The sequence below is a fragment of the Eleutherodactylus coqui genome, chromosome 5 (genome assembly GCF_035609145.1).
Source record: "Eleutherodactylus coqui strain aEleCoq1 chromosome 5, aEleCoq1.hap1, whole genome shotgun sequence".
NCBI lineage: Eukaryota > Metazoa > Chordata > Amphibia > Anura > Eleutherodactylidae > Eleutherodactylus > Eleutherodactylus coqui.
In genome coordinates this window covers 178,484,266-178,628,444 of record NC_089841.1, presented here as the reverse complement: position 1 = coordinate 178,628,444, position 144,179 = coordinate 178,484,266, and the positions used below count along the sequence as shown (strand labels likewise).

The window sequence follows — 144,179 nt, the reverse complement described above, 5'->3', positions numbered from 1 at the left end:
AGTAGAACTCGCATTGGACAGCACAGAGACCAATGTACTGGCTTGTTTTAATTTTCTGATCCAAGCTGGTGATGCATTTTAATTTAGTTTTTTTTTCCTTTAGACAAAGGGGGAAAAAGTTTCCTAACTTGTGTTATTGCTAGTATAATAAGACACCGTCCTCTGCACTTCTTTCTTTATCTGTCCCCACTCAAAACTGCCACACTGTGCCTGAGCAACAAGGTTTCTTGGTTCCGTTTCTTTAATGAGATGGTTGCTTGCTAGTCATTTTCAGATTTGACGCTCTTTGGATCAACAACTGAACTGATCCCAGGTAATCACTTCTGCAGTGGAAGTGGTTACCTACCTGAAGAACAGATGGTGAACATCATATGCTCTCCACGGAGAAATGGGTTGTGTAGCAGCTCAGTTTTCTCTATGCATACAGGGAATAATGTGTTCAAAGCAAACGAACTACAGTATAACCTAGATTACCAACACCCTTTAATATGTACTCCCTCTTGTCTAATACATCTAAATCTAGCTTCTGGAAAGCTGTATCTAATGTCGTGATTAAAGACAATTGTGTACAGCAGTTAGGATAATACAATTTAGCAATTCACTGCATGCAGCAGGTGGATGAGAACGGCCAGTGAGCTCACAATACCTGCTGTCCAATAAATCATGCAGAGAGGTGTTTTCCTACCAGAGGCATCGATGGCATATAGATAGGATGTGTCATCAGTGTTTGATCTTTGGGGTCTGACTACTATGACCTCCACAAATCTCTGGAATGAACAGACCTGCATTGCTAAGTAAAGCATACAGCATTTTTCTGCAGAAATGCTTAAAAACTCTTAAAGGAGCTGCATCATCAATAAGACTATGGGGCTCTCTCCTTGAGGACGTGGTGATGACAAATTCAATAAAAGAGTACAAGAGGGCATGGGTGATACAATATTATATGCTATAATCATTAATAACTTTAGATGGGTCGGGGATTTGGGAATTATTCATGTTACGAAATTGGAGTCAAGAGATAATTTTTTCCATTAAATGGGGAAAATTGGCTTCCACCTCATTGGGATTTTTTTTTTGCCTTCCTCTGGATCAACATTGGGGGATAATAGGCTGATCTGGATGGACATACATCTTTTTTCAGCCTGACATACTAAGTTACTATCATTAGTGTTGACTGTGTAACACATCCAGTCCGTTGCAATGCTATGAAATCGGCATTGTAGTTCTTAACTGTTGCATGGAACAGAATATATTCGAAGCAACATTACAGGAAATATCTGTACAGGGTGAATGCTATTACGAATGTACTCAACTTTATAGACGCATAACTGCTAGAATGGGATGATACCTATATAATAAATAATATTGGCATTTTTTCATCGTACTCCTGTGGTTATCAGGAATAAAACTTGTGTATGGCAGAAAAATGGGACAATGAGTTTATTAATCCTGCAAACATTGATACATGAGCTTCTTTGTCTTTCCAGTCATACAAGGCCATCTAATAGGCTGTCTTCAGCCACAGCTCTTACCTACATGTCTTGTTTTGCAACCTTTAGGTTTCTTTAGGAATGTCAGGTGGACTGATGATGAAAGGCTTTAAATCTCTGCATCCATCAACACACATTGAAGAAATGTGCTGTTCCATACATATCATGAGAAGCACGCTGTTAAATGACAAAGACTAGCAAGATGCCAGCACCATATATTTCATTAAAAGCTAAAATGAAGAACTGGTCAAGCAGATTAACCCTGGAAGTGACTAATTGTATATACAAATACTGATGCAATACAGAGAATATGCTGATATGGGTATAGCTATAGGGGATGCAGAGGTAGCAGTTGCTCCCTTGCCCTAATGCTTGAGTATGCAAGAGGGAACCAGTATTACAGGGCTTTGTGAAAGTATTCACCCCCTTGGTTGTCTTTCTGTTCTCCTGTATTGCAGCCTGAAAGTAAAATGGATTTAAATTTCATGTAACGGATCTGACAAAATAGTTACTTTGGAATTCAAAAAATACCTAAAAACTGAAAAGTTGTAAGTGCATATATGCCCTCACTTTGCTATGAAAACCCTAAATAAGGTCTGATCCAACCAAAGGATTTCAGAAGTCATATAAGTAGTTGAATAAGGTTCCCTATGTGCAATCAGTGTCACATGATCTATCACATGATGTCAGTATAAAGATGTCTGTTCTGAAAGGCCCATAAGTCTGCAACACCACTAATCAGGTAATATGAAAACCAAGGAACTTTCCAAACAGGTCAAAGACAAAATAGTGGAGCAGTATAGATTAGGATTGAGTTATATAAAATATTCCAAACTGTGAACATCCCACGGATCCCCATTACATCCATTATAACACAATGGAAAGAATATGGCACAACTACAAACCTGACAAGAGAAGGCCATCCACCAAAACTTACAGACCGGGAAAGGAAGGAATTAAAGGGTTTTTCCAAGTTATTTGTGGCGGTGGGGGGGTAGGGGGGGGCTGCAAAATACAGGGAAAAAAAACTCCCTCGAGCCACGATGCACCCCCGACACACTCTTCTGTTTACAAGCGCTGTAGTGACCACATGGGGTTTTTACACACATTATGGCTACAGCCAACAGAAGGGCCAGACAGGATCGTCATTGATGACTTCCTGTAACTTCTACATTAGAAGTCCACATGGCAGGTTTATGGGAAGTCACCTGTCAGATGCTGCGGCACTGGACCACCAAAATGGCAGTCTGGCAATGCATTGAGCATATTTATTTTATAGAGTTTTGGACATGGGGGAATCAGTGCTATATAAAATAAATGATTGTGAAAAGCTCTTTATCCCCTTCGGGACAAACATACGACTATATACATCCTAACTGCACATACCCTATGCAGTTAACGCATACATAAATGGTCTACAGCCTATGTTGTGTATGGAGTGGGCTCGAGAACAGAACCTGCTCCATACACATTTGTCTCTGATGGACAGCACAGAATGAGAATGGACAGTAAGCTTACAATACCAGTAGCATGTCTTTAGTAGGAAGCCTATTAAAATGAAGTATAATGCAATACCATAGTATTGCATTATACTATATAAGTTATCAAATGATCAGTTTCAAGTCCCTCGTGGGGACTAATAAAAAAAAAAAAGATAAAATAAAGATTTTTTTCAATTATTTTTGTTTATTATAAAAATATTAAAAGTAAAAAAAAAAACTTTGCCTAGTTGTCGCATCTAAAGAATAAAGAAAAAAGTAAAACTTTAAAATTGGTATCGCTGCATTTGTAAAGGTCAATTTAAAGAAAAAAAAATTACATTATTAATCCCACATGATTAACTATATTAGAAAAAAATATACAATGGCAGAATTGAGGTTTCCAAAAGCAAAACGTTGAATAAAAAGTTATATGTTTCCAGAAATAGTACCAATACCAACTAAAAAGATCCCTCACACAGCCGTATCAACAGAAAAATAAAAAAGTTATGGGGATTAAAAGGTGGAAACGTAAAAAAATAAATTTAAAAAAAAAGAATTGCTTTAGGTATTTTATTTTATTTTTAAAGTATTACTATATTAAAAAAATTATATAAATAAATTTGGTATCACTGTACTCATACTGACCCACAGGATAAAAAGAAGTGTCATTTTTACTGCACTATGAAAACTGTAAAAATAAAAAAGCTAAATGATTTAGTTGTGGTTTTTTTCCACTTTGTCCCGCTTAGAAATGTTTTAAATGACCTGAACGCAGGTGCATCAATGACCCTTGGTCATGAAAGGGTTAATCAGAGATTCCAAGGAGTGGGACTTTATGGAAGAGTAGTCAGAAAAAAACCCTTAAAGAAAAACATAAGAAAACCCTTTTGGAGTTTATCAAACAGCATGTGGCAGAATTCCCAAACACGTGGAAGAAGGTTCTTTGGTAACATTAGATTAAAATTGACCTTTTTGGCCATCATGGGAAACACTATGTGTGGTGCCAACCCACCACTTCCCATCAGCCTGAGAACATCATTCCCACAGTGAAGCATGGTGGTGGCAGCATCGTGCAGTGGGGATGCTTATCATTGGCAGGGACTGAAAAGACTAGTCAGGATTGAAGGCACTGTATAAAATGCTACATGGTAGGAGGGAATCCCTGTTAAAGATTTTGCATTGGGGGCCAGGATCTTCAAATTGCACCTTTGCACACTGCAAGCACCAGTAAGTACACTGTAAAACAATGATCTATTGCACAGAGAAATGATAAAAGGGCACACAATTTAAAGAGGATCCTATAGGAGATAAAGTCAGCCGAGCCAGCTGTATACTATGGCTCTGCAGCCGCAGTCCCGCTAACTTTATCCCTGTTTTTTTTTCCATATTCACCATTGATCACTTGGATGGGCTCTTCTTAGGTCCAGCTTCTGACATGGTCATTATGTCAAGTGGGAAGTCTCCGCTGCTTACTGTCAATGGGTTATGTTGGAAAAGTTAAATCCGTGACTTATACACTTCAGACCGGATGGGTATGAATGTGCACTTTTCTTTGTCTTTATTTTTCTAACTTTATTTCCCCCACTGTTTGACATCGGTATTAGATGTTATTAATAGTGAAGAGCGATTAGTGGAATGATCGGTTCGTGACAGACTTCACAAAAATCTTCTTGTGGAAACACGAGAGCTATAGCTCCATATTTGCATATGGACATATTTTTCACTTGAGGGGAAGTAGGAGAAGTAAACATGGTGAAGGCAGGAGAAGGAGAGCAGGAGCACTAACACCAGCAGTAACAGCACCTTGAGGGAACAGTGTAGTCTTTGATATAAATCTATGCTCAGTCATATGTGGGTAAAAAATCCAGCATGCTAACTAATCAATGGTATCTGCCTTTGGGGTACAGAAGTCAGGTGAAAGCCACCCCCAATTCATTTTTTATTAAAAAAAAAGTCAGGTGATTTACATTATATGTGGACAGGCGGATGCATGTGTGAGTTATCACACTCCCAGCTGTGTGGAACACCCTTTATGATAGCACACTGGCAGCAGGGCAGGCAAGCACATCTAAAGCATGTTGTGCAAGTTCTAGCTACTCGTCCAGCTTAGACACACGGAAGTCAAAGGGACCAATGCCATGTCTGAGTACATCCATGCGGGAGTTTACATACTTTTGGACAATCATGGATAAGTGCTACCTGTGACTGTGAGTCCTACCATATGGTGTTGATGCAGGCTGAAAAAAAACTATGCCACAATGTCTGTCCTGATACTGCCTTATTTTGAGGTAACTCTCCACTGCCGTAATGAGATTTCCGATTTTGATCTTGTAGTGGGGATCAAGACGGGTGGCCACTCAGTAATGTTCTGATGTTTGAAAGTGAACTATGTGACAGTCCTTGTGCAAGAACTGCAGCATAAAAGCACTCATATGGCTAAGGGTGATGGCCAACATTCCTCGGGGTGAGGCCTGAGAGTGTATTCCAGCTGGTCCCGCCATCCACGTAGAATAGCTGGGGTTAGTGATGAATGGAAGAAACATTGCATAGCCCCCTCACCTGTCTCTGGATATATATTATCCCCTTCCTCTGTCTGCTCTTCTTCCTCCATTCTACTTCAACCATGGGTGAAGAAACATGTTGGAGAAGACATCCCCCTTTGTCAACCAAAACCACCTTCCCTGCGGTGTTAAGTAATGGCGGACTGGCCAGATAGTTGGGAAATTGGTATCTCTTCCTCCTGTGACAACAACACGTCCTTGTACCCGAGTCCCTGTAGTGTCTCTTCCAGCAGACAGACAACAGAGATGGTCATACTGATCAATGTAGGCTCTCCAAGGCAGCGGTTGGTGGGAGTTCATGTGGCTGCTCATACATGTTGTGTTGAGGTTGTTTACATTTTTTCTACATTTTAAATGCTTACCACAGATTTTACAGATAACCAATCTTCTATCATCACGTTCAGTTTCAAAGAATGTCCAGGCTGCACAAGTCCTGTGAGCAGACCTAGCTGTGAGCCCGATGTTGCTGTTGCAGCAACTTATAGTAGCCGAGGGTGGTAGCACTGCCCTTTTGTTTTTCTGCAACACCATACTTGTTGCCTTGGCAGGGTAAAATATCAGGCCTTAACAGACATGTTATATAGACATATAAACATGCTGCAGCTTCTCTGTCCTGTAATCAACTGTAAAATGGCTGTTAGTTACACTGCGCCTATGTTATATATGGCTAGGTCATGTGATGCAGGCATCCAATGAAACTGCTGCCCATATGCAAGATGGAGATACATTTAGTGGCATCAGCAAGGTGCCTGTCTGCTGATTGGCTGCATGTTGACCTCTGTAGCAAGCATTATGGGAAATTCTATTTTCTCAAGTTCTTCGACAAAAATCGGTTTGGACTTTCTCAACTTGCTTTGGGTAAAATCTCGGTGATTTTATGACCCAGCCGATCAAGATGAGCAACACTAGTTATTAAGCATAGTTTTACTCTATTTTATTTGTTTTTTTTTTCCCTCTCTCCAGGTTTTTGCCTTGAGTAAGCTGGGTGTAATACTGTATTGCATACCTTAGGTTTGTATTTGTGTGCATATATTGGTGAAGAGCTCATATAATATTGATAAAAATTGGTGCTGAGAAAGTTATCTTTGGGTAATTACTAGAGATGAGCGAGCATACTCGTCCGAGCTTGATGCTCGTTCGAGTATTAGGGTGCTCGAGATGCTCGTTACTCGAGACGAGCACCACGCGGTACTCGTCTCGATTAAACGAGCACTGACCATTGAATTCAATGGAGCCGGCAATACAGCCGGCTCCATTGAAAGCAATGGGCTGCTGGCGAGTGCGGGATGAATTTTCGGGAAGGGCTTAAAAATATAAGCCCTTACCTGAAAATCATCCTTAACCCCTTGAGTGGCAGGTTTCCTACCACCCTGTCGTGCCCACCAGGGCAGGTTTTTTAAAATGGTCTAATCATTGAATTTCAACTAGTTTTGCAGTTGCATCTCAAGAGCCATAACTTTTTCATTTTTCCATTGACACAGCCATATAAGGGCTTGTTTTTTGCGGGACAAGTTGTGATTTTTTAAACAGGGGGGAGGAAAAAAAGAAATGGGGAAAAAAGAAAAAAGGGGCCATGTCATTAAGGGGTTAAATAATGTATTAACTTCCTTCTCTGGGTCATTACGACGCACATGGATACTACATGTGTGATTGTATTTTTGATTTTTTACAAAGTAAAGGGAGACAAGTGTTTTTTTATTTTTTTAATAATTTTTTAACTTTTTTTTTTTTAATTTTTTTAAAATTTTTTATTTTTTTTTGTCCCTTTAGGGGACTTCCACAGGGACCCATCAGGACCCCTGATCACATTCCAGGGGTCCGATGGTGACAGCCCTTTACATGCTGCAGTGACAGCCCTTTACATGCTGCAGTCACATAGACTGCAGCATGTAAAGGGTTAACACAGCAGAGATCGGAGGTTTTCTCTGATCTCTGCTGTAAGAGCTAGTACCTAGCTGTCCTCTGACAGCCAAGCACCAAGCTCTCCCTGCCACAGAGACCATCGGCTTGCTTCTGACAAGCCGATGGTCTCTATGGCAACCTGTAAACAAAGCAGGACATTGCTGATATGCCGGCAATATCTTCTGCTGTTTTTTCAAAGCCCTTGCTTTGTTCTCTGTGGGACTGTGCAGGCAGAGCACACTGTCACAGCTTGTGGCATTGTGCTCTGCAGCTCCCATAGTGATACATAGCCCGGAAATCTTCCGGGCTATGTTGCTATGAGCAGTGGAGCTCGTCACGGAACTTTTCCGGGCGTGCCACTCAAGGGGTTAAGGGTGCGTTCAGACGAGCGTGTTTTGGTGCGTGCATACGCACGCACAAAAACATGCTTGTATTTACAACACTGCATTCCCTATGGTGTGTGCACATGTCCATACTTTGCAGGTGCGTGCCTGCAAAGATAGGACATGCGTGCACCATAGGGAATGCACGCATTGTTTTCAATGGAGCCACAGCTGCTGCCGGCGGCTCCATTGAAAACAATGGCCTGCTCGCTCCCTGCATTCCTTTTCAGGGAAGGACTTTACATATAAGCCCTTTCCTGAAAAAGAAAGATTTTAGTGTAAAAAAGAATAAAAATGCAGGCATTCTCTTTAATGGAGCCGCTGCTGCTGCCGGCGACTCCATTGAAAACAATGGTCTGCTGGCACACCTGAATTCTTTTTCAGGGAAGGGCTTTACATATAAGCCATTCCCTGGAAATGAATTAAAAGTGATTTAAAAAACAAAAAAAATAGATACTCACCTCCCTTTAGCTGCCAGGGCACAGCTGCGTCTTCTCCTGCTGTCCCCTGCACTGTGGTGCTGAACTGCTGATCTATCACCAGCCGGGGATTTAAAATCCCCGCCTCCTGAAAGAGCTGAATGTGATTGGCTGAGGTGCTCAGCCAATCACAGGCAGCTCTCCCCGAATGAATGACAGGTGGCTTAATAGTGAGACCTCGGAGCCCGAAATGCAGCCCTGCATGTTGCTCCTCGCCTGCTCTATCCATTTCTGTGTTTTTTACATGACTTTGGTGATTTGCTAAGATTTTCACAAATGAAAACCTTAGCGGAGCACCAGTCATATGCAAAAATGCTTGAGTCGCCCATTGACTTCAATGGGGTTCGTTACTCGAAACAAACTCTTGAGCATCACTGAAAGTTCGACTCGAGTAACGAGCACCCGAGCATTTTGGTGCTCGCTAATCTGTAGTAATTACCCAAATATGCACATAATGACTGACATGACACATTACCATCATAGCACATTTTACAGAGGACAGATTTTATAGAGTGTTTTACCTTGTACTCATTGATGGCAATGGGAGGGGGCGAGCTGTTCGTACTTACGTTCACCACGTTTGCGTGAACATTACCGCAGGACTGGAAACGTGTGGTCGCCGAGAGGGAGAGTGCATACCATTGACTGGAACTTTATTGCTACCCTACGTATGTGATCACTATATTGCACGCACATTAGCGCAGGGAAAGAAGTGGTCACCAGGTAAGGGCGTGCACATCAAAGACTGGAAATAAATCATTCCTCTATGTTGTTAATTTGGAAAATTTCCCATATGGAATTTTCACGATCCGGAACAGATTAATGGCTTTTCCATTCATTTCAATGGGGAAACTGCTTTTGAGATAAAAGTGTTTTGGGTTAAGAGCTCCATCACGGAACAAATTAACCCAAGGTACAGCCACCAACCGTACCTACCACTGACACTCCAATTCTGGGCCACTACATGAGTAACGTATACAATGCATTACATTACATAGTGGGTTTATCTCTTGGGATGATACTTTACCCCCTTAATGATCATCTGCCATAAATGTATGGTAGGCAGTTATGGGCAGTTATGGGAGCCAAGCCTGTTCCATACCCAAGTGTTTATGATACCTGCTTGCAATGGTCGCGATCAAAGCTAGCTCCAATCACAGGCATTTAAGTCCTTGGATGCCATGGTTAATGCTAACCATGTAACCAAGCAGCTAGCCAGAGGATATCCCCCTCTGGTGCCCCATCAGCCACACCGCCATGACTGCGAGGTGCCGATGCCGGAACCTAGTGAAGGCTCTCAGGGCTGCCATGTATTGAAGTCTATTTAGTCTTGCATATAGCATTGCTTTTGAGCCATGGCATTTATTTTTGATTGTAGACTGACATATGATAGACATTTTTCATCTATGCAATAGCTCAGTATATGGACCTATCTAAACAAGGTCACTATGACATACTAGACTGTCACGCACAATTGAGGTGAGCTAAGAATCTCAGCTATTTTACATTTTTAATACAAGACTACCCCATATTATTATTTTACCAGGAGATTGGATGTTCCCATGTGCAATAGTATATTTATAATTGGGTATCTTTATCCAAATCATTTTGTTCTTTATCCAATTTCTCAATTGCTCTGCGTTCAAGGTCTATTGAGTTTAGCCTGTTAAAACAGCACCTCATTTTACTGAGGATTTCCTCATTATATCTCATTATAAGGTGGTAGCAGTTATTCTGGATCTTTTCCCCAATGGCTTTCACAGTTTATTCATCTTGGTATACAAACTGTATAAGTATTCCAATATCTATTCGAATGCATTTCAAGTTCTACATTTATGTCACCACGCCCAAGGAATATCCAAGTGGCAGCATTTGTCTGTTACTTTAATAAGTTCGTAAAGAATCTTGTACAACCCAAAGAACTGTAGTTTGGGAAGAGCGAGATCAATACATGTTCAACTTGTTCAATTTCTTAATAAATTTCTTAAGCAGTCAGAGCTCCATTTTTTTTTTACAGAATTCCAAATTCCCTGCACAGGCATATAGTTAAATGAGAAAATGCTTTCTACCTGCAGTCTCCACTAGGGGGGGCCTTAGGAGATAACTGCATATGGTTTTATTATATAAAGCCATTAGACATTAAAGGAGTTTTCCAGAAAAATACAACCGATGACCTGTACTTAGTATAAGTCATCAATAAGTGATTGCCTAGGGTCTGCTACTCATGATCCTGACCAATCAGCTGATCATGCACCCACTATCAAGGCTACTACATACTTCATTAAAATCAACGAGAACTGCAGTTACAAGTGCCAACCACTACAAAAGGGTCATAGTAGCAGGTTTCACTCTGTAAACACATGTAGCGGTGCTGACAACTGGCGCTTGATCAGCTAATTGGCCAGGGCCCCCGAGTGGCAGATCTATCCAATGGATAGGTCATCAACAGTATTTCCCTGGAAAAACCCTTTAAATATATAAACAGCTCCTAAGTTCCCAATAGTTGACTAAAGGGGATTTGAAGCTCTGTAGCAGAAAAATAAAGATCCAACCATTACAAAGATATATTATGAAATGTATCAGTACAAAATACTGGATCTATAAGGACATCTTGTTAAATGAGAGATATTTATTTTAAACCCTTCCCAACAAGCTCCGTATATGTTTGGTGTAGTATGCGGGTAGTTCCCATAAAGAGCTGGTGGGTTGAAAGAGGATTGAAAGCATCCTGGAAGATGTCACAGGAAAAATGTCATACCTACGCCTCTCAAGATGCCATTCCACTCAGAAACTATGTCCAGAGAAGCTGCGTGCTGTTCAGTGTTGTGGACTCTACTGGGATCAGTGGTTCTCCAAAGTCACTGAATGGAACTACGACTGTCATCTGCAGCAGTATGTGATCCTCTGTGTTATCACCTGAAGCATCTCTAGTTTCCCTGTCTCTCCTAAATGTCTCTCTCCTGTGGGTACCAAGCCCTGATCAGTTGCACTTTTTAAAAAATTTTTATTGGTCTGTTGCCCCACCTCCATGCGTGCATGCTGCGGCTGCTGAGAACTGATCAGTGACTCACATCACTGACCAGTATCCGTGCTTATTATTTTCCATGTCTCCCTATATGCATCCCACAACCACTCCACACTGATTGATCAGTGAAGAAAATACTTCATCAACATCTGTGGTCATTTGTTTTGGTGCAGGTTTCTTCTTTTGGTCTTTTTCTTTACAACCTTTTCCACTGCAAGTTTCACTGTGTGCATTCTGCGACCACTGAACGCCGATTAGTGAAGCATATCACCGAGCAGCAACTTTGGTCATTTTTTTGGTACAGGAGTTTTTAACTGGCACTGTACATGGGCATAGTAAAAAAGCCAGAGATGAGGCAATATTGGAGTACAGATGCTTTGTACAACACTCCAATATACAATATGGCCATGACACGGACACGTTTTGAAACATCATAATGATACTTCATGGTGTGGGTCCCGAAATGATCCCACATTTGACTGACTAGTCAAAGTCAGGCCAGTTCTTGATCACTTTTCCACTAGGTTTACTAATGTATACATCTTTTTTGGTTCAATAAGTTTTTATTAGGACATATAGTATTTTAGTGTGAACAGGGCATATGCAATCATTACACATCAATTTCAGTGCATTTTGAAATAGGAACTTTTGCTTAAATCGCCCCTCTCTCACCTGTTTGGCGAGGTAAGTCGATTTGTCCTTAGTTTTAAAATAACAATAATTTTCTAAATTCAAGCTTATGTTCTGGTACAACAACAACATGGACTTCAAGGAAGGGGGGACAACGGTCAGAGAGAAAGAGAGAGAGGAGAAGGATAGGGGGGGGTTGGAGGGGGGGGTAGGGCGGGTCACCATACCTTTCTTGTTTGGCTATCTTGTTGTTTGGGTTTGTTGGCGTTGGGGGGTCTCGGTGTGCTGGCCTCCCTGTTTCTTCGCTTGGTGCAACAGACCCTCTTTCTCTAGTGTCGGCCAGGTGGCTCCCCGTTCTAGGAATCAAGTGAGAGAAGAGGCGAGCCCTCTGGGGGTTTGGGGAGGTAGCGAGCCTCGGGTTACCCACTCTGTGGCCTCAGTGGTGGGTCTAAACTCCAGCCAGGGGCGCCAGAGCGCGAAATAAGCTTCTATTTTCATTATCTCGCTTGCTCTCATCTCCTCATATCTGGCTAGTTCGTCGATGGCTTCAACCCAATGTGTCCTGGAGGGAGCGGCATCGGACCGCCAGAACCTCGGTATAATCTGTCTGACCGCTTGTACAAAAAAGCGCAAGAGGCTTTTCTTTGCTCTGGATATGGAGCCCGGGAGTATAGACAGTACCCCCATCTCGAGATTGGGTTGCACGTCTTCGCCACTCAATTTGTTGTAAAGACTAACCACGTCTTTCCACAAGGAAGCTATCGGCGGGCAGTTCCACCAAATGTGGGACATGTTTCCGATAGAGTTTGGGCATCTCCAGCACGCTGGGCTGAGTTGTGGGAGCATTTTGTGCAGCCTGGCTGGGGTTCTGTACCAGCGAGAGATTATTTTAAAATTTAGTTCTTGGAGTCTGGAGTATACCGACCCCTTGTGTGTCAGAGCAAAAGCTTTGACCCATTCAGTCGGCTGCAATTGCCTTTGCAATTCCTCTTCCCACGCGCGGGCGAAGTCTGGGGGACCGTCCCCCATCTCCCTGTCCAGCATCATCTTGTAAAGCACTGAAATTGGGTGGCTGATGGGGGCTGTGGACATGCACAGTTTCTCAAAGTCAGTGGGGTCTTCTGCTCCCCGGGGCTCGGGACTCAGGGTATCTATTGCGCTCCTTAGCTGGAAGTATTCCAGCCACGTTCCTGGGGGAGCGATGCGTCCCTCAAATAGTTCCGTCAGTGGTTTCAATTTGTCTCCTGTCATCACGTCTCTCAGTCGTGGCGCGGGGTTTATTGACGTGGTCGCTAGGGTTTTTCGGTGTAGGAAGGCCTCAAATTGGGGGTTAGCTAGTAGAGGTGTGAGGGGGCCTGGAACTGAGATCAGTTCTGTATCCCTTGCAAAGCCCGACCAGGCTCTTGTTAGTTGGTTCAGCAGTGGGGACACTGCTGGAAGGCGCCTGGTCAAGGTCTGCGGGACCCAGAATATTCCCTGAGTCTGCCTGGCATCTAGGTCGTATTCCAGTTCGACCCAGAGCTTGGAGCTCCGGTTCCTGAGCAGGTTTAGCACGCAATTCGCTATGTTAGCTTTATAATACAGTGAAAAGTCTGGGAGGCCCAGGCCTCCCTTGGGTTTGTCTCTTGTTAGGGTTCTGTATTTAAGTCTGGGACTACGGCCTCGCCAGATGAATTTTGTTATCAGGGAGCGGATATGCTTAAAATAGGGTCTGTGCAGTTTTATGGGGAATGCTTGGCATATGTAAAGGAACCTTGGTAGGACATCCATTTTGACTGCGTTCACCCTTCCCGCCCAGGATAGGAAGAGGGGACTCCATTTCCCCAGGTCTCTCTCTAAATTTGTTAAGAAGGGTTTAAAGTTTAGGTCGTACACGTTTGCGGGGTCTTCTGGCAGTTGTATTCCCAAGTATTTGAGGGATTTCGATTGCCATTTGAGTGGGAAAAGTTCCTGTAGGGAGTGTGCTTCCTCTCTTGGGAGGGAGATATTTAGCATTTCGGTTTTTTGCAGGTTAATTTTGAAGTTACTAATCGCACTAAATTTGTCAAATTCTTGCAGTAGGACCGGAATCCCTATTCTCGGGTACGATAGATATAGCAGGAGATCGTCCGCGAATAAAGAGAGTTTAAGCTCCCTCTGTCCTAGTTTTACCCCTCTTATGGCATCGTTTTTTCTTATGGAGTTAGCCAGGGACTCCATCGTCAATATGTATAAAAAAGGGGACAGCGGGCAGCCCTGTCGCGTTCCATTTCGTATGAGGATACTATCTGAGAGGGCGCCGTTGATTCTGATCCTCGCCGAGGGGTTCCCGTATAAAGCCATTATCCACTCCCTCATGCGGGGCCCCAGTCCCACTTTCCTCAATGTGCCCTCTAAGAACCTCCATCCGACCCTGTCGAAGGCCTTTTCGGCATCGACCGCCATGAGTCCCAATGGGGACCTCTCTTGTCGGGCCCGTGAGATCAGTGACATGGTTTTTATTATATTGTCCCTCCCCTCTCTTCCCGGGACAAACCCCACCTGGTCTCTATGTATTAGTTTCGGGATGTATGGCTGAAGTCGGGTGGCGATTGACTTAGCGAAGAGTTTAACGTCTACGTTTAGGAGTGAGATAGGTCTGTAATTACCACACTCCGTAGCGTCTTTCCCTGGTTTGGGTATTACGACCAGGTGTGCCTGCAGGGCCTGAGTCGGGAAGGGGCAGCCTCTGCTTATTGCGTTGAAGGAGTTGGTCAGCAACGGGGCTAATTCGTTTTTGAATAGTTTATAGAATTTTGGGGTCAGTCCGTCCGGGCCCGGGCTCTTGCCTACTTTTAGTTCTTTAATGAGGGCTGAGACCTCTGTGGGAGAGAAGTCCTCCTCCATTTCCGCGGACGCTTCTGGATCTACAGGTCCAGGAGCGTGGCTATCTAGGTATTCCTCGACTTCACTGTCCCTCGGGGTCTGAGCGGAGTCTCTCTCTATGTTATATAGGCTGCTGTAATATTCGCGAAAGGTCTCAAGAATTTCGGTGGTTGAGTGGGCTATTCCTCCCTGTCGCTTTTGTATTTTTGGGATATAGGTTAGGGGGGCCTTAGGGTGTAGAGTCTTTGAAAGCCATTTCCCACATTTGTCTCCATACTCGAACGCACATCTGCGCATCCTGTCTCTAAATCCTAGTGTCTTTTGATCAAGTATCGAGAGGATTTGTTGACGTATTGTGGAAATTTCCACTTTCGTGTTCTCTGTGGGTCTACCTTTGTTTAGTCTCTCTTTTGTCTGTAATTCTTCTAAGAGTCTTTTCAATTTTGCTGACCTGTCTTTTTTTAAGCGGGATCCATGGGAGATAAAGACGCCTCGTAGGACGCACTTCAGGGCCTCCCATTTAATGGGGGGGCCTGTGTGGTCTTCCCTGTGTGTCTCCGCGAACGTCTCTATTGTTTTTTTGATGTCTCCGGCACAGACAGCGTCGTTAAGCAAGTTGTCATTGAGTTTCCACTGAAATGTTTTGGGAGGTCCTCCCATTCTAGAGAGACCCCCATAGATAGGGGCGTGGTCTGACCATAGGAAGGGGCCTATGGAGCACGAGGGGCTATGGTCCAGCAGTCTGTGGGATATAAAAAGATGGTCTATTCGGCTGTAGCTGTTATGCACCGCCGAGTGGAAGCTATAGTCCCTGACCCCGGGGTGCAAAATCCTCCACAGGTCCACCAGCCTCAGCCTATCTAGTTCTTTTTTGAATGTACGACGTGCTGTGTGGGAGATGGGGGACTTACCGACCGACGAGTCTACTCCCGGGTGCATTACCAGATTGAGGTCGCCACCCAGGATCACGTCAGAGCCATCGGCGAAGTCAGCCAGTTTTCTCAGAGTTGACCGCCCGAAGGAGACCTGGTCCTGATTGGGAAAATAGATGTTAGCAAATGAGATTATTGAATTCATGACCTCTAGTTTTAAGAAGATATAGCGGCCCTGTGGGTCGACCAGTTGATCGATCATTACATGTTGGAAGGACTTATGTAGTGCCACCGAGACCCCCCTTGCCTTTTTTGTTGGGTGCGGGCTGTGGACCCACGTGGTGTAGAATTTAGAGGAAAAGCGTGGAATGTTGTCAGCTTTAAAGTGGGTCTCCTGCAGCATGGCTACCATTATTCTTTTCTTGTGTAGGTGATACAGGACTTGACTTCTTTTCCCTGGGGTGTTCAGGCCTTTAACGTTGTAGGTGCAGACTGTTATGTTGGCCATTTCTTTGGTAATTGAGTGAGCGTGTTTTGGGGTGCTAGGTGACCAATCTTGGGGTGTGGGGGGGGGGAGGCGCAAGTGGGAAGGGTGGGAAGAGGGGGTGAAAGGACAGCACAGAAACAGACAGGAGAAAGATAACATATATGGGGTGAGTCCCCATCAAACTTTCCTCAGTGCAGTTTAAGGAAAACACCTTACGTGGCAGCGCCCGGGCTGCACCCTCTGCTGGGGAACGAACGAAACCTGGCACCGGAGCTGCGCCCCGTTACGGCCGCGGCTAGAACAAATAAAACAGTTAAACAGCATAACATTTTAAGGCTATAGCTTAGTAGCACCACTCTCGGGTGCGTTAGTGATGTCTCAGCGGATCTCTGGAGCGGGTGGGCAAGCGGGAACATCTGCTTGCGTTTGCGTTAGTCTCATGACATTTGGTCGGCATATCAGGAGAGAGGGTCTGGATCGTCAGCGTTTGGTTTTGTCGCCGGCTCTTTGCCATGGGGAGCCCACAGCGGGTGCCAGCGTCCCCACGCTTCTGGACCAGTCCGGTAAGTCAATCATCGGGAGTTCGAATGTATGCAGGAAGTTGGGCAGATCCCCCAGGGACCTGAAGGTTGCTCTTTTGTTTCCTTTGCGTGCCTGCAGTTGGAAGGGGTAGCCCCACTGATATAGAATATCTTTGTCTTTCAGCGCCGTCAGTAGTGGTTTTAGTGCTCTTCTTTGTTGAAGTGTACGGCGGGAAAGATCCTGTAAGATGAGAATGGGGGACCCTTTGTAGCATAGGTTTCCGGCTTCTCTAGCGCATCTCATTATCTGCTCTTTTGTTACCATACAGCGCGGCACGGGATCCCGCAGTCGGCGCGCGTCGCTCCGGCGTCGGCTCCAGCAGCCTGGAGCCCTGTGTCGAGGTTATCCCAGCAGCTTGGGACGGCCGGTGGGCGGCGGCATGGGCGTGTCCACCCGTAGGGTGCCGCCCGCACTCCTCCGTTCGTCTTATACAGCAGTGGGTGGAGTTGCCTCCTCCCACTCTCCGCCCGGGGGCGGAACCTTGTGGTTAAGAGACTGGCAGTGATGTGAGCTCACTGCCAGTTATTGGTTCTGCTTTCAGCTAGTCAGTCTGTCTGCAGTTTACCTCAGCCAGTCACTAGTTGTCTGTCAGCCCTGCTATCCTTTCTCAGCCTGTTTCTGTTGGTCCTGTTAGCCCCTAGTCTGGTCTGTCCCAGTCAGCACTAGTTGCTATTCGGGTCCTGTCTATCTGCCTGTGAGCTCCATCTCCAGCCCTGCTTGTACTTGTAAGTTTTGTTGGTTTGTTACACCTGCCTCTTCTGTCGGCACTCTGTCCCCTGTTAGTAGTTCCAGCTAGGCAGTCGCCAGGTCCCTAGCCAGTGCAGGGACTGCCGCCCAGTTGTCCGCCTGGGGTTAGCCAGGGCCGAGGCAAGTAGGCAGGGACAGTGGGGTGCAGGAGATCAGGGCACCCCAACTGGCGCTCGGGGGGCAGAGTGCCGTAACATAATAACTGGCCCTTAAAATACCTTTTTTTTCATGGCGGCGATCAGCGCCCTTGCAAACCAGCTGCAAGACCTGGTGCCGGTGATCCGGGATTTGTCAGCTCGCATGGTGGCCCAGGAGCAGTGGGCGTTGTCGCAGGGGCAGAACGCCTTTACCAGTCCCGAACCCAAGTGCCCTCTCCCCGAGGTGTTCTCTGGGGAGAGGAACAAGTTTTTCGTTTTTCAACAGGCGTGTCGCCTGTTTTTTCGGATGCGTCCCCGTTCTTCGGGCTCAGAGGCCCAGAGGGTCGGGCTTATAATGTCCCTGCTGCGGGGCTCTGCCCAGACTTGGGCCTTTTCTATTCCCGAGGGTTCCCCCTCCCTGCAGTCGGTGGACTCCTTTTTTCAGGAACTCGGGGGCATCTTTGATGAGCCGGACCGAGTGGGGTTGGCGGTTTCACGGTTGCTGGCGCTGCATCAGGGGTCGCTTTGTGTGGAGGATTATTGCTCCAGTTTCAGACGCTATGCGGGCGACACTGCATGGAACGAGAGTGCCCTGAAGGACGTTTTTCTGCAGGGTCTCTCGGACGCGGTCAAAGAGCTGTTGATCTCCCATCCCATTCCCAGGTCCTTAAAGGAGGCCATGGAGCTAGCGGTGAAGGCAGATAGGAGGCTCAGGGCTGGGAAGCAGGACAGGCAGACCAGTAGAGTCAGGGAGGTCGTTTGTCCGGTTCCTTCCTCTTCCGTACCAGTCTCTGTTCCCGAACCTATGGAACTGGACCCGCTGGACCCCAAGGAGCGACGCCGAGTTCGGTTATTGCATCATCTCTGCCTCTACTGCGGGAAAGCTGGACATCGGGTGATAACCTGCCCCCTGAGGCCTCAGCGCCCACAGTCCGAATCGGCAGAAAGACTCCCAGTCCTAGGCGATTGCAGGGAGGGTCGCCTAGGACCACAGGTACGTCCTAGACTTCTAATACCCTGCCAGGTTAGATTCCGGAACTTCTCCCGCCTAGGGCAGGCATTTATTGATTCCGGAGCAGCCGCTAACCTGGTAAGCATGCGTCTTGTTGAGCCCCTGAGGGCGGAATTTTTGGCGCTGAAGACGCCAATTCGTTTTGCTAGCATTGATGCTACTCCTCTGGCTTCGGGCTTGGTACGATGGAGGACCCCAGTGTTACAACTCACTGTGGGGGGTCGCCATTCGGAAGGTCTATCATTCCTGGTAATGGAGAAAATGTCGGTAGACATGGTACTAGGGATGCCGTGGCTGGCGTTGCATAACCCCCAATTCGATTGGGCCACTGGGGAGCTAACCCAGTGGGGCCCGTTCTGCCATAGCCATCGCGCTTCCCATCCTCCCTGCTCAGTCGAGACCGCACTCAGTCCCCGAGGTCCCACTTACCTTCACACCCCGTCCGCCTGCCCTGCTGCTGATGTCGCCACCGATGCCCTGCAGGGGGGACGGAAGAAAGGGGTGGGGTCTCGTATGCAGTTGCGTTGTGAGGAGAGTCTGTCGGTGGTTGAGCCGTACAGGGCGGGACAGAAGGGGTACCGGTCCTCTGGAAATCGCAAAAGGAGGGGTCGCAGGGGGTTCCATAAGTCTGTGTCGAAACCTGTTGTCCCTTCGGTGATGCCCACCTCCGGTCCCCCGCCGCCCACCCCGGTCCGTGATGAAGTTGAATACGAGGCCCAGGAGATCCTGGATTCTCGCCGGGCTACAGGAACCTTACAATATTTGGGGGCCCGGAAGAGTTTTTTGGAGTATGATAGCTCAGATGACAGTGATTTTAAAGTTGGAGATGCCTCAGATTTTGAAGGCAGCGTCATTGGTAGCGAGGATGGGTCAAAAGACAGTGGTGAATGGTTGGACATTGACTCGGAAGACGACCTGAAACATGACGATATGTCAACGGTTGGCCCTGAAGGAAATGGGGCAGCCACAGACTACCGAAGTCATGGACCTGAGGATCAGCCCATGGTGACCGCCCAGGTGGGTCACATTCTCGGGTTGGTACAGCGTTTTCGCAGCCGCCTCCTGGATAAGCCTGGTCGAGTTTCCGGGGGCCCGGAGGTCCCCCGTCAGAGGGGGGGTAATGTTACCATACAGCGCGGCACGGGATCCCGCAGTCGGCGCGCGTCGCTCCGGCGTCGGCTCCAGCAGCCTGGAGCCCTGTGTCGAGGTTATCCCAGCAGCTTGGGACGGCCGGTGGGCGGCGGCATGGGCGTGTCCACCCGTAGGGTGCCGCCCGCACTCCTCCGTTCGTCTTATACAGCAGTGGGTGGAGTTGCCTCCTCCCACTCTCCGCCCGGGGGCGGAACCTTGTGGTTAAGAGACTGGCAGTGATGTGAGCTCACTGCCAGTTATTGGTTCTGCTTTCAGCTAGTCAGTCTGTCTGCAGTTTACCTCAGCCAGTCACTAGTTGTCTGTCAGCCCTGCTATCCTTTCTCAGCCTGTTTCTGTTGGTCCTGTTAGCCCCTAGTCTGGTCTGTCCCAGTCAGCACTAGTTGCTATTCGGGTCCTGTCTATCTGCCTGTGAGCTCCATCTCCAGCCCTGCTTGTACTTGTAAGTTTTGTTGGTTTGTTACACCTGCCTCTTCTGTCGGCACTCTGTCCCCTGTTAGTAGTTCCAGCTAGGCAGTCGCCAGGTCCCTAGCCAGTGCAGGGACTGCCGCCCAGTTGTCCGCCTGGGGTTAGCCAGGGCCGAGGCAAGTAGGCAGGGACAGTGGGGTGCAGGAGATCAGGGCACCCCAACTGGCGCTCGGGGGGCAGAGTGCCGTAACATCTTTCTCCTGAAAGAAGTGCACTCTGCACACTACATCTCGCGGCCTTGCGGGGTCTGCGGAGCGCGGGCCCAGGGTGCGGTGAATTCTGTCTATCTCTATAAGGTCTTCTGGTGGGCGTTTCAGCAAGTCGTTGAAGAATTTTTGTACCCAGGTGGCGAGTTGGTTTTGTTCGACCCTTTCGTCTAGGCCTCTTATGCGCAAATTGTTCCGCCTATGGCGGTTTTCAAGGTCGTCTACGTGAAGAAACAACTCTGCAATTTGGGCCGACTGTGCTTGGATGACCTTTCTGTGCGAGTCGACAGTGTCTATTAGCTTTTCCTGTATTTCTTCCACTTCCCCTAGGCGTTGGCCTACATGTAGGATATCTTTTTGCAGACCTGTAATGTCTCTTTTGTGGGATTGTTCTAGCTTATATAGAGATTCGTCCAGATCTCTTTTGGTGGGGAGTGCACGCAGGTGTGCGCGCCAATCCCATTGCTCCTCTTCGCGGTGTGGGTCTGTTGGAGGGTACTGGCGTGGGCCCCTTATGTTTGCCCCTGGGGGTGGTGAATAGGGGGAGCCTGGGGGGCTGCAGGGGTCTTGAGATGCTGCTGGTTCTTCTGTGTCTTTTATGGGCCGCCCCTCCCCCGCTGCTGTTTGTGTGCCTGGTGGGGAGTGCTGTGACCCGGCCTGTGGTGTTGCTGTGTCAGGGTGATTTTTGTCTGACCTGCTTTGCGATCCTCCTGGAGACTGTGAGCAGTTTGTGGGTCTGAGGTCCCTGGACTGGCCGCTTGTGCTGTCCTCCGGGTCGTCCGTCTCTGCGGCTCTCTCCCTCTGCCCGCTGCTGCTGCTGGGACGCGCCGGACCCCCCGCCGGCGCCATCTTGATTTTTCCTCGTGCGCCGGCCGCCTCTGCTTGCGGTCTCAGGAACGGCTCCAAACTGCCTGAGTTGAGTTCCGGGGCTCGCCCCGAGGTGCTCTGGGCTCTCCTGCGCCCCATGGTGTCTTTCTGTGCCGCTGGATCTGCCTGTGAAGCCTTGAGGAAGCCGCGGTCGCCGGAGCGCGTCTCAGAGGCGACTTACTCCCGCATCAGGTAGCTCCGCCCCCCCCTAATGTATACATCTTTTTAAAATACCATTGACAAGTCCCTCATGTACTTTAAGGGGAGCTCCATCAATACCTGTTCAACAGGAAGTCAAAGCATGGCATTAAAATATATAAGCTGTGCAAAATTACATCAGGCAATATCTACAAGTTTTGGGTTTATATAGGGAAGGACTCCGGGATAGGACCCCAGAATGCCCCCCATAACTCCTGCTGTATTAGAGAGAGAAACGGCGAGAAATTGAAAATCTGCAAAAAAAACCCAAAATAAATAAATGAAATGTTTCAAGGCCTCCCTCACACAGAAGTTTTTTCAGCTTACAGCGCAGCGCTAAACGCTGACAGAGGCTCCCATTGTTTTCAGTGGAGCCGCTCCCACAGGCTCGGACAGCCACTCGATCGCAGAGCTTTTCAGTGCCGTGAATTTTGAGTGAAGTCTGTTCCATTTTTAGGCATTTAGCGCTCCTCAAAAGTAAAAGGCGGCAAAGACCTTTCAGCAACACCTGTGTGGGGGGCCTTATCTTCCACTTTACTTTAACTCTAGTGAAACACCTGAATAATTAACAGACTTATTAAATGCTGTTTTGAGTGGCGCAGTTTTTAAAATTATGTAATTTTAAAGAGGTGTTTTTTAATATATAGCCCCTCAAAGTCACTTCAAAGCTGAATTGGTCCCTAAAAGATAGTTTTTTTTAAAAAAAAGATCTTTAAATATTTGAAAAAAAATTGCCAATTTACCTACAAGCCTTGTAACATCCAGAAAGTATAAAAAGATATTTTTAAAAAATGATGTTAACTTAAAGTGCACATATGGTAAATGTTATTTTCTAACTATTTTGTGTGATATGACTGTTTTAGGGGGAAATTTTAAAGTTTGAGAAATGCAAATTTTTCCAAATTTTGGGGGTTTTTTTCTCTCTAAAATAACTTCAAAACATAAAATTAACCAAAATTTACTAACAACATAAAGTGCCAAAAAAGTGAAAATCAGAATCATTCTGAAGTGATTACCACATAAAGTGGCACACATGAGATTTGAGAAATGGCACTTGGTCAGGAAGGCCGAAATCGGTTGGGGTTAAGACCCTACCTTCCATCTATGAATCGGCTGGTCTATAAAACACGTTGAGTACTCCAAATTTGAAATCGATTAATTAGAATTAAACTAATAAACAGAACTAAACCATGAACTAAGACCAGTGGCTGAAAAAGAAACGTGTTTACGGCGTGGCATGTTGGCACTATATATACAGAACAATAAAACAGTCTAATGCATAAATTTGATGACATCTGCATTTTCTTTCTCTAATGATACATCCATGTGTGAGAGACTCATTTACTACAGCGTCACACTTAAACTGTGCATATTGCTATCCATTCACAGCTATAAGATCTCTAGCACAGTGCAGGGAGGTTAATTGTTCTGTGTCAGCCTCTGTCCCTTTCTATGTCCCACGCTCTGTGTTGTGGCAACATAATGTGCCCTGTTCTGAAAGAGACGGGATCGGGGAGGGGTGGATCTGGCATTGGCTGGCTGCATCTAAGACCCTCTTACACTGAAAGCAATTGGTTTGCAATAGGCATCAAAAATGTGTGCCTTTGATGTTGATATAAAAAGAAGTGAGAGACTAGAGGGGATATGTCCCGGGTGCTGAGGATTTAACCCTCTCACACACAACTGTGAACTCCACTCATTCCACAAGTATATACTGACTCATTCGTTCAAATGCAAGTTTGGGCACCTGTTTCTTTAGAAGACCCCAAATGTTGTGTAGAGGGTTCTCCTGTCTAGCAAAAAAACAAAGCCCATGTTTTACACCTCCTATACGATTTCTACTTTAATACATACTCTGTAGTTTACAACTCTTTTCAACTTGCCAGTTTAAGTGCTTGGAACAGACAACAATCGACCATTTAAAGATTATAAAGAAGGATTGGGTAGCATTACAGATTTAACAGGGAAAGTCCTATTCACAGGCTCTTGTACACACTCTGTGTCTTTTTGTGTTCTTTCCATTCTTTCTTGTAATTTTTGTTCAACATGTAAAAAAAAGCTGTTAAATCCCCTTTATAGGACCCCCATGTTTAAATCCTTTCAGCCCCCTATACCTCCCCACTGCATCAACCTTATGCACAAAGGGGCAGACCAACAGGTCACAACAACTTCATGAATGGGGAGCGATGAAGGAGGCTGAGCGAGGGGGATTATGTAGAAAGACAGAATATTAACCCTTCGTGAAATAAAGTGTATTTTCTTTAGATTTTTTTGCACAAGTATATTTTCATATACATTTGAAAATTAAACTGTTCCCTTAATAGTAATGCCCATATATTCAGTATAATTCATTCGTTCCAAAACAGATTTTTTTCCTATTAATCTCAAGCTACACCAAGATGCCTAAATTGATACAGCACAGTACTTGTTGACAAGCCGTCTATTGAATGCACACTATCTATAAATTTCACCTCCATTGCGTTTTTGGTTTTTGACAGAAAAAAAATAATGTTCGGTGGAGCTCAACAGACCCCATTATAAGGCTGTTGGTCACTACTGGGGTCTTTCATGCAACAAATCCATTCTAAATGCAAGGCACAATGCAGATGCCATCATAGCTAATATGTATATTGGAGATTATCCAGCTTTCCTCATAGTCCCAGAGTTTTAATAAACTTTTAGACTCATGCCTACTACATGGTCGTTGCTCATCACTGCATGAACCTTCATCTATTGCTGATCCCTGCAGCACTAAGGTCTTTAATTGCTGAAGATGCTAAAATGGGTTGTCCATCAGAACTTGTCAGGTGACTCCCATTCTAATGTCAGGCACTACATTTCCCATGAACACCCAGTATAGTGATGTGGGTGTCTATCTGCCCCACACGAACTCTAATTGTTGGAAGGTATTTGCACATCTCCATATTACATCCACTCAGCTGTTTTAGCTAGTTGAAGAGACTTCTGTGCATGCCCAGGGAAGTGGTGCAGGAGTCTAATGAACATTCAGTTTTCCATGCAGAATTTCGTATTTTTTTGCTGCGCTGCTGATTGGCTGACTTTTGACCAACCGTTTTCAGTAAGTTGATTGCATTCTGCCAGTACTGTACTGGCCGGGACTTTCTCTCCCATATTTCCTATGCCTGCCTTGCATAGCCTGGCTTCAATCAGCAGCAAGGCAGCATTTGAATGTCCGCCCCTCAGTTGCATTTAGTTGTAGTGGCCCAATACAACGGGGCCCCTCCATAACTGTAGGCATGCATTTGTCTATGTAATGTCAGTGTCCTCTGTGTTGCATGAATGATGTGTATTGCATAGCTGCAGCACTGAAAGTGTTAAGTGTCTGGTATGTGAGCTGACTGTCTGGAAAATGTATCTGTTTGTTTGTCACGTGAGCTTGTGTTATATATGTGGAAGTGGTGTGTGCAAGTGGTTGTTCTGTTCTGGGCTTGCAAGAGAGAGGAGAAGAGTTCTGCAAGAGGACCACACCAGCACCTTCAGCTTGTGCGGCCTAGAATAGAAGAGGCAGAAAAGAGTCTACCGCCTGCTCTGGGACTGCTGTACTTTAGGAAATATGGATGGACCCTTCACGTGCTAGGAGTATGAGAGGGAGTGAGGAACCGTCATGCAGCGCACCCGGTTTTATCAAATGTGAGTGTCGACCGATAGAGTGCTGGAGAGAAAAGAGTGTGTTGCTGGGATCAGGACCTACGGATAATGAGACTAAGGTTTCTCCTGTACACTTGTGTGTCCTCCCTGTCTCACCACTTTGATGTTTTGCACTGTTTTCCCGCTAGCGTGCTTTTCAAAGTTGTACTCAAGTTACTTCAAGTAAAGCGATCAGTCGCCCATCCGTTTCTAGAGTCTGTATTTGGGTGGATTTACTCCAACAACTAGGAATTTCCCCATGGAGGCTGCGCAAGGGTGAGTTTACACCACCATCCAGGAATTCCTCTGCGGCAGAAGAAATGGTGGCGTCACGCGTGACATGAGAGATTAAGGTAATCCATTATTGGGTTTCCCATTTATTAACCTGCCCTCGGCCCGTGGACGTCTCACCGGTTACCCTCCGGGTGGGAGACAGTAGAGCCACCGTGACAAGGCCCAAACTCTACCCCGCTGTCTCCTAGGCCGTGGCCTGCTCCTCGGATGCTGCAGTATTCCCATGTTCCTGTTACTAGAGAACCCAAATTCCTAACGGCAGGGAGTGGATTGCATTAATGCTAGAAGAGAGACCCCAGTGGCAGGCTCAGTGGTTAGACAAAATTATATTACAACATTGATGATACATACATAGGCATAAGATGAACATAAGTTGTGTGAAAAGATAGCATCCATTTAATCGATAATGGGTTCCACAAAAAATATATGCATGCTGTACCTTATGCAAATAATACCAGTTACGACATAATACTACCATACGCAATCCATCATAGAGTAAGCAAATATACTGTAAGTGCAATATAGAGCATCAATATAATTCTGCCAGTGTCCAAATTATATGGGAATCCAGCAACACAGAGCCTGCAGTGAATTAGTGCTGATATTACTGATGGTTTGGGTGGCATCATATCCCCGTTGGCTTACGGAATTATGGTAACATCCCTGGTGGTCTAGGGTAGTTAAGGGGTTTAAAAATATCACCCTTATTGGTATAGGGTAATACAGGGATTAATGACAATATCTCTGATAGTCTATACTGTTTAATAATAATTAGAGATAAGCAAACCTACTCGTTTCGAGTAATTACTCGATCGAGCACTGCGATTTTCAAGTAATTCCGTACTCGGGTGAAAAGATTTGGGGGGCACCGGGGGAGGCGTGGCGGAGCGGGGGATAGCAGCGGGGAACAGGGGGGAGCCCTCTCTCTCTCCCTCTCCCCCCCCCCACTCCCCGCTGCAACCCCCCACTCACCCACGGCGCCCCCCGAATCTTTTCGCCCGAGCACGGAAGTACTCAAAAATTGCGTCGCTCGGGCGAAAAAGGGGCGTGGCCGAGTAGGCTCGCTCATCTCTAATAATAATCTATTATACAGAATATCTAGTGTCAAACTGTTTACTCACCTCACTATACTCCAGATCTGTTTGGGGACCAGTTGAGTGTAGTATGCTTTCAATGCCCCTCTAGGCTCAGTACTGAGAGACCTGTCCTTGATGGCTCGCTAGTGATTAGAGGCCCAGGGTAATTGCTAGGATTGCTATCCACCCTAATCTCTGCTGTTTACTGAAGTTGTATTCAATGCACTGCATTAAAGGGGATACACAGATTCCATCTGAAAGATATGAATTGCATTAAATTTCCTTTGTTCCCTGTTTGTAGCAGAGATGTGGCCATACATATGTGACTGTACTACAGATTGTAAGACATACATAAACAGTCAATGGAAAGGCTTGCAGCTGAAGGCAGATAGAAGCGGCTAAAGTGGTATTCACTCCCTGGCAAGGCATATCAGCTGGAATATAGAAAAAGTGGCAGTAGGGTATGGCAGACAGCAGGATGGCACTCGAGTGTCTCTCGTCAATTCCCGAGGCTTAACAGTTGGAGCACAGAGACAGATGGAGCAAAGTTCAAACAAGCTCAAGGTTAATGTCAAGTCTGGTCGGTAACAATGAATCCGCCCATCCTTCCCAAACACCATGGGGTTGTAGAAACGAGCAAGTAATGCTGATAAATCTCTGGGTTCCTGCTTAAGTCATGCGTGAGGTCCCATGTCTTCTGGACAGACTTTGCATCTGACCTGCTGCTAAGGCACTGCTAAAGATAAGTGTTGTGCCACATTGATCTTCAACAGCGAGAAAACCCCTTTTATAGATATGGTGCCCATACAAATAAAAAAAAGGTACAGGGTATTTGATCACTAGAAAGGTTATCTTTATTTGAGACATGGGGGTATGAAGACAATATATTTTATTACACAGGCAAAACACAGCTCTGTGTTACTTTGCAGGATGCAAGGCAGCAGAGTAAGAGGCAGGGAAGCTCAGTGCACAGATCTAGGTGCTGTACATAGGGAGCCAGAGGCAACAGGCCATTTTCCCACAAGGCCATTAATACTATGAAGTCTCATTTGCTAACATGATTTCCCAATAGTCACGGTGACGTTATGTCGTCAAGATGTTTAGAAAACCCCTTTTCCCCGGTTAGGGCTTAACATCAGAGTTTGGTCCAAGTTGGAAATGGACAGAACTCCGATACATTGAAGTCAATGTGTGTATTAAGATCTACAAATATTTTTATGGACCAATCATCCATGTAAATAAAAAAAAAGAAACACAGTATATCCGATTCTGCTGCGATTCTGGTGCAAGATGTGTCAGCCGTCCCTGTGGAGGATAGGCTGTTCACGCCAGCTGAGTAGTCGCCCATTAGGAGCCTTTATTGTCACCTTTTGACCTTTGGAGCGCTGACTTGGTTTCAATTCTTACTTGAATCACAGTGTGGCACCTCAAGATGCCACATACCCAGTGGGTCCATATTATATATTTATATTACACACACACTTGTGCTTTATTCATGGTTTATGTGGATTGGCACCATTGAGTCTCCCCTGTCTTTTTTCTACTTTCCCCCGGTGGCAGTGTGAGTAATTGGCAGTTTAATCCTACGCTGACACCCGTAATAGACATCATAGACGAAGTGAATGGGTGGGCAGGCACAACTATTTTGTCACTCCCCAGCTACTCCCTACTGACACCATTATTAAGCAGCAAACTGGTTGGGGAGCTATGGGGAAACAAAAACGTAGTTTTTCTTAAGCCCTAGAATCAGACCATAATGATTGTCCAAGTCAGAGCTGGAGAGTTGTGTTAAGTTATTTTGCAAGATCCAGAGATGTCGAGAGTCTCTGGTTTGGCTAAGACAAGTTAACATTCATACTTTTTTCCGATGAAGCATTGCCTGAAAATAGGCCTCCATACATTCGTTGATTTCTTCATCAAGAACCAGTATCCCCTTCCCCTAAAAGATAGTATTGCATAAATTAAAGCAATATTTGAATATATAATTTCCTCACGTGATAGAACTTTTGCTTACATTTCAGTCACACACATGCTGCAGAAAGAACCCTTTTACAAATTGATTTTTCAGAAATTTCTGCAAGCTTACTGATGCCCCAGAAACGTCGGCCCCCTATCACTCCAATCCCCTCCGATCTCGGCTTGCTTTTGGGTAGTACGGTCATGCGCCATCTAAATGAGCAACTACAGCAGCCAATCATTAACCATAACAGTATCAAAATTAGGGCCAGCGATTGGCTGCAGCTCCACACACTTCAGATGGCACATGACCATGCTACCCAGAAGCAGACGGAAGACAGAGGGGACATACCGTGGCACCAATATGGTGAGTATAAGTGACTTTCTTTTAGGATATATTCCCTCACCACTCCCCCCTACCCCCCAGTAAGGTGAACCTTTTTAAACAGATTTCAAAAAGGTGTATATTGCCTTTTACTAGCATATTATGTAGGCGCTCCCATATGGTTAGACCAGTGTGTTTCCAAAAGGATGGCTTGTTGATGGAATGAAAGAGCATTGTAAGGTGCGATACCAGCAAACAAGAAGTCTGTAGTATGAGTAAGTACTGCAACACACATCATATGCATAGATTTTTTCCCCCAAATGTACAAGATATCCACCTGCAGTCTAGCATCAGAAATTCATTTACTGGATTTAATGAATGGATAAATAATTGATAAGCGGAAAGGAGGAGACATAACAAGAGGTCCATTTTTCCTAGCTGAAAATGAGAACAGGGAAAGCAGTTATTGATAGAGAAATAGATGAAACGGAAAGCGAGCGGGAAGAAGTATGAAAGCCAAAAGAGAAATGTTAAAGTCGTCTAAGGAAAAGAGGGAGGAGATTGAGTTAGACAAGAGCTAGGAGCCAGAAGAAAGAACATTGACAGAGACATACTTTATTTCTCTCTTCCTTTTGTGCCTGAATTTTGCTGAAAATTGTCAGAAAATCACAGAGCCACAAAAGAAATGACCTCTAAAAAGGCAAAAAAAAAAAACCTCTGCATTTTTAGTCTTTTACAAAATGAGGCAGCAAAGGGGTTAAATAAAGAAACACATTATCCACGCAGAAGGTGCTTGTGAACAGGCTCTGAAGGGACCCCCCCATACATTGCCACCCTTATAAAGAAGAACAGCTTTCTCTCCTCACACAGAACACAAAAGGATCTATAACAAAGGCAGAGAAGCAGCTATTGTTTCATTCAACCATCCCTCATCATCCTACCTCTCCTGAACAAGTTAACCCTTCTCACCCCAATCCTTTGTACATGCCGCTCTTTACAAAGCGCAAAAAGATCTACCTTGGAACAGGCGAGATCAGAAGAGAGGCCAGGGCACAAGGGAAAAGGGTTCCATATTATCTATGTGTTGGGTTATGATGGGGGCTGAGCTTCCTTTTTTTAATGCGTTATCCTATGACAGGAGCAGCTCTTGTAGGATAGCTAGGACAGGATGTTCTCTTGTGAGCAGATCAGATAAAAGGTACAAACAGGTTTTCTCAATGTTTGGTGGAACTTACTGTATCCCGGTGGAACAGCCATGTTTCTAAAAAGTATGGCACCAATGTAAATTTCCCCAATCCATCCCAAATGTCTACAATTAAAACTAGATGTCTGCACTTACTTTCCTTGACTTCATGAGCAGAGAAACATTATTAACTACTCCCGGAAAATCCTCGGGGATATTAATGACAAATTCACATTGCATAGCCAAGATTTTAGTGTAGACTAACATACCTCGCTGTAAACTAAAACTAGTTATCATGAGGACTGGTGTCTTCTCAGACAACTGTGGGATTTAAATGGTGTTTTTATGTTCTAAACTATAATTCTTCGGAAGCCAAGAATTAGTTCTAAATTAATCTATGTAATGGCAAGCAATGCCGTGAAGCACTGTAAATATTATATGACTTTTACCACCAGCAGTAGAGCTGGCACAGTTTGTATAGGATGTGCTCTCAACAAAAAAGTAGTAATAAATGGGATGATATCAACATGAACTACACCAATAGGCCGCACCAACGCCAAAACTGATGCTTACATAAAATCAACCTGTCAGCTCTACTATTTATGGGAAGGATTTGGCTGTCTTTTCACAGCATCACCTTTCCATATGGCCTCTGGCACACCAATGTTTTTGGGGCCATGTGCTATCCGTGTTAATTCACAGATAGCATACGCCCTCATTAAGCCTATGGGGCAAAGCAAATTAATGGTCCATGTGAAAAACTCAGTGCATGTCTTCTAGTCCATATGGGAAAATGGAACAATACCTCTACAGTGCTACCTATTGGAAGCCAGCATTCCTGCAAGTCAATGTCAGACTTTTTAACAAGGCTTGTAACAATGACTGGGAATTGTGAACCAAAGCTAAAATCTTCTCCAGAAGAAGTTAGCCATGCACAGACAGATGTTTTGCCCCTCATTAGTGTGCAGCAGGTTTCTGGCTTGGCTAGGGAGAGGCCTATAGACATGGGTCAGGAAGGGTATCAATTCTTCTTAGGGAGAACATGTAAAAGGTGTGAGGAGACTTATAAGCCCTTATAAACCTCCTCACACCTTCTAGGTGTTCTCCCTAAGAAGAAACAATTCCCTTCCTGACCTACATCTGTAGGCCTGTCACAAGCCAGAAACCTGCTGCACACTGACGAGGGACAATCACCCCAAAACAGCTGTCTGTACATGGTTATCTTTTCCTTTTGGAGTAGATTCTGGTTGGGGCTCATATTCTCAGTCATTGTTACAAGGCTTGTTAAAATGACTGACACTGATTGGCAGGAATGGCCTTATAAGTATCCTCGCTCACCCTCTAGGTGCTCTCCCTAAATCTCCTAATCATATTCTTTTCCATATCGCGGAAGAGAAATGGGAAATGCTAATGCATGGCTCTGCACTTTGTGAGTTACGCCGAAGCACTCGGGCACAACTTGCATACTCCACGAGTATGCACTTGGCCTATTTTGTATATGCCTTTCTGTGAACCACGTTAGAGTAGTATAGATAGGGCATCCTCTATGTAGAGTCAGTTGCCTAGGGCCTCCATTTCCAAGAAGGGTACAGAAGGATGGCAAAAAACATTCTATTCCATTGTTAGTAGCAGCCATTTTGCAGAGCATTCATTTAGGCTATGCTACCCAACCCCACAGACAGCCAAAATGAGTCAGGTTAAATGCCCAGATTCATGCTACACCAGAACATTGTTGCAACCTAGAAAAGTGAGTAACCAACTGAACATGAATTATTTAACCATAGACAACCAGGGACTTTACCATTAACCCATCATCATCTTAGTCTACTCAAGATGTCCTCATAAGCCCCACAACCACCGTAGGGTACAAAATTTTACAACCACAGATATCTTTATGAACTAGTCAGCACTCCATATCACTTGAGATGTGTACATAAATACTATCATTACCATAGACTAGCATAAAAGTGTTCAATGCAGTAAACTACCAATAATGTTACCAATAATCCCTTTACCAAACAAAAAAATTGTATCCAGAATTATTTAATAGTATATTATTTAAAATAAAGATATTGGCCGTCTTACATTGGCACTACATGGCATTTTCTGATCTGGGTGCATCATTGGGTTACGGTATGCTGGTTAAAGAGAGCCTACCGGGTTTAAGATGGTGCCTGATCTGCAGGCAGGATGTTATAGAGCAGGAGAAGCTGAGCAGATTATGAGATAAGATTCAGTATAACTTTTATTTTATTAATTTATATGCTTACAAGTCCAGTGGGCAGTCCTATTTAGTGACTATATGACTGTTTATAGAAATACCTGTCAATTACTAAGGGAAAAAAAGGAGAGGCACTTCATGTACAGACTCCTCATTGGCTAGAATAAATTAGGTGAAATAGAAGATGCTTACCTTGTCAGGTTGTGTGAGTATATAACACTGTTAGTGCTTTAGGGTTAATGCTAAGGGCTGCTACTGATTCCACAGATGCCACACACCTGTTCTGCAGGTCAGAGGATTGGGACTATTACTGCATGAATTAGAGCTGTACAAGCATGGATCACAGAAGAATCAGGCAGGATTTGATTGGATATATGGTAAAACAGATACAATGCATTTCCAGTCTCGACCAAACTCTTCATCAGGTATGTATACTTACTTTATGAAGAATATATTCCAGACTGGGAACACATTGTATATGTTTTACCAAATAAACATCTAAGCATATTCAGGCTGATTGTTGTATGGTCCGCATCTGGTGCAGTTCCGATATGTGCAGTGTTGTTGTTAGCTGTTTAGTTGTTCATGACCCTCGGTGACCCTAAAGGCGAGGTCCCTCCATGTTTTTCGGTTTTGCACTGCTTCTTTCAGTTGTATGATATCCATGCCGGTATCAGCCATTGTTTTTTTGGTGGTCGGGTCTTCTTTTGCCACTGATCTGTCCAAGATTTTTCTGGCGACTCTACTCGCATTACATGGCCAAAATCCGTGAGTCTGAGCCGGGTCATCTTCCCCTCCAGTGATATATTGGATCTTATATGATTCAGGACTTCTCTATTACTCTTGTTGTCCAGGGCATACGCAGCAGCTTTTGCCAGCACCACAGCTTGAATGCATCAATCTTGCTTCTATCAGCTTTTTTTGCAGTCCAGCTTTCACATCCATACATGGCTATTAGAAAAATCATGGTTTACACTATCCTGAGTTTAGTTGCGATGCAGATATCCCTACATTTCAAGATTTAGTCCATGTTTAGCATTGCGCTTTGCCTCAATGCTATCCTACATTTTATCTCTGGCATAGATTCTCCATCCTGATCAATTTTCGAACCAAGAAAGATGAAGTCTCGCACACGTTCTACGGTCTTGTTGTCTATTTTGATTTAAATTTAGCCATTTCAGCAGTTGTCATAATTTTAGTCTTCTTTAAATTCAGGTAGAGGCCCATTTTTTCACTTACAGTTTTAATCTTGCATATCAGCTGCTTTCAGACCTGCTTCTGTTTCTGCAAGCAGAGTTGTGTCTTCCGCATAACGAAGATTGTTGATGTTTCTGCCACCTATTCTCACCCTGCTTTCCAATATTTGCAATACAGCTCATTAAGTGGGACCGCCCACTGGACTCCTTAGTACATAAAAGGCAGGGATTTCAAGGAATTAAAATACAACTTATACTGAATCTTGTCAATCTTATACTGAAAACTATATATCAATTTGCTCAGCTTCTCCTGCTCTATAACATGCTGAGAACTGCATGTACACAATGACAAGTTTCCTTTAAGCCCCAATGTATGGTAGTAGTATGTTGTAGTATTGTTTGGATACTGCATAGAGGGATTATATCGGCTGTAATATTGTCCACAGATCTTTCTAAATGTGTATGGCCAGATTTATTAAACTTGCTTGAACTATAAGTACCAACTATATACTGTTCAGCGCTTGTGACCTTGAATGAGTCAATGTGTTTCTTTACGTCCTCAGTATGAAAAAAGATTGCAAGCTCATCTTGAGAAGAATGCTGCCAAATAAATTGAATAATGATTGGATGAAAACACTAAACTACTTTAAATAATACGTGACTCATTTTGCTGAAATAATATGAAAGGGAAAGCATGCATGGTTTAAAAAAGAAAAGGCTGAGAAAAATAAGGCATGAGAGAATGAAACACAAAAAAGGGAAAATGAAGAAGCAGAAAATGATGGAGGGGAAGAGATAAGGGAAATGACAACTACAAAGAATGATGGAGCAGACAGAGAAAGGAGAGAGGCGAGTGGTGTGCAACCTAACTGAAGGAGGGAGAGTTGAGGTATGCAGCAGCAAGAAAAGATGACAAGAGGATGGGAAAAGCATGTAAATGAGGCAGCGAGGGAGGCAGGAGAGGCCTTATGGAGAGTTATAGTCTAAAGTGGAGGGATAAGAGTGCAGCAGGTTTGAAGTTGCATAAGATGAGGGTGGAGGGGGTAATAGAGAGTGCATATGGCTAGTAGAAAGGGAGAATATAGAAATAGTAGATGGTTAAATAGTAAAAAGTGCAATGTCCGTATGTGAATGAAAAATCTTATAACAGGTTATCAGACTTTATTTATTTATTTGGGGGGTGGTGGGGCTCTAGCAAGCTTTCCTTCCTCTATCTTTTTTATAGCAACAAAGCAAAAGCTTCAGCAGAAATATAGAACATTGTCACAGGACGGTAGACCATTAGGCCGCCTGCATACGAACGGGTCAGATTCCGCATGCGGAAGCCCACAGCAGAATCCAACCCTGTGCAGACATCCGCACATACCTGTCTTTTCTCTTCTTCATCTGCATCGCGGATGGCTGCAGCGAGCAGCTATCAGCCATGCGCAGTAGACTTTTTTTTTCTTTTTTTTTTCTCCCCACACCTCCGCCAGGCAATGACATGGAATCCGTGGCCTTTCCACAATGTCAATTGCGGAAGGCCTGCGAGTCAGACAGCTTCCCGGTGGAAATGCCGACTGAGGATCCCGGCAGCCGGCTCTAATGAGCTAGGTAGCAGCAGTATACAGTAGTGCAGTTGGAGTCTTAAACCTTTCCAATCCACTGTCTGACGTCTGAAGACATTATGATTTAAGGCTGTACAGCTCCGATGTTGGAAGACGTCCCTCGGGGTTCTCTTACTGTATATTGCCAGCCTCTCTGCTGTCGGAGCCTATCCAACGTGTCACCTCATGCAGTACTGGCTTTAGCCAGCATATAGCGCTGTTGTATAATGGCAGAAAAAGAGTAAGCCCCCTAGAAAAACCAGAATACAAATTGGATTGGAAAGGGTAAAACAATAAGAGGGGAATGCGCAGACATGACTTGTAGCTTTTGGGTCCCAATATAAAATCCGTAACAAAGCCCTCCCATCTATCATTTAAAATACTGAGGTCTTCTTATGTCATTGGTGGGCTTTTTTTGCCACAAAATAAGTTTTTACTGACTGCCATGGAACATATTGATTTTCAAAAGCTGTTACTTGAAGCTCTTGGGCCCCAATGCAAAATTTGTAACAGGGCCCCTTTTACCATGTGCTAATTATAATACTGGTGTCTTCTCATGTGCAGAGAGGCCTTTGGGCCCCCTATCACACCAGGGCTCAGATACTATTGCCACCTCTATCCAATCCAAAAGAGAATATGGCTTCTGCCACGGTCAGTCATCTTAGTAGCAAAGATCAGTCAATGAACATAAAAGTACATACAACCAGCGTTTTCAAGCATGAAGCTCGTGCATGTACACCTATATGCTATGATTAAGGACCCTTTCACGCGGAGAGCTATGTGCGCAAAAATCATGCACTTAAAAAACACGCAGCTATTAAAACCAATGGTTTCCTATGGGAACGTTCAGATTCCTTCATCTGAAAGTCCCATAGGAAACCATTGGTTCTAATAGGCGCATCTTTTTTACGCGCATGATTTTTGTGCGCCTAGCTCCCCGTGTGAAAGAGGCCTAAGGCCGCATTCACATGACCATATCCGTAAAATGCTACGGTCCTCCTGCGGTGTTTTGTCGATCTGCGTGAGCCGGCAGAGACTGCGTATGGCAGCAAGTGCATTGCACATGACCCCATATCTCACACACACACTCATGCACATCGTGAATTTGTCTGTTTTTTATTCCTCACTCTGTTTCATAGCGAAGATGTGTATGTATAGTCACCCATCCGCAATGTATTGCCTATGGACAGCGTTGAAAATGCTGCCCATAGAAAAAAAATAGGGCTCACGCTGCGTGATACACGTTGAAATAGAGCATGCTGCAATCTTTTTCTCGCGCGTATCTACACGCTAATGTGAATGGAGCAATGAAAGTCAATGTACTTTTATTGACTCCATTCACAGTGTATCATGCACATGTAATACGCTCTCAAAATCACGGTTACATAAATGAGCCCTAAGGGCCTCCATGGCCTGAAACGCGTAAGTTTGGTTTTTGTATGGATTTTAATGAGGATCTTAATAAAACCCAACATAAAGTTTATAGTGATGCATGTTTTTTTTCCTCTTTCCAATATGGTGTTAACTGTTCTCTACACTTTTATGCATTCAATGGTGATTTGGCGCGCTGGATAATTATATCACTAAATATAAGCCTATACACCTGTATAAGTCCAGCACTGACTTCCATTCAAAAAAATGGATTTATACCAGACGCAGAGGTGTAACTATAGGCGATGCGGTTGCATCCGGGCCCAGGAGCTTTAGGGGACCCATAAGGCCTCTCTTCTCCATATAGGAGCCCAGTACTATGAATAAAGCATTATAGTTGGGGGCCCTGTTACAGGTTTTAGATTGGGGCCCCCGAATCTTCAAGTTACGCCTCTGACCACATAGTATACTGTACATTTGTATACAGTCATATTGCAAATCTTAGAGTTGAGTTAAAATGATACTATTGCATTCTGTTGCCGAAAGAATTCACTATTGGCACTCATCATCATCTATGGGCCATTATATATGTCGTACGTAGACCATAGACATGGTATGACTATAGTCTAAAAAACATGTATTCCTGGAATGATAGGAGTGTTATCACCTTAATACATTTAATCTTCTTTTCCACTTTTTTACTCTACCTGTGTTGTTATTCCGAATTGACATGCTGTACAATTGGTGGAGGCTAAGCTGCAGGACAATAGAAGGGGGATGTTCTACTGTTAGACACTATAGTCAGTGGAGAAAAGTGTGAATGTGTGTAGCTGCAGGGGAACGGGCAAGAACAGATTTCTAACTGTAGGAGATGGCATCCGAAGAGATGATATGTTGGTACAGGTAAAGAAGGAAGCTGTGCCGATGCAAGAATTGGGGCGATACGACAGACAGAAAATAGATTAGATATGGGATATAGGAAGATACGCATGCAAAAAAAAAAAAAAAAAATCGAAAAAGGAAGTATGCATCTGCAGGAGGGGGAAATCAAGGTGTAAGCATACACAAGGGAAAAAGCAGCTGTAGGCAGAACATAATAAACCACAGTGCCGAATTCAAAGCGCAGGAACGAGCAGTGAGAATGACCAGCTGGTAGTGTGGGAACGGAGCAGGTGCGGTGCCGAACATGGGTGTTACAACAACATGTCTCTCCAATTGTCCTCTGGTGATTTTGTCATGATCATGATATAAACCCCTTCTTTACCAATAGATTACGTAGAACAATGTGGTTCAAGAGCTGGCAGCAACCCAGTCTGCAAAGGGGTTAACCCTTTCCCTGGAGAGGCCTGGCTGTGGCAAGATAACGCCATACAAGTAATACACGTCCGCACAACATTGCTATCTCTGCTCCCTGTCCTGCCTTTTATCTGCTTATAGCGTGAGAATTATCTCTGGGTACACTGCCGAAGCTTATTTTATTCGCACAGTCCTATTAGAATCAAACAGTCCTACTTTTTCCCTTTAGCCTGTGGCTGCAGAGCATCCCACTTTCACACAAACAACCCTATAACCTTGAATGCAACTTGCCAGCGAGCATCCTTGCAGAGCATATGGTAAATAGATATGCAGAACACAGCCTGCCTCTGTTTTGCAAACTCTCTACAAAGTGTGTTTTAACCAGTAGACCACAGCAGCCATAACGTGTATGCGTGCAGATTCAAGACAGGCTAATAACAGACACAGCGGGGTGAGTGTGTGTTTAGAAATGCGTTCGTTATGGGGAATTGAGTCTCCCGGAGTGGGCAGTTAGCTTTAATTGCAAATGGTTTTCCCATCGTCTCTTGCGGCCCCCCTGCAGCTCACACTGCACGTTGGGGCTTCTGAAAATCCTCAGCTTCACTGACACCATTCAAAAATATATTTTGCTTATCATCTGAATCCGGTCGTCTGTGGGGAAGCAGGTTTGGGGTCAGTTCCCGTTACAGATTTCATTTTTTTTTTTGGAAAAAAAAATAAAAAAATGGCCGCATGGCTGTGCCGTGTTTGTTTGTAGGTCTATTTTAAGATGTTATAAAGCTATGCTAATTTTTAATGAATTGTTAAGACCGGCTTTCATCTTCTGGCTGCCTCTATTACCATTTTTCATTTTTTATTCATTCAGTACAGATTTGCCTCTTTTTGGATTTTGCTCTGCTATTGCTTTTTTCATTCATCTTTCCTGCCTTCCTTTTTATCACTAACCTCTTTCTACTGCCTCTCTTTTATCCCTTCTTCAGCCTTGCTGCTCCCTCCCCTCTTCAAGCCCTAACCCCCTCCAACGACTCCCCCCTCCCATTCTCTTGTGGTACCCATTTTTATCTCTTCTTTTTTCCTGCAGGCCCAAGAGATAAAAGACAAATCTTAGCTTTGCTTCTCCCCTGGATAAAACTCCTTTCCTGGTCCTGAAGATAAGAGATGGTGACCAGTCACACACCTCTCTCCCCCTCCTTCATGTCTCAGGACCCAAATCCAAACCAGGCTCCTATGTTCTTCTAGGGACAAGCGAAAAACAATTAACCACTAGCATGTTCGGGAAAACTGCTTTAGAATTGGGAAACAGCAAACATGTTTCTAGGTACGACCGTCTGTATTTTAACAGCTAGCGCTATTTCATAAGTAGCTCATAGTCTGCTTAAATTGTGCCTTTGATCTGGACACCAAATCCCACAAAAAAGAAATAATTCAAGATAAAGATGGATTCTTAATCAGCCTAGGAAAATTAAACAGATGCTGAAATATTAGCTCCTGCAAACAATAATTATATACGGTATGCGGGGAAGTAGAAGTGTGACCTGCAAAAAGGATGTAAATCTGCAGTTTGTCCAGAAGTTAGGGCTCACTCACACGGCATATGGGGGCTACAGATTTTTTCACGCACATGATACGCATGTAACGTGTATTTATTGCGTATTTTAGACCCTTCAGCCTGTAATGGGTACACTATGCACCAAAATAGGACATGCAGCGTTTTTATTTTCACGTGTGTGAAAAAACCGCATGTCTGAATGTCCTAATGTAAACTATTGAGTTTTTAGGACTGCGTAATATGCAGCCCCCATTTGCCCATGTGATTAAGCTCTTAGGCCTCATGTCCACGGCAAAAATGGAATTCAAAATCTGTGCGGGTCTCGCGCATGCGATCTGCGCCCATAGGGAATCATTGGGCACCTGATGTCATTTTTCTCCGGCGTGCAGATTGCAAGCGCGGGACAACAACCGCAGCATGCTCCATTTTTGTGCGATTTCCCTGCATGAACGGCTCCCATTGAAGCCAATGGAAGCCGTCCAGATTCGCAGTACAAATGCAGCTGTCACTGCGTCCATGGCGCGGGAAAGCAGAAGTTTAAAAAAAAAAAAAAGACGGCACGGCGATGCGCCGGCGACGTGGCAAGCATGTCCGTTGTGCAGAAGAAAGAAGATCCGGCCACCATGGAGGAGAGCCCCGCAGCATCCAGGCAGGTGAGTATATTGTATTTTCTGGCTTCCTGTCTGCGGGCCGGGTGGAATCCGTTGCGGGATTCTGCACGGGGAAACCGTGCGGGCCCGTGGACATGAGGCCTTAGTGTAACATAGGCCTTTACATAAGGAATGGATATAGGTTTAATAAAGTATTACTATTTATTGCTATATCTGCATAACAGTGCAAGTGAACGTCGGCATAAGTAAGAAAGTCAGTTCTTATGTGTGGCCCTTGACGCATTTGCAGCGGCCCAGAACTGCGTACAAACTGGTTGATCATAAGAGTCTATACAAGGTGCAGAGCTTGGCAGTTACAGAGATGGTACAAGGCTTATTAAAGGAAACACTTAGCTTGGCAGTTGCAAATTCCAAGGAAGTCTCTCAGTAAGCATACACAGTTTTATGGTTGCAGTCTCTTTGCAAGGCACTTGGCTTAATGGTTACAGTTACTAAACTGCACACTCACTTGAACAGAACAGAAGACAGGGGAACAGGTTATGCCTAATAATTCTGGCCCCCTAAGCAGCTCTCCCAGGGCTCGACTAGCCGACAGTGCAGAGTTCTAGATAGTGGTCTAGAACCGCCCCCACTTAAGCTTGTTACGGGCCTTGGTTCTATACAAGCCATACAGGTCAAGAACGCAGGGCAGCGGATCCCGACTCACAGGATCCCAAGTCTACAACTCCACTTTGGATTTGCTGAACCCCACTTTACTTTCCACAAAACATTGTGTATTGCCATTGTACTCCAGTCAGTCTTTGGCACAATGACACGGCTTCACTCTCTATGCTACAACAACAACAGACCACGATGTACAAGAAGCCAATTATAGTCTCAGACTCTACGCTTGATGGAGCCTCTGCATTGCCACGCTCTGTGCCCGCACCCCCTGGATCAGTCACATACGTTACAACATGAACAGGCAGTTAACTGTTTATACCCCACAGTACCTGCAAATTAACATGGTTTGCACATAACATCTAATCAGTTCATCAAGAATATGGTGGTACCAAACTTGACAGCAATAGTTGTGGTCACTAAGACCTTGGCAGTCTACACCATAATAATTAGTAGCAGTTAATTTCACACTCACCTCTTTAAAACAAAACTCTTTAAAACCTCTTTAAACTAGAAGATGGTGCACAGGAAGTATATGAGGTGTCTAATACGGATGAAGCAAGGTCATCACGGCATTAAGAGCAGGGTAGTCCCTAAGTTGGTTCCAAGTCAACATAAGGACATTAGAAGCTATTCAATCTTTCATGAGTTGAGCACTTCTACACACCTCAAGTGAGACAGGGGAGTGTAAGATTTCCCAAGTCTCATAAAAATTTGCATGCATCCTTAAAAATGGGTTGTCTCACAAAGGACATTTGTCAACCAGCCACAGAATAAGAGATAAATGTCTAATTGCTGGGTACCGAGCAGTTTGAATTGGGCAGTGGTCCCGCATGTGCCCTGCCACTCCATTCATTGTCTATGAGGATGACAGAAACAGTTGAGTACAGGTCATGAAAAGTGTTGCATACAGTGAGAACAGGCTTTCCCCCTCTTTAGGCTGGACTCTCACAACCATATTTTCATTGCGTATTACAAGTGAAATGGCGTCAACAAAAATACATTGCCTTTCATTGTTCCACTCACACTTGTGTATATTTAACCCTTTCCAATCCACTGTCTGACGTCTAAAGACATTCTGATTGAAGGCTGTACAGCTCCCATGTCGGAAGACGTCTGGCAGGGTATTGTTACTGTAGATTACTGGCCGCTCTGTTGTTGGGTGCCTCTCTGGCATGTCACATACTGCAGTACTGGTTCTAGCCAGCAGATGGTGCCATTGTATAATGGCAGAAAAAGAAAGCCCCCTAGGAAACCCTGAATCCAAAATTGGATTGCAAAGGGTTAAGGCGTATGTTACATGTGTAAAAAAGAACACGGTCTATTTTTTTTCTGTATATTAGTCAAATAAGAGCCCTATTGTTCTCATGCGTGCGTTTCGAACGCAATGCATACGTAATTACTTTGCATATTTGCGACATTTTTTATGTTGCTAGGAGACATGCAAAAGAAGTTTGAAAAGAAAGCAGGAAGTTGTAGGCAGACAGTGCAGGAGCCTCCAGGGACCACTGACCCATCCAAGTCTGTGTCTATTGGAGGCCATTATATACATACCATGGCTACTTTTGATATGGGCAGACTTATTGCTCTGATGCATAGGACGTGGCTGTGCAAAAATGGAATGTAACAGCAAAGCAAAGAAGAGCCTCATCTTCTGGTGAAGACACGGTTCTCAGAGCACCACTAACAACTCTCACCAACATAGGAAAGCCAAGAAGATGGCACCCGTGTGATCAGGTGAGTGCTAGAAGGGTGTTTCTACGGGGTTGGGCAACTTCTGACATCATTCCCGGCTTGAGTGCATAAAATACGCAGCAAGCATACAAGCGATACACAGGGATATGCAATTCAATTCGCAGAAAAACGCTGTGTATTAGGATACAGTCGTGTGAGCCCGGCCTAACACTCATTTGTACAAATGAAGCCAAATTCTGCCCAAGCATGTGATTTATATAGCTCAAAGCATAACAGGGCATATTTATTAAGAGTTGTAACCAGATTTCTAGTGTACAGAAGTCATAAATTGGCCTTTTACGCCATCCTTTTCTCTAAAAGTGGGTGAAGCTAGGCAAAAGGAGCATGACTTCATGGGTGCATCAGATTCACTATAACTTATACTAGAAACTGGTGGCATAAATTATAGCTGAAACCTATTCCAGCTCATGGTTGGCGTAGATTTCAGTGAGGTGCCACCAGATGCTAGAAATGTATTAAGACTCTTGCGCCTCTTAATACATTTGTCACACTTAAGCCGATACACGCTGTACTTAGTCCAGTATATGGAACACTGGTCTAAGTAAATATGCCCCACTGGTCTTTGTTTACCGTAATACATCAGTACACATTCCAGGCTTTCCCCAGCTATGTGCACACTAGGAATTAAAGAAAAATCCTTGTCTAGTATAGCAATAGATAAACACTCCACCCCGAATAGTCTGCTAATATAAACTGCTGGAGAGGGTACACTATTAAACTTGTTTCTTGGTCAGCAACACCTCTTAGGGTGGTTTCACAGCTGCGCTCAGGGTTCTGCTTTCCTGCTCCATTCAGGGAGCAGGAAAGGGGAATCCCTGTGGCCAAATGGCTCAGCCTGTAGCGTTTTTTGGCGCTAGGGTTGGAGCCGCAGTTGTAGTAGCTGCAGGTCTGCAGAATGGTCAAGGAAAGCTAGAGTTCGGTATCATGAGGTCTTGCGTTGTGGTACAAATGGAGGAGGTGGATAGCGTTGTCAGGAAGGAAGCCAGGGGTCGGTATCGGGCGGTAGCAGAGGAGTAGGAAGGAGTGAGGCTTGATCAAGGCTGTGAAGCACAATAATCATGCACTGGTGCAGTGGCAGCATCAGGCTTTTGTAATGAGTCTGATTAGGAACAGAGGCAGAGTCAGGAGGGGGCTGGGTTTGCATGATCTGGGAACAAGGCAAAGAGTCACGCAGGTGAACTAGGATGAACAGGGATGCTGGATAGCTCAGCAGGGAGAGCTACTGACTAGAGTGCAGGAGGCCTCAGGTTTGTTCCCTGACACAGCCTCTGGATGGAACCAAACAGTGACAGATGCACCCCATTGACTAGAATGGGGTCCATCTGCTTTCTGCCCAGCTGACTGGCTTTTGGATGTATTTTGAGCAGGATCTATGATGGAACCTCCAGTCGAAGGTTCCGATGCAGATGTGAAACTGGCCTTAGATGAACAATTTTATGTAATATCATAATGACAACCTTTCTAAGACATTCTACTGTATATGTTCACAGTCATTATATAATGCAAGCATGTGGAAGCTAGCTTCTTAAGGTGCAACTGTTATATCATTGTGAAGTGTGGAATTGCCACTAACAAAAATATCCTCAACACTGAAAGCGTTCCAGCTGTCAGATAAAATCTCTGCCCACTATTTTTTGTTCTCAGATGGGTGACTGGCTTGTATATAATATATCCTTGACCTTGAAAGGATTGTACAAAAAGTTATAAAAACATGGCTGCTTTCTTCTAGCAACATTACCACACCTGTGCAGGGGTGTGTAGTATTGCAGTTCATTACTATTAAAGTGAATGAGGCTGTACTGCAATACCACATACAAGCTGCTGGTAGGTGTGTCACTGTTTCTAAAGAAAACAGATATTTTTTTTAACCCTTTCAAATCCAATTTGTATCATGGTTTTCCTAGGGGGGCTTACTCTTTTTCTGCCATTATACAACGGCGCTATATGCTGGCTAAAGCCAGTACTGCATGAGGTGACACGTTGGATAGGCTCCGACAGCAGAGAGGCTGGCAATATACAGTAAGAGAACCCCAACAGGTGTTTTCTAACCATGGAGCTGTACAGCCTTAAATCATAATGCTTTAGACATCAGACAGTGGATTGGAAAGGGTTAAATCCTCAGACAGACAGTTTAAGGTAACGTTCACTCCACAGGAACTCTGTGGGTTTGAGATCTGGAAGTTGCTCTGGTTAGACCATCAATGAAAGTACTCTGGCTTTGTTTATTCACCTAGCAGTTTTTGTATTGCTCAGCATTCTGATTATTCTCCTCATGCATACTGACATTTACACCAACGAATGAGTGAAGTCACCTTGTCATTGGTGGATGATCTGTCACAATTGTAGTGGCCCAGAGTTAGGGGCCCCACAGCACTTTAATAGCTACCTCCTGTGGTGTGTGTATGTGTTTGTCTCTATGTACTGTTAAGTGTTGGAGACTATGTGATGTTATGTGTATTGGCCCAGCAGGTCACATAAGGGTTAATGTCTGATGTCTGGTGTTATTTCAGTCTAGTCTGGTTGTGTGTCTTGTCTTTCCCAACTTGCTGTGGGTGTGACATGTGTGGAATGAGTCGGATGCTAGGGGGAGGAGTTAAGAGCGAGTGCTAGTTGAAAAGAGGGCGAGAGAAGTGGTGCATGCGCGTGAACTGTTGAAGAGGAGCTGTGCAGTGAGTCGCTCCACTATGTGAGAAGAGATGTGATAGAGAAGGGAGACCACGTGAGGAGACAGGAGATCTGGAACGTACCCGTGCCGAGTCCCGGGCTCACTTCTGCAGTAATGGAGTGCCCTTCCTCTGGAGAGTGTGGGGTGCAGATCCTGTTTTCCTGAAGTAGGCGGTGGCGAGTACGAGGTTTCTCCATTCATCTATCCCAGTAACAAGTACACGTGATAAAAACTGAGTAACTAGATTCGTTGAGTGTGAATGGAGCGGAGAAGAGAAGCGTTTGTGGAATGTGCTTAGTGAGTAACGGGAATACCCAACCAAATCTCCGACAGATAACTTAAGACTGCGGATGCACATAAAAGGGGAAGAGTGACTTTTGGATTTAAACTTGTAGAGGGGAGAAAAAGGAGTACGAGCGTTTGCATACTAATGCCTAAGACTGTGAAATGCCATGTAATGGAATCTTACAATTGAATTTTCAAGTAAAAAAGAAAACCGTGTGCCTCTGGTTTGAAATCTATTTCTTTGACTGTTGACTCCGTTATTTACTTTGACCACTTGAAGGGGCACTGGCGTCACGAAGACAAACAGGTACTAAAAGGTTCTCTGCACAGCTGCTCTTCATGGGTCCTGTGTGTGGCTGGGTCAACTACACTTTGGGTAGGACAAGATGGTAGAGCCACCTATGACAGAGTAAGTCATCTACCCCGCCATCTTCCCTAGCCCAAGGTCGGCACCGGGCCGCCACACAATTTGATCAAAAACTGCACCAAAAACCTCACATTTATAAATGTAGCAAATACAGAAATACTACAATTTAAACAGGTTGTCCATTGTTTAAAAGAAAGCAGCTATGTTTTTCTAACACAGTGCCACCCTTGTCTGTGAGTTGTTTCTAGTATTGCAACTCAGCTCCATTGAAGTGAATAAGAGCTGAGCTGCAATACCACACACAACCCATGGACAACGATGGCGCTATGTTTGGAAGAAAGCAGCCATGTTTTTCTAATCCTGGACAAACCCTTCAAGATAATAAAATCTTACATTTGCATGTATCTACAGTATGCTGTTGCATCTTTAGGCATATTTATTTTCACATTCTGAGCACGCTTAGGCTGGGTTCCCACGGTACGGAAATCCCGTGGAAGTCTTGCCGAATGTTCGCAGCTGGACCGCACAGAAGTTCAGCGAGATTTCCGCAGCAGCAAGGCTGCTTCAAAACTCACGCTATTTAAAAGCAGCTTGTCCGCCTGTATTCTGCTGTAGAAATCTCTCCTCATAGAGAGAAGAGAGCCCAAGGCGGAAATGGCAATGCAATTGGCATGTCGCGGATTTGAATTTCGCACCGCATGTCAGTTTTCGCAGGGCTTGTCCGCAGTGTGTGAATCCAGCCTTATAGTGCACATGCTCTGGCTGTTCATCAGTGCCAAGAACATCACTTCAGCACAGTCTCTAGCTGTTCATTATTACTGGAGCACACCCCACAGAGCATACTCTGATTGTGCGGGCTGTACTCCATCCAAAAGTAGGGTTGGAAGCAGAGCAACAAGATGGCGGCACCCAATGCAAACATATATACAGATTACAGGGTATTTTGAGACCAAGTTAGACTTAAAGGAAATTGAAGAAGTTTGGCAAGGAGGTGGTGCAAGTACATAACTTCACACGGGCGATATTAGCCCATGATTCACAGCCTGATATCCGGCTCGCCAACATGTGATTTCCCTGTGGATGCAAGGCGTTTTTATGTCAAAACTGCCTTGCATCACTTTGGGGAAGTAGCGATCCTCCGCCGTGATTGACAGCCACTGCGGAGGATCGCAGAGTTTTTCCATGGTTTTCAATGGCAAACCTCAAATCCCACTCATATGCACCTAGCATGCAGTCCGATGCGGCTGCCGAACCCATTGAAAACAATAGGCAATGTGAGGGTCTAAAGATAGGGCATGCTGAGATTTTTTCCCCACATCGCATAGGGTTCATATTTGTGCGAGATTTGTACATCTCGCAACGCACAAATCTCTCCCGTGTGTAGCTGGCCAAAGGGCAGCGTTTGCCAACTCCTGTCCTCATGGACCCCAACAGGTCATGTTTTCAGGATTTCCTCAGTATTGCACAGGTGATGTCATTATTGTCAGTTCCTCAGACATTGCCACAGATGCTCTTACTATAGGATATCCTGAAAACATGACATGTTGGAATGCCTTGAGGACTGGAGTTGGGAAACGCTAAGATATTGCTTGGTCGTCACCCTTAACCCCTGAAAGTAGTCATCCCCAGCAGATAATGGACCAGGATAAAGTCAGGGTAGATCTGTTTGGTTACAGGCATGTGAATATCAGGTCCAGAATCAGCACTGGAAGGCAAGATCTGCAGGCCAAGTCAGGGTTGGTACCGTTGATAGATCATGGGTCACCAGGCAAGACGGGTCAAACACCGACTCACAAAAATGGGAACTAGGAAACTCACCACAGAGCCTGAAAACCAAATATCGTTAACACAATTATAAATATTTCTCTAAGCTACAGTATTTAAACATTATACATTAAGGAAAACTTAAGACACCCAATTAGGTCCCTCTAGTAATGGTTGATGAAGGATTAGGCAAAGTAGTGACCCCAGTACAAAAACAGTGCCAGTACAGGATGTAATGACTAGTAGTATATTTAATGGGCTATTGGAAGAGGAATACTCGAAAGCCGTACATTTTCTTTAGTACTAGAGATTTCAACACAAATGGTCACAGAAGCCCCAGTGAAGTGTTCGAACGGTTTTTTGACCTGCTACCTGAAAGGTCTGCAGTTTGTAGGCATGCAGCTGTGCGAAATTCCCTTTACTAATGTTATATTTTAGCAAAAGAAAACCCCAATTACATACCATATGCCGATATTAAAAACTATTATTTTCAGCTTAAGGGGCCCAACTCAGCAAGTGACTGGGCACTTTAATGCAGTACATTTTGTAGACACCTGGTGGCAGCCTTGTGCATCAGCAACACCCTGTGTCAATAATGACCATATAATCATACACCTATATACTATTACATTTTTTTCCTCATATATATATATATGCCGCAGTAACAAATATTTTTTTACTCATGTTTAGTATAGCAGGAAACAGATCTTTCCATGTACTTTTAACATTCATTACGTTGTTCGGCGCAGTTTTGGAACGGAGACGTGAGTAACTAATCTCACATAATTTTCAGATGCTGAACACTAAAATGGCATTGAAAGTGTGAGATTGGTTCTTGTTTGGAAGTCACAGAAGGAAAAAGGAAAGAATTCTGAGTTTAACCCCTTAACACCACAGGATGTAAGTTTACGTCATGGGTGCATAGCATTTAGCAAAAGAGGACGTAAACTTACGTCCTATGTTTAAAGTGTTGCCGCGGTAGCAATTGCGGCAACGCTGCAGTCATGACTGCCAACATAGCAGCTTGTCACTACTCGCTGCTGGGGGACCAATCACATATCATAAAGGCATAAGTACATTTCCGTGTGTATTTGTGTGCACATGTGCAGGTTTTACTGTACTTTTTGCACAGGCAAGAATAAAAAACCCCACACCTATGCTCCCATTCACTGAAATAGGCAATAAGTGTAATTAGTTCGTTATGTTTCCTTTCCCTGCACAAATGTGAAGGAAAATAGAGCATGCTGCTTGTTTTTTTGTTCGCGAATAAAATATGCTCAAAAAAGACACTTCTGTGAATGAGCCAATGGAACTCAGTGGGTTCTCTACGCTGCGTATTGCGCCCGCAAAGTTTTTGTGCATAATACACCACACAAAACATTCGTGTGAATCCAGCCTTAGGGCCTACCGGAGCACGGATATTTTATACCACAGCTCAATGTTCCGCATACATATGTCGGGGAACCATTTTGAAGTGATCCTAAAATTCCTGCATTAAAAAGGCCAATACACAGTGCCCCCCCAGCGATGTCCCCGATTAGGATCGCTTATATAAAATCAGGTCGGTAATAGAGTATTTTAATGCTAAGGTTACCCAGCTGTACACCCCTAAGAAAAATATTTCTGTAGACAAGTCCCTGGAACATTTCAAAGGGAGGCTTTGATTCCGCCAGTGCCTGCCCAGTAAGAGATAGAAAAGGGGTGGAGCAAACCCGGAGTGTATGAGGGTCCGGAGCCCGGTAGGATGTCCGGGGACCAGAAGCCTCAAGGAGCTGAAGAAAAAAAAGAGTGTAGATTTGTGTGAAAATTAATTTCACTAGGAGGCGCTGCCAACCAGATAAAGCCACTGACAGGTGGACAAAATGGAGCAAATGGAGAAACAATACTGGTAGCCCAGCACCGCTCTCCGATGAATTTGAACAGGCAGTGGGATAAGATTTATCCAACTTCTCTATTTATTGTGTCAATTAAAACCAGTAGATACGTGTTTCGGTTAGGCCCCTTCATCAGTCAAGCTGGGTTAGACACAACTCTTGGGGCTGGAGAATTAACCCAAAAGCACTGGGGTTACCAGAAAGCGCTGTGAGCCTACAGGGAAAACAAGGGAGCACCAGGAGAAGTGGTCTCACAGCACCTTCTGGATTTATTCTCCAGACCCAAGGGATTTCCCAGCCGCATTTGAGGGGATTCCCCAGCCGCATCTGGGGGGATTCCCCGCAGGGAAGAAAGAATCTCCCCCTGCCGCTGTTGTCACAAAGGATCATGGAGTTCTCCGATCGCTTTCAATGCAGCCGACCCTGCTACTGTCAGCCTCATTGAAATCAATGGGCGATATCACAGGAACAGGTAGAACATGCTGCGATGGGTTTCTCACATAGAATTGCATTATGGTGCCATGCGGGAAAACATCACTCATGTGTATCAACTAGAGATGAGCGAGTATACTTGCTAAAGGCAATTGCTCGAGCGAGCATTGCCTTTAGCGAGTACCTGCCCGCTCGAGACAGAAGGTTCGGGTGCCGGCGCGGGGGAGCGGTGAGTAGCGGCAGTCAGCAGGAGGGAGCGGGGGGGGGGGGGGGGTGAGAGAGGGATCTCCCCTCCGTTCCTCCCCGCTCTCCCCCGCAGCTCCCTGCCCGCCACCGGCACCCGAACCTTCAGTCTCGAGCGGGCAGGTACTCGCTAAAGACAATGCTCGCTCGAGCAATTGCCTTTAGCGAGTATACTCGCTCATCTCTAGTATCAACCCATTCAAATGAATAGGGTCCATATTTGTTCGAAATTTGTGCATCTTGCAATCCTGTTGTACTTTTACAGCTTATACATAAAGCCGCATGCTGGACCTTCTGTTCTGAGCCCTGCCATGTGCCCAAACAGCAGTTTATGGGCACATATGGGATATTTCCGTGCTCTGGAGAAACTGGGTAACACATCATGGGGTGCTTTTTCTCCTTTTTACCCCAGCAAAAATAAAAATCTGGCGCTAAACCTACATATTACTGTGAAAATTGGATTTTTTTGTTTTCAAATCAAATTGTTAAAAAAAAAAACCCAAAGACCCAACACCTGTGGGGGTCATAACACTCACTACATTCCGCAATGCATTCCCTGTAGTTTCCAAAATGGGGTTAGTTCTTAGGGGGTTTCAAATGTACCAATATCTCAGGGGCTGCAAACACAACATGGGGTCTGAAAACTATTCCAGCAAAATCTGCATTCAAAAAGCCAAATAGCCGTCTGCATCAGGCATTAAAAGGCATGAACTTACAATTTTTCCTTCACATTCGTGGATACGAATTGCGTATTCCGCGAGCAGAAGAAAAATCGCAGCATGCTTTATTTTGCCGCAGAATCTGCGTGGACGGCCTCCATTCAAGTCAATGGAGGCGTCAGACCTGCAGCCCATATGCAATTAAAACTGTGCATGGGCTTTAGGTATCTGCCTCATTGCTAAGCGAATGCACAGGAATAAAGAAAAAAATAACTGTACTGCGCATGATCTGCGAGTCTCAGCAGTGCAGTTAATAGGGTCACCGGACGGACTCACAGCCGGAAGGCGCTGCAGGCCTCCCGCATGCAGAATCCGACCCGTTCATGTGAGCCCGACCGAAGTCAGAGAACGTTTTCCATACTGGTATAGGTCTCTTTAGTTAGGCCTACATATGCCAGTGCAACTGAAGGCAGCACATTGCTGTTGTGCAAAAGCACGGCCTTCAAAGTGAGCTTTGAAGAATCTAAACCAACACCATTCATTGTGATTGCATGAGATGCCCAAAGACGCCATAAGGCCATTGACATGGTCATTGAAAGTAAGATCACCTTCTTCAAAATAAAACTGCACAAAGCATTGTTGCCGACAGCAAAAATAAACCATTAAACGGGCCAATAATTGGCCAAATACTCGCTCAAACAAGCGATTTTGGGCAACTGTTGGCCCGTGAACAGACAGCTCCCACCAAGGTACTGGGAGAGAAGTCGCTCCGTTGGTGCTAGGCATTCCATTTCTGCTCATTGAAATGGAACGACTGCCGAGTGGCTTCTTGCTCACAATTTCTGTGGTGCGATTCTATTGTTTCAACCTGGAGGCTAGTAGCCCTGCTTTATTCTTGGGCAATTCCAAATCCCTGATAAAATTGTTAAGTTCTTCCTGTATTACCTTGTGCTGCTCCTCGGAAATATTTGGCACAAATTCACAATGGATTGATGATGGCCCTGCCAATTCGTTCATCTACACTCTTCTCCATTGTGCATTTGGGAGGGTTCTGGGATGGGCACTTCCTCGCTGTGTAGAACAGGTCCCATTGCAGAAGGGATATTAGGGTAGCTAATTGTGGTTTTCTTAGTCATTTCTTAAAGATAGGGTCCCATGCAGAAGTAGCAATCTCTAACGTGATTACTTGCTTCCCTCTATACCATTGAGATGGCAAATGGCATGGCACATCCTTTGCCATGCAGCCACAACCAGAATTCTTTTTAACAGGTATTGCAACAAAAATGCGGAGCCAATAAGTTTGTCCTGATCGCCTACTCCACAACCAAATTATAAGAAGCTGGCTTTTCACATGACTGCTGTAATAATATATATCTAATAACATATGCAGATGTGAAAAAATATATAAAAAACTGTAATATGTGGAGAAAGGTAGTTTAAATCCAAAAATACCACATTTTTTTGTTTTTTTTTCCTTTTTCCCTTTGTAACTTCCAAACAAGAACCAATCTCACATTTTCAATGTCATTTTCGTGTTCAGTACCACAAAATTATGTAAAATTACTTAATCATCTCTGTTACAAAAAAACTTCCTAATTTTTGTAGAACAGTGTTATTAAAGAACACAAATCTACATTTTGGTGAATAATTATTCAATTATCTGCATTAGGTAGATTCTGTAATTTTTTCTGGTCTAGTCTGTAAGGGGCCACTGATTTTTTTTGTATTCATTATGCAGCTATCCCCACAGTATATATAAATGAGCCAATATTACCTTGGATAGTTATTTCTTTCTATTTGAAACTCCCAGCCTCTTTACTCAGATGGTCATGTGATCTCAATTCCGACCAGCTCGAGTCTACTTAGGGTTATGAATTCATTTTGTACTCAGATTTTCAGTTTGTATGATGCTTTTACATGGATCTACCATAGAAACCGCCTGCAGGGGAATAAAGGCACTCCTGTCACAGTTATTGATAATGATCAAACACCTCCGGTCACACAGTTATAATAGAGGAAATTACAGCTCCTCCTCCTGACTGTATACTTATGGTCTGTAACTCATATAGGTGAATATAGAAGGTAATGCTAATTAAACTGTTCTCCCAGCAGGCAGAATGGTATCTTAATTAAAGGGGTTTTGTCATTAGAAAACAAAAATTCTATACTTGCCTATTCCTCCCCGTTAGTCTTCTTACTGCCCGCTGATCTTCTCCTGTCTCCTGCAGTCCCTGTGGGTCACCTCACCGCAAGCCGGAGGGATCCTCTTGTTCCAGTGATGAAGCTGCAGTCTCCTTCCTGCAGGGTAATGTACACTACGTCACTAGTGACGTAGCCTTCATAGCCTAGCAGGGAGTGCTGAGCTATTGCTGAGACTGTGCATGCGTGCTGTCTCTCTACAATATTATGTGAACTCTCACGGCGGAAAAGCGCCCAGGCGCAGTCTCAACAAAAGATCGGCATTCTTTGCTAGGCAGTTAATGTTACGTTACTAGTGATGTAACCTACACTTACCTGCCAGAAGAAGAATGCAGAGAATGAACGCTCCATAAGAAGAAGAGGATCTGGCCGGCTAGAGGTGAGGTGACCCAGGGGACTGGAGAAGATTAGCAAGAAAAAGATGTGGTAAGAAGACTGCCTGGGGAGGAATAGGTAAGTATTGACTTTTTTAACGACAAATCCCCTTTAAAGGGATTTCCAGGGAAATACTATTGATAATCAATCATCAGGAAAGGTCATGAATAGTTGATCGGCCTGGGTCCACCGCTCGCGACTGTTCAGCTGAGCAGGCGCATTTAGTCAGCGCTGCAATAACACAGGGGTCAGAGTGGAAACCTCCGTATAGATCTCCGTGTAGTGGCCAATGCTTGTGACTGCAGGCATGGCTCACGTTGATTTCAATAGGAGCCGTGCCTGCTGTTGCAAGCGCCGGCCATTATAGGGAGGTCGGCGCAGAGGCTTCCACTTCGATCTCTATGTATTTAGAGCGGAAGTTTACACGTTGACCTCCCAATTAGTGGCTGGCACTTGTAAATGCATGCACGACTCCCATTGAAATCAATGAGAGCCGTGCCTGGAGTTACAAGCGCTGGCCACTACACAGAGGTCGACACAAAGGCTTTTGTTCCGACCTGTTTTATTGCGATGCTGACAACATGCGCCTGCTCAGCTGATCGGTCAGGGTCCTGAGCAGCGGATCAACTATTGATGACCTATTCTGATGATAGGTCACCAATAGTATTTCCCTGGAAAACCCCTTTAATGCTGTGCTTATCTATCATGGGATTAATATGAAACTGAAAGTAAAAAAAATCTCATTCTGATAAGCATCAGACAAGGGGCTGCACAGCCTGGAAGTGTCTAGTATACACGGAGGAATTCACCAGAGTGTGACAATCAGGTGAGGAATGGCAGGCATAGAAAAATGTGTTTTTGCCGGAGTGGCCTTTTAATGTATCTGGTTGCTACTGTAAATACTACTTCATCTACTGTATATAGTTACTTCTTAAAAACCTTTCTTAAAAATGTCTACAGTATCAAAGCTGACCACTTATACTAGATAATTTTAAGTGAATGTCAGCTTCAGGAGAAAAATAAATAAATAAAAATCTGGACAAGGTTGCCGTTAAGAAAACTGGAAGCAAGTGAGAGATAAACAATGGCTTCCTTCTTAAAGGGAGTGGGAGCTGTGATGAATTCCGTAGAACATTGGAAGGATTGCATCCAAGCTCAGAATTCTCTGTGGTGGAAGGCAGATAAAGTTGACAGTGATGCTCCCTAAAATAAAAAAAACCCCAAAATAGAAGACTTTTCCCTCAATTTGGCTCTTTAGAGATGTGTGTGAATGCTCTTGAAGATTTGTGGAGCATAAAAAACAAATTATTTTTAATATTGTTTTGAAAACGTTGACACTTGTGTATGTGGAACAAAAATAATTATGTGTTTCATCAGAAAAGGTAAAACGAAAAAAAAAGGGGTTTGGTACCGTGTTAGCCAGTAGAGCAAAGTGTGATTGTTCTCAGTGAGAGTAACCAAGTAATCTTGTAGATATGATGCCTTTTAATGGCTAACAAAAATACATGATGTTACAGCGAGCTTTCGGACCTTCTATGGACCCTTTGTCAGGCTTCGTCAGTGGCCCAAAAGAAATCAATTAGCACCGCGTAATACACAGCCCACATACACCCATGTGAGTGAGCCTTTAACATACCTATATACCTTGAAGTATTAAAGCGGATTGGGCAAGGAGATTGCTGTGTATGGATGGAGTATAACCTTTTTTCCCCAAAATGACCTTCAGCCTCAGTCAGGATTATTATTATTGCACGGGCTGAAAAGGACGCTGTCACTTTCAATTTAGCAGTGTACATCTCAGGACAAGAGTTCTCATTAGGCACAATAAGCCAGTATCTGGCAGATCGTTTCCTGCAGAACATGTATGTTAAAATTTCTTTTACATAAAAACAAAAAAGAACTGTTACTAGATTAGGGGAAATATCATAAAAGCAATCTATTCTCAAACCCCAGAGACACAATAGAAGATCCCATTAGTGGAGTAGATAGGTTCGGCGGCCCCAAGTACCTGCTTATCTCAGCAATGAAAATCTGTGGCAAAGTCTGACCTGGCAACATTCGGAGAGGTACCAACAGGTCAGAAACTCTATTAAGCACCATATGCCCTTGGTTTTGGCATTTTTTTTGCCTTTCTCTGGACCAACATTGGGGAGTAGTAGGCTGAACTGGAAGGACGTGTGTCTTTTTTCAGCCTTACATACTATGTTACTATTTCCTAGTTGTCAAAATTGTGTACGTTAATGTGTTAGCAATATTATCTTCTTTCTTAGTTCAGCAGAAAAGGCTTCAAAGACCTTTCTTTGTAGAAAAAGTGTGACAACTGGACAGCAAGGGTGTTTTGACAATAAGGATTATGTTTATATAGGCTCCATCGGTATTAATCTATTTCTGGTTAGCAGTCACATTTTGACTGCAGAATTGTAGCAATGGAGCGTGCAGCAATTCAGCTAGTCGAGCCAAGGGGTTTAACAGCTGGTTTTCTTCCAATATGGGCAGCCGACTGGAACACATTTTACTTGTTACTTTAATGAATCATATATTTCTTTTCAGAGCCATGCAAACAACTTATTACAATACAGCCAATCTATATCATACCGATGGACAGCTGCTGCTTTAAAGAAAACTGGGCATAAGCGATAAGTGTTCTACATTTCACACCATGTGTGGGATGACTATTCAGCGGACATGCTGGGAAAGGCTATATATTTAAGTATGCCCATAGACCTCAAATGCTAAACATATACCTAAAAACTATCCTTTTGGCATGGGTTTGGCTAGTTGCTGTTGGTGTACTATCACTTCAACTGTTTTGAAATGAGCAGTAAGCTAGAATGTACAATACAAATGAACGCAAAGAAAATAAAACATATTGTGCACTGTAATTTTTTTTCCATTAGAGGACAATCACGGATATATGCAACTGCATAGTTGTTACATTCATGCAGGGCTTATCCACATTGCCTGCATGAATGAAGAAAGGGGTTCACACCAAGACATAATGGTCCAAAAATGAGCACACTGACAAACCTAAAAAGGGAAAGTTATCAACTTATGGGGGAGAGGAACTTGCCTACAAGCAGGGTGATCGTCCTGACAAGAACGGCCCTGCATCTTGTAGCTAAGGACCTATTCTGTCCCTAGATGGAAAAGTAGAAAAAAAAAAAAAGAGGACAGAAGTAGACAGATGTAAGATAAACTCCATAGGTACTCAACACACAGATGTCGCATGCTCAACTCACACACCAAACAGGACATGGATTTAGGTGTCCACACACCTACGGATGAAGTAGCACAAGCAACACCAAACATGAATTCCAATCTGAATCGAGGCAAACACCAACAGAACATAGAATCTAGACTTAAAGGGGTTGTCCCGAGAAAGCAAGTGGGGGTAAGCACTTCTGTATGGCCATATTAATGCACTTTGTAATATACATTGTGCATTAAATACAAGCTATACAGAAGTTATTCACTTACCTGCTCCGTTGCTGGCGTCCCCGTCTCCATGGTGCCGTCTAATTTCAGCGTCTAATCTCCTGATTAGACGCGCTTGCAGAGAAGGGTCTTCTCCCTTCTCTTGGGTCTCGGCACGAGCTGTGTTCTGGCTCCGCCCCCTTCTACGCGTCATCGCGTAGCTCCGGCCCGTCACGTGTGCCGATTTCAGCCAATCAAGAGGCTGGAATCGGCAATGGACCGCACAGAGCCCACGGTGCACCATGGGAGAAGACCCGCGGTGCATCGTGGGTGAAGATCCCGGCGGCCATCTTGGTAAGGTAAGTAAGAAGTCGCCGCAGAGCGGGGATTCGGGTAAGTACTAAACTTTTTTTTTTTTTTTAACCCATCCCTTGTGTTTGTCTCGCGCCGAACGGGGGGGCCTATTGAAAAAAAAAAAAAAGCAGTTTCGGCGCGGGACAACCCCTTTAAACACCAACAGACAGACTATCATTCATGTGACACCACAGAGCTAGACTCACACACCAAACTGGTTCCAGACAGGGAGCTGCGCAGCACACATCCTTGGGCCAATCTCGCACGACCGGACTTGAATTGCGGATTACGTGCTCGCTGTCTACGCAAATGATCTGCAGTACATCACAAGCATTGAAAGGGATGCATTTTTTATTTTTCCTTCACACTCGCCGATACAAATTGCGTATTGCGCAAGCAGAAGAAAAATCGCATCATGCTCTATTCTACTGCGGAACTCGTGCGGACGGCCTCCATTGAAGTCAAATACAAAGAAAAAAACAGCCTGTACTGCACATGACCGCCTGCGAGCCTCCACAATACAGGTAGCTGCAGTATGCAGGGTCACCGGCTGGACTCACAGCCGGAATCGCTGCAGGCCTAGCACAAACAGCTAGACTACAGAATAAACCACACCCAGGAATGGGCGTGACCGGGTTAAATATACTCACACCATGGCTGATTGGGCAACCAGGGGACACACCTCCCTGTCGACCAATCAGCCCATACACTATAGGAGATATTATAGCAGAGTGGAGGGGAAGATCCCAGTAAGGTATTTCCAACAGACAATGTCACAGGGACCTTTTGCAGTGACAAGAGGCAAATAGCATAGCTGAAGCCATAGCCACATGGACCAGGCTGACGTAATAACATCTCACTGGTTCCACTACCTGTTATGGATGACACACTAACAATAGGCTCACAATTGCATACATCTGGAGCATATGTCCATTTCAAATGATCACACTAAATGTGTCCTCGCTATATGTTGTATGAACCTAGCCTTACAAATATAGACTAGTCTAACTCAGAAGACTTACAGTAGGGCTGACACAAGGCACAGCTCTGTATATTGCTTCAACCTCTTCACTAAATGGAATATCCTCCAAGAAGACATATAATAGAACAATTATTTTTTTTTAGAGTTAAAGGAGTATATGCCTATTGTGTCTCAATGTTCTCCTGAGAGGATGCCATAATACATCAATTACTGATATTTATGAATGCATAAATTGGGTATTCACAGTGATAAATCCGAAACATTGAGCAGAATAAAAACATGTCAGGCCTTGAGTACATGTATTCTTATACAACCATACTACTGGGAAAGAATAGTTCTGTAGCATGATAGAAGATATAATAAACGGGTTGAATAGATTTAACAGAGGTGTGCAACATAAGTCAAGAGGAGCATAAATCCCAGCATTCAGGGCAGGTTAGAAAAGTCATATGTTGCCAAAATTAAGGAAATTTAATGTCTACCTGAAGGTACAGGGGGGATGGACTTTACAGAAGGTAAGGAAATTGAAAGAAAATATTAAGCAAAAGCAGAATTAAAGACTCCAAGTGCCAGATAGATATCCAGACCGGAGAGAGATTATACATTAAATGAAGGCATTTTCCTATAATTACTTTAAGAGGAGCAAAGCTTTATGGGTTTCAGGCTAATTCTTCTCTAATCCCGTCTCCCATCTAATCCCAGCTGCCTCTTTCACCTCTTCTATAATCTTGCTGTAGTCAAACTGTGTCTATGATAAATTTATCACGGTGCAGACTGGCTTTGTGCTGCACCTTAGCTTTCGATGCTACTGCACTGCCATTAACTCTCCTTACTACTACAGTCGTGCTGCCTACTCACTCATCCTCTTTCACCCTTCTTGATATCCGTATGAAACAGTATGCTGTTGCTGAACAAGTTATCAAAAAGCAAACATTGCAGCCTTTCCTGCACAGCATCTTAGTGTAGGAAAGTGATAGTGAACGTTGCCCCTCCTCTGTGCACCATGAATGGTGCAAATGTTTAGCAGATTTCTTCTTACATGAATTGACGGGAAAAAAAAGCTCAATGACACGAAAAGCTAGAACTCTTCAAGTTTTTAATGCAGTTTACGGATGTTAGATGTGGGCATCATTGGTGACACTAGAAGACCTAAAATAACGCAACTCTGCTGCAGTGGAATTGATATGCCAGGACGCATCTGGGTAGGACAAGACTACAGACTTGACATCTGCCAGGTCACCAACCACACATACAGTAAAGATCTGTAGGGTGCATTCAAAATTTGGAGTAGTTCTATATTTTTTTGTCATTCTGGCCGTTTTACATCAATGTATGAATAAATCAGCTTAACTTTTCACAATTCTTTTTGAATCCCCCTGTAAACTATTTAAAAACACGCAGTATGTTGCACTGTTTCATTTGGGATTTCATGCCGGATCGGTGAAACAGAGCCTCTGGCGAAGATGTGAACATAGCCTAACAAATGAAGTGGCTCTCATGTTAAGAACAATACCATTGTATTGCATTGAACTGTGTTTACAGCAAGTGACTCTTCCTGAGTGGTCGGGTATTACGGACATTGAGATACTGTACCTTAAGAGCTTAGATACAGGCCGAAGACTCTTCCCAATGTGCCAATGTATCACAGCACCCAGATTCCCTGCAGTTCTAATGAACCAAACTTAGATCACCGTTATATTCTAGGGTGAGCTACATTGAGGTGCCAAAAGTCAAAGGACACGATAGAATCTTGTGTAGGACTCAATCTAACTTGGCAAAATGCAGCAACTTGACGTGCCATCGATTCTACAAGTGGATCGAAGATGTCTGAAGGGATGTTGAGCCATGCCATCTTGATAGACACCCACAGCTCTGTGGCATTTGTATGGCCGGATCTTCTGTCCGAATGAACCTCGCTACCACATCCTACAAATGCTTTATTGAGCTCATGTTGGGTGAACATGCAGGCCACACCATTCATAGAAACTCTCTAGAATGTTTCTCGAACCAATTCTGGACAACTTGGGTCTGATGGCATGGTGCAGTATTCTGCTGTAAAATGCTATCATTGTGGGGGTACGCAAAGTCCATGAAGGCTGCAAATGGTCACCAATCAGTGGAACCTAGCAAGCACTGGTCAATAACGTGTTTAGCTGGACCAGTGGACCCAATCTATGCCATGAAAACACACATCACATTAATATGGAACCACCACCAGCCTGCACAGCGCCTTGTTAACAACTGGGATCCATGACTTCATGGGGGTCTATGCCACACAAGAATCCTACCATCAGCCAAAACAACTGGTACCCTGACTCTGGACTACGCCACATATTGCCAGCCCTTTAGCATCCAGTTAGACAAGCCCAGTTGAGAAGCTGTGTCTGGTGTCGTTGCATTAACAGAGGCACCCTGTTGAGTCTTCTACTCCCACATCCCAGAACGGTGCAATGACCTGTGAGATATGCGCATGAGGCCTTCTGCATTGAATGTGGATGTTATTTCCGTCAGGGTTGATTGCCTGGCTGCACAGACAATCCTAACCAGTTGCAACTGGTTGCAATTAAGCAATTGTGGGTGGCCACTGCACTGTCTAATGTATTGGCAATACCTTCAATGACATATTCCTTGTACAACCGTGACACTATGGATTGAGGAAGCCTGACAATGAAATGTCCCATCTGTCTGGCACCCACTATCATGTCTGTTCGAAATCCTATAATTCACGTCGCCTTACCATGAGCACGCTGGCCAGTGTTCAACCACACTGACAAGATAACAGGTGTGTGACATTGCTACAAAACGCATGTATGTGAAGCCCATGCTTTCCAATGGGTTATTTCTCATTAGCGATGTTTTGTAGCCCGCTACATTGCGAGACTACAAAATCTCAGCATGCTCTATACAGCCGCGATTTGCTATCTTTTGTAGCCAATGTTTCCCTATGGAGCCTCCTTGTTTATCGCATCGCGTAGCACGAACTTGCGATCTTCGTGCAATGTGTATTTTAACATTAGAAAGTCCTTTTAACCTTCTCGAGATATCATCTCGCGAGAAAATCGCCAGTAGCAGCGACGAGATGCTACATTTTTCCCAAGAAAAAAAGCATCACTAACGCTACAAAATCGTGTGTACATAGCAGCGATATCGCGGTCACCAGTGTGAAAGAGGCTCTAGGTGCAGATTTAGCCACTCCAGGCCTGCAGTGTAGTTTTTGCAGCTTTTCTGCAGTGGAAATCCCACAGTATTTATATGATATGCGAAGGCACCCCACGGACTTGTTCACACGAGCGATAAAGTCGCACAATTTTGTCGTGCTGCTACAAATCCCATGTATGTGAAGCCCATCTTTTCCTATGGGTTAATTCATATGTACGATGTTTTGTAGCATGTAACATCCTGACACAAAAACCTTGCGGATCCCGCTATATGCACGCGACTCATGAGGTTGTGTAGCCCATGTTTCCATATGGAGCCTTCCTCTCTGTTGCATCGCATGAAAACGCGGTTTTCATGTGGTGCGATGCAACTTTGACTGTAGGAAATCCCACTGTCAAAGCCATAACCTAAGTCTTAGCTGCCGGAAATAAAAAAGTATAACTCACCTAGAAGCGCTGTAATCTCTGGCAAGCCTTCTCCCCGGCACTATTATTCATTTCTTCTGGCCGGGAATTGAAAAATCCCCACCTCCTGGAAGCGCTGCCTCTGATTGGCTGACGCTTAGCCAATCACAGCGCTTGATGAACCAATCACAGACATTTTTTTCGAGCGCAAGCTCTGATTGGCATCAGCCAATCACAGCCAACGCTTCCAGGAAGCAGGAATTTTTCAATTCCCGGCCAGAAGAGATGAAAACGACCAGTGCGGGAACGGGAGGAAGCTGCAGCGGAGCCCCGGACAGCACTTCTAAAGGTTATATATACTTATTTTTTTCTGCAGCTAGGGTGTTAGGTTGTGCTGCTGGAGTTTGTTGTTCTACAGGGTTCCAGGAGCACACCTGCACAGGTGAAGGTTAATTGAGCTGCTTGAGCGTGGTTCTTCAGGTCAGTCAATCCCCTGGGTCTGGGTGTAGATATATACCCCAGTGCATATTAAAGGGGTTGTCTCACGCCGAAACGTTTTTTGTTTTTTTTTCAATAGGCCCCCCGTTCGGCGCGAGACAAACACAAGGGATGGGTTAAGAAAAAAAAACGTTTAGTACTTACTCGAATCCCCGCTCTGCGGTGACTTCTTATTTACCTTACCAAGATGGCCGCCGGGATCTTCACCCACGATGCACTGCGGGTCTTCTCCTATGGTGCACCGTGGGCTCTGTGCGGTCCATTGCCGATTCCAGCCTCCTGATTGGCTGGAATCGGCACACGTGACGGGGCGGAGCTACGAGGACCAGCTCTCCGGCACGAGCGGCCCCATTCACCACGGAGAAGACCGCACAGCGCAAGCGCGTCTAAAATCGCCAGAAGACGGCGAATTCAGACGGATCCATGGCGACAGGGACGCTAGCAACGGAGCAGGTAAGTGAATAACTTTTGTATGGCTCATAATTAATGCACGGTGTATATTACAAAGTGCATTAATATGGCCATACAGAAGTATATAACCCCACTTGATTTCATGAGACAACCCCTTTAACAATTTCTGTAACAGCTCAGCCCTAACAACTAATCAGGTTGAATCAGCCAACCCAAACAACCAATCAGGTTGCTGGAATTGTGAATCTGAACCCATCAGGTTACTGGAATTGCTGAATACAGCTGAGCTGTTACAGAAATTGTTAATATGCTACCCCAGACCCTCTGCAATGAGGAAACTAGATTTCCTCAGTCTTGTCTGCTGTGTGAGTAGTGTCTGGTCAGCTTGTTGTGTGAGTAGTGTCCTGTCAGCTTGCTGGGTGTTTGGTGTCTTGTGCTACCTGTTTAGTGTCTTGCTAGAGTAGGTACTGCAAGACACAAAAAGCCTTGTTGCGGCCTTGCAGATTAAGTTCATTGGCAAATGTACGAACTAATCCCCAACTTTTATATTCAGCTTTTCCATCTGCTTTAGTGTGCGAGGTTGTGTGGTAAGTGAGTTTGTGCATTTATTGTGTCAGTTCTGCCTGGTTGCGAGTATCACCCTTTCAGGGAGAGCAGGGCCGAGGTTCCAGGATGGGGCCGCCTTTATAGAAGCGATCGCTCTGCTTGTAGATAGGGCCAAGTCATCTTCCCTGCAGCACAGGGTCCGTTTTTCTCTAACCCGTGTCTTCGGGTCACGTGTGTGGGGGCCTGGTGCTTAGTTGCCCCCACAAACGTAAAATAGGGCTTATTTTTGAGGCAGGGCTTATATTTCAAGCCCCCTCCCAACCCCCACCAGAAAATCCTCTCATGTGGTGCTACAAAATCACATGACTTTGTAGCGCTACAAAATCGCGGTATCACTGCGAAAAACCTAACCAATATCGCACGTACAGGCGATGCGATATCACTTCGATTTTCTCGTGGCGATGCCATGACGCCCGTGTGAATGAGGTCTAACAGCATTGGCCGGTTGGTCAGTTGTGTTATATGAGATTAAGCTTCCTGTATATTAGAGTTGCTCTCCCTGTTCTTTCTGAAATCAAGGCAAAATGCTCCACAAGTACAAGAATACAAACCTATGAACATACTGCTATATACGGCACTTCATTTTAGTGTGCACAAAACATACACCGATGCCGGGGTATCTGTACAATCTCTGCAAAAATAAACGACGTTGTTGCATATTGAGTTAGAAACAAATTTTAGCAGACATGGGCTTTGTAACGCATGAAATGAACTGCATGAATGGCACGCCTGAAGAAAAAAAATAGATTTGATGGATTAACAATTTGACTATCAGTTTGCACGATGCATTCCATCTCCTATATAACAATGCGAACTGAAAATATTTGATCATGACTACCCCGGCAGGATTCACTACAAGGTTCAATGAGTTCCATTTGCATTGATGGGTAAACTGTAAATTGTCTAGATTTTTATTTCGCTGGCACAGGGAAAGGCCTTCACAAGGTTTTCTTCGGCAATTGACATACTATTTCCAAACAAATCCAGCCCACGGACATATGTCTGATCTCCACAGACACGGCTCTAAAAACAATACAGTACATGTCTCCGAAATACGGCCATGTGAATTGGACTTTAGAATCATAAACCAGACTTGGTCATTGTGATTACTTCGATTTTTTTCCTGTATTTCCAACACTTCAATAACTACATGAAAAAAATGCCAGAAAAATTAAAAAATCTATCTCATAGATATAGCAAGGGTGCGAGTCTATAGAAGCCAAGCAACATTTTGCACCAACTAAGTGAACCCAATTTCACATGGACATAATGCACCTGCATTGTATTGTCTTTACTACAACATAAAACCCCCTTGAGGATATACTGAACTGAATTCGGATCACCGTAGACCTCAATTGGCCATCTAGGCTTGGTTCGGTCGAACCATGGGAGTCCGGATGCAATAGCCGTAATATGGATGCTAACTAGAGATGAGCGAGTATACTCACTAAGGCAGGGTTCCTCAACTCCAGTCCTCAGGGACCACCAACAGGTCATGTTTTCAGGATTTCCTCAGTATAGCACAGGTGATGTAATTATAGTCCGTGCCTCAGACATTGCCACAGGTGTTCTTACCATAGGATATCCTGAAAACATGACCTGTTAGTGGTCCCTGAGGACTGGAGTTGGGGACCCCTGCACTAAGGCACATTACTCGAGCGAGTAGTGCCTTAGCCGAGTATTTCCCCGCTCGTATCTAAAGATTCGGGGGCCGGCGGGGGAGAGCGGGGAGGAAAGGAGGGGAGATCTCTCTCTCCCCCCCCCCCCCTCGCTCCCTGTCGCAACTCACCTGTCACCCGCGCCGGCCCCCGAATCTTTAGAGACAAGCGGGGCGATACTCGGCTAAGGCACTACTCGCTCGAGTAATGTGCCTTAGCGAGTATACTCGCTCATCTCTAATGCTAACATGTGGACTGTTCTTCAGCGCTCCTGTACATTACAAGCACCTCCTCTTAAACCTGTACAAAGTGTATTTACTGTCTTGTGTACTTAGGACTCTTTAAATTGGTCAACTGGTGTATTGTGCCTGTGTTTAAGTTGGTTTTAAAGGAGGTACTACCTAGCCCTGCTCACGGTTCTACTACTGAACCAAACGCGTGTCACCATAGGGATACACAGACAGTTAAAAGGTGCAAAATATATATTATACATATACGCACGCACTAAGGGTTTCTATGGGTAATTTAGTTTTTTTTTTGGGGGGGGGGGGGGGTTGTTGCATTCATCCTACTTATTTGTGACTCATGAAAGGGTTTTCAATTTTCTAAATTCCCTCCGTCCTTATGATGTTTACTGAACTGAACACTGCTTCATGTAACAGGGGTGCCCTTTTTTCCCCATTATCCCCTTTTCAGTCATAGCCGTAATAGTACTTCACAACTTGTATGCACTTAGAGTGAACCAATGTACTGCTATGGTGCGGCCTCAGGAGCTGTCCCAAACCATCACTTGTGGGTGCCAGCTGCATTATACAACTGGAACTCTGCATTAAAGAGTGGGATTGTAGACAACCACTGGAATGCCTCAATGTTGAGCACAACAGAGTTAGCAGAGGGAAAGGACTCCCTTGTCAGCTATCGGCCCCCTGTGACACAATTGGTCTCTGGGTATGCCACAACTGTAAAATCTGAAAAGTACTAATACACTGCCATACAGTAGTATGGCAGTGCATTATATGAGGGATTAGAAAAACACATGTTCAAGTCCCTACTAGGGCTTAAAGAAAAAAAGTTCAATTTCCAAATTAAAAATATATATCATGGATTATTTTCACAAAAATAAAGGACTAAAAAGAAAAAAAAGCCCATATATTTCTAGGATGGCAGAAAACAAAAAAAATGTTATGGCATTGGAAGAGTTGAGAAAAAAAAAACATTCCAAAATCACCGCATCAGCAATACACTAACCGATGTCCTTAAGGCTGGGTTCACACAGGACGGATTTGCAACGGAAATTCAGAGTGGAATTTCTGTGCGGCAAATCCGCCCTTGCCTCCTAATCCTGGCGATTAGCCAGCCATGTGGACGAGATTTCACACGGGGCAGCCGATCCATCGCGGCAACGCCGGGCAGAACCAGCAATGCGGTGAAGAACCGACAGCCGCAGCATGTCAATTCTTTTTTTTTTTTTCCCGTTGCGGCCTAACTCTTCTCTATGGAATGCCGGCGGCTGAACTGCTCCAAAACCTGTGGCAAAATGCCGCGAGATTTCCGCGGGATTTCAGTTTCGTGGGAACCCAGCCTAATAATTTTGTCTGGTTACCATATAACATTCTTTTAATAGGGCTGTCTAGTTAAATAATGAAGAGGGCTATACTTTCCCCTCTGTATGTGCTGTGACAGTGGCCGTCACTGGATCCAATAAGAGGCTGCAGAGTTACGTTGCCAAACCTCTGGCACCATGGCACTCAGGATGTGAGGGCTGATGTCAGGAGAACGAGCAGCAATGCGACAGCCTCTGATTGGCTGCAACCTGACTTCTGGTGACTACTGCAGTCATAACAAATGCCAGGACCACAGAGGGACATGCTTTATGTCAAAATATATATCAAAAATAAAAAAGGCACACACAATTGATAATTCTGAAACTGTAATGCACTAAATATACAGCAAGGCGAACCCTGTACAAAAAAAAAAAGGCTTTGTGAAAATTGCTGTTTGTTCATCCATCCTGCCACCCAATAAAAAGAAAAAAAAGTAATCAAAAAGTCAACTAAACCCCTAAATGAAACCAATGAAAACTACAGCTCGGTTCACAAAGAACAAAGTCTCACAGTTTTGGTAGAATACTAAAATGTTATTGGTCTTGGAACATGGCAACATTTCTATTGTGCAAACAAGTAAAACCCCACTATATAAATTTAGGGCTCTCTCACACAAGCGTATTTTTGGAGGAACACACAATGACGTGCACACTTGCTGCGTGCGGACAACCCCCATAAATGATTTTGGTGTGTATGCATGTGTAATGCGTGCCAAGATGGGGCATGCCAAGATCTTTTTTGCATGCACATTTTCACGCTGTGCGTAAGAGGCACAATTAAAAGTACTGCCTATTACATGCATAATACATGTGTGTGAGAGCCCTTAGTATCAGCATAATCGCACTGACCCTCACAATAAATTTAACAAAACAAAAACAAGTAAACAATGGTGCAATTTTTTTTTTAAAAACACTTCAGAAATAATAAAAAAAGTTATACAATACACAGTATGTACCCCCCCAAAATGGTGCCAAAAATACAACTCAGCCCACAAAAAGACTCTTCATAAAGGTTATGTTGAAAAAATTAAAAGGCGTTACACATTGTTTTTGGAATACAAAATGGGAACAAATAAATAAATAAGACCCAAAAGCAACTGCCCCTCAAAAGGGAGCATGTCATATCCTTTTCCAACAGAAAGTGGACACATACCCTTACAGCCATGTCTTTACCTGATGCATTGTTTTATCTAATAGCTCCTCCCCCTTATTCACCCACAATCAGTGCCATCAGTTGTGATGCCACGTACTAATGAATGGGGAGGTGGATGATCTTCACCGCTTAGCATCAATGGCCGAGGCGACACGGATCTCTCTTCCTACATGTCAATACGAAGATACCTGTCAAGCTAGCCGAGCCAAGCAGAGAGGGAAACCAGCGGGAAGTCACCTGAAGACTTTTTCTCTGTTCCTGGCTTGTAATTAAACTATGTTTTCTCTGAAATGCCACAGCATTAGAGAGCAAAACATACCTGTTATGAGGGAGTATGTCAGTATGTCGAACCACAGGCAGCATGAATCTCCTGACAGGTTCCCTTTAAGCATAAAGGCATTCAAACACTGGGATCAATAATCCAAATGCCTCTTCTTCTTGACAGCAATGAGTTTCTACAGCAGGTCAGTAGATATGTCTCACCCTTGGCGATGCCCCATAGGAAGTGAAGTTTATCTTGTTGCCCCCAGAGAATCAAGTAGAATGATGGAGCTTGTAGTGGCTGAGATTTTGCACATCTTTTGAAAGTGAGGACAGTTGTAATTCACATGCCCCTTGGGGAAGGGGGATCTGTCCCATCCTGCCACTTATTAATAAACAAAGCATTCTTTTTGGCCAGGATCTGTAGCAGAAGCACTTCCAGATAGTGTTAATCCCTGCGGCTTTGATCAGACAAGGAATGAGGGGAGCACATGATGCTGATGCACAAATGTCATTTCATACCAAATGCAAAACAAGAACTGTGAAAGGCTACACTTTGTCTATGTACCTTCCCATAATATTGTGCTCAGCAGCGATGGTAAACGAGAAACATTCTTCCTGCTCAACATCATATGTTTATTTTCTAAAAGTAGCGATATGAAAAACATTGTTTTCATTCATTTCTTTCACAGAGCTGTTAAAATAGGTTTCCCTATTATGGATTCTGCAACAGTACGCAGTTGGAGAATACACATTTTATTAGATCCCATTTTTGTCATCCCTATTCTATAGCTTGCATCAGGCCTATTTTAGGCTATTGCCCTGTAGTATATAGGTCAGTAGCAGTTGAGGTTTTAGGTTTTCTGTGCACACCCATTTGATGCACCGTGTACGACCTAAATGTAATACAGCCCTCCTCGAGCAAGTCTCTTCTCGGCCTTAAGACTATTTCCATTCTTCATCAGTAGCGTGTACTTCTGCATTGCATTCCCTCTACCCTATTACAAGCATACATTGCTACGCTCAACTTGTTTTTCTTTGTATTCATCACTAGTTATTGGTTATTCTACGGTTTCTCCCTGCTCATTTCATCCAGGTTTCATATCTTCTTGCCTTCTGCGTTATTTTACTCCCATTATCTTCTTGCAACGCTAGGAGTTGTTTTGTTAATTTGTATCTCAGTTTGTTAACCAACCAGTAACACAAACTATACATTAATGCAACGGTACCATTCCTGTTATTTCTCTATACCTGTTCTTTTCTGCCTGGTCTTATTCCTTCTCTTTCTTGTCTCTGCCTTCCATCCCTCGTTCACCCCCCTTCTCCTCGCTCAGCTTTCTCTCACTGAGCAGTAAAACTGATTAACCCCAGGTCACCCCCCTCCCTCTCTCTCCCGCTCCCTATTGCTTCTGGCTCTTCTCTCCTCTGATTTACACGCTGCGTTCCGCTCACCACATTTGCATATGGTTATTGCGATTTTATTCTACATCAGGATTTGTATTTTAAAGGAACAACTGCATAAGAAAAATGAGCCTTGGGGGTTGGGAGGGGAACCGAATGAGACAAATGCAAAAAGGATGGACAAGTGCCACTCAAATAGTTAAGTCATTCTGGAAGGTTATCCTGCCAATAAAGAGTTTGCACCTGTAGATTAATGAAATATTTTCGTTTTGCCGTGCAGTGGTGAAGGAGTTAATAAGCTCATGGAGAACCATACATGATTATACCGTGTTGGTGCTATAAATCTGCTATGTTTTCATGACTAGGGTAGAGGACACACCGCTATTAGGTTATTTGTCATTTATTTGGTAGTCATGGCGAGGTGTTCCACACAACCATTTGCGGTATATTCGGCATCTGGTTTTAATGGTTAGCATAACTTATGTAAAGAAATTAGACATACGGTAGTGACAGGCGTAGATAACCAAATGCTATTATGCAGCAATCGTGTTCACATATATGGCAATATTGTTGCAATGTGTTCGGAAAAATCATTGCTAGCACCCATACCTACTGATACACTGACACAAGGACAGGTATAGGACCACATCCCTCAGCATGCAGATAGCTAAACTGCTATATGGAGCAGCTTGCACAGGTGTAATATACGGATGAGCAGTCACTCATATGCCTACCATATATTTAAGGGATTGGCTACCTAGCATTATACACCTACAACCTTCCAGGCTGAATCGTATGTGGCGTCATTAATAGGTTGTAAGCCTGAATGGTGTGCTACATGTAGTTGGGCTGGCACCCTTCCTATGCCTTATCTATGTACAGGTGTAATGCTAGGCAGCCACTCCCCTCTCATATGTGGTAGGTAAGTGGTTGTTCACCAGTATATTACACCTGTGCAATACTCCTCCATGTAGCAATTTGGCTGTCTGTATGCTGAAGGATGTTGAGTCTATGCCTATCCTTGTAGTTTGTGTCAGTGTATCAGTAGGTATGGGCGCTGGCAGTGATTTTTGAATTGATATGTCTTTTTTCTGTGATTTGTGCTAGGAAACTACTTGAAGATAATAAGATAACTGGCGCATTAAATATAAGAAAAAATAAAAATTTCCATGTAGAAAGAAACTGTTCAATTCAACCAGTTTGAAGCCTTCCTAGATAGAATTCAATCCAGATTTGACTCCCAATTTATAGTACTCACCTGGAGCCATAATACAGCTGTGTATATAAAGCCTTAGGGTGGATTCAGGCGAACGTATATTGGCTCGGTTTTCACGCCGAGCCGATATACGGTGTCCTCATCTGCAGGGGGGGGGGGGGGGAAGAGCCAGGAGCAGGAACTGAGCTCCCGCCCCTTCTCCGCCCCTCTGCACTATTTGGAATAAAAGGAGGCAGAGCGGGGTTAAGTTTCGCGAATTAGCCCCGCCCCCACCCCACCTCTCCCCATTGCAAATAGTGCAGAGGGGCGGGAGCTCAGTTCCTGCTCCTGGCTCTTCCACCCCCCCCCCCCTTTGCAGATGAGGACACCGTATAGTGCCTCAGCGTGAAAACCGAGCCAATATATGGTCGTCTGAATCCACCCTTAGGCTGTTTTCACACGGCCAAGAAACTCACGCAAGATTTGTGCGTTGCAAGACGCACTAATCTCACTTGAATATAAACCCTATTCTTTTGAATGGGGTTATAAGCATTAGCAAATTTTTTCCTGCATCGCAACGCGAGAAACAAATCGTGGCACGTCCTATCTTTGGACGTGCCCTTACATAACACCTCGTGCTAGGTGCATGCGAGTGCGATGCGAGGTCTTGTCTGTGTGAAGTTAGCCTTATAGTCAAATAAAGTCATGAGAAAAAGTATGTACACCTCTTTCTGGATTCTATGGTTTTACATATCACAACATAAAAAAAAAAACAAAAAAAAAAAACACGTGGTCCTTAGTCTTAAAATTAGGTAAACACAACCTCTGAGGAAGAACAGCAGATGACAAATTACACAGTGTCATTTTACAAAAACGAGGCCAAAATGCAGAAGAAGTGAAATATTAAGTACACCCTTAGGCTAACTTCACAAGGGGCGAATGAGATATCGGGCCACGAATCACGGCTCGATATTGTGCTCACCAATATGCGATTTCCTAACAGATGTGAGGCATTTTTATATGAAAACTGCCTCGCATCACTTTGTCGAGGTAGTGCAGAGTGTTTCCCATTGTTTTCAATGGGGAGACATTGCATCGCATCTGCCTGCACTTAGCACACGGTGTGATGCTGTTACCAGCCCCATTAAAAACAATGGGCGGTGAGACGAGGGAACAAGAGAAAAAGCATTAAAAAAATTGTTCATGTGTTTGACCCGATTCAAAAGAACTGCGTTTATATTCACGTGAGATTTGTGCGTCTCGCAATGCACAAATCTCGCCCGTGTGAAGCCGAAATCACCATTTCCATAGGAATTGAGAGTATCTCGTAGCCAGTGTGACCACCTCTATAGAAGCAGGTGTTTTGGCAGTTTGCTGGTTTGGAGCATTCAGGAATGAGGTTACACAACATCAAGGAGGAAAGACATCTGCAATGATTAGAGATGAGCGAGCGTACTCGGAAAAGCACTACTCGCTCGAGTAATTTGCTTTATCCGAGTATCGCTGTGCTCGTCCCTGAAGATTCGGGTGCCGCTGCGGCTGACAGGTGAGTCGCAGCGGGGAGCAGGGGAGAGCGGGCGTGAGAGAGGGAGAGAAATATCTTACCTCCGTTCCTCCCCGCTCTCCCCTGCAGCTCCCCGCTCCATGCCGGCACCTGAATCTTCAGGGACGAGCACAGCGATACTCGGATAAAGCAAATTACTCGAGCGCGTAGTGCTTTTCCGAGTACGCTCGCTCATCTCTAGCAATGATCTTAGAGAAGCAATTCTTGCTGCCCATCAATCTGGGATGGGTTACAAAACCATTTCCAAACAATTCGAAGCCCATGATTCTACAGTGAGAAAGATTATTCAGAAGTGGAAAACATTCAAGATGGTTGACAATCTTCCCAGAAGTGAATGTCCCAGCAAATGACCTCTCCCCAAGGTCAGATCATACAATGCTCAGAGAAACTGCAAAAACCCAGTGGCTGCAGCTCAGAATCTAAAGGCCTCGGCATGTTAAATGTTTGATCATTTAGGCTTGTTTTGCTGCTGCCTCTGAGCTTGTATTAACCAAATTTTAAGACTTTATAAGGACCAGATTTTTTTTTGTATTGGGGCTATTGAGGTGTAAGATATCTAAGTTTGTCCCAATTAATGCCCAAGAGCCATTCACTGTGTTTTGGGACAGGATTATGTTTACTGTACGATGGTTCAGTGAATTGTGATGTTGGAAAAACCTATAGATATGGTTCAATGTGTGCTCCTGCACATATTCAATGAATTTGTTACATCCTCGCTGATAATAAAGTTTAACCAGCAGGCACGTTCAAGCAATGTGAAAGATCTAGCACTGCAGTCGTACTGTACCGATCTGCATTAAATAGTTTGACAGAATACTTCCACCAACTCCATTATATACAGCATACCATTCATGTACAGTGCCCAAAATTCCCCTAGTGGCAACCTTTGGTAGTATTTGTTTTGAAAAATCTAAACCCCATACATCCCTGAGTACGCACACCAACTTTTATTGGATTATGTCCCATAGTTTTTTTTACTAGAGATCTCTGAACACAATTTAATGATTACCCTGTATATAAACAAAACAGAACATCAGCCTAATGTTCACCTACTTTGCATAGTTACATAGTATGTTGGGCTAAAGAGAGACAATATCCATCTAGTTCAGCCTGTTTCTGCTCCCCCCACCCTTCCCCTGTTGATCCAGAGGAAGGCAAAAAAAACAAACAATCAATCAGGCAGAAGCCATTTAGCCCCCTTGGGGGAAAAAAAATCCCTGGGTCAATACTTAAAAGTTTCGACTGGACTCTATTTCTGGGGTCAAGTATTCATGCAGTAATTGGTGGCCCACATCACATTTAGTTGGTCTATTTCCAACGGAGACACACGCAAATATGTCTGGGAGCTGTTGCAGTCAAAAGTACAGGGAAAAATGGGCTCCAATTGCTCTACCTGTGAAAGCCCAACTTATTAGCACTGTTTTGTCCACCAACCTAACAATTTCTTAAAGGGATTGTGTTATAAGAAAAGGCTATTTAAATAAAGTATCACTTTCCACATAAAAGAACTTTAATACTTTGTTTGAATTTTGGACTTTAGTTTACTTAAAATCCATCATTCAGCAGCTGAAAGACTGAGCAAATACATTCCATTTGAATGTATTTTGCTCATCTTTGATAAGACTGCAGGATGTTCTCCTCGCGGCATGTTAATACTAGCTGAGAGGTGAACAATGGATTGTGCTGGCAGCTGTTTGCACAGCTGGGCATGTGTTTAAACACTGGGCTCTGTAAACTTGTACAGGTCTTTTTACGTGCAAATGAAGCTGATAAAGTGTTAATGGCCATTAATACTTTATGCAAATAGATCTCTAAATCTTTCATTAGTTTGAAAGACTATCTTTGTATGTAAAAGGGCCTTAAGCCAAACTTCTGACTCCTTCACATAGGACTCATGTTTAACTAATAAATTAACTGTATTAAAATGCTTTTCATTACCACTATGATAAAATAATCAAGCTACATCCTACATTCCACACCCCAGTTATCAATGTTTAAGATAAAACAGGGGCTTAAAGGAATCTAACATATTTTTAGCCCATTTCAAAACTTTCCTAAAATCGCCATAAAAAGGAAATAAGCAACAGATTCTGCATTGAATGTATTAGTCAGAGTGGACACGTTTCTACTGACTCCACGTTCCTGCTAGATACGACAAACTAGCCACATCGCTAGATCTTTCCCTGTAACATATTGGTCTCTGAGAGTTGGGCTATGAACACCATCACTTCCTGGAGTCTCACAGTCTAACAGACTTCTTTGTAAATTAACTTCCATTCATTTCAGACACAGACACAGACACACAGACACAGACACACACACAGACACACACAGACAGACACAGACACACACACAGACACACACAGACAGACACAGACACAGACAGACACAGACACAGACAGACACAGACAGACACAGACAGACACAGACAGACACAGACAGACACAGACAGACACAGACAGACACAGACAGACACAGACAGACACAGACACAGACAGACACAGACAGACACAGACAGAGACACAGACACACAGACACACACACACACAGACACAGACACACACAGACACAGACACACACAGACATAGACACACACAGACATAGACACACACAGACATAGACACACACACACAGACACACACACAGACACACACACAGACACACACACAGACACACACACAGACACACACACACACTTCCCTGCTGTACAGACAATACAGAGAAAGAGTGAGCATCTCTAACCCCCAGGTATGTATAAAAAAAAATAAAAGTTAAATAAGTACAACTTTAAAAAAAAGAACAAAAGCTTTGCCTTCTACAAAGCCTGTTCTCAAAAACACAAACAGATTGGTTAAAAGAAGAAAAGGTGTACACAAAGACTTTTTGTAATTTGTTTTCATTCAAAATTTCGGATTCTTTCACTTCTGTTAGTAATGTTTTCCAAAGCACTGCGGACTGGAGAATTGAAATCTTTAGCAGATTCTGTCAGAATAAACTGATAAAGGAGAAGCTGAGAAACAACCGGTCAGATCAGGAGGACAGAGAGCAGAGTAGAGCTAACTACTATTACAGAAGCCTGTAGGACAGTGTCGATGGATGATGGGGGGAACGGGACCAGCAACTACTCAGAGAGAGCATGAGATAAATGCAGAGATAGCTGTGTAGTATAGAGTGGGCGTGGTTATGCTACATAGCCTCTGAAAGAGAAGAGTGGAGGGGGAGCTGAGCTCATGTAGGTTTCATGAAAGAGACCAGCTGATCAGTGCTGGGGCTATCTCAAGTCAGAAACCTGAATGTAGGAGAGCCTGCAAAGCAAATAAGACACTTTCTAAATGCATGGATGGAAAATTCAATGCAAAAAGAAAAAGGACTTATCTGCTTTTTTGCATTAAGTATTGATTTTTCATACACAAAAGGTTTCCATAGTGCTTAAATCTAAGAAGATTAAAATTAAACGCAGAATACATTTCCTTTAACATAGTAGTTTTCACAGCCGGCCGATATACGCTTTCATCTAAGCAGTTCCCCCCTTCCCTCTCCCTCCCCGGCTCTCTGCCTCTCTCCTCCACTCTGGCGTTTGCAATGGGAGGGGCAGGGGTTAAGATCTGCTCTGTCCCACCTACTCCCATTGCTGGCTATGGACACAGGGCGAGAGCTCATCTCCGCCCCTGTCCCGCTCGCTCCCATTGCAAACTGCTCAGAGGGGAGGAGAGAGGCAGAGAGACTGTGAGAGGGAGGAAAGGGGGACTGCAAAGCAGGTCAAAGCAGGTGTGTTCCTACACAGTCTGAGGCTTCATTCACATGAGCGTATATCAGCCGCACTTTCATGCCTGGCCGATATACACTGCCCATCTGATGCATTGGTTTTCAGATGGGCGTATTTCTGCGGGCTAAAAGCACCTGGCCGGCCAAGATAGCGCACATGGAACGCATTTCAGCCTGGCGCTTTTACATCGGAAAACGTCGGCCGCTGCCATAGACTCCTATGGGAGCCTATGGTAGCTGCCGAAGAAGGGAGGTGGGAGGGAGTTTAGCAGCATGTCTGCTAAACTACCACCCCCTTCCCTCCTCCTTTCCGACCCTTGTTGGCTATTTGCAATGGGAGGGGGTGGGACGGGGCGGGGGCCAGTTGCTGAACTTAGCACACTAGCTCCCGCCCCGTTTCCTTCCCTTGCAGAGAGCCAGCGAAGGGGTAGAAAGGGATAGGCAGTTTAGCGGAGCTAAACTGTTTTCTCCTGCCTGACGGCAATCCGGGCTTGGCGTATATGCGCCTGACCGGGGCCGTCTGAACAGGCGCACAAACAGCAGATTTGTGCGCCCATTCACGTGATTTTCGGTCACGCAGTGGCCGTAACACGGCTGACAGAGAAATGCTCTGCCCCATGTGAATGAGCCCTCACACTGCAGAGAGGAAAATAGAAAAGAGCACATGTTCTCCCCAAAAAAACAAAAAAAGGTACATTATAAGCCAAAACGTTGCTTTCGCTGTGTACTGCATGGTATTATAAATAAAGTGCAATGGGGACATGCTGACATCACCTTTTTTAGTACAGACTTGCACGGTCAGCACTGATCGGTCACTGTGAGACTGTGTAGAAATAAACCCCCAACTCTTTTTATCTCTTCAAAGAATTGTTATATTACGGGAACCACATGTATTTACTAAAATGGCATGTCAGGAGAGCGGACAGGTCCTCTTTACACATCCACTAGTGGCATCTGCAGGCACCCAGAGGAGTTTTATCACTTAACTATGTACATGAAGAAGATTTGGAGCGCTCTACCAGCAAAACTGACTTCTGTCTCCTATATAAATGTATATAGAAATTGCCCAGCTTGAAAAAGTGGTTTTCCAGTCATATACTCTTAATAGGTCATCAACAGTATTAAACCGGAAAACCCCTTTAACATATTTAGATACAGTATATGCAAAGAAATGTGACTGTAAAGATATTAGGGGACTAATACCTGGGTGACTAAAATAAAAGTGGACCTTTTTTGGGTTCTATAAGAACTGGAAAAATCTTACAAGACTGAGTGAAAGGAATATATGAAACTTTTTTTTAGTAATTGAAACCAGACAGTGATAAATATTCCTTTTCCTAATCATTTTCTGACTGTAGATTTCCAGTGCTTGGTTATGGGAGAGGCTGTCCTGCCCAAGTTGCTGCTAACATTATCCAGAGATATGCTCTAGAGCAGCCACATGAACCGAAGGAAGCCGTAGACTGGAGGTGTTCACTGACTTCCATGGTAGACTGTTCTAGGCATGTTCCATAACATGCATAGGAGGTCACTGTACAGGGAGTAGGTGAACATCTCTCAGAATACTGTTAACACCACAGACAAGATGGCCGATCCCATAACCAAGTACAGAAAACAAAGAAGATCTACAGTCAGAAAATCAAAATATTAGAAAAAAAATGTAATCCGTATTTGCTTTTAATTAGTAGAAAAAATATAGGTGACACATTCCCTTTAAAGAGGTTGTCTAGTTGTAAACCATTGACGGTCTATCAGGGACCCCTGTTGATCAGCTGTTCTCTGGACCAATACATGGGTGCACTGAGCGGATTTCTGCTGGAAGAAGACATTGCCATTCAGAGTGCAGTGGCCATGCTTGGTACTACAGGCCGGGCACTCCCTGAAATGAAAGAAAACTTGGCCTGCAATTCCGAGCCCGGCCACTGAAATGTGAATGGAGCTTTCTGCTTCCTGCAGAAATCAGTTCAGCGCATGAGTGCAGCAGCCCAGAGAACACCTGTTCAGATGGGGCACCTGGCAATGGACTCCCACCAATCTACTATTGGTGACCTTATCCTGAGGACAGACCATCAATAGCTTACAACTGGACAATCCCTTTAATTCAGTGTACCCTAAATGGTCCATTTCCATTTATCTGCCCTCAGCTTTAGAGTGGATTCACAAACCCCATTCACTCACGTTGTAAAAAATCCATCAAGGGTTCTGGGCATACTGTAAATTTGTAAATCTGCAGCATGATCTATTTGTTGTGGAAATGCTGCGGGTTTTCCCTGCAATGACTGAAATCAGCAATTAAATTTGAACACAACACGTAGATTTCAGCCCAAATTTTTTCAACGACTCCAGCCTTGTAATGGAGGCGTTACCCTTCATTGTAGCCCTGCCCTGTTACAATATTGAGGCGACTACTAAAAAGTGAGCTCTACAGAACAACAAGTAGCCCCTATTATTTGTGGCTCAGTGGCCAGAGTGAAAACTGCAACATTTCAGGATTTTTAATTCACCATAGGTAAAGATGCAAAGGAAAGAAAAATCTTGAAAAATATGTTTAATACTTAATTTAAACAATATGTAATTTTCTGATAACACACGCTTTAAAATCTATTGAACAGTATAGTTAAAGCGACCCCCTGGTCCTGGACGGACAAACAAAGATTGCCACAGCTTCTTTGGCTACCCGACACTGTGCACTATATTCATCATTAGCCTACGACACTACATGCTTTTCTGATTGGTCAGTGCTGCTCAGGTGTACAGCACTGGCCAATCAAAGCAGCTTGTGGTATCTTAGATTGATGATGCACACTATTGCACAGGTAGCCAAAGAATTGGTGGGGTCATTTTTGTCCAGGACTGGAGGGTTCCTTTAATACAGTTGTGACTAAGGCTGGGTTCACATAGAGATCATCAATTGTCTCAGGTCAGTTATTTCCCGTTGAGGCAGAAAACAACCGATAACATTTTTGCACAGTTAGGCTAACCTCATATGGGAGAGTGTGATATGGGGCTGAGAAACCTGTCCCCATATCGCGCTTCCCACCATGTGAAATCCCCAGGGATGTAAGGGGTTTTCATGTGAAAATAGCCTCGCATCACTTCGGGGGGATCCTCTGGCGTGGCTGGCATAGCGGCAGCAGAGGATCGTGCAGTTCTCCCATTGCCTTCAATGGGGCCGCCGCCGGCCCCATTAAGAACAATGAGGCAGCGATGCGAGATCATGCAGCCAGATAGAATCACATCGTGGTGCCATGCTGGAAAACATCACTTATGTGTATGACCCCATTCAAAACAATGGGGCTCATATTTTTGCGAGCTTTGTGCATCAAATCTCAAAACGCACAAGTCTCGCATGATTTTCTCAACCGTGTGAAGCCGATCTTAGTGCACCAGTCCGACGCCCATAGCGAAGCAGAAAAACTATACAACTATATGTCGAAGGGGAAAAAAAGCTGTCCGGATGTATGGCGACAGCGCTTACTTTGAGCCATTTTCACTCCTATCAAATCATCATCATTGATTGATCTAGTAAAAAGTAAAAGGAACTTTCTTACATCTATAAAAGTGTCGAAATTTGTGATATGTAGTCGTTATTCAGCACAACGCTTGAGAACGAAAAGCAGCAATTGAAGTCCAAAAATCCGTGAAAGCCTTGGTGCTCGCTAGTAGTTCCGGTGTTCAGTCTGCTGCAGTAATCACCAAGCATCACGCTGCAATGTATAGTAAAAGGACAGTAGTATGAAAGCTGCAGAAATCATGCTGCATATGTGAAATGACATCTGTGACGAATTGTGTGTTGGTGCAGAAAGAAGATAAAATGGGGATGGTTCACTTGAAATTCTTTCATTGGCCCAGTATAAAAGGACTGTAAAAGCTGATAGCGGATAAATAGTACCCTATCCCAAGGCTGGACATCACCTCTGCCTGTTTTTGGATGAGCAGGGATGAAGTGAAAGGTCCCTTGAGCAGCCGCCCCCACCCTGGGGAAGGACTTCGCACTGACAGGAGGCCAAAACCATTTAACATCTCATCAGGCAGCATGGCGGTCCGGCTGTCACCATGGCAACGCTGAGGCTCAATTTCACAAATGTCACATTGCGTTAACATCTTCACACTGCCCCGCAACCCAGGGATTAACCCTAGACAGTCTGTACAAGGGTACACCCCGAACACTAGTACCCACTAGTACTTTGCCGACAGGATGAGATTTCCTAGTAGTTATAAACCGCGTTATTAATAAAATATTAATACCAACATAAAAAAAAATGTATTGTGTCCGTACTCACATCAAGATGATCACACTTCCCGATGACATTTCCCCTATTACAAAGATGAATAATCTTCTCTATCCCCAAATGATTATCTGCGTCACCCCCCCCACCCCCCACAGTTTTTCCGATAACCCATTTCTGGAGTTTCTATACTTTCGCTGGATTTTCATTTGCAGATATTTTTTCAAGCTCTTCAAGAATCAAGAACCATAAATTTTGAAAACGGGACTTTTAATTAAACAAGCAGGCTTTCTAACAGCCCCCGTAGGCCTACTCTCCTCGGTTTAAATATGATTAATAGGACACATGCTTCCTTCTTCATGTGTCAGGGAGAACTTCCTTTGGAGAGCTGTTACGTCCCATAATGCACTGGGAAGTGCAAAGGCTCACTCTTGTTACCCATCTTGGGACTATACTTCTCTCTGTCTCCGATGCTGGAAAACAAATAAGCTAATACTCAGCTTTCCCGGCGTCCTGCATGTCCCGCCGCCGCCGGCTCCCGCTGTGACGTATTGCTGCTGCAGCCTGTGTGCGGGACATTACAGACCCGGCACTCGATTTTCAAGGGGAGACCGGGACTGATGAGTATTAGCTTGTCTGTTAATCTCTAACATGTTTTTACAATTACAATTTAGGTCAGACGACCCTTTAACAAATTAAATGCGGTCAACCGCCATCATTATGCTCAACGATCGAGCTTCCAGACTTATCGTTAAAACGCTCCGTAAAAAAAATAAAAAGTCTATCGATGGCAAGTTGCAGGCAACAGTTTTCTGGTCTAAGATACTTCCATTAAAATTTAAACAGAAGTCAGAAAATTCCATCAGCGTCCAATAAAGGCTTTGAAATAGGGGTTGAATCACCCCACGGATGTCCTTAGAATGATGATTGACAACGGCATCAAAGTTGTGGAAACCTATATGATGGAAGAGCAAGGAGAAGTACAGTTACCATAAAAACAAACACAAAAAACAACAAAAACACCCTAGAAGTGAAAATGAGTATCTGGCAAGCGTGTTATTTGGAGTAGAGAGAGCTATGCCTGCCAAACACGCAATGTACGGCTATGTGACAGGACATCAGAAATCCATCCAGAAAACGGCTCTACATTTTACACACAATATTAGGATTAGCTCAATTAGAAACAAGAATAAAAACAGGCAAAAGATGATGCAGAAGTGGATGAAAGAGCGAAAAGGAAAAAAAAAAAAAAGGACAACAATTAGCTGAAGACGGAATATAGAACATGTACAAGTGAAGTGCGTGCTAGAAGAGAACTGCGAATATAAGAAGAGGGGGAGGAGATTCTGAGAAAGGAGAAGAAGAGAGCAAATACAAACGATGGACAGAATGGGGATCCAGAGGAGGGAGGCTGCACTCGGTGAGAAGGGGGAGAGGAGCCCATCTGGCCACTGTGTTACACAGAGATTGCTGGTATTAAAGGTTCTCTCGGCTGAGTGGAATCAGGGGACGGCTGGTAATGAGATGACAAAACGCTGGCAGTCTGGGAGGAGCGGCTCGGTCACAGCGCTGCGCGCTCAGCTGGGTCATTTGTAAGTGTCAATCACATGGTGCCCAGGGGGAGGAAAAGGGGGGCATCATCCCATTTCAACTGTCCAAGCAGAAAGCTATAGCTCGACCAGGTTTTCCTAGCTACCTGCACTATGTGCTGACACCACCTGTCAGCATGGGCATGCAGAAAAAAGGTAGATAAAGGCATTTGCATACGTATATAAACAGATTTAGAAATGAGTGCAAGTGTTATATGGAAATACTACAATTCAAATACAAGCAAACAAAAACGCACAAGAACAAATCAGCTGTATATGTCCTGTACAGATAAAGAGCTATATTATATACTGATGGGACAGAGAGTGGCAAAAAAATGGCACGGCTGTATAGTGAGGCTGGCGTTTTGTTTTTACGTGTAGGTCAGAGGCAAGTGGACACAGTCTCGCCCTCCCCAAATACAATAAGATGTTGTCAAGAAAACCATAAGCCTTACATCTTACTCATCCACATCATCCTGCTCTAAGCTGCCCATAAAATCCTCCATCAGGGCAGAGGATTTCTTCTTCTTTTTCGGCAAACCTGTGTAACGGAGATGAAAAACCAAACAAGTTGAGAGACTGATAAGCTTAAGGTTTCATAGAAGTCGTTCATGTATATAAAAAAAGGCATCTTTGGGCCATACGAATGTTCAAGAATAGTTTTCTAGGACATAACATTTGTAAGGTTAGTATGGAAAGTTCTTTTATACATCACATATTATACATGCATGTATTACATCTGCAAACCACAGCTAGATGCTCCTAGGAAGCTGCTAGCCAAAAGACGTGTTTAAGTGTCTCATGCACTGAAGGGTAACTGCCTGGATGAGAGGCACAGCTATATTCCCTAAATCCCCTGCATTATTTCTCACAGTTGCCCTGCTGTCTTCTTCAGGGAAGTTCCCTCCTTTGAGGATGAAGTGGGAGGCCCCACTGACTGACATGTTTACAGAATGCAGAAAACTAGTCAATACTAATTAACCTGCTAGGAGACACAGTTGCTGACAGAGAAAAGGAAGGAGGGGGGAGAGAAAAACGCAAAGCCGGAGCAAGAGGAGAGGACTGCAAGAATTAGGAAGTCAAGAAAAGTGAGAGCGACAGGAGGAACGTAAGGTACGGAAGAGGCAAAAGCAAGATGAGGGTAGTCTCAGTTAAAAAAAGGAAAAAGCTGCAGTTTTTATACAGTATTTTGAGTCGGAGCAGACATGGGTCCAGCAGGAGGTACCAGTCCTTCCTTTCTATTTTCACAACCAAATTTGGCTTTGGCTCAGAAAAACTGCTACTAGAATTCCAACTTTCTTATTTATGTATTTATTTATTTAAAGAAGAACAAACAAAAAAGAAACCCTGTGTGTGAAGCTAGGGATAATAGCAAAGTATGAATGAAAGTGGGAACATGCAAAACAAAACTGACGCAAGTTACAATTTACTAATCAAAGACTAACCTTTTAAGGACTCATGAGCGTCGCGGGATACACCCGTGAATTTATGTTGCGGGAGTACCGGGACTTTTAGGAAAGAAGTGCCTGGGATCACGTAATTTTGCACGGATTTCTACGGTCTCCGTTAATGCTATATTAATGGAGACCTCCCGTGGTGTAAATCCACGGCAAATAGAACATGCTGCGATTTATTTCCCGCTGCAGAAATCCGCGTTAGAATTCTGCAAGTGAGCATTGGCAGGCAGAAAGCGATTAGGTTAAAAAAAACCAAAACTAATAGCTGCGGATTTCCGGAGCGGGAAACATGGTAGAAATCTGTCCGTGGGCATTCACCCGTAGAATTTCCCTAGAGATGCCAAACTAGGGATATTTTGAATACTGTACTGAAAAGTTAGCAAAACTGAGAAAATGAACCTATTTGGAGACGCACCTGTAGCCACAGAATATTTACAGAAAAAGTACACTTGGGAAGAAGTGATCTGGAGTTTGATAACCCAAGGGTCTCCCCCCTTTTAGAGGTCTATACAGGGCGGCATTTATAGTACTGTATACAATGACTGCCTGGTTGGATATAGACTGTATTGGACAGATACAACACATATACTCTATTTACTTACCAGAATACTGCTCAGCAGTTTTTCTCCTCAGCGTCTCCACGCTCTCCTCTGTTTCTGCCCACTCCAGGACTAGCCTACGCCCGTACAGATGGGTACTGTGGCACAGGGCATTGAATGCTCTCTGTGGAGGAAGGAAACATTCAACAAGTATGAAATCAAACTCAGAACTAAAACAAACATTTAAAATAAACAGGAAGAAAATTATAGTGTGTCAACATAAAAACTCAGGTCTATAATGAATAAAATTACAGCATAGGTGCGCCAAAATGTATAACCAGAAAAAATAATGTGAAAAGAAAAAATGACCGAAAATACGAAAATCCATTTCTGTACATATTGTGTGATTGGTAACTGTAAACAATCTGTGGTGGGCAGAGTCCACGGGTACTGATTTAACGGTTCGAAAATAGTTGAGCTGCTGAGCTCCTTTCTTAACACCCAGAAGCCTCAATGAAAGGGGCATGCACAAGTGCAAACACCTCTCCACTGACGTCCATTGGGACTGGAAAATGGGGGTATTATTTGGAAGAGGGCTGGATGTAGGAGCAGCACCTGTCCTGCAGGTATGCCAAAAATGTTTAAGATGTGAGCACCCATGAAAGGTCTACCTTGTTCCCAATACTATGTGACTGATTATTTTGTTTTAATGACTAGCAATTTAAGTGATGCACTGTAACTACTGTATGTAATCATGATGATAAAGACACCTTAGTGATATGGAAGAATGTTATAGACTACCTGCGCTTTGCATGCATGACCAACATAAAACGGTAGAAACATACAAATAGAATTCACAAACATGTACATCAGGGCCTCCGATAGAAATCTTCCAGAGCTCTACTATAAGCCTGTGACTTAATATATATCATATATCGCAGGAGTCAGGAGAATAAAACATGCTTCAGAATTTGACATGTGTGACTTTTAAAGGAGTTTTACGGGTTTTGTATAAGAAATGGATGGAAAATGGATAATGTTATCCACTTTTCAGACGAGAGCAAGACTGAGTATTTCCCATGGCTGTTGCCTAATAATATGCTGATTTAGGGATCAATAACATCTGTCTTACTAAACCGAAGCCCAAATACTATTAGGCCAGGCTCAGGCGATCATATGCGTAAAACACTGCGTGAGTCACACAGCGCTTTACCGCTGTGGAGGCGGCGTGCCCTCGGCCGATGGGCGCGTATGGCAGGGATTTTGTACTGTGCATGACAGCAACTCTCATGTACACTGCCATGCGCAGTTTGCCTTTTTTTTTTTGTTTAAATTTATCGCTCTGTCATTTCACAACAACGTGTGTGTGTATATATATATATATATATATATATATATATATATACACATATACATATACACACACACACACACACACACACTTTATATATATATACATACACATATACACACACATATATACATACACACGCTGCACATACGCAACGTAAATGTGTAAGGGCAGCCTTGAGAATAATGGGCTCTCTTGTGTAATACGCGGCAAAATACAACATGCTCACGTAGTACGCAATGCATACGTGCAAATGTGAGCAACAGCGCAGGTCAATGTATTTGATTGCCCTCGAATTACCGCGTGTCAAACGTGCATACGTAAATGCGCGTAATACACAATTCAAATACGTTCATGTGAGCCCGGCCTTAGAAATTTGCAGAACTTTTTCTTTACACAGAGCCAGAAAGCTCTTAGAAAAGCATATTTGTAAATAAATATATTTTACCCCATTCCTCTGTTAGTATATAAAATGCTATGCTGGGCTACCCACGTATTATGCAGGTGCTGTACGCCCGAGTGATATGCGGTAACTTGCAGACAATTACATTGCCTTGGTCCGTATGCTCACGGCACGCACGGATTCCGCCCGTGGACTGCGAGCCCTGATTTCCCTAGTAACGGCGTCCATGCGGGTCCCTCCACTTCCGGGTTCGCTCTACTGTGCATGGTTCTCATGGCTCGCCGTTGGACATGCACAGTACAGTTTTCTTTAAATCTCCTGCTCTTGGCAGCACCATGATAGAATTTTTCTCCGAGAGGTCCTGTTCCTGGCTAGGAAGGTAATTGCGCTGAGGTGGATGGACCCATGGGCCCTACCCTGGCGATGTGGAGAAAGATCACCAACACAACCATTCCCTTCAACAACTTAGTCTATAAGGCTCGCAAATGCCCAGAAAAATTCCAGAAGGTATGGGGTCGATGGTGTGATTCCACGCTCACCCTGTTCCCTCCGCGACTGCTCTCCTCGGTTATATCAACTCTGCGAAGGGGACCTCAGTAATCAGCAGATGCTGGAGACGGGCGAGGGGATCCGGGACCTACCTTGTCATGTCAGACCACAGCGACGGGTGGGCAATTACCTGGATGGCCTAGTACTGCCTCTGTTATGACATGTCCATTATCTGCATAGGCTCTCTCTGCATCTCTCCTTCCATCCTTCCTCCCCTTCTCACACCCCTGGAGTACACTGCAAGGGCTATACACTATAACGACAAGGGGAAACTTTCCCCATTCTCTTCCCTTCCCCCACCTCTTCTCCTCCCTTTTTTTCTTTGTTCTCTATGGGATTCTAATATCCATATGTGATTTTGTAGAACGAAAGATTTGGCATGCTGTTAATTTTCAATAAAACAAGTTTAAAAAAAAAAAATCTCCTGCTCTTCCCGCGGCACATTCGCAGTGTTAGCTGCAATGGAAGCCGTCCCTGCGGGATATGCAGAAAAACGGAGCATTCTGCGATTTGTTTACCGGACCAAAAGGTCCGCAAATTAAATCCGCATGCTTTTCATGCATTTGTGGACACCCACGCTTCTCTATGCAGGGCTTGATTTGCGGGTGCCCCATGTACATTTCGCAAATCAAATTCGCATGTGGACATTGGGCCTTATGCAGTGTTGCTCACATTAGCGTGTCAGAATTGCATAATACGCAAGTGCAAAAAAGAACACAGCATGTTCTAGTCTGCGGTGTATATACATGAGATAACCTCTGCAGCCATATATCTGCGAGGGTGTATTTGCACAAGTGATTTTCCTATACGAGTTCTGTACAATTTCAAGATGGACAAAACTCACACAGGAAAAGAAGTCAATCATTTCAATGGATTCATTCACGAGTGATTTTTCTCTCTGACCGATAGTCTGAGTTATAAAGCTTTCTGCATGTCATTATTTTCTATGGGAGCAATAAAAAAAAAACCAAAAAACAACACATTGCAGTTGCAGGTCATGTGATTTTTATGCCAGCGCGACGTGTTTTTAACGCAAGTTACTATGGTCCGAGGGTGTGTGGGGGAGGATCCACAGAGTGAACAGGATGATCGAAATGGTCCCACAGAGACTCAACTGAGTTCAAGTCGGGGGAATTGGGTTACTAAGGAAGTCTTACTCTTCCAACCACTATTGGACATTTCTAGCCATGTAACATGTCGCACTGCCTTGCTGGAAAATCCCATCTGCCCCATTGACTGCAAACAGTATGTATGGCTGTATGTGATCTGCAAGGGTGGACTCATAGCCAAAGCGTTTCAGAGTGCCTCCCACATGGACGAGCGGCCCAAAGAATGCCACAAAAAAACTCCCCAACCCTAAACGCTACTGCCACCAACTTGTGTTCTTCCAGCAATGGCTGCAGGGTATTTGTTCTCTGATGTTTCTAGTTTGATACGCAAACGTCTATTCAATGAAGCAGAAAATGTGAGTCATCAGAGAAGGCAACCCATTGCCAATCAGTGGTGGTCAAATTCTGATACTGCCGTGCAAATTGAAGCCTTTCCTTCCAATGCACTTTTGTTATCATGGGTGCGTACACAGTAGGGTCCACTAAGCTGTTGCTGTAAACACGTCTAGTACCTCACTTGGTCATTTTCATGATGAACTGCTCCACTGTAGCATAGCCCTTGTGCACCTTCATAGCCATATTCACCTCTCCCATCAATGGCTCGCGGTGCTTTGCAGTCTCCATGTTGGTTATTCCTAATGGTGCCATTTGTACACTCACATTACATCAGCCATAACATTGAGCAGGGGGTTGGACCAGATGATCCGGGAGGTCCCCTCCAACTCTACCATTCTAGGATTCTAACACATTAAAACCATTGACAGGTGAAGTGACATTTATTGTATTATTGCAATGGCGCCTGTCAAGGGCTGGGGTATATCAGGCAGCAAGTGAACATTCAGTTCATGAAGTAGATGTGTTGGAAACAGTAAAATGGGCAAGTTTAAAGATCCGAGGGATTCTGACCAGTGCCAAATTGTGCTACCAGGCGACTAGGTCAGAGCATCTCCAAAACAGCAGGTCCTTTGGGGCGTTTCTGCTATGCAGTGATTAATACTACTAGAAGTAGTCTAAGAACAGACAAATATTGTACCAGCAACAGGATCATGTCTACCCAATTGATGCGCTTCGGGAACAAAGTTCAGCCTGCCTGGTCCATAAGAACGGAACCATCGGAGATGGTCTGATGATTACATCATGCGGACAGTCGGGTCTGAGTGCACTTACCTGCGGAAGAGATGGCATCAAGATACACTGTAGGAATAAGACAAGCTGGTGGAGGAAGTGTGATGCTCTGGGCAATGCTGTGCTGGGAAACCGTGGGTCCTGGCATTGCTATGGATGTTACTTTGACAAGTACCTAAACAGTGTTGTAGACCAATTACCCCCTTCATGGCAACAGTATCCCCTTATGACAGCGGCCTCTTTCAGCAGGATAATGCGCCCTGCCATACTGCGACATTGTTCAGTAATGGTTTGAGGGACATGACAAAGTTTTCAAGGTGATGACTTGGCTTCCCAATTCCTCAGATCTCAATCTAATCGAGTATCTGTGCGATGTGCTGGAAAAACACAAGCGATCCCCGGAGGCCCAACTCACATCTTACAGGACTTAAAGCATCTGCTGCTAACGTCTTGGAGCCGATATCACAGGACACCTCTGAAGTTTGCATGTATGTTCCCTACTCTGACGGCACTTCTCCTGGCTATGTAGTCACTCTGCATTCAACTATATTACAACGACTAAAATGCTACTTTAATGGGGGAGTCAACCGGCTGTGAATGAGAGAAAGTAGATGCACCAAGTTTAGTGCATTGGTGTGTTCATGTTGTTCTACAACTATAATTTTTGTTTTTACATTTTCTAAGCTATATACACCATAGAAGTAACAGGCTTCTGTTATAGCATTTTATATACCAACGTGTATTTTAGCTTTAACAATACTTTTAAAATAGATCTATTTTATTATGAAGTATAATTAATTCCTTAAAAAATAAGCATATTATTATAGAGGACATATCTAGAAAGCAGTCCATATAAAATGTCTCGTATCTGGAACGCTCATTTTAACCCCTTAACAGCCGCCCATATGCCTTTTACAGCAGCCATTAAGAGGCCTTATTCTGACGCATGCGCCTTTTCACTGTGCTGCATCAGAAGCCAGGCACGGGTCTCCTGTGCCAGGGAAGGCAGATACTTGGATGTTGGATGACAGACTGACACTTGCTCTAACAAAGCAGATTGGAGAAACTGATCACCGCTGTTTAACCCTTTATATGCTGCAGTCAATGCAACATGTAACAGGGCTATCAGACTCTCACATATGATCACGTGGTCTTGATGGGGTGCTATGGTATCCAGAGGCTTGAAAATGGCCTCTGGGTCTGCCAGCTGTGATGGCCTAAGATGCTCAGTATCTAGCTGAGCTTCGTAGGTTTTATAATACACTGCTATACTGAAGTATAGCAGTATATTATAATAATGATAAAAGACACTGATATTAAAGTCCCCTAGTGGGATAAAAAAAGAAAAAAATTATATATATCTATATCATCAAAACTCCCCGTTTCCACCTTTACTATGTAACAATATATATATTTTTAAATATACAACTACAAATCTGGAATTGCTGCATTTGTACCAATCCACAGAATAAAAAGTTAGGTCATTATTTAGCCTGCATAGTGGATGACATGAAAGGCCAAAAAAAAACAAAAGAAAAAAAGGGTCATGAAAACAGCTAATTTTGTATATCTTGTTTTAGAAAGATGGAGTAGAAAACGATCAAAATGTCGTATGGATCAAAAAATGGCAACATTGAAAAGCACAACTGTTCATGCAAAAAACACACAGAACTGTTGACAAAAAAAAAAAAAAAGGTCAGAGGTCTTTGAATACGGCCATAAAAAAAAATTATAATTTTGTTTGTAAGTGAAAAAGTTGCAAAAAAACAAAAAAACAACTTTATAAAATTTGCTATTGAGGTAATCGCACTGACCTAAAAAAATTAAAGTTATATTATTTGTACTGCACAGTGAACACCATTAAAACTCAAAAACATGTAAAAATTGCAGATGTGGTTAATCTTGCCTCTAAAAAAAAAATGGAATAAAAAGTGATCAAAATGTTACATTAACCAAAAATTGGATAAATGAGGACTAGAATTCATCCCGCACAGAAAAGGCTCTTATAGAGCTCAATCGATGGAAAAATAAAAATGTTAAGGGTCTTGGAATGCGGCAAAAGAAAAAGTGTTTTTAGTGTACAAAAACAGCAAAACTTATACAATACGTTATATGTACCTGAAAGTGATGCCTTTTAAAAAAAAGTACAACTTGTCCTGCAAAAAAACAAGCCCTCATACGGCTAGGTCGGTGGAAAAATTATAATGTTACAACTCTAGGAATGCTAATATGAAAATAAAACAGACTTTGGTACTAAGGGGTTAACGGACTAGGTGAAGGCTTTCCAAGCCAGTTGGACTCCTAACAGCTTACACCATGGAACAGAATAAACCATGTAAGCCAACATCTGATGAGGGTTATTGTATAATAAAACACAAAAGGGCATTTGTTGAAGATAGAGGTCCCTTCAGTGCAAAAATGTCGCAGGTCAAGGACATGCAGCCATAATACCGTATACCTCTGAAGAGCTGCAGGATTAAGCATCCTGATCTGTGTGCATGGGAAAGAATAGCAATCTTTGTTTCCTGGGTCACAGGCCGCGCTTGCTTGTGTCTAGTGCAAGAGGCTGTGCTAGAACAGCCTGCAAAGACATAACGACCCGGGCGAGATACAGTGTGAGCCAAATATTAGCAGCCCCGAGAATACAAGAGTACAAATGAGGATGTAATTGGAGGATCCTGTTCAGCATAAACAGCATCTAAACATCACCCCCCTCTGCTTGTTTATTTACGCAGATGCATCACTTGTTAATTGGGAAACAGACAGTGTGAAAAAAGCATTTAAAAAGGGGGGCGAGGAAAAAAAAAAAAGTGATCCATGAAATGAGATGCAGAATTGAGCAGCATAAAAGGCTAGCAGAAAACCCACTGAATAAGAAATGGAAGAGGTGTACATATGGTGTGGGTGAGACCTGCAAGGATGAGTGTGGGAATACATGCAGACACTGCACCAGAGGATTGTCACATTGCCAAGGTCTTACAAAAGTAAGACAAAAACTTTGGGCCTGGGGTGCCTTTAATATAAAACACACATGGGGTAACCTACTAGTGTCTTGTTCTCACCTTGGCATCTTGCTTCGTTACAAAGTCCACAAAGCCAAAACCCCGGTGATTGCCAGTGCCAGCCATCTTCTTGGGGAGACGAGCCGTCTTCAGTTCACCAAAAGTGCTGTGTTCAACGTAGAGGGAAGTTAGCGAAGAAAGTGACATTGATGCAGTACACCGTAACTTAAAGCCAACTTAGAACTTATAGTACAAATATCACAATGCTTCTACCCATTACTGATGTAGTCAAAACTAGAGATGAGCGAGCATACGCACTAAGGTCAAATACTAGAGCGAGCATTGTCCTTTTCGAGTACCTGTCCGTTCGTGGGAAAAGATTTGGGTGCCGGCGGGGGTGAGCGCTGTGTTGCGAGAGTGAGCAGGAGGGATCGGGGAGAGTTGAAGAGGGGTAGGGAGAGGGAAAGAGAGAGAGAGAGATCTCCCCCCGTCCCCCCCCCCCCCGCCACCCAAATCTTTTCTCATGAGCGGGCAGGTACTCGCTAGGGACAATACTCGCTCGAGTATTTGTCCTTATCGAGTATGCTCGCTCATCTCTAGTCAAAATTTATTCCTTATAGGGTTTTTTTACCATTCAACTGGAGAATGCATGGGACATCATTTTATTGCCCCCCGCCCCCCCTCTTCCGCTCCCTGTCACCTGGGGCTCCTACTACAGACAATAATCCTGTTATATGAAATAAGGAAACGGCTGCATTAAATCCTCATAGGAATGTTCTTCTTACAAGAAAAGCCCCACTGACCAAGACATCTTGCTGCATTGTTCTTACCAAAGCTCCTCAGAAGATACTATCAGCCCCGAGATTTTTTTTAAAATAGTGTTTAGTCGCGCATTGTGTCAATGGTACATACCAAGGACACAGAAATACAAAGATAGTCAACCGTGAACACTGCAGGGAGGCCAAAATTGTGACATGAATGAGACCCAAGGTCACCCAATCCCAATAGGTACCACAGTACTCCCTGCTTAACACAATACACAGATAGTCAGAATTAGGTGTGAAGAGATGACAAGATGTAGGTAAGGTTACACATCGCATACTAATGCTTGAATCTCCGCACATAGCTTGCTTCTCAGCAGAACCTCAGATTACACTCCAGAACCACAGTGCCAGAGCTCCCCCTGGTGAACACAATGTAATACTACACAAAACCAGAAAGCAGAAACTGACCTGAAGAGCTCTCGGACTTCCTTCACTGTAGCCTGGAAGGGAATATTTCGAACAAGAATCTTGGAGCTCTTCTGCTTTTTGTTCACCTGTTTCTTGTGATCAGTGGGCACTGCTGGTCTGCAAGATGCAAAAACAAATCCTTTTTACCTTTGTATTGTGGTATGTACACCATACAGGTGGTCAGCTTGTATCTAAAATATTAAATAATCATCTATAACCATTACATCGTAAATATGCGCATCTGTGATGGGACCGTGATTCTGCTGCCTCATTGCCTTAGAGCAGTGTTCCCCAACTCCAGTCCTCAGGGACCCCAACAGGTCATGTTTTCAGGATTTCCTCAGTGTTGCACAGGTGATGTAATTATTGTCGGTGCCTCAGGCATTGCCACAGGTGTTCTTACTATAGGATATCCTGAAAACATGACCTGTTGGTGGTCCGTGAGGACTGGAGTTGGGAAACACTGTTTTAGGGCAAGGAACAACGGACTACATAATATAATAATCTTTATTTGTATAACGCTAACTTATTATACAGCACAGGGAAACACAAACAAGACAATTACATGTGGTATACACTTATTTGGAGAGAGACGGGGTGGGGTGGTTCAGGAGGTACAGGGGCAGGAGATGAGCCACGGGGGAGCACAAAACAGTACGAAAATTACATACAGTATTTAATTATTAGGAAACAGAACGGGGGGGGGGGGTGATCAGGAGGTACAGGGGCAGAAGATATATACGATAGGCAAAGTGGAAGGTGTGGGGTGCCATAGGGAGGGGCAAGGGCATGTTGTGTGGGGGGTGGGATTGCACCAGGAGATTTGGTATGCTTCTTTAAGGAGGTGAGTTTTTAAGATGCATCTGAAGTTCCGCGCGTCAAAGTTTTGTCAGGATGTTTTGAGGTAGTGCGTTCCAGGGGATCAGTGCTGCTCTAGAGAGGTCCTGGAGGCGAGCATGTGAGGATCAAATTAGAGGGGCGTTTAACCCTTTCGAATCCAATTTCTATCCTGGTTTTCCTAGGGGGCTTACTCTTTTTCTGCCATTATACAACAGCGCTATGTGCTGGCTAAAGCCAGTACTGCATGAGATGACACGTTGGATGGGCTCCGACAGCAGAGAGGCTGGCAATATACAGTAAGAGAACCCCGACGGATGTCTTTCAACATCGGAGCTGTACAGCCTTAAATCATAATGTCTTAAGATGTCAGACAGTGGGTTGGAAAAGGTTAATCTCAATGTGTTGGCTGATGGGAGTGCGCGGACTGGGTGGTGTACGGACAGGAGGGAGGCGAAGTACGGTGGTGCGACGCCATGGAGAGATTTGTGGGTGAGGGTAATGAGTCTGAATTGAGCTATGTGATACATGGGCAGCCAGTGTAGTGACTGGCATAGTGCAGAGGTGTCTGAGAAGCGGCTGGATAGGAAAAGGAGTCTAGCTCCCGCATTTAGTATGAATTGGAGAGGGGAGAGTCTGGTGCGGAGAAGGCAGATGAGCAGCAAGTTACAGTAATCGAGTCGGGCATGGATGAGGGCGACAACGAGTGTCTTTAGAGCGTCTGTGGTGAGAAATGGCTGGATTTTAGCAGTATTTAGCAGACATGCTGTTCGGTGGTATGATGAGGACTGCATTAGTAAACGCCATCTTCTTCTTAATTTCCATCTGCTGTCAAAACACACAAAACTTCCCTTCAAACGGAATCGGTCATCAGTATCTCGCGCTGACTTCACTACCTAGCAGAGGATGAAAAATCTATTTCTTAATGAGTCCATGTACCTTCGCTGTTGGGTTCTAAAGTTAACCAACACCATATGAAAATCAGCAGAAAAAGGTCATCTGACCGAAAACAGTCAAACTATGACCCATTTTCTGTTGATGGGCAGTTTGTTGCATCCCCCTTTTACACTAACATAGAACTTTCGCCAAATCCTATGGACATGCTATGGATATTCAATAGTTGGGGGTTTCACCTCTCGGCAAGGTCAGCTGTTCCCATATCGCCCATAGACATGACTGGAGAGGGGTTGAGCACCTCTTAAACATTCAAATCTCCAAGTGAACGCAGCAGACAGGGACTGTCTCACCAGATGGAATGGGGTCACCCTTCTCCCAATAGTCCAATAGGTGGAACATATAACTATCACAACATTTACAGCAGCCCTCTGATTGTAGGACTAAATTACCTGCATTTGTTTCCCTCTTCGATCTACTGGTTCCGAGTCACATCTTCAGCCATCCAAGATGGCTGATACAATCTTCAAGCTACCTCATATTATCTACATACCCGTTAAAATGCCAGGTTTTTGTCAAAATTTTTGGGATGGGATTCAGGTCTGGGCCATACTACAACGGTGATCTCATTCAGGCTGGACGTTCTTCTGATGATTTAGAAGGATGCTTACGCCACCACATTATTTTAGTTTTTATTTTTCCACCTTGAATGATTTCAGTTTGTTTTTCAATGAAATAGTGCAGATAACGGGTCACATTAAAAAGTAGAATTTTGAAAGGATTCATTTTTGTCAGATTTTTTAGCATGACAAAAACATGACATTTTAAACAGCGGTGTGCAGACTTTTTATATCCGCTGTACTCTCTTATGAAAAAGACAAAAGTATTATGGGGGAAAGATACCTTTATTGGCCATTCCCAAAAATTGCATATGCAAACTTTCACAGCCACTTAGGCCTCCTTCCCACGAGCGTGACGGGCTCCGCCGCGTAATATTACGCAGTGAAGCCCGTCACGGCGCCCCCCAGAGCCCCTATACTTACCTGCGGGAGATAGCGTGAAATCGCTTCCCCGCCCACCGCCGCGTCACCGCCCGTCACCGCCCACCGCCGCCGCGTCACCGGCCGTGTCACGTGCACGGCCGGCCGTGTCACGTGACGCGGCCGGCCGCGTCATATGGCGTCATATGACGCGCGGCGGTGGGCGGGAAAGCGTTTTTTCACGCTATCTCCCGCTGGTTACAGCGGGAGATAGCGTGAACGGACGGCTTCCATTGACTGCAATGGAAGCCGTCAGTGCGTACAGCCCGTCCTCACCCGCAGAAAATAGAGCATGCTGCGGGTGAGGACGGGAGAAATCGCGGTGCGTAATTCCGCGGTGGAATTACGCATCGTGAGCATTGTGCTATTAGGTTCAATAGAACCTAATAGCTGCGGGCAACGCAGCGGATTTTCGCCGCGAATTACGCGGCGGAAATCCGTTCGTGGGAAGGAGGCCTTAAGGCCTCTTCGTCAGGCCTTTCCTCAGTTATAATCTGACCATTGCCTGATGAAGAACCCTTAAGTAGCCTTGAACGTTTATATAGAATTTTTCTGGTAAGCCAATCAAGGTATCAATAATACCTTAGTGCATTTAAAGGGTTAGTCTACCAATGCACTATATTTTCTCTCCGATTGGCCAGAGTAGCTCATGTGATCAGCACCGGCCAATCAGAGAGCAGTGCACAGTGTAGATTAGGAAGTTAGAAAATTGCTGCAGCCATCTTGAACAGCAGAAAATGGGGCCTGAAACTGGCAGATTGACGAGGTGGCAGAGAACAACTGCAGGTAATACATCCCCCTTCTCTCCAGTCCTAAGACACAATTTTGACTGAAATTGGACCGTCGCTCTATGGGCTCTTTCACACGAGCGTATATCGGCAGCCGTTTTCATGGTCGACTGATATATGCCACGATCTGAGGAGTAAAAACTTGTGTACGGGCGCACAAATCTAACGTTTGTGCGCCCGTTCAGACAGCATGGGCCCTGGAGCATATACGCCGAGGCCACCATGCCGTTGCCGCTTTCCTCCCCCTCGCCGGCTCACCAACTCTCTCCTCCCCTCTGGCTGTTTGCAATGGGAACGGGCGGGGGCGGAGCTAAGCTTCCGCCCCCTCCCCACCCCTTGTCTGCATGTCTGCAGCCAGCAATGGCAGGAGGCGGGATAGGGTGGTGCTAAGCTCCACCCCCATCCCACCCCCTCCCATTTCAATCAGCCGGAGGGGAGGAGAGAAGGGGGGGGGGGGGGGGGAGTTTAGCAGTCACGCTGCTAAACTCCCTCCCACCTCCCTTCTCCGGCTGCTGTTGTTGTTGGCTTCCATAGGAATCAATGCAGCGGCCGACGTATTGCAGGCACAAAACTAGTTCTAACTTTTGAGTCCAGCGTAAAAGCACCCGGCACTATATTGGCCAGCTGGGCGCTTTTACGTCACGGGAATACGACCATACGATCGGATGCATTGGAATCCAATGCATCAGATCGTAGCGTATAACGGCCGACCATGATAACGGCGGGCCGATATACGGTCGTGTAAAAGGAGCCCTAAGGCATTACCCTGTCGATCAGTAGGAGTGATTTAATGAGCTGTCCCCAAACTTTAACACTTTATGCAAAAAGATCACTAAAACTTTTAATCTTTTGAAAGATTATCTTTGCGTGTAAATGGGCCTTAACACAGAGAGTTGTACTGTTAAATTTATGCTAAATGCTCTTCTTAAAAAAAAAAAAGAGAAAAAGAATTAAAGAGGTGATACCTTCATTGGCCAAACAGAAAAAAATGCATATGCAAGCTTTCAAGGCTACTTTAAGCCGGCTGCACACGGGTGGATTTGCATTGTGGAACCCGAAGCGGGCATCCGCCTCTGGATTCTGCAGCAAATACCGCACAAACATACTATGGCAAAACACGTTTTCCTCTAGACAAGTGGAAATCAATTGCGATTTTCCACTTGCGGAGGTAAAAAAATGTTTTTGTTTTTTTTTTAAATCGTAGCATACTCTTTTTCTGTGCGGATTCCGCACAGACGGCTTCCATTAAAGTCAATAGAAGCCGTCCGACCTCCGGCCCTACTGAAATGACACTGCGGAAAGGTTGCGGATTCTGCGTCATTGCCTAGCGACGATGCGGGAAAAGCTGGGATTTAAAAATAAAAATTTTTAAAAAAAAAACTGTACTGTGCATGTTCGACGGTTCGCCGTGCGGGCCATCTGCAATACAGAGAAGATAGAAGAAAGGCTTGTTTTGTCTAGGGGACCATCGTTGGGGAATGAAAATGACTAGTAAACATAGAACCATCCTACTTTCTTATGCTTTTAGGTCAGTAGGGATGTACGTTTTGGCCTGCTGCCACCAAATCTTGCTGCAGGTCCTTTGCAGTCACTTGAGAATCTTTGACCACCTGCCTCCTCTGGAATCTGATGGCAGCCAGTGATTGCTTCCGCTTTCTGCCATGTCCAAGTACTATAGTCAGTGTTCCTTTAATGATGAACTTGCAAACTATGCTTCCAGCTGTACCAGTGCCTTTGCCATACACAAACAAAGAAAAGGATACAGAAATCTAGCAATGATCTCTCTTCCTAAGCTTTAGGACTGCTCTCACCTTAGCCATATTTCTAAGATGCAGTCAAGTATCACAGTCAAAGCCCTAGACATTCCAGGTGTTTGATGTGTTTATCCTAAGCACACCTGATGCAAGTAATGAAGCCCTTGATTAGTTGCATCAGGTGTGCTTAAGGGCTCCTTCAAACTGCCGATGAGGATATCGCCGCAAGAAAATTGCTGCACAATCACAACCTTTTCACATGATTTTTGAGCATCAGCGCTGCTATTTCGCGCAAAAACATAGCTGCCACTTGCCATTTTCTCACGCGATTTTGCCACAATTTTCTCGAGAGAAAGACAATGCGACTTTCTAATGTTAAAAATACATCGCACGAAAATCGCAGGTTCGTGCTATGTGATGCAAAACAAAGGAGGCTCCATAGGGAAACATGGGAGATAGAAAAAAAAAAGTGAAAACGCAGAATGCTGAGATTTTTTTCCACTCCACATCACATGCTTGAAAACATCACAAATGGGAATGAGGCCATTAGTCTCATGAAACATTAGTTGCATAATTCTGTGTCTTTACGCACACTCGCATCACTCAAGAAACGCTCAATTTTCTTGCGAGTGTGGAGGCCCCCTTAAACAACACCTGATTTGCAAATGTGTGCTCTTGTGTGGGTTCTATGCAGGGGACTGAACAAGTCAGAGACCGCAGTAGCCATTAAAAGTAGCATTTTGTGTTAAATTTGGAGAAAACACTTGTTAGGTTACTTGCGTTGAGATATCTAAATTATCTTGCGTTTGTTTAGTTTTTTGCAAATAAACCTAATTTACAAAGGAAGGCGATTAACGGACTGCAATCGAATAGATTTCTGTTCTGTTACATTTTTCTGGAAAACACAAAAAGGACAAATATTGCATTTTGATCTCCCATCAAAAGCTGCTCTCCAAGCATTTCCACGTTCTAGATGTTTATCATCCGTGCGTCCTCAGAAGGCAAGAAGGTCAATCCTCTTATGTAGTTTCCCCTAGAGTGCAACTGATACATACTGCTGCACTGAATGCGCACTCACCTGATTGCCCGTTCTGATAGTTTAATTTCCAGTTGGTGATCATCAACAGCGCAGTGCTAGTGGAGCAAAACAAAGAACAGACAGTTCACAAGCTTGTATGAGGCTGATGCCGGCAGATACTAGGGCGGATACAGATCTGCCTTCCCTTCTTTCCATAACACCCTTATAGGCCCTAATGTATCAAGGCAAGCATTCCCTACTCCTGCCTTAATATAAACTGCAGAGTTTTTTTTTTTCCTTCTTAAAGGGCCGCTAGTAATCTTATGTATATCAGCTGTGATTATTAACCCCAGTTTATAGTGGAAATGATAGTACATATGCATAGCAATGGAGACCACACCCTATGTACGCCATGCACACTTTGGGGAAAAGTGGAGAGTGTGCATAAAAACTAAAAAGTTTAAAACTTTGAAGGTGTAACTAAACTTTTAAACATCTTCTGCCGAGATGGCCGGTCCTCCTCGACTGCTTCTTGCTTGCGGGAAAAGAGTGAGGAGTATGTGCTGGGAGGTTGTCATACCTTCTGAGCCCGATTCTCTCCTAAATGTAGACTGCACAGATGTTCATTTCCTTTGCTTATAGTTTTGCACATTGTGTGAATGCTCTTTGTTCTGTTTATTCCTCATTTTATATTGGAGTACCCCCTGCGAGGGGAATCGATTGGCCTTATAGCCTGTTTTATACTGCATACAACTTCCAATCAAGTTGTTTGAGACTAAAACTTTTCGGACATGTCAAAGCGACATGCCAGTAGTTTTTATCTGTCTAGGTGCTGGGACCCCCAACAATAGCTAAGAGAATGGACTGTGCCCGTTTGGCGGTCATCATGAGAGATGTACAGACTCCATAGACATTCTATGAAGGCCATACAAGTCGAAAGGGCTGCCTTTTCACTTTAGGCCGCCTGCACATGAACGGATTTGCATTGCGGAATCTGCGGTTCACAGAAAATACAGTTTGGAGCATGCAATGTAAAATCAATTTTTCCTACACACTTGCGGAACCGAATTGCAATTTCCACGAGAGGAGGAAAAATTGCAGCATGCTCTATTTTCGTGTGGATTCTGCACGGATGGCTTCCTTTGAAGTCAATGGAAGCAGCCCGACCTGCAGCTCTTCTGCAATTGACATTGTGGAAATCTCACGAATTCCACATCATTGCCTAGCGAAGGCGCAGGAAAAAAAATGTGAAAAAACATCTGTACTGCGCATGGCCGACCATGAGGCGTCCGGACCATCCGCAGCACTGATAAGTTAAGGTACATGCGGATGCTGGCCGCGAACAGGGTCGGATTCTGCTGTGGGCTCCTGCATGTGGAATCCGACATGTTTGTGTGCCGCTGGCCTTCATGTTCTGTGGGGGTCTCAGCACAAAGACCCATCGATTAAAGCTTCTGACATGTCAAATTTTTTAAAAGTCTAGTTACAGTAACGCAAAAAAAGAAAAAAGGGAGTGCCAAAATTTGCAACATTTTCTTTTACAAGAGAAAAATGTCACAAGTGTGTTGATAAATCCAAGCCACGGTGTTTGCCGGCAGTCACCACAAGGGGGAGCTCACTGCTTATATGGAATTTTTAACTGAATTCAATACTAGCTGTATAAAGTCATATGCAGTGAGCTCCTCCTAGTGGTGGCTGCAGGCAAATGGCATTATATCATAAACATCTATGCCTGTGCGACAGGATTGAGAGTATTTCTGACCACTATAAAAGTGCACATCTATGTCACTTCCTGAATTATTGTATGAACATACACTTAGAACACTGCATTGGGACTTCCATGTGACACAAGGTCCTTCAGGACCCTCAGTAGGACATAACAATCAGCGTCTGGAGGCGTGTGCATATAGGAATATACATAAGCTTCAATGGACTCATCTCCAGTGCGGTCCTGAACATTTTCAAAACCACTAAACCAATTGGTCCAAGTAACAGACCGCAGAAATCACGGTGTCTGCCCCTATGGCCGTCTACCTGCAGTCTGGGCAGCTTAAGGGACTCAACAGATTACCCTTAAATTTAAAGGCAAAGTGGTGGTTCAAGAACACTCCAGCGAAAACACATTGTTCCATCACTCTTCACCCGATTGGACTTTACCAGAGTGCCCCTTTAACTTACAATGGGGCAGTATATTCTTTATGTACAGGAAGGAATAACATCATTTCCATCTCTCTGAGTAACATCACAGAGTGATGAAAGCAGGAGAACTCACTGAAAAAAACATCACTGCTGTATAAATAGGAGATGGGGCTTTCAGAAAGTAAGAGGATCTTATTATAAATGATAACAGGGTAATGTATACAAGTATGCAGAATTAGGACACTTACAGGCTGAGCCTATAGTTAATATAGATTTAAACAAAAACAGAAATTCAGCCATGTAATAAAGTTGGCTCCAAATTCAAACAGCTACTTTGTAAAATATAATAAATGTATAAATGGGCATGAAATAAATAAAATGTGGCATTAAACGGAACCGATCATGTTTTTTATGCTGTCTTCAGGGGGACTCCATTAAGTAATGACAGACGTGGCGATTCCAGGGATCTCTCACTTATGGGGTAATCTGCAGTGGTTTTTAAGAACTTGCAGCTTGCAGCAAGAGAGGAGTCAGGATTATTCACCGATGCTAGCCCCACTTGTCTGTCCTGATTGCCTGTTCCAGTCTTCTAGCTATTACACTGCATCCAGAGAAAACAGCAAATTATGGAGGCCTAGCAGCCTCTGCACATTACCCCCTCAGTAACAGCCAAAACATTTATCAGCTATCCGCTGGAGGAGTCATAAATCTTACGGCTGGTTAAGACAATGATTATTGCTCAAAAAATCTTTTGAGCGATTTTCGAGCGATAATCGTTGTGTGCTTTTTCAGAGCAAGGTGATCACTCAAACGTTAAGTGATCACCTTGCGCTCCGAGCGGGGGATGCAGAAGACAAGCGGGGCCGCTTGTCTTCTGCATCCAGCTGTTCCCCGCTCGCAGCGCCCGGCTGTTATACAGCCAAGTGGGGTATGGAGAACACAGCTGGACCGCTCTGTTCTTCATATCCAGCCTGTGAACAGGGAGTGGGATACAGCTGAATCAATAGTATCCCGCTTTGAATTCCTGATAAGGCTCATCATTGTTTTTCAGCATACTGAAAGATCAGCGACGGCTTAATAAAAATTGCACGATGTCAGTGCAGTTACACACAACAATTATCGCTCAAAAGACGGCTTTCAGCGATTTTTGAGCGAAAACTGTTGCGACTAAAAGGCCCTTTAGACTGGTTAAGGTCCGACTACTGGTACTTTTCACCAATTACCAGAACGGGGTCCCTCCTGCTCACCTGGACAACCACAGTGAAAAGGAGTTTGTTTGGAGCAGCAGCAATGAAGCAAGCATGCTGCCATTACATGCCATGCAAACTATATGTAACAGAAACAGCTTGGTTAGGGAAGTGGAAGCACATGACATATACAGAAGAAACTGTACTTTCATATTCCCTAAACAGACATACCTGCAGCTGTCGTAGGGCTTTCTGTGCATGTTCTGGTTTCCTATATTCTATAAATCCAAAGCCCATAGATAGAAGAGTACCTAAAAAGAAAACAAAAAACATCTGCTAAGTACTGGGTTTCTCTGAAAATAAGACACTGTCTTATATAAATTTTTGCCTCAAAAGAGGCACAGTGTCTTATATCTGGGGGATGTCTTATACTTACCCAGCCGCTGGCGTCTGGGTCCCTCGCGCTGCTGCAGTCCTCAGCACTGACAGGATTCTGTGCTCCTGGTAATGGGGCTTTGAATACCTGGTCCCCAGTAGGCGGGACAATTGGTTCATCAAGCGACGGCTCTGATTGGCTGGCGCTCTATCCAAATCACAGCACTTACCAAGGGCCGGGGTATTCAAAGCCCAGTTACCAGTAGAAGAGAATCCTGTCAACGCTGAGAACTGCAGCCTGCAGCAGCGCAAGGCACACAGATGCCAGCAGTCACGTGAGTATAAGTAACGAGGTAAAAAAAAAAGCAATAATCACCTAGCCGCCCACATCTGTGTATCTCGTGCTGCTCCCCACACTGCTGCAGTTTTCAGCGCTGACAGAATTCTCTTTTGGTGACGGAGCTTTGAACAGCTCGCCTCCGGTAAGCGCTGTGATTGGATCGAGCACCAGCCAATCAGAGCCAACGCTTGATGAACCAATCACAGCCATTCAGTGATGTCATTCATTGATTGGCTGTGAATAATCGAGCGTTGGCTTTGATTGGCTGGTGCTCAATCCAATCACAGCGCTCTATTACTGGAGGGCAGGGTATTCAAAGCCCCATCACCAGAAGAGAATCCCGTCAGCACTGAGGACCAGAGCGAAGGACACAGACGCTGGCGGCTAGGTGAGTATTGTTTTTTTTGTTTTTTTTTAACCTAGTGTAGCTAGGGTATATTTTCAGGGGAGGGCTTATATTTCAAGACCCCCCAAATTAGGGGTAGGGCCTATTATCGGGGTAGGGCTTATTTTGGGGGAAACTCTGTATTTGTTTTAAGAAGAGAAAAAAAAAACTATAGTACAGAGAGGAACAGAACACACAGAATATCTGTACCCTTAAGACCTGTCACATTTGCATACTGAAGAAGAAGTGCAGGCAACATAATCCAAATTTCATTTCAGTATTTAGCTCTAGATTTACGTCATTAGTTTGCAAAATAAGCCCCATATTGTTTGCATTTGTGTTTTCCCAAGTATTCTCTTATATTGCAGATACAAATATGGATCCACGTTTACAGCTTCCACCAACTTCTATGAGAAGACTACATCAAACAGAACCGCCTTCACACTGAACATATCTACTGAACTGTATATGGAGCTTTAGCCATGGAAAATATCAATGCTTGAGAAGTTCTATAGAATAACATTGGCTCTATATTGCGTATCCAGTTAAACGTGATAGTGAAAATGTTAAGATTTGTACATTTTTGTTATTAAACTTAAAAACCGCGATTTATACAATAGACCATCTTCTGATGACGCTTTCCTTTTAACAATGAGTACAGTAACTGGACAGACACACACCTTTCTTATCTTTTTTCTTAGAAATGCTGCAGGTCTTCACAGCACCAACTCTTGAAAAGACCTGTGGAAAGAACACATATACGCTTTGTAGAGATACATTTTAGTTTCCTGCATTTGACATTTACACGACCATTACAACTAAAGTTCAGTGAGAAACGAGGTTTGAACTATGTAGCAGATGTAGTCATCTTCCTCTATGCATTAATAAAATGACATTACTTTAGTCCTACATGGCCACCGAGTCACAGACAAGGCGAGAATACAGCAAGGAGGCGCCACCTATATACATCTATAGGCAGACGCAGAAGAGGACAGATTAAAAAAACTGTATCCAGCATCCAAAAAATAAGATAAAACTTGAAATTTATTGCATCATATTAAAAACCACAGCCTGTGTGCACACAGGTACCTTAAAAGTTCGGACGAGTTTCAGCAGAATATCTGCCTAAGGGCTCATGTCCACGGGCGGTCAGAGCCCGCAGCGGAATCCCTCCCTGCCCACGGACAAGCATCCTGCTTACCTGTCTGGGTCCTATTTTTGTCTGCTGCGGATGTGTGTAGAAGCGCCGCAGATCAGACGGCTTCCATTGACTTCAATGGAAGCAGTCTGTGCGGGATCCGCACTGAAATGGAGCATGCTGCAATTTTTTTTCCCGCAAATCACATCGGCATGCTTTATTTCATTTGCGGACACCCATATATCCCTATGGCCAGCTTGATTTGCAGGTGACCTGCGCATTCTGCAAATCAGATCGGCCCGTGGACATTGGACCTTAGTCATAGCAAGAGGACTCCCAGCCCCTAAAAGAAGTAGAGGAAAAATACAGTAACGTGCTTAGAGCTTTGGGGTTTGTTAGATTGGTAAAAGGGGAACGTTTGCACAGGAATTACGATTACACTTCAAACATCCACGCAAAAATAGTCCGAACATTCAATTTCTGCATTTCGTCTGGACCGTATGTATTTACAGTATTTACCTCTTTAAGGGTTTCCTCGCTGGTACTAAAGTTCAGATTCTTAATAAACAATGTGCAGCCTGGAAGGGATTCTTCATCATCTTCTGACTCTTCTGACTCATTTTTCTCTTCTGATGGTTCTTCACTCTCTGAAGAAAGCAAAATTGATTTTCTGCATTAACCCCTTAATCACATGGCCTATTTTGATCCCAACGACACGACAATTTCAGGATTTTCATCTCAGCTTTTCAAAAGCCATAACTTGATTTTTCTGTCAACATGGACATATGAAGGGGGTTTTTTGTGTGGGTAGCTGTAGTTTTTACTGGCACCATTTTTTGGGTACATATAATGTATTGTATAACTATCACATTTCTTTTTTGAGGGCAAGGAGGGAAACAAAACTCAATTCCGCTATTTTTTACAGCATTAATCATGCAGCATAAATTACTTTTTTTTTCTGTGGGTCGATAAAATTACAACAACACCCAAAAATTTTTTTTTCTAAGTTTTTCCTTTCCTCCACAAGAAAACCCCCCTTTTTAAAAAAAATATTTTTTTTCTTGCATTGTTGTATTTAAACTCCCATAACTTTTATTCTTCCATGGACAATGCTCTGTGAGAGCTCATTTTTTGCATGACAAGCTGTAGTTTTTTTGGTACCATTTTAGGGTACGAATGGCTGATTTCAGCATTTTTATTGCTTTTTAGGGAGGCAGAAAAAAAAGCTATATGGCTCAGTTTTTTTTAATGGGGTTTGCTGTGCAGGATAAAAAAATGTGTTTAATTTATTGTACGTGGCATTACACATGCAATACTACCAAAAATGGGTTCAAAATGTTTTTTAAACAAAGACATTTTTTTACATGTCCCTGTAGAACTATAACATATTGCAGTATGTATTATTGCTATACATAGCGATAATGGGCCATGGCAGACCCGAACACCATTGTCTGATACCCAGCTGCCATGGCAATCCATCAGCTCTCTGTTATTACATTGTGGTGGGCTGATGACATCACAGAGGGAGCAGCCTCCCTCTGTGAACCCTTTATATACCATGATCAACATTGATCGAGGTGTGTAAGGGGTTAACAGCGGTTGTTGCAGTGGGAGGCCAGCGGTCCCTCACAGCTAGCTTCCGCTACAACTGGTGTGGGCTCAGCTTCTGAGCCCTCACCATTCATAGGACATAAGTTTATGGCCAGCTTGGGAAGGGGTTCTCGCAAATGGATGTAAACTTATGTTATGTGGTGGGAAGGAGTTAAATAGTTCTTCGGGGGCCATTTTTTTCTCAAAACCTTTTGCAGCTGCCTGTACCAACATAAAAGGTGATGAGGTGTAGAGAGAGGACGCCATTGCTGGCTCCCTGAAATTACTGCAGATTCTGCACCGGAGATCTGGAGAAACGTACAGTGCAAGTGGATGGGGCTAGGAAACATCATCCACATATAGTGCAAAAACAAGCAGGTTGTGGATATTCAAATCCTCAGCATGCCGATTACCTTGTGGCCAAGCTCTATAGAGTGAAATCCAAGGAATCCGCAGCAAAAGCCACATGTAACACACACGGATGGGCAAGATTTAAGGCGATTTTCTTCTTTTAACAGGATCCTCACTTTGTCATCTAGCAACCCAGAGACACTAATGTGAATGACCTACCTTTGGCTTGCTCATCTATTTTCACTGGCTCGGTTGTCTTCTTAGTGAATGGGCTACTAAACACATTCATGGGCGCCCACTCTAAGTAAAGGGGGACATGCTGAAACTGAACAGAAGGTAGAAAAAGCTATTTAATATGAAGCAATGTGGAAAAGTGAAATAAAAGAAAAAAAAACTAACAAACCACATCACTTGAAATTCGTACATACTATAAAAGAATTTCTAAAACATATAACTAAACCAAAAATGTAAATGATAGCCAAAGTCCACTGTCCCCCCCCACCGCCCCTCCCATTTAGCGCAGGCAATGGTATTTTTACAGTCTTTTGCAGCAACAAGACCTACCATCATATTGGCTGTCACTTTTAAATTTGATTAGCGAGCGACAACCATTTGTCACTTTGTTGTTAAAAGTACATGCCGAGACTGTAACAGATTGCGGACAGTTGCTAAGAAACTGATTAAAAACAGATCGAAAATGGCAGCAGATCTAGTTTTCTTTTTCGCAAAACCGTCAGCTGCATGTAAACAGAAAAGTGACAATACCTTCAAGAATAAAACACAATTATCAATTTATTTCACTTATGTAGTGTGATGTGACAAAGATGACAAATCCAATAATTCCCTTTTATTCTAGACCTTGAATTGCCTTCATGTAATCCTAGCTGGTACATAATCCGGGTGCCTGAAGGCATGTGCCTTAAGAACACAATTTTGGGCGAGATTTGTGCGTTGCGAGACGCACAACTATGAACCCCATTCTTTTGAATGTGGTCATACAAGCGATGTTGTATCTTTCTGCCTGCTCTCACATCGCAAAGCCCATTGTTTTTAATGGGGCTGCTGGCAGCATCGTGAGGTCTTCCATTGAAGGTAATGGGAGAAACTCCGCGATCCTCCACTGTGGCAGACAGCCGCGGCGGCGGATTGCTTCTTCTCCAAAGTGATGGGAGGCTGTTTTTACATGAAAACGTCTCACATCCTCAGGGAATTCACATGTGGGGAGCGCAATGTGAGGGCGGGATTTACGGCCCCATATCGCGCTTGCCAGTGTAAAGTTAGCCTTAGGAGAAAGGTGAGCTGTGGAGTACAAAGGTCTACAGATCTATCCCATTTAGACAGCACTCATTTTCCGATTTTCCTCCTATGTGCGCAAAAGATTTTTTATACGCATATCTTGTTTATACAAAACTACATCTCTGAGTTTTGGTCAATTTTGCAGCTCTCCGGTGTCATCTGGATGCTTGCAGCATAGAGGGGAGGCCACCTCTAACTAGGACTACAAGTGTGACACCTGGTCCATCGGGCCTGGGTGGTCACACCAGGTGAGCCCCTTCAACTCTTTTCTTTATTGCTGGCTTTAATCGTCTATGTGAGGCGCTTTCCTGATCATATACCTTTATAAAACTAATAGGCACTTCTGGCGCACATCTATCAGATTCACTGGAATATATATACAGGCAGTTTTGTTTCACCTACTGCTATGCCTGCGTAAGGCCACTTTCACATGACATTCAAGAGGAGGATACAATCATGGTACAAGAAGGGGAAACGCAAATCAGGCTCATGTGTCAAAGTGGTTCTAGCATAATAATGAGAAACTAGAAATTCTCTGAGAAATGAATGGAATGATGTAGGCAGATTGCAAAGAGAACTGTATACATATCACCCACCAGCTTACCATGTACATTGTACGTAAAAATAAGGTTTACCAAGCAGGGATGTGAAATGACACATCACCAAGAATCAGCAGCATTTAAAACAGCGCACCCACCTTTGTGTACGCCAATTTCTGGAAGGCTTGCTTAGCTTCAGTTGGTTCAAGAAATTCTACAATGGCCGTTATTCCGCCTTCTGGAAGCAACACCCTTCCCAGGTCTCCGAAACGTCCAAACACCTCCTGCAGTTCTGCAACCTTAGTACCAGCCGGGAGGTTCTTAACCAGGATCACCGTCTTACTACGTGGTGAAGCAGCCTGATGCAGGGGAAACAGGTACGACAACAAAGCGTTAAACAAAAATGTTTAATTTACTTTAACACCAATTGGCCAAAAAAAGTCATATACTGCTGAAATCAATGCCCAATGGTGGCAACAGGCGGTGCATCTTTGACCATTTTGAGTACTTACTATTAATGAGATTTTCTGGAACTAAGATACTGATGGCCTATCCTCAGGATAAGCAATCAGACCGGTGGAGGTCCTACAGTCACGATCGGCTCCAATCAGCTGATTGAAGAGGTTGTACATCGCAGCCTCTTCTCAGATCTGTGGTCACACAGCCTAAGAGCTGCTCAGTCCCATTCTAGTGAACTGCTATACCTTGCACAGCCACTAGGAAACGTAAGGCCTAGCACCTGGTACACAGTGAAGTGGCGCATACCTTCAGGCAGCTGATTGGATCGGTGGATTCTGGGCGGTGAGCCCCACTGATCTATGCTGACAACTCTGGTAAGCACTGCAATAGATTCTTTCCCTGCATTCTCCCCAGAACCTTGTAAACGGAGGTTATATCTTTCACTTCTAGTTTCTCACATGACAACCCCACCTGGACACTACTAATATAATACTCAACTTGGTGTACCGATTATAAAAACCCTCCACCTTGGACATATTCGAATATTGTTACTGACTAGAGATGAGCGAGTATACTCACTAAGGCGCATTACTTGAGCGAGTAGTGCCTTAGCCGAGTATCTCCCCGCTCGTCTCTAAAGATTCGGCTGCCGGCGCGGGTGACAGGTGAGTTGTGGCAGGGAGCGGGGGGAGAGAGGGAGAGAGAGATCTCCCCTCCGTTCCTCCCCGCTCTCCCCGGCCCCCGAATCTTTAGAGCTGAGCAGGGAGATACTCGGCTAAGGCACTACTTGCTCGAGTAATGTGCCTTAGCGAGTATACTCGCTCATCTCTATTACTGACCATGAATGAAGCTGCAATTGTATACAGATGGTCCCCTACTTGCGAACAGGTTCCGTACTCGGAGCCTGTTCGCAAGTACATTTGTTCGCAAGTCCGAACAAATTTTGTATTAAGCGGGATTGCGGATGGATCCCGCTCCATACAATGTCGGGTGCCGCCTGTTCTTACAGCGGACACCCGACGGCAGCAGTTCCCACGAGTGGGAACTGCTGCCGCCGGGTGTCCACTGTAAAAAACAGCTGGCACCCAACGTTCAGGGGGCCCGTACAGTGTCCCGCACTAAGATCGCGGGACGCTGTGCGGTTGCTAGGCAGCCAGGGGCCTTCTGAAAGGCCCCAGGGGTGCCTATGCAGAGTGCCCATCAAGCGCACGGCTTGATAGGCGCTCTGCATAGGCAGCCCTGGGGCTGCCTAACAATGGCTTGATAGAAGCCTGTCCGGTCCCTGCACAGCATGATGTAATGCCATGGCATGTAATGTATATGTAAATACTTGCCTTACACATCCTTGTATTTCTTTGCATCAGTGTCTCTTTAGGTTTTCTGTATACTACTGATTTGTATTTACTTTGTTTCTTTTATTCACAGCAACAAACAGATTAAGGTCAACTGTGATCCAAATGTCATTAATGTCACACTATGTATGGCGGTTAACATGTAAGGGTCTTGTTTATTACATCGGTTACTAAAACGTCACATCAAGCAAAGTGAATGCAGTTTGAGTGTGCTGGGATTACATTCTATACTTGCATTGTGACCATCAGTCCTGGACAAGCACCTCCATACCTAGGTGTGGCCTATCTAGGTTTACCTATGAGGAGTATGGGCCATTAATACCTTAGTACCAAAAAAAACATTTAATAATGTACGGAACCGTTACAACTTAGAGGGGCTTTCTTGGACATAACTACTTAAAAACTATCAAGGATTCTTCCTACCGTAAAGATTCAATAACCAGGATCCTCATTAATCAGCAGAAAGAAGACGCCTCTTCTTTGCTTACACAGGCAGAGCTCAATACATATGAGTGTGGCTGTGCCCAGTATTGTAGCTCAGTTTCATTCACTTGAATGGGTGCTGCAGCCCCTTCATCCTGCTGATTAGTAGGGGTGCAAGGGATTGAATAGGTGTTCCCATCTCAGCCAAACATGGTCCAGATGGGAACACTGCTGGAAACGAGGCGGGAAACAGCTGAGCTCTGCTGAGCTACACAGTTTCTGTAACTCCCGCAGAAGTCAATGGGGATTATGCAAACAGCATTGTACAACAAGCTAAAGAAAAAGCGTACCTGACTTGCAACGGTGTTTACGTAACCTCCATTAACGTCTATGCGAGTTATGGAATAGCTCAGGGTGTTTGGCTATTTTTATTCTCCTGACCACTGCATTCAGGGGCTGGTGGGGACCAGGACAGATGGGTGCAAGTCCCAGAGGTGGGATCCACACTTATAAACCGTTATGGCATAACCAGTAAATATACCATACAAGTCTTAAATGGGAATACCCCTTTAACCCCTTCCCGCCCTAGGACGTACCGGTACGTCCTGGGAGCCTGGTACTTCCCGCAACAGGACGTACTGGTACGTCCTGGGGATAGCGCGAGATCACATAAGATCCCGCGCTATCCCGCAGCGGGAGCCGGCTGTCAGTCACACCCCTTCCCTGCCGCGATCTAAGTAGATCACGGCAGGGAAAGAGTTCACAGAGGGAGCGGACTCCCTCTGTGTCTCCGGCCGGAACTCGCGATGTCATCGTGAGAGCCTGGCCTGTCACCATGGCAACAGGATGCCAGACACTGGCGTCCTGTATTGCCTGTGCCTATAATCACTGTATAAGCGACAAGGCATGACAGAGCAGTAGCTCTGCCATGCCTTATGACAGCGATCATAGGCACAGTGCTGCAAGTCCCTCAGAGGGACTCAAATTGTGTAAAAAAAAAAACCCCTTTTTTTACGCTTTTTCTAATATTAGCATAAAAAAAGGGAAAAAAAAATTAAAACCCCACATATTGGGTATTGACACGTCCGTAACGACGTGTACAAAAAGTTGAACATGCGTTTTATTTTGTATGACAAAAAGCGTTAAAAAAACGCTAAAAAACAGAGGCAAAATGCTAATTTTTAGCATTTTGCCTCCAAAAAAATGCAATAAAAGTGATCAAAAAAGCCGTACATTCCCCAAAATGGTACCAACAAAAACTACAGCTCGTCTCGCAAAAAATAAGCCCTTATAGAGCTCTGTACATAAAAAAACAAAAAAGTTACAGGACTTTGAGTGCAGCCATAGAGAAAAAAAAAAAGACTTCCAAAAAAAAGGGGGGTTTACTGCAAAAAAGTGTAAAAACCTAAAAAAAAAATATAACAATTTTGGTATCGTTGTAACCGTACCGACCCGCAGAAAAAATGTAGTCTCATTTATGCTGCATGATTAACGCTGTAAAAAAAAATATATATATGGCAGAATTGATGCGTTTTCTCTCCCTGTTATCAAAAAAAAGAAAAAAGTTTTACGATATATTCTATGTGCCCAAAAGTGGCACAGATAAAAACTGCAGCTCGCCACGCAAAAAACAAGCCCTTATACGGCTGCGTCCACGGAAAAATAAAAAAGTTATGGCTTTTGAAAAATGGAGATGGAAAAATACCCCCCCAAAAAAATCGCTTGGTCCTCAACGCCAAAATAGGCCATGTCATTAAGGGGTTAAGTCCCATAAAACCCTTTTAAAGCAAAAATTGCAGTGTGGCTATTATCAAAATGCGTGATCTGCAGTAGCTGGAAAACCTCTAGAATATGGGGGATCATTACTCTGACAAGAACATGGGAAGGACTGTCAGGTCCCTGGCAGTGAAAACACTACAGGTGTAAATTTAGACAAAATATGTAAAACCTGTAATATTATCAGCATTTACCTGACTGAAAGAATCTAGGCAAACTCCATTTTCCAACAGGAACTGACGCACATCTTGAACTATCTGGGTTTCTCCCAGTGCAACTCTGACAGCAACACTGCCTCTTCCTTCCTGAGCAGAAGAAGAAAGAAAAACGTATTATAGAGGAGAACATACCTGTAACACAACCATATGCAAGTGCTCAGGATGGTAACTCACATGATCCAGTACTTGGCTTTTGCTTGTGTTGTACTTTTGAGCAATCACGTCAGCCACCGAGCTGGTCCCCATAAAAAGCGTATTCCAGTTGTGAGAACTGGAGAGGGTGAAAACAATACATTACATAGTTGTTACCAGGGATCAAGCAATGTAAAACCTGACACACAATGTATACTAAACATCATGTAACTTTCAATTGTACAAAGAAAAACATTTGCTATATTATGTATTCTATAATATTATATATATAGTGATGACAAAGTGATGACATCTCTCTAACATGGAAATGTTGCTTTCCTTTATCCCCCTTAATTCTAAAACAGTCTGTATGCACTGAAAAAATATATATACACTTCCTGGGGTTTTCACATTACTTAAAAATCGCTTAATAGCCACTCTATACTTCCAGGTTGCTGCTGCTACGGACATGCAACTGCTGCAGCCAATCACCAGCTATGGAAGGTCACTGCTGTGGCCTGCGATTGGCTGCAGCAGTCCTCGTCAGCAGCAACCTGGAAGTAAAGAGTGCTTGTGAAGCACTTATAAGTCTTGGGAAAAATGCTTGAAGAGGACCTGTCTCCACTTCTAGCATGTCTGTTTTATGAAATACTCATTTTCCCTTGTTAAATAGTTCCAGATCTACTTTTCCTATAACCCTGTGTTCTCCTGCTCCTCCTGTCATTTTTCCTGAGTATATAATAATTAATTGACAACTGAGTGTTACCATTCCCCTTGTCAAAAGGGTGTGTCTCTACACAGAGGTCCCATTCTCAACTATTCAATGATCTCAAGCCCCGCCCTTAGTCATGACAATGGTGTGGCCTGAAATCAGTTGACCAAAACACTCCTTGAATTTTGCCTGTATGTCTGGTTTTACCGCTGCTGTATTATCAGTTTTTATGGATAAATCAATAGAAGGATTAAAAGATTTTAATACAACGCCTGGACTTTCCATGTGTTCTTCATCTTTAAGGAAACCCTGAAGTATACAGAACTATAGGTAGGGGCTGGAATGTTATTTCCTTTAGTATACATACATAAAAGCATCTTTTTACTTGCGTTTTGTAGATGCAATTTTTTGAAACCTTTACCTTTGTTAATGTGGCGATTAATCCTTTGACGAAATTCACTACATGACATTAAGGTCACCTGCACACGGACGGATTTTTGCTGCAGAAACCGCAGTGGGTGTCTGTACAGCGGATCTGCAGAAAATACCGCCAATTGCATGCTATGGTAAATCGATTCTTCCTGCACACAAACGGAAATCAATTGCTTTTTGCGCTCACGGATAAAAAATAAAAATAAAAAAATCGTAGCATGCTCCATTTTCGGGCGATGTCCGCATAAATGACTTCCATTGAAATCAATGGAGGCCGTCCAACCCGTGGAAGGTCCACAACTGACATTGCTGACAAGCCACGGATTCTGTGTAAAAAGCAGGAGTTTTAAAAAATAATAAAATCTGTACTGCACATGTCCGAAGGCAGCTCGCCACGATCACTTGCAGTACAGGAAAAAAAAAAAAGACGACAAGTACGCAGGATCGCCGACTGCGGTCAGAGCCGGAATCTGCTGCAGGAACCCACATACAGAAGGAATCTGGCTCTGCCAAGTGCAGACGACTTCAGTCAATGTTTAATATCAATAATTAATATAATCTGTTCCGGCATTTCTAAGGGTACTTTTACACTAATACTGTAGATCTCTTCATGATAACGAAATCAGCACTCGTTCACCTGGCCTTCACACAGACAGATTCCGTATGTATGGGAGATGAATGATGGTACATACAATAGTTTGTCCCTCATACAGGTTCATCGCTGTCAGCAGCACATCTTCTGCTTGTATAGGGAGATGTGCAGCCGACAATGATGATTTTTTTTCGTGTCACCTAAAAGCTGTGATCAACCGATGAAGCAGCATTTGCTCAGTCATCACCTAATCGGGTGCAGCTGCACATGGCCTGATGATTAGTCAAATGAACATTCTACAAACGGACCGTGTTAAAGATTCTTAAGGCACTATGATTACGGACAGTACCTGGAACTGTTGGCTTTGTCCTTCATAGCCTTTTGTTTCTTATAGCCAGAATTATCTGCTCCTGCTTCACCTTCATCTTCCTTTTTCACAGTGGAGGGAAGCACATGCAACACTCGACCCTGGAGAAACCGCAAAAAAATGTTATGATGTGAAGGAGCAATGGTTTTCACTCCATGGAGCTGAACTCTGCCAAATACTGAAACCATATTTTCCCATTTAGCCAAATTGTAAATAAAATACATTTCTCTGGGCTTTTTTGTAGTTTGCTACAATGTTTGCTAAATGTATCAGTTTACAATCCTGCTTACCTCACATAGGTCGTCTTTAGAAATTGCATCTTGTCTAAGCAATCCTAATCACCTAAACTTATATATCCTTTTTCTTTTATAACTCAATACGCCGCCCCCAAATAAGAGTTACTCATTGATACCCATATTACCAAAAAAAAACAAAAAACACACCATACCACTGCATGACTTAAACAACCCATTTGAAAAAGTCGCAATAAGCATCAATCAAGCGAGCATATGGAGGCTACTGCTAGAATGAACCCCCGAAAGTGGTTGGCCAATTTTGTTTTGGAAAAATCAGATTCCTGCAGCTGTATGGAGACTTCACAATATCACATGAGCAGTTAGAGCCAGTAACGTCTCTGTCTGCTGGGAGGATACTAGAATTACCATTACCTTCTATAGTCACCTAAATAATCTACATACCATAAGCATACAGTCAAGAGGCTGAGCTATCTATTATAACTGTGTGACATGAGCCCTAATCATCATCAGTAACTGTGATAGGAGCCTATGTGACCTTCACTGAAGAGCTTGTATGGAAGGGCCTATCACAGAAGAATTATGCTGACTTAAAAACTGATTTCTTGGGAGGAACATAAACCTAAGTAAATCTCAGCTAAAGCAGAAGTCAGATCACATGACCACTTGAAGACTTCAGGAAGTTTCAGATAGAAAGGAATAAGTAGACAAGGTAATATTAGCCAACTTATATACTGGGGGACTAGCTCCATAATATATAGGGGGGGGGGGGGGGGAGAAAACCACTGGAGGGGCTCTTTAGTGGGTTCAATAAGTAAAACTTCTATTGGGGTTATTAAGCTGTAAAGAGAAAAAAAAAAGGGGGGGGGTGTTTGTCTGGGGCTTTTTCCTATTGATGATCAGGGTCTCCCACCGATAAGCCGATTCCCTGCACTGTTATCACTATAGACAGCGCAGGAAGCAGATCGTGCTGACCAAAGCGCAGCATACCAGGTTGGTATTGCAGGTGCAGTTCCCATTTAATGCAGTAGAAAATGGCAGACCAGGCCACCTTCATCCAGTGCTCCAGGATACAGTTCTGAGGCTCACATGAACAGTGTAGGCACTTTCAGCTACGAAGAAGGTCAGTATAGACACATTGACAGATCTGCCACTGCACAGCAAGCTGTGATTCACTGTCTGTTCAGATACAATCCTATCATAGGAAACATTACCTTTTTTCAGGAATTTCTGCTATAATAATTCTTTTCTGGGATTGGATTAGACATCCTAGCTTCACTCCCCATGTGCATCAGTGAGGCTGGGGCACCTATGACCCTGTTGCTGGTTCACTGGTTGCCCTTCCTTGCACCACTTCCGGTATGTACTCACCAGTGCACACTAGAAACACCCTACAAAAACAGCCATTTTGGTGATGTTCTGACCCAGTCATCCAGTCATCACAATTTGGCCCTTGTCAAACTTGCTCAAATCTTTACATTTGTCTATTTTACCTGTTTCCAACAAATCAAAAATGGACTGTCCAGTTATTGGCTAATATATCCCAACCAATAACAGGTGCCACCAGGTCAGTGGTTTTAAATAATGACTGACTGATATATATTGTTAAGAGAAAATGTATGTAGACAAGCCATTTTTCCACTTTCTCTAGACCTTTCAGCCAAGATCAAATCTGCTTTCATTCTTACCAACCCTATCATCATAATATACCAAGGCCCCATCAGATCAATAGGCGTTCAAGGACCTTCACTATCTTATCTTCCAATGTGTCTACATGATGTCAGAACAAACTTAGAGACATACGGTTTTGAGTTTTGCAGGTTCAAGTAATGAATTACAAAAGTAACTGGCCAGTTCATCTACGCACCTGAAAAATGTGACCATCAACCTCTGCATAAGCTTTAACGGCATGTTCTGTTATGAGGAATGTAACAAAAGCAAAACCCTTCGGTTTCTTTGTTAGTTTGTCAATTGGAAAGTGGATTTCCGAGATAGGACCTGAAGCAGGAAAGAGAAAGAAGTTATTGAAGACATAATAAGTTTTGGAAAATAAAACATTAACGGTGCTATTGTTATCATCTTAGAACCGAATACACATCGCTAGCATATGCCATCACGTCCTGATTGGTGGAGGTCCAACTGCACCTAGTCACAAATGTGTCCATGCACTTCATAGTATGCCAATAAAAGTGCAAGGGAGGCATAAAACAAACTTCTACGGAGTTGTGAAGAAATACAAACTTCTATTAATGATGCCGATTCACATCTTACCATATTTGGAGAACAATGCCTCCAGGTCGGCCTCAGTGCAGCTGTATGGCAGGTTTCGAACAAAAAGTCTTCCGGAGTCGGACAGATCTTCTTGCAGCTCTGAATCCTTCGGACGTTGTTCCCAAGGTCTGTTCTGTGATGTCACTGAGACAGGCGCTTCTTTGACTTGCTCAACCTGAAACACCTCAATGTATCTTCCACCTGAAATGGATTTGTATATTTTTGCTTCAAAGTGTTTTCCTTCAAATGAAATGGTCAATTGCAAAAATTGGACTAAATTAATGTCTAAAAAGGTTGTTTTTGTTTTAAATTAACCTTTTCTCGAATATCTGAATTAGAGATGAGCGAACGTGCTCGGCCCCGCCCCTTTTTCGCCCGAATACCGCGATTTTCGAGTACTTCCGTACTCGGGCGAAAAAATTCGGGGGTCGCCGTGGCGGCGCGGGGGGTTGCAGCGGGGAGTGGGGGGGGAGAGGGAGAGAGAGAGGGCTCCCCCCTGTTCCCCGCTGCTACCCCCCACGCCGCCACGCCTCTCCCCGCCCCCCGGCGCACCCGAGTACTTTTCACCCGAGTAGTGAAGTACTCGAAAATCGCGGTATTCGGGCGAAAAAGGGGCGGGGCCGAGCACGTTCGCTCATCTCTAATCTGAATCTTTTCCCCACACTGTATGCAGCCTATTCAGTGTCATAGCAGGGGAATCAAACCACTTTGGGGTCATTCTGATATTCACACAAAACAGTGCATGAAAAATCCAATGAAAGATGAAGGACTGCTGAAGGTTAGCAGAATGATGAGCACTACATTACTAAGCAGCTGTTAAACTGCTAACAAAGAGTTTAGAACTTGCTAGTCTAAAAGTATCAAAGTGTTTTCTATGACATTATAAGGGTGACTACCCACTAGCGTTTTTTTTACTGCAAAATTCGCAGCCTTTTTTTTTTCTGCAGGGGTCTATGGGCTATGGGACATGCGAAGCTAAAATCGCGATCGCGCAAAATCGCGATTTTGTGCGATCGCGATTTTAACATTACAATTCCCATAGACCCCTGCAGAAAAAAAAACGCTGCGAATTTCGCTGTGAAAAAAAACGCTAGTGGGTAGTCACCCTTGATGAGCATAAAAGGTTTTGAAAGCTTTGGGAAATCCTTGACTATAAGCCCAGGTTAACACAAACCTGTTATGGCCGCATTTTTAAATCCATAATACAGAAAGTGATTTTACGGTAAGCCCAAAATGTTGTTTTCTGTATCAGACCTGAAGTTGTTTGCTGTTCATTCGAATTAATGTATGACAACTCAGACTCCTTCAATGCAATATTAAAAAATGTTAAGGTGTAGAGATGAGCGAGCATACTCGCTAAGGACAATTACTCGAGCGAGTATAGTACTTAGTGAGTACCTGCCCGCTCGGAAGAAAAGGTTCAGGTGCCGGCGCAGGTGAGCGGTGAGTTGCGGGAGTGAGCAGGGGGGGGGGGGGGGGGGGGGGAGAGAGATCTCCCCTCCGTTCCTCCCTGCTCTCCCCCGCCGCTCCCCGAATCTTTTCTTTCGAGCAGGCAGGTACTCGCTAAGGACAATGCTCGCTCGAGTAATTATCCTTAGCGAGTATGCTCGCTCATCTCTATTAAGGTGCCTTTACATACTTCAATAATGCATACATATTTACTAATTGAGCATTGCATGAATACTCATATACGACAACGTTAGCTGGTCAAAATTGTGATCATAGATCTTCTGCTGTGCTCACGCATTAGAAGATCGCAAGTGTTTCCTATTGATTTCAATGGGAAACATCACACTACACTCACATGCACATCACGCTGCATGCAAGTGCGATGCAATGTTTTCAAAGGTCCCACTGAAAGCAATTAGCAATAATAATTGGATAAGTACATTCACAAGAATAGAGTTTATATTCGTGTCAGTTTTGTGTGTCTGAAAATATGCAAGATTTCACCTGTGTGAATGTAGCCCAACAGGGCAAAGCAGAACAGCTTGATGTGCAAAAATAAGTGATTAGAGACTTAAGGCTATATGTCCTGTTTGAAGAAATCCAGTGACAACTCACCCATATAATCCTTATTCCTTGTTAGAGCTTTACGTACATCATCCTCATTGTTCAGGTCGACAAAAATATTACCTGAAAGATAATGTGAATAGAATTGGCTGCTGGGTAAATATACAGGTTGGAAAATATATATTTATCCAGGAATTATTAGGAAATTATAGTACCAGCACTTCTGGTGGCGCAACGCGCCACACAGCTGTGCTACATGCACGTTGCATACACACACACCTGTGCTACATGCATTCTTCATACAAGTGGGATGAAAAGCAGAACAGCAGAGCCCTGCACAAACTGATCACCCCCTGGTCATGTGACTCCCAGACTGCTCCCACACAGGTGATCGATCACATGATGGTGACATCATCACAGGTCCTGTAAGCACACAGCTGCTGTAGGTGTTTGTTAGTATTCCATCCCCTACAAACCCGCGGCCTCAGTTGCTATGGAATACTAACAAACACCTAGCTGGACAGCAGCCATGTGATTACAGGACCTTTGATGACATCAGCGTCATGTGAGCAGGGGCGGAGCATGTAACTCGCTCATTCACTCTTGCTCCGCCCCTAATCACATGACGGTGACGTAATTACAGGTCCTTCATCTGGAGGTCATCCCGAGTGAGTTATGCATCCCCTCCAAACCCCTGTGGTCTCAGTAGTTACGGAATAGGGCTTGTGATGATGTCACCATCACATAATTAGGGGAGGAGCATGTAACTCACTAACTCGATATTAAAGGACCTTTGATTACATCACCATCATGTGATCAGGGGCGGAGCATTTAACTCACTCACTTACGCACGGACGGATAAGTGGTCTTTGTCAGTTTGAAAAATTACTTCAAATTTCTGGCCTTTTGGACACCTTCACTGCTTCTTACTCTGGACCCAAAGACAACATTCAAAAGGGTTTTGCTTATGCAGACTTATGCAAAATTGCATTTTAAATTTCCTACATTGACTGCTATTGAAACCCTCCATCTAGAACCTTCTGTGATGGTATTGGTGCACTTCAATGAAATGTCATATTATGAAGTCCTATGGGCTGCTGCTGAAGTCAAGCTCGCTCTTGCTACATCAAGGTTCAATCCCCTGCTCAATGCAGGATTCACTTCAGATGATTTAGTGTATCCTGCATTGAGCAGGGAATTTGACCCGATGACCCTGGAGGTCCCTTCCAACTCTACAATTCTAAGAAGGACCACATAAGGAGCGACGGTGTAACAGAAAAAAGTAATTCTACGAGCTCAGAATGTAGTATTAGCCTCTTATCTGAATGCAGAAATACCTCTTTAAAGCCCCCTTAACAAATATGAATTGTCCTAGATTGAGCTACTCAAGAGCAACTAAGATATTTCATGAACCCATAATAATAATCTTTATTTATATAGCGCCAACATATTCTGCAGCGCTTAGCTGGAAAGAGCACACTTTTTATTGAACTGAACTTCAATGCTGGCGTCCCTTTAACTTTTGCTTCATGGTCAGAATCCCCCTCTGTCATAAGCAAAGGCTCTGACCACAAGCCTGCCCATACACGCAAGAAAAGAAAAGTCTACTGGAATGGCCAATTTTGGCCAACCACTGTTTGAGAATTAGACTCGAAGACTTGTGTATGATGTTAGATGGTAGACTATCAAATGTGACAAAAATGTGATCTGTCAGGTTGGATATTTTTGGGTGTTGTCTGCTAAAATTACACATCTAGGGCATGATTGGCCGAGTATGACCAACTATTTAGCCCTTTGTTCAAGTCTACTCTGTGTTTTATTTTTGAGTGGGTAAAAAAAAAAAAAAAAAACACACACGCACGCACGCGCACACACACCATCCTCCTTGATCTGCTAGTTTAGTCTGGCATGTTGACAGCCAGATTTTTTTGCACCAGTGATATGATAGGTGATTAACTGTTTGCATTCTGGTAAATTGGAATTGTGTGTATACAGCTGGCCTAAGAGCCACCCACCAAAGACCCCATACTCACCTCCGGATCCGCTGCGTAGCTCCCGCATGACGCGCCAGCACGCATGCGCAGTACAGCGCATTGCATGCCGGTGAGGTCATATGACGCGGCCGGCGGGGTGCGTATTCCCGCTATACTTCCGCTGTGCTACAGCAGAAGTATATTGTGACGGGCGGCTTCCATTGACCACAATGGAAGCCGTCCGCGCGTTTTCCTGCGGCAAATAGGACATGCAGCGGGTAATTTTACGTGCGGAATTCCGCAGCGTGTACATTGAGCTATTAGGTTCAATAGAACCTAATAGCTGCTGTGAAACGCGGCGGAAATGCGGCCCTGGGCATTAGTCCTAAAGGGCCATTTATACAGGATGATTATTGCGCAAAATTCGTTTAAACAATAGAAAATGCGTGATAATCGTTACGTCTAAATGCAAAGCCATTGTGCACCATTAGTTTACATAACATGTGAAGCGCTAAGTGAGAAGTCAGTAATATGCAGCAATGATCTAACCGGCTAAACGCTGTGAATGAGCGCTAACAACTAGCGCTGACGTCACCCGCTCGTGCAGATCGTTTCACCAACAGTGGCCCCATGTAAATGGAGCATTAGACACCATTGTCAATTGTAACCCATTGAAATGAACGAAGACGTGGTGCAGATGCACGACCTTTGTAAACTCCATTTTCTGATCAGCAGGAGCCCCAGCAGGAAGAAGCCTATCAATCATATAGTTACCCCAATCCTTTGGAAAGGCAATAACTACTTTGGGTGGGATAACCCTTTTAAAAGGAACACTAAACAGAAAATTCACAGAACAAAAATGTAAAAATCCCAGTTATTCCTCTTAATCTCCTCCTTTCAAAAAACAATTTTATCTCATATTACAATTAACCAATTCTATAGTGGAATCTTCCCTGTGTGTCCCAGGAGCTCAGCTCCTCCAGCTACAAGACAACTGGCGGCGGCAGGAGCCTCTGGTCTACTAGTAGGACATGCGCCATTCTAGCTGGATAAGCCCCCACACCTTGGTTCACAAACCTAACAGATCAGCAAGAAAATATCCATGTTCTCTGCAAGATTACTAGAAAGCTGTTGCAGGAACACGCAGGAGATACTGGAGACAAACATAACAGCCAAGATTATCTGCTGCTTACCTTTATCGTTGGCTTCCTAGGTTTGGTATATTATTAATATTCCCACAATATCCCACCATTTACAAGTGCACAACAACTTACCTGTCTTGTTTCCGTGAGCATTTTGCGCTATTCGAATAGCAGCTGGTTTTATCGGGAGTAGAAACTCACGAACGTTTTGCTGAAAACACAAAAGCATATTTTATAATGGGTACGTAGGTCCTACAGTAATTAAAGGGTTGTACCACAAAACACTTATTGCCTATCCATAGGATCAGCGGGGATTACACCGCTTAGACCCCCATCAATTCCGAGAACAGGCGTCCCATGTCCCTCCTCCTCACCGCAGGCTTACTGCACCCCAAGCAGTAAGGAAGAGATTCAGTAGAGGCACTTGTGCATAGACAGAGCCTCAGTGCCTGCACATTTATTTTCAATGAGACTGCCAAAAAGAAAGCAGTTGCACTCTGCTATTTCCGCCAGCTCCGCTGAAATGAACGGAGTAGCAACTGCACATCTCAGCCAACAATCCATTCAATCGGATGTCACTGTGCATGGGTACAACGATATAAGTGGGGAACATGGGACACCCATTCTCAGGATCGGTGGGGGTCTCTGCAGTGCGATCCCCACTCTAACTTTTATCACTTACCCTATGGGTAGGTGATAAAGGTAGTCTGTCAGCTGGAACATGCCGTCCAAACTGCAGGCATGATGTTATAGAGCAGGAGGAGCCGAGCAGATTGATATATAGTTTTATGGGGAAAGATTCAGTATAACTTGTAGTTTATTCATTTATCTCTCTGCTCATTCTGAGCTGAACAGTCCAGTGGGCGGAGCCATCAGTGATTGACAGCTGTCCCTATATGTACAGTTATACACAGATATATAGGTTTAAGGAAAAAGATCCTGTGCATCAGTCTGCTCAGCTCCTCCTGCTCTATACCATGACGCCTGCAGTTGGGATAGCGTGTTCGAGGTGACAATTGCCTTTAATGCTGTCATATTTAAAAGGGACCATTCCATCCAAAATGTTTACATTTCTCTTTTGGGTGGTTTGCTTTTCTTTTAAATTTTTTAATCACGCCATGTAAAACTAATATCTGTTTTGTGTCTTCAACTTTGTCTATGTACCCACTGCTAGCAGAGCAAAAAAAAAAGAATTACTTACAGTGATTGTCTAGGATTTGACAAACATGGCTGTTTTTTTCCAAATACAGTGTTTACTGCAGTTTACTTCAAACGAAGCCGGGCAAACCATGGATAGGTGCGCCACTGTTTTTGGAATAAACCATAACTGTTTTTTAATCCTGGACAATCCCTTGAACATTGTCAGAACAATGAGGAGTGAAAGGTGGTGACTGAATTAGAGCAGCACATCTCCACCATTTATACCAGCCCCATATGCCCTAAAGACAAAGCAGAAATAACTGTTCAAGAGTCCAGAACTAGCCTGTATACAGTATATCAACAGGCAGCATGTGGGGGTTCAGCAGAGCAGGGTTACTTTGTTGTATCACAGACTCTACCCCACAGCCCTCTGCCTGTGACCATATAATTGGAGTCAGAGTTAAAAACAAACACTGAACTCTGGCTCATGGAAGTTTGTTCCAGGCATCTACTACTCTTTCAGTAAAAATAATAATTTCCTGCCATTGCTTCTGAATTTCCTCCAGCTCATCTCACATTGTGCCCCTTGTTCTAGTGCTTTGGTTACTAATAAAACCACTTCCCTCCTGATCCTTATTTATACCTTTAACGTACATAAAAGGTTTTGATCATGTCCGCCCCCCTCCCCTCCCTTTTCCTTCTTCCCTCCAGGCTATACAAAATTAAGTTCTTCAAGTCTGTCCTGATAAGTTTTGTTCTTGAGACTTTCCACCATTGCGAAAAAATAATCAAAAGGCAGTGTGAATCAATGCCCTAGGATGTCTATGAAAAATACTGACCCTCACAAGCTGCAAGGTTGATGTTCTGTGTATGGGCGTTTTTTAAATTAATGTTTAATGAAGAATTCAAGTGGAATTTCCCCTCGATGTGTGGAATTGGGGTTTTGTAAAACCCCATTCACTTGCATTGTATTTACCCCATTGTGAAAACGCACACCAAACTAAATAAAACATACAGTCTAACTACATAAACACGTGTAGATATTTAATTGCATTGTGTAGGATCACATTGTTCTGTAAGAAAAGTACAAAACCTACGTCTGTTACACTGTATGGCGCCCCCCTCAGCTTCACGGTATACGGCGTTGTAGGCTCATTCTGAACAGGTGGTTTCTAAGGGGGAAATAAAGCAGTAGTTAACATATACAGTTAAACCTCTAGTCTCGTTAATCCATCCGAAAGCAATCAGCTGAACTTGAAACCAACAAAACTAGAGATAATTAGTTCCATAGGAATCAATGTAAATCCAACTGATTCGTTCTAGACACTCCAAAAACACACCAAACCACATTTTTGTACAGTGTTTAGCTAAATGCTCTATAACGCTCTCATTCATCCCTAGTTACTAGAGATGAGCGAACGTGCTCGGCCACGCCCCTTTTTCGCCCGAATACCGCGAATTCCGAGTACTTCCGTACTCGGGCGAATAAATTCGGGGGCCGCCGTGGCGGCACGGGGGGTAGCAGTGGGGAGTGGGGGGGAGAGGGAGAGAGAGAGGGCTCCCCCCTGTTACCCCCTGCACCGCCACGCCTCTCCCCGCCCCCCCCCGAATATTTGCGCGCGAGTACTGAAGTACTCGAAAATGGCGGTACTCGGGTGCGTAAGTACTCGTAACGAGTACGTTCGCTCATCTCTACTAGTTACACTACCTGAGAGAGAAAAAAAAATCAATATACTCACCTGGCAGGTGCTGTCGGTGTACCAGGGGCCGCTCTCCGGAGCTCCGTGCTGGCTTGTCAAGCTGGCAGAGCATCTTGCTAGTGACGGGGGATTGAAATCCCCTGCCTCCAGCAAGAGATGCTCTGATTGGCCAAGTGTGCTGAGTGAATGGCTGTGATTGGAGCAATCCATGAATGGCTGTGACGTCAGCAGGGAGGTCAGCAGCCACCAGCGAAACAAGGAGCAGCCGGCAAAAGAAGATTGGCCAAGAAAAATCATCAAAACTGGAAACTGGCAAAAGGAGAAGGCGACAAAAGAAGAGGTACGACTGTATACATATTTAAGGGAGATGCCCAACACATTTTAGATGGAATTTCCAGAGTTTTCTTCCTTTTGTGTCAGTGTACCTTTTACTCCTGTGATACTTAGGATTTCTCACTTTCACAGCCATCAGATAGTTGCATTCTACTAAATTGGCTTATCTTTGTTTTAAAGGGAATGTACCATTCATAGTATTTTTTTACTAATTAAAAGCAGGTAGTGAAACATATTCAATTTTTCTGGATTTAATTAGAAAACAAGTAAACATATAGGCGATAGATTCCCCTTAAGGGCTTATTTTGGGGCCTTAAAAGGAATCTGTCATCTGAAACTGCCCCCCATAACCTAAAATAATGAATAGTAGAAAGGAAGTAGGCTCAAATGTGTAATTTGTATATTTATACTCCCTCCTAATAGCCCACTGTGTGCCCACAAACTGGCAATTCTCTACATGCTGAACTATAAAAGGGCTAGTTCTCTTTGTCTCAAGTGTTTTAATTAGTGTGTATGGCTTGGAGTTTACATTCCCTAAATGCATTTGAGACTTGGGCCCTAGGAGAGGAGAGTCTGTTTCAGGTTAGAACCCATTTGAATGCTGGTGTCATGGATGTGGCATATGGGCCCACATGTTTTGAACAACCATGCACTTTAAGTAAATACAATAGTTGTGAATGTTTTTGTCCTTTCTGCTCCATGCACTGAATGTCTGGTTTCCGGATGTACAGCAGTGGAATAGGAGGGGGAAGTGCAACTATTATTACACATCTGAACTTAAAATCCTTTCTAGTGTGTTTCCCTGAAAATAAGACCCTGTCTTATATTAATTTTGGCCCCCAAAGAGGCACTAGGTGTTATTTTGGGGGGTGTCTTAAACTCACCTAGCAGGCAGCATCTGCGTCCCTCGCGCTGGTCTTCGGCTCTGCAGCAGGCTTCCGTGTAGTTCTCAACACTGAAGGAGCATCTCTTGCTGATTACGGGCCTTGAATACCCCGCCTCCAGCAAGCGAGTGCTACAATTGGTTCATCGAGTGCCGGCTCTGATTGGCTGAGGTAGCGCTCATGAACCAATCAAAGCACTAGCTTGCTGGAGGCAGGTATTCAGGGCCCATTACCAGCAAGAAATGCTCCTTCAGCATTGAGGATTACACAAAAGACTGCCGCAGCGCCGGAGACTAGTACGAGAAACCAGAACGGCGCCTGATAGGCAAGTATGGCTTTTTTAGTTCATGTAGTGTAGCTAGGGCTTATTTTCAGGGAAGGGTTTATATTTCAAGCCCCCCTCTGAAAATCAGGGTAGGTCTTATTTTCAGGGAAACATGGTACCATTCATTCACTACTTTAGGTTATGAGGTCAATCAAGGTAATAAGAGTGTCTTTAAAAGGCAAAACAAATTGTTTTAAGTTTTTTTCCTCATCCTAGCAATCCAAGAGTTAAAACTTTTCGTATATTTCTCCCCGACGACGTAGCTATAGGAGGGCTAATATTTTGCAAGACAATTTGTCTTTTTCAATGGCACCATTTTCTTTTTTGAGGGATAGCAAAAAACAATAATTCTATTTTTTGGCATATTTTTCTTGCTGTTTACCATGCAGTAAACAGGCTAACTATTCTAGAAGTCGGTACGTATATTTAACCTACACTTACATGTGTATTATGAGGATACATGTAGAGCGTTTATTCAAACAACCATTAATGGAGCATTCAGCACCTATAGGAGAGGACATCACGGACTAACCTCTTTCTTTCCTTTTTTGCTCTTCTCAGAAGATGCAATAACTTCCCTCTTGGCAGGCGGTTTCGCTTGGTCTGCGTCTTTCTCGGCAGCTCCAGATAAGACGGTGGAGGAGTCTCTCACTACCTTTGATTTAAGGTAGTCCATGTCTGATATCTCGGATTGTAAGGCAAGCTTCCCCTCTACAAATAACCAGAAATGGCTTAAAATCTTCTTGATCAGCATGCATGCGCTAATAGAAGAACAACAAGTAACCCGGCATTTGTATTTTGTCGGTCATCCATTTCAGCCCCCGGAAACATCAGTGTCATTTTAACTAAGGGAATAAACAAACTTTGGACACTTTCAAATTTCTGTAATGTTACTAAAAACGTCAAATTAAGTATATCTAAATGCCCACAGACTTTATATCAAACTGTATATCAAGGCCAAAGCCAAATGGAAGCTTCGCGCCCAACCAAAAACACGACACAATATTGTAATCCCTTGACGCCATCCACTGTAGGCGTGGGATACGTATGGAGTGGGCTCAGGAGCCGAGCTTGCTCCGTTTGTGGCAGGTGCCACTTGCCAAAGAATCCACCGGGATGTAATCAAAGATGCAGCAACCAGTGCTGACCGTGGCATTTAAATAGCTGGACAAAGGGATGCGCTTCCCTATAGAGAGATTGCAAAGTGCTGTTCAGCTGTCATGCACCCCGCAGCCTTGTGACGGTTCCCAGGCCTACCATGGATTTCTTCCTAATAAAGGGGTTGCCCGAGTTGCAGGTTTTCACTAAAATAAGAAATCAGCACATACTCAGCTTTCCCTGCCCCCGCTGTGACCCACGCTACCGTTCCAGGTCTCCCCCGACGCCACGTTTACAGGAAGTCACAGGCGCTTCCGCCAATGACGTCCCGTAAACTGAGGAGGACTGCAGCTCGTGAATAAGCAAAGCAGCGGAGGACTGAGCAGCACCGCGGGACACAGCGGGAGCCGGGAGAGCAGAGTATAGGCTGGTCTGTTATTTTACTGCACGGGGAAAGGGTTTCAGTGCTAAACTACAACTTGGACAATGCATTTAAGTCTTTTCTGTGGCAAGGCTTAATAGGATGTCAGGAAAAGTACAATATACAAATGGCAATCAAATAACTGCAAGTTCAAGTCCCCTATGGGGACTAAAATAAAGGAGTTTTGTTTTTTTTTTAAATTACAAAAAAATGTAAAGTTTGCAAAAATGTAAACATTTTGTTCTAATTTTTAAAGGAAAAAAGTTCTATACCATATTTGGTATTGTCAAGTCCTTAAAATCTGATTAAAATAATGCATTATTTATCCCACATGGTGAATGCAGGCAGGGTGGATGGGGGGTGGAGGAAATACACAAGTAGTACAATGAAAAGAAAAAAATTGCCATTGCTTTAATCATATTGACCTATAGAACAACATTAAGGTATGATTTTTACGACACCAAGAATGCCATAAAACTGCCTCACAATAATAAAAAAAAAAAAAGACGCAATTGCATTTTTTTTCTCATTTCAGCCCACATCGAATTTTTTAAAGTTTTCCAATACATTATATGGTACCATTAAAAATACAACTCACAACACAAAATAACAAGCCCCCAAATATTTACACTGATAAAATGTGATTGCCATAAAAGTTATCATTTTTATTAAGACGTAGAGGAAAAGACAACAAAAAAATGTCTCGTCATTAAAGTGTTAAAATAGGCTGTGAAGTTTCACACAGAAACCAGTATATATAAATGCTTCGTACCTGTATCTTCTTCATCATCCTCATTACTGGAGTCTTGCTCGGATTCAGAATCAAAGTTGAGGTAATCATCCTGGGCCCGGCTCTTCACCTTTTCCACAGGCCCAGGCGCTGCGTCATTAGACCATGTAGCGGTCTGGTTTCGGTTTTGGTGGACACTGAGAAATTCTTTGAAGCCACTGTCCGTTTCCAGCTGCAGATACACACAGCGGATATTAGGTGAGCAATATATTATATATCCATATAGTCATCCATAAGTTACAAGCTGGATACCGAGCCTTTTCTTACGGATGTGTGAACCCGTGACGGCCTATTATGATGCTGCTTGTACATCTTTCTAAAATTTACCAAATGGATTTGCCGTGTTTTCATCATGACATGCATCTTGGGTACCGCTCAGAACAAAGCAGGGACTTTCTGCTTAGAGATTCTTTGCGGAAAAGGTTCGATCGGACTCTTGGCACCAAGCATACGGCTCCACTACTCAGTAATTTGGTATAGTTTTTGAACTCCCCCACCCCCACCCCCAGCTGAAACCAGTAGTAGATTATAAAGGAAGCAAAAATATAAAAACTTATTCTTTTTTGGGACCTGCTAGTAGATTTTAAATGGACAAAGCATCAATTTTAAAAAAGTACGTTTTCCTGCACTCGAGCGGAAATCAATCGCAGCATGCTCTATTTTTTAAGCTGTTTCAGCGCAGACGGCTTCCACTGAACTCAATGGAAGCCGTCTGACCCGTGGCCCTTCTGCAATGACATTGTGAAAAGGTCGCAGGTACCCGCGTCATCGCCTAGCGACGGCGCAGAAAAAGCAGTGATTTAAAAAAAAAAACAAAAAAAAAAACTGTACTGCGCATGACGGATGGTTCAGATCAGTCGCATTGCAGGAAAAGAAAGAAAGAAACAGGTATGCATGGACGCCAGCCGGGCACAGGGTCAGATTCTGCTGTGGGATCCCACATCTGGAATCTGACCCGTTCGTGTACATCCGGCCTAACAAATAGTTTCACAATCTTATTGGCACTACAGCAGCTCTTTCATGGACATAGAAAGTGATCCATTTCCCCATACCTCTTAGGCCAGGCTCGCATGAATGAGTCCAATTCCGCAAGTGGAAATCCGCAGCGGAAGACCTGCGAACGATCGCAGAAACGAATTGCATATGGACGTGTTCAGCCGCGGATGTACGCGTATGGACAGCATATCGTCCGTGCGCAAGAATGATCGCAGGGAGGGAGTGACACCAGAAAGTAAGATAACAACGCTCAGGTGATCGATCTCTCTCGCTCTCTCCTCCAGCTGGAATACTGGCTTTTCTATGCAGTCTGTGAGCGATTCCACCACTGATACGCAATGTTAATTACGTATGGGCTGCGGGTCGCACGCATCCATAGGCATAAATGGAGGCAGTCTGCGCGGAATTCGCATTAAAACAGAACATGCTGTGCTTTTTCTTCTCCCCGCTTAATCTGCAATTCGTATCCGCAGGTGTGTAGGAAGATTCGAAAATACACGACTTTCAATGCCCGTGTTTTATCGCGGATCGTTCACGCAGGCAATAATCCAAAAATCCCCAATTCAAATCCAGTCGTGTGAGCCCGGCATTACTGCATTATCCTTCTCACTGACAACACAAGTCACTTTCTACCTGTAATAAATTGTATAACACAGTGGGTGCTATATAAAAGATTATTATAGATACTGGTGGACTAGTAACAAAGTATCCCCAGTTTTATCATACTCACACCCCTAGCTGCATCGCCCAGTGGTTTTACACAGCTGGGAATTCAACTATAGCTCCAATTACATCAGTGTTCACGTTCCAAGTTTAAGGCTGGGTTCCCACGGGACGGAAATCCTGCAGTTTGGCCACACTAAAAAGCAACGAGATTTCCGCAGGAGAGCCGCAGCTTCAAAGCCAGCGGCATTTCACTGCGTGTTTTGAAGCGTTTCGGTCGCCAGCATTCTGTTGCGTCTTTCTCTGGTTTTGCCACGACTGATTGGCCGCCCTTTGTGGACGAGATTTTTGTAAACTCTTGTCCACATGGCTGGCTAATCCCGGGATTAGGAGTCGCGGGCGAATTTGCCGCGCAGAAATTCCAAACGGAATTTCCGCAGTAAATCCGTTCTGTGTGAATCCAGCCTAAATGTGTCACTGAGAGATAACAGTAAGGATTGAAGGTGCATTTAAAAAGGGTTCTCCCATTTCTGGCTATCCTCAGGTCATCAATATCCTATATCCACTTCAATGGGACTTGGCTGCCATACCAACCAGGGTCACTGTGCAAAGTATGGAGCCGTCTGCTTCCAGCAAAAAGACAGTGACCGTCCCACAGGAACAGCTCGGAAAGGCCATTGCCATTGGGCTGGGTCCACACAGGGCGGATTCCAGACGGAAATCTCGCGGTTTGGCTGCAGTGAAAAACTTCGAGATTTCCACCGGGAGAACCGCTGCTTCAAAACCTGCAGTGGTTTTGAAGCGGCCCGGCCGCTCGCTCTTCGGCTACGGCCGGCGCTCCCATAGAGGAGAGCGCGGCCGCAGCGGAAAAAAAAAAAATATTAACATGCTGCGGTCGGCAAATCCGCAGCGGCGGCTTCTGCCGGCTTAGCCGCGGCGGATTTGCCATCCCGTGTGGACGAGATTTCTGAGAAATCTCGTCCACATGGCTGGCTAATCCAGGGATTAGCGGCCGCATGCGGATTTGCCGCGGCGAATTTCCGCACAGAATTTCTACGGCAAATCTGCCACGTGTGAACCCAGCCTTAGTATCCAGAAGTGGAAGAACCCCTTTAAGATCCAGGTAGGGGCGATGAACATGATACAACTAGTGGTGCATTTTAATGTAATCAAAACTGTTTAAAAATATACAATATAATCTTTTATAATAGGAAATAGGAATACTTACATCCTCCAAGAGTGATTTCTTCTGCTTCTTTGCCTAGAAAACAAAAAATTGATGTTATTTAAAATACATAACACAAAACAGTTGTGCTACCAGATTAGTTTTTTCACATGAAAATAAAAATTACAATTGACACTAGCAGGTCTCTCGGTTATCCTGTCTTAGCTACCCTATTGCTTGCATTATGATTTTCCTGAAACCAAACTGCTTCAGTTTGCCCTTCTTCCATTGTTAGCACTGCAGATTTGCAGCGCTGGGGCCCTGGGTTCAAATCCAACCGAGGACAACACCTGCATAGAGTTTGTATGTTCTTCCTGCGAGTTTCCTCCCACACTCCAAAAACTTGCTAAAAGGTGAATTTAAAAATTGTGAGCCCCAACAGGGACAGAACCCAATTATCAAGTGATGTCAAGTGCTGCAGAATATGTACGCCCTATATAAATGAGTGATTATCTCACTATGTCATTAAAGACAATGCCATTCGCTAAGATCAGTTATGCTTTCTATTTCAAAGCATTGATGCCAGTGCAGGTAGCTTTACACCATATTAAAGGTCCATATATTTGTCTGCATTACATAGGAACCCTCACACAGTTGGCATAACCAATTACATTTGCCACCCAAAATAATCCTTCAATTCTCCCAAGTATAAAGATACCATATATGTACACGGTACTTGATGACTGATGCAACCATTACTGTAAGGCTAGGGTCACACAGGGCGGATTTGCCGCGGTTTTGCCGCAGCAGATCCGCCCGCGGCCGCTAATCCCGGGCTTAGCCAGCCATGTGGATGAGATTTCTCAGAAATCTCGTCCACACGGGACGGCTAATCCGCTGCGGTAAATCCGGTTGAAACCGCGGCGGCCGCAGCCGCGGTTTCAAAAGCAGCAGCATGTCCATTCTCCGCTGCGGCCGCGCTCTCCTCTATGGGAGCGCCGGCCGCTTGCGGCCGGGCCGCTTCACAGCCGCCGCGGCTTAAACCGCGGCGGTTCTCCCGGCGGAAATCTCGCGGTTTTTGCTGCGGCCAAACCGCGAGATTTCCGACGAAAATCCGCCCCGTGTGAACCCAGCCTAATGGTAAAGAAACTATCCCCTTCCGAGGGAGCCTATCAATATTGTGGTAACATATTACCAAGGTGTATTCAAGTATTTATACATCCAGTACATACTGTGACTGAGAAAGGACATCATTTCTGATTAATGATTGGTGGTATCAAAAAAGGTAACGATATTGCGGAATTTATAAAGTGCAAACAAAATCCTGTAGTCACACTAAACCTTTGGAGGAAATGCCTTGACAGAGCCATGTCTATTCGAAGCACCACAAAAAGGTGTGCTTCACTTAGAACAGCATGGTCTACCACAGATTGACATATTTACTATGAGTTACGTAAGAAACTGTTGTCAATTATGGTGCACATTATACCAGCTCATGGCTGCCGTAGAACAGACTGCCGTGCCAAGTTCATTAAGATGGGCGGCTCTTAAAAACGTGGCATATCTTACTCCTGCGAAGTTTATATCAAAACAGGTGAAGCAAAAACCTGTCCCGATAAATCAGGGCCAAAGTCCCTGAACTACATCAGTAGAGTAGAGTATGCTTGTGTCTTTTGTAGCGTTTCCATGTACAGGTACCAGCTTGCAGCTGTGACTCAGCTCAATAGCCGCAAGGTCATGCTTCCAATGGCGGCCCCCGCAAGCCGATACCTATATTTGGGAATGCAGCCTCTCTCTCTCTTTGGATAATATATTCACCCCACCCGGTGATGATCATTCTGTTACTGAGGGTTATTATTGGAATTAAAAAATACATGAAGGCAGCCATAGCTGAGTATTTCAATGACACCGCGATTGTGGCGCCTTGTAGGGTAAGCATTGGCCTTTAAACATGATGCATGCTGTCAGCTTACCTTTTTATCTTCTTTCGTTGTCTGCGCTGCACCCTCATTCTTTGCCTCGTCCTTGCCTTTACTCTGGGAGTATTTGCTCCATGATTTACCCTTGGTAGGATCACCAAATGATTTACACAGCTCCACCTTTGGGGAAGAAAAGAATAATAAAAATGAAAGGGACCACTAGGACGCACCTTTGTATTGATCCCACATCTAAATTTGTTCATTTTTATGCAAAAGTGGTTATCCCAAAGTTTCCTGCTGCATCTCAAAATTTACAGGGTCTCAAGGACCTTGTATGTTTGTGCTTTTCCCAAATATTGTTAAAAGGCAAGGAAACAACACCAAGAGGCCACAGCAGCAGCAATACTAATTTCATCATCCTGATGTACCTCTAACTATACACTGGGCTGGAAAAATGCTTTCTGCTCTGACTAATAGGGAGACTGTTGATCAGCTTGCAGTTCTGGAGTCAGGCAAAGAGTTGTATTCTGTATTTGTTGCCATTTTTCCCCTCTGCAGACCGTATCTGTAGTTCTCAGTTTTCTCTGAGCTGGTGGTAGGAGTCTAGCTGCTATCTTCTATACATTGTAGATCGCGCTCCCCAACTCTCCGTAAGGCACGCACAGGCATCCCATCATGTGGGACACTAGTGAAGCACTTGAGCAGTGGAAATGTTATTTCATTAGTTATGTTAAATTGTTTGGATTTTCCTATGGAATCTGAGAAGATTGCGGCTCGTTCCATCTCCACTTTACTTAAATGACTATCACTTCTGTGTAAGCACAGGAGCACAAATTGGGTGGCAGTCAGTGTGATGGCTGTCAGGCACTTATACGCCCAACAGTTGTTCTGTGTGTACGGACCTTTATTTATTGATTTTATTGTAGATTTTAGCTGCCTCATTGAAGTCAATCATAGACATCCGCAAAATACTTCAGGTTTTAAAATCCACTTTCAATTCCAAATTAGTTTAAAAAAAAAAAATTTCTACTACACGCAGATGGGGTATTTAAAACGTCATCCACTTGCACTGTTAGGCGTCCCTCACACAGACATTTTTGTACAGCGTCTAGCGCTGCTTTTTCAGCATAGCAATAAACGCTGTACAACACTCCCATTCATTTCAATTGGGCTGCTCCCACAAGGCTAAAAACGCAGCGTCTTCAACGCTGCGCTTTGACAGCGTTGCATGTTCTACTTTTGCCCGTTTTCAGCCCCGTGTTGCCCATTGAAATGCATAGGCAGCGGTTTCAGTGCTGCCATAAATACGCCACAACTTGTTACCGTGCTTTTGGCAGCACTAAACGTCCTAGCTACAAAAAAAATACCCACCTTGCAGTAGATGTCGCTGTCCCCGGCGGCGCTCTTGGGACTTTAGATGAACTTTCGCTGGTAACGTAGATTCTAAATCCCTGCCTCAAGCAAGAGATTGCTCTGATTCGCTCAGCCGGCTGTCACTCAGCCAATCAGAGCCAACGCTGGATGCGTCCAATCACAGCCATTCATTCATTGAATGGCTGTGATTGGACGTATCCAGTGCTGGCTCTGATTGGCTTAGTGACAACTGGCTGAGCCAATCAGAGCAATCTGCCAGTTTCACAAGATCCCGACAGCGGCGCTGATGACAGCGGTTTCACCTGCTAGGTGAGTATTGATTTTTTTTTTTATATCAGCAGCGTTGACTGAGTTTTCAGCTGTGCTGAAAATGCAGCCAAAACGCTGGCATAACACATGCCAGCGCTGCTGAAACCAGGCGGAATCTGCAGTAAGCGCAGCGTTGAAAAATACTGCGTTTCTGCAAATGCCTGTGTGAGGGAGGCGTTAACTGCTACAGTTTTATAGTGTGGATTCTAAGGGATTTCAAGCCAAAGCTCAGAGGCTACAGCGGCGCATGAGCACTGTGGCCACTTCAGTCCATGCCAAGCCCAGGATTATACATTATTTGGTATAGCAGCTTAGTCTCATTTACTTGAATGGGACTGAGCTGCTCTCAGGCCGTATGACCGATGAAAGCAACATCACCGACGTGAGAAGAGACAACATCACTCACTCCGAGTGCGATGACCTCTTCAATCAGCTGATCAACTGTTAAGGACCTATCCTAAAGACAAGTCGTCGATAGTTTAGTCCCCAAAAAAACCCAAAAACCTTTAAGGCCTCCCTCACACAGGCATTTGCAGAAAACGCACTGTTTTTCAACGCTGCGTTTACTGCGATTTTAGTAGCGTTGGCATGCATTGTGCCAGCGTTTTAACTCAGATGCAAAAAAAAAAACAAAAAAAAACAAAACACTCACCTAGGCACCGTTCCTGTCAACTTCCTTCTTGCTGGTAACGGAGTTTCAAGACCACACCTCCAGCAAGAAATTGCTCTGATTGGCTGAGCCGCGAGCCATTCATTCATTGGTGCATCCAGCGCTGGCTGTAATTGATGCTGGATTAGCAAATCAGAGCAATCTCTTGCTAGAGGCGGGATCACAAACCCCGTTGCTAGCAAAAGATCCTCTGACAATTGCAGGGAGCCCCGGAAAGCAGCGCCAGAGACCCGACGGTGGCAGCATCACTGAGTATAACTTTTTTTTTTTGTTGGTGCAGCTAGCGCTGCATTTAGTGCTGCCCGAAACACGGCACCAAGTTGTGCCGTGCTTTCAGCAGCACTGCTAATGCTGCCCATTCATTTCAATGGGCGACGCATAGCTTGAAACAGCCATAGATAGGACATGCATCGCTGTCAAAGCGTTGAAGACACTGTGTTTTGACATTTGTGTGAACAGCCCCATTGAAATGAATGGGAGCGTTGTACAGTGTCTGTGTGAGGGAGGCCTAATGCGATGCCAAATAGTATTTCTTTTCATCATAATTTTTTTTTTTTTAAGTTCAGTTGCTCTGAGGAAATATTAACCATTTGTCTTATAACTTTGTATTCAATGTTTTATTATTAAAAGGAACAAAATTAATTAGAGGGTGGAACACTGGTTTTAGAGCAGCACCCTAGTGATCACACAGAAAAATGTCTTCCCCCTGCATATTAACTTATTCCACAAGACTTCTGCTCGATTCGCAACCTGATTGGCTGTTTGGTGAATCAGCCAACCCAAACAACCAGTCACTGTGAATCAGCCAATCAGGTTGTGAATCGAGCAGAAGTCTTGTGGAATAAGTTAATATGCCTTCCCCCCATCCCCAGGTGATATATTTGAATTACTCACTGAAATACGGGATGTGTCAATGAAGCTCTTGTTAAAGTGGTCAAGCGCTGCTTTAGCCTCATCCTCTGAGCTAAAACCGATGAAGCCAAATTTCCGGAACTTGCCGTCCTTTGTATATTTCAGGGTGCAATCAGTTAAATTTCCAAAGGCATCAAACAACTCTCGGAATCTCTCTTCTTTCATCTTAAGAAAACGACAAGAAAAAAAAATCATGCTTAAATTATTGTAACTTCTTTGCTTATATTAACCCCTTAGTGACGGCCCCATTGCCTTTTTACGTCCTAGCTAAGTGGGCTTCAATCCTCAGGGACGTAAAAACATGCTTCCTCTGAGGATTAAAGCCATGTGGGCTGAGGACAAGGCAGCTCCATGCTGCCGGAGGTAGCCGACAACCTGGAGATGTCATTGGGGGCCGGGATATCCGGCGATCACGTAAAAAATAAAAATGAATGGATAACAGCGATCACATAAAAGTAAAAAGAAATTAAAGTTTTACCTCCTGTCACGGATGCGATACGCAAGGGGAGGTAAAATTACTAACCTAAGGCCTCCGGTAAGGTCTCCCGATGCGATCTTTATCCACAGACTTTTCCCCAACTCTGGCGCATTCGTCTGTCGGCAAAATGGTGGCCAAAAGTGCAGAAGCTCGAGAGGGCTCGGGAAATTTAAAACCTCCTTGCTCCTGGCTACTAATGGTAGCCGAGAGCTCGGAGCATTGACCCAGAGCCATGTTGAGCAGTGCCTGGTCCAACGGATAATGGCGATCACATAAAAGTTAAATACAGTTGAAGTTTGATGCTCCTTTCAGTTTGGGCCCCGTTGTGCATATGGACATAAGATAGGGCCACAATGGGTATGTTTCTAAACAAAATGACGTAATTGCCGGAAAAAAAATGAAAAATGTAATTTTTTCCTTCTGTTTTGCTTAGATTCATTCAAAAACTATGGGGTCAAAATATACAGTACACCCCTAGATGAATTCGTTAAGGGGTCTAGTTTTCAAAATAGGGTCATTGGTGGGGGTTCTATATCGTTTTGTCCACTTAAGGGCTCTACAAGTGTGCTATGGGGCCTCCAAGCAAAATGTCTGTTCTGAAGGCCACCGACTGCTCCTTTCGGTTTGGGCCCTGTGGTAATACAGACATAACATTGGGGCCATAATGGGTACATTTCTGAACACAGGACAAACAGGGGTATCTATTTTGGGGCGTAAATACTCATTTTCATGTGCATTATAGAAAAAATATATTATGCTAAAGTGACACGTCAGAGTTCCAAAATTTGGAACCAAGCAACGTGACTCTGGGTTCTTCCACCTAAATTCTGTTTGAGGCAGGTTATGACTGGTGACACGCGCTTGTATGTCGGCCGCTGAACCACACAGCGTAAATACCTAGTTGGGGGTCACATTTGACCCCCACTAAGTGAATTCCGTTCATTAAAGAATTTTAGTTTGCATTATTATATGTTCTGTTTTTGCTTTAGATAGCAAATATGCCACATTTCCTAATTAAAGAGCAATTAAGGTGTATATTACAGAATGAAAGTGAAGTTGAACAGCCAATGTAGTAATTAGTATCTCACAGTACCAAATGATAAGGCTGCAATCCCACGTACGTATATCGGCTCGGTTTTCACGCCGAGCCGATATACGTCGTCCTCATGTGCAGAGGGGAGGGGAGATGGAAGAGCCAGGAGCAGGAACTGAGCTCCCGCCCCCTCTCTGCCTCCTCTCCGCCCCTCTGCAGTATTTGCAATGGGGAGAGGCGGAACAGGGGCGGGTCTAATTCCCGGCACTTAGCCCCGCCCCGCCTCCTTTCATTGCAAATAGCGCAGAGGGGCGGAGAGGAGGCAGAGAGGGGGCGGGAGTTAATTTCCTGCTTCTGGCTCTTCCATCCTCCCCCCCCCCCTGCACACGAGGACAACGTATATCGGCTCGGCGTGAAAACTGAGCCGATATACGTTCGTCTGAATGCAGCCTAAGGCTGATTCCAGTTATTGTCTTAGTTAGAAGGTTGTCAGGCCCTTCTACACGGAATGATTATTTAAAAAAAAAAATAAAAAAAATTGTTGGATTGTGTGAATTTGCATGAAAATCATTAAAGGGGTTGTCCCGCGCCGAAACGGGGGTTTTTTGTTTTTTTTCAACCCCCCCCCCGTTCGGCGCGAGACAACCCCGATGCAGGGGTTAAAAAAGAACACCGGACAGCGCTTACCTGAATCCCCGCGCTCCGGTGACTTCTTACTTACCTGCTGAAGATGGCCTCCGGGATCTTCCCCCTCGGTGGACCGCAGGGCTTCTGTGCGGTCCATTGCCGATTCCAGCCTCCTGATTGGCTGGAATCGGCACGTGACGGGGGGGAGCTACACGGAGCCCCATTGAGAAAAGACGAAGACCCGGACTGCGCAAGCGCGTCTAATTTGGCGATTAGACGCTGAAAATTAGACGGCTCCATGGAAACGAGGACGCCAGCAACGGAACAGGTAAGTGAAAAACTTCTGATAACTTCTGTATGGCTCATAATTAATGCACAATGTACATTACAAAGTGCATTAATATGGCCATACAGAAGTGTATAGACCCACTTGCTGCCGCGGGACAACCCCTTTAAGTGTAAACACGCCAGTGATTGAATGATGAACGAGAATCCGCTCGCTCCTCATGCGTCATTCATTTTATGCAGGCATAAAATAATTATTTGTGAACAGCGATCATTTAGTCGTCACACTCACTGGTACGGTGAATGATTTAACGATTTACGAGCCAATATTTTTTTGCCATATATACACAGGATGCATGAGCCAACTCTGTTATTGTTCGTTCATGTGAACGATAAATCGCTCCGTGTAAAAAGAGCTTAAGTTTATTAATATTATTAGGTTTTTCTGGAAATATCCAGGTGTTGTTAAGTTGGTGTGAGGCCTGTTTCACATCTGTGTTGGAACCTCTGGTCGGAAGATCTGTCACAGATACGGCTCAAAGTAGCAGAATAAATAGTGCTGCATGCAGTGCTTTTTTTCTTCTGTCTAAAAGCTGAGCAGAAACTGAACAGACCCCATTATAGTCAATGGGGTCCATTCAGCGCTGTTCGGTTCCGTCCTAAGACAGAGCCATTCAGCTGCAGGGATTCCTATTTCCTGCACCCCGAATGGAAAATGAAAGCGGAGCCCCGGGCGCAGGTGTTTAACCACCCTTACCAGGGTATAAGCTGTTTGAATATTTAGTTTTAAGTTATATACTCTAAGAGCAATGCCTAAAAAAACTTACAGAATGTGATGTGTTCTACTTTTGGGACTGTTGTTACTTAGCTGCTATTAACAGTGCGTATGAGCTGTGGTTTGCACAGATCCATTGCCATCAATGGAGACCATCCACGTGGAAACCCCATTAAAATAGAGCATGCTGCAGTTTCTGTTATGTTAGAAGAATCTGCAATTCATATCTGCAAGTGTGAAGGAAACCTCAAAACTACATGCTTTTCAATGTCCAAGTTTTACTGTGGATCATCAGCACGGTCTGTAGAACCTTCAAATCTAGTTGCATGAGGCCGGCCTTCGGGTTTCCAGTTTTCTGCTCCCCCCCCGCCGAACGTCCCCATCCCTGGATGGAACCAAACAGCGCCGGGTGCACCCCATTAACTATAATGGGGTCCGTCCGCTTTTCATGCAGCTGCCCGGAAGAAAAAGCATGACATGCCGCTCCTTTACTTCTGCTATTCTGAGCTGGATCTGCGGCAGAACCTCCAGCCGGGAGGTTTCATCGCGGATGTGTGTCCGGCCTAACATACATGTGTCCGGCCTAACATACATGTGTCCGGCCTAACATACATGTGTCCGGCCTAACATACATGTGTTCTAAGGTTTGCAAGATAAATCAAATTTCGCAATAAACTATTGTTTAGAAGTGTAAAAATGTGACTTAAACACATCATAACACCGTGACAGAAGAGAACACATAACAATTAAGATAATTCAGTCAGTAATCGGCAAAAATACGAACACATAACTGCACGTGAAAACCATAAACACGGCCTGACAACCTTGAAATGAATCGCTAATAGTAACATCGCTATTAAACAAAAAAAAAAACGTATTAATACCCCATTAGGAAGATTCTTGACGATTAATCGCGACATGCTGCTGGATATCTTTAATACCCGGTAGCTGGATTCCAAGCTGGCTTCACGTTTTGCTCGTGGGCGCCGCCATGTTGGTTTACATCACGTGACTAGTGACGAGCTCTCGCGTAGAGTAAGAGCGGCGATGTAGGCGTGGTCTGTGTTGGCGCGCTCTTGTGCTGAGCCCGTGAGGTAAACAGGAGCCGGCTGTGTGCGCGGCCGCCTGTGAGCCCCGGGGTCAGTAGGTCTGTGGCGGCCGTTACTTGTACCTACAGATAAGCGGACGGCAGAGGGAGAGCTGCGGGGTGGGTGTAAGGGCAGCTAAAAGCTGCAGTATGTCGGGTACAGGAGAGGGATGACGTACAGCAGAGCAAGCCGCAGGGCTTCCAACAATAGTGCACCGCCTGGCAGCCTGAGGGAGTGCCAGGCGGTGCCTCTGCCCTGAAAGGGTGCCAGCCGGCCCCTGCGCTGAGAGGTGGTGCCTGTGCCCATAGGTAGTGGCCCCTGTACCCTGACGGAGTGCCAGGTGGCCCTTGAGATAGTGCGAGGCGGCCCCTGTGCCCAGAGGGAGAGCCAGCAAACCCCTTAAGGGCACGGCCCTTTTTTTTCTCTTAAATCCATTTTCCGCCTCCCCTTTCCATAACTCCTTTATTTCTCCGCCGCCGTCGCTCTATGAGGGTGTTTTTTGCGGGATCAGTTGTATTTTCAAAACCGTCACGTCACAACGGGGAGGAGCCAAAAACAGGGGCGGGGTCGAACACGGCGCGATGCTCGTTCGAGTAACGAGCACCATCAAGTACGCTAATACTGGAACGAGCATCAAGCTCGGCAGAGCACGTTCGCTCAACTCTATCACTTATTACATTTTTTTCTTAGAGACAGGGTGACCAAAAAAGAGCATTTCTGGCCCTTTTTTCCTGGCGACGTTCACCATGGGGGTTAATGAGTTACTTTGATCAGACCTTTACGGATGCAGCGATACCAAATATGTTTTGGGGTTTTATTATTTAGAGTCTTATTATGAATATGGAAAAAGGTTTTTGCTTAGTTTTTTTTTTTTTTTGTTTTAACTTTTTTTTGACCTTTTATTAATAATAAAACATTTTTTTTTTAAATTGATTTTTTTTTTAGCCCCCAAAGGGGACAAGAACTGGCAATGGTTTGAGCGCTCTTCCAATATGATGTAATGCCATAGTAATACATTACACCGCGATCTGACAGGCAATCTAACAAGCCATGTCACAGGCATGGCTCAGAAGGCAATCTGCAATGGCAGTCCTGGGGGCTTTGAGAAGGCCCCTGGCTGCCATGACAACCTCACGGCACCCGATGATTTCATCATGGGGGGGCCAGTGCGCGACCTTCCGAACATCAATTGGGGCATTTAAATGCCTCTGACAGAACTGACTTAGAGAATTAACAGCTCTCATCAGCGGCTCGGTTTATCAGAGTTGCATGTGGGTGTCGTCTGTCAGAAACAACCATCACTAGCATTATATGGAGTGGGAGCAGCTCCTGAACCTCCATGACGTGAATGTACATCCTGGAGCATTAACGGCTTAAATACCCTTCGTTCTCGGTCACCTATACAGTGAATATGAATGCCCAAATGACTTCTTGTTTTAATGAGCTAACGATGTATACGCTGTATAAACAGGCTGTCCGAGCGATTCTGACATCGTTCACGTGTTCCAATGATTTATCGGCTTGCTTAAAAGGGCTTTAATGGTGATTTGATACGGTTGTACTTTCATACAGGAGTCATGATAAGGCTGGATTCAGACGAATGTATATCGGCTCGGTTTTCACGCCCAGGCGATATACGTCGTCTCTCTCGGCAGGGGGGGAGCCTGGAAGAGCCAGGAGCACTGCTCTGAGCTCCCGCCCCCTCTCTGCCCCCTCTCTGCCTCCTCTCCGCCCCTCTGCACTATTTGCAATTGGGAGAGGCAGGATGGGGGTGTGGCTAATTCTTGTAACTTAGCCACGCCCCCATCCTGCCTCCTTTCACTGCAAATAGTGCAGAGGGGGCAGGAGCTAAGTCCCCGCTCCTGGCTCTTCCATCCTTACCCCCCCCCCCCCCCTGCAGATGAGGACACCGTATATCAGCTCTGCATGAAAACCGAGCCGATATACGGTCGTCTGAAACCACCCTTACTCAGTGAAAAGAGGTGAGGCAGCCAGAGATCTCTTCCAGCAGCTCTCCTCCAATCACAGTAAACAGGCTACTGCTCATAGATGAATGACTGCCTGTTCACACAAGATGATTATCGGCAGGATTTTAATTCTGCATAAAATGAACAATAAGTGAATGAATTAAACCTTCATCCTTACAATTATTGCAGTTTCGCATAATCCAGCGATTAAATGATAACACAGGCCTGTGACCAAAAAACTACATAGGATTTTTTTTACTTCTTATAGATTTTTACTCTCTGAAACCTGGAAAACCACTAAAAAATACTATCATGTCCAGTTTATTTTTGCAATATTCATGTTTTTAGTTTAGTTAAGCGTGACATTTTCCTTTAATCTGAAATCTTGTATCCTATTTTTCATTCTAAAAATCCTATCCAATAATGATTCCCTACTTTTATTTAATATTTATAAGGGCTTATTCAGATGGGCGTATATCGGTCGGATTTTCACAACAAAGTTGGCTGGTATTGGGTATTAGCAAAGCAGTTTTACAAATTAACTTTCAAAGATATACACTACCGTTCAAAAGTTTGGGGTCACATTGAAATGTCCTTATTTTTGAAGGAAAAGCACTGTACTTTTCAATGAAGATAACTTTAAACTAGTCCTAACTTTAAACAAATGCACTCTATACATTGCTAATGTGGTAAATGACTATTCTAGCTGCAAATGCCTGGTTTTTTGTGCAATATCTACAAAGGTGTATAGAGGCCCATTTCCAGCAACTATCACTCCAGTGTTCTAATGGTACAATGTGTTTGCTCATTGGCTCAGAAGGCTAATTGATGATTAGAAAACCCTTGTGCAATCATGTTCACACATCTGAAAACAGTCTAGCTCGTTACAGAAGCTACAAAACTGACCTTCCTGTGAGCAGATTGAGTTTCTGGAGCATCACATTTGTGGGGTCAATTAAACGCTCAAAATGGCCAGAAAACGAGAACTTTCATCTGAAACTCGACAGTCTATTCTTGTTCTTAGAAATGAAGGCTATTCCATGCGAGAAATTGCTAAGAAATTGAAGATTTCCTACAACGGTGTATACTACTCCCTACAGAGGACAGCACAAACAGGCTCTAACCAGAGTAGAAAAAGAAGTGGGAGGCCGCGTTGCACAACTAAGCAAGAAGATAAGCACATTAGAGTCTCTAGTTTGAGAAACAGACGCCTCACAGGTACCCAACTGGGATCTTCATTAAATAGTACCCGCAAAACACCAGTGTCAACATCTACAGTGAAGAGGCGGCTGCGGGATTTTGGGCTTCAGGGCAGAG

At 44.2% G+C, this 144,179-nt stretch overlaps 1 protein-coding gene across 1 annotated transcript; it reads right to left on the bottom strand.

Moving 5' to 3' along the window:
• Positions 1 to 78,071: 78,071 nt before the first annotated feature.
• Positions 78,072 to 140,826, bottom strand: RBM19 (RNA binding motif protein 19). Its single transcript, XM_066603832.1, has 25 exons — positions 140,692 to 140,826; positions 136,592 to 136,774; positions 133,399 to 133,524; positions 131,489 to 131,521; positions 128,584 to 128,773; positions 126,825 to 127,003; positions 124,148 to 124,222; positions 122,043 to 122,121; positions 118,847 to 118,918; positions 116,783 to 116,983; positions 116,379 to 116,509; positions 114,240 to 114,358; positions 112,197 to 112,293; positions 111,999 to 112,109; positions 107,953 to 108,153; positions 106,179 to 106,284; positions 104,538 to 104,665; positions 103,561 to 103,621; positions 102,012 to 102,091; positions 98,515 to 98,570; positions 92,124 to 92,240; positions 90,952 to 91,057; positions 83,416 to 83,536; positions 81,812 to 81,897; positions 78,072 to 80,722 (listed from the first exon to the last, which is right to left on the bottom strand). Exons 1-24 carry the CDS (start codon positions 140,725 to 140,727, stop codon positions 81,815 to 81,817), a joined length of 2,691 nt encoding a protein of 896 aa, XP_066459929.1. The 5' UTR covers positions 140,728 to 140,826; the 3' UTR covers positions 78,072 to 80,722; positions 81,812 to 81,814.
• Between the last annotated feature and the right edge of the window lie 3,353 nt (positions 140,827 to 144,179).

Coding starts and splice junctions, on each gene's coding strand:
- RBM19 (XM_066603832.1), bottom strand. CDS start 140,727: ATGTCGCGATTAATCGTCAAGAATCTTCCTAATGGG. Junction 133,525..136,591: donor TTGACACATCCCGTATTTCA/GTGAGTAATTCA, acceptor TCTTCCCCAAAG/GTGGAGCTGTGTAAATCATT. Junction 127,004..128,583: donor GGATGATGAAGAAGATACAG/GTACGAAGCATT, acceptor GGTTATTTGTAG/AGGGGAAGCTTGCCTTACAA.